The sequence below is a fragment of the Mangifera indica genome, chromosome 11 (assembly GCF_011075055.1).
Source record: "Mangifera indica cultivar Alphonso chromosome 11, CATAS_Mindica_2.1, whole genome shotgun sequence".
NCBI classification, from domain to species: Eukaryota; Viridiplantae; Streptophyta; class Magnoliopsida; order Sapindales; family Anacardiaceae; genus Mangifera; species Mangifera indica.
In genome coordinates, this window is record NC_058147.1 from 2,348,909 (window position 1) to 2,450,845 (window position 101,937).

General features: G+C 33.3%; 15 protein-coding genes across 34 annotated transcripts; 9 read left to right on the forward strand and 6 right to left on the reverse strand.

Annotated features, from left to right (window-relative positions):
* Nucleotides 1–13,329: 13,329 nt before the first annotated feature.
* LOC123228804 (calcium uniporter protein 4, mitochondrial-like) lies at nt 13,330–14,744 on the forward strand. Its single transcript, XM_044654250.1, has 2 exons — nt 13,330–13,989; nt 14,157–14,744. Exons 1-2 carry the CDS (start codon nt 13,402–13,404, stop codon nt 14,640–14,642), a joined length of 1,074 nt encoding a protein of 357 aa, XP_044510185.1. The 5' UTR covers nt 13,330–13,401; the 3' UTR covers nt 14,643–14,744.
* A 10,735-nt stretch (nt 14,745–25,479) lies between these two features.
* On the forward strand, nt 25,480–32,270 carry LOC123229790 (leishmanolysin-like peptidase). The gene is made up of 17 exons (XM_044655741.1): nt 25,480–25,987; nt 26,549–26,902; nt 26,991–27,131; nt 27,224–27,356; nt 27,485–27,598; nt 27,696–27,769; nt 27,852–27,926; nt 28,406–28,498; nt 28,588–28,648; nt 28,978–29,310; nt 29,689–29,815; nt 29,911–30,010; nt 30,326–30,395; nt 30,472–30,624; nt 30,708–30,803; nt 30,980–31,302; nt 31,689–32,270. Exons 1-17 carry the CDS (start codon nt 25,907–25,909, stop codon nt 31,932–31,934), a joined length of 2,574 nt encoding a protein of 857 aa, XP_044511676.1. The 5' UTR covers nt 25,480–25,906; the 3' UTR covers nt 31,935–32,270.
* Nucleotides 32,271–33,669: 1,399 nt separating this feature from the next.
* On the reverse strand, nt 33,670–39,993 carry LOC123229759 (pathogenesis-related thaumatin-like protein 3.5). Of its 7 annotated transcripts, XM_044655694.1 has the most exons (6): nt 39,756–39,889; nt 39,084–39,320; nt 38,089–38,703; nt 37,729–37,859; nt 36,273–36,473; nt 33,670–34,436 (listed from the first exon to the last, which is right to left on the reverse strand). In XM_044655694.1, exons 3-6 carry the CDS (start codon nt 38,658–38,660, stop codon nt 33,754–33,756), a joined length of 1,587 nt encoding a protein of 528 aa, XP_044511629.1. In that variant the 5' UTR covers nt 38,661–38,703; nt 39,084–39,320; nt 39,756–39,889; the 3' UTR covers nt 33,670–33,753. The 7 variants fall into 7 exon arrangements, with proteins under 7 accessions (XP_044511629.1, XP_044511630.1, XP_044511636.1 ...); XM_044655695.1 differs by lacking the exon at nt 39,084–39,320 and having other exon boundaries at nt 39,756–39,879; XM_044655701.1 differs by lacking the exons at nt 38,089–38,703; nt 39,084–39,320 and having other exon boundaries at nt 39,756–39,768.
* A 1,840-nt stretch (nt 39,994–41,833) lies between these two features.
* Nucleotides 41,834–43,176, reverse strand: LOC123229151 (elongation of fatty acids protein 3-like). The gene has a single exon (XM_044654762.1). The coding sequence runs from the start codon at nt 42,997–42,999 to the stop codon at nt 42,127–42,129; it is 873 nt and encodes a 290-aa protein (XP_044510697.1). The 5' UTR covers nt 43,000–43,176; the 3' UTR covers nt 41,834–42,126.
* A 4,623-nt stretch (nt 43,177–47,799) lies between these two features.
* LOC123229453 (E3 ubiquitin-protein ligase RNF185) lies at nt 47,800–49,416 on the forward strand. Its single transcript, XM_044655263.1, has 2 exons — nt 47,800–47,952; nt 48,477–49,416. The coding sequence occupies exon 2, from the start codon at nt 48,501–48,503 to the stop codon at nt 49,185–49,187; it is 687 nt and encodes a 228-aa protein (XP_044511198.1). The 5' UTR covers nt 47,800–47,952; nt 48,477–48,500; the 3' UTR covers nt 49,188–49,416.
* Nucleotides 49,417–55,069: 5,653 nt separating this feature from the next.
* LOC123229452 (probable galacturonosyltransferase-like 1) lies at nt 55,070–56,714 on the forward strand. Its single transcript, XM_044655262.1, has one exon. It carries the CDS (start codon nt 55,331–55,333, stop codon nt 56,375–56,377), a length of 1,047 nt encoding a protein of 348 aa, XP_044511197.1. The 5' UTR covers nt 55,070–55,330; the 3' UTR covers nt 56,378–56,714.
* Nucleotides 56,715–58,097: 1,383 nt separating this feature from the next.
* Nucleotides 58,098–63,927, reverse strand: LOC123229529 (putative pentatricopeptide repeat-containing protein At1g19290). Of its 11 annotated transcripts, none has more exons than XM_044655405.1 (6): nt 60,819–63,927; nt 60,533–60,737; nt 60,251–60,405; nt 59,350–59,841; nt 59,118–59,167; nt 58,098–58,518 (listed from the first exon to the last, which is right to left on the reverse strand). In XM_044655405.1, the coding sequence occupies exon 1, from the start codon at nt 63,767–63,769 to the stop codon at nt 60,938–60,940; it is 2,832 nt and encodes a 943-aa protein (XP_044511340.1). In that variant the 5' UTR covers nt 63,770–63,927; the 3' UTR covers nt 58,098–58,518; nt 59,118–59,167; nt 59,350–59,841; nt 60,251–60,405; nt 60,533–60,737; nt 60,819–60,937. The 11 variants fall into 11 exon arrangements, with proteins under 11 accessions (XP_044511340.1, XP_044511342.1, XP_044511339.1 ...); XM_044655404.1 differs by lacking the exon at nt 58,098–58,518 and adding an exon at nt 58,639–58,983; XM_044655407.1 differs by lacking the exon at nt 59,350–59,841.
* Nucleotides 63,928–65,994: 2,067 nt separating this feature from the next.
* Nucleotides 65,995–66,877, forward strand: LOC123229861 (probable calcium-binding protein CML41). The gene has a single exon (XM_044655856.1). It carries the CDS (start codon nt 66,190–66,192, stop codon nt 66,760–66,762), a length of 573 nt encoding a protein of 190 aa, XP_044511791.1. The 5' UTR covers nt 65,995–66,189; the 3' UTR covers nt 66,763–66,877.
* Nucleotides 66,864–72,363, reverse strand: LOC123229859 (protein DA1-like). Of its 2 annotated transcripts, none has more exons than XM_044655853.1 (12): nt 72,123–72,363; nt 71,488–71,639; nt 71,211–71,292; nt 70,646–70,781; nt 70,129–70,249; nt 69,904–69,987; nt 69,348–69,467; nt 69,003–69,215; nt 68,518–68,580; nt 68,302–68,420; nt 67,588–67,646; nt 66,864–67,357 (listed from the first exon to the last, which is right to left on the reverse strand). In XM_044655853.1, the coding sequence occupies exons 2-12, from the start codon at nt 71,596–71,598 to the stop codon at nt 67,059–67,061; spliced, it is 1,407 nt and encodes a 468-aa protein (XP_044511788.1). In that variant the 5' UTR covers nt 71,599–71,639; nt 72,123–72,363; the 3' UTR covers nt 66,864–67,058. The 2 variants fall into 2 exon arrangements, with proteins under 2 accessions (XP_044511788.1, XP_044511787.1); XM_044655852.1 differs by lacking the exon at nt 72,123–72,363 and adding an exon at nt 71,975–72,084.
* Nucleotides 72,121–75,788, reverse strand: LOC123229860 (type IV inositol polyphosphate 5-phosphatase 11). The gene is made up of 9 exons (XM_044655855.1): nt 75,421–75,788; nt 75,195–75,333; nt 74,940–75,070; nt 74,616–74,692; nt 74,419–74,544; nt 74,105–74,295; nt 73,824–73,961; nt 73,010–73,735; nt 72,121–72,229 (listed from the first exon to the last, which is right to left on the reverse strand). The coding sequence occupies exons 1-8, from the start codon at nt 75,453–75,455 to the stop codon at nt 73,547–73,549; spliced, it is 1,026 nt and encodes a 341-aa protein (XP_044511790.1). The 5' UTR covers nt 75,456–75,788; the 3' UTR covers nt 72,121–72,229; nt 73,010–73,546.
* Nucleotides 75,789–76,633: 845 nt separating this feature from the next.
* LOC123229426 (ubiquitin carboxyl-terminal hydrolase 2-like) lies at nt 76,634–81,701 on the reverse strand. The gene is given in 7 exon segments (XM_044655229.1): nt 76,634–77,476; nt 77,479–77,638; nt 77,725–77,827; nt 77,911–77,957; nt 78,664–78,710; nt 79,828–79,876; nt 81,436–81,701. Coding segments are annotated over 6 exon segments (1,002 nt in total). The 5' UTR covers nt 79,859–79,876; nt 81,436–81,701; the 3' UTR covers nt 76,634–76,862.
* A 172-nt stretch (nt 81,702–81,873) lies between these two features.
* LOC123229425 (F-box/FBD/LRR-repeat protein At1g13570-like) lies at nt 81,874–85,461 on the forward strand. 2 transcript variants are annotated; one of them, XM_044655228.1, is made up of 6 exons: nt 81,894–81,979; nt 82,226–82,267; nt 82,341–82,448; nt 83,739–84,581; nt 84,736–84,891; nt 85,062–85,461. In XM_044655228.1, the coding sequence occupies exons 3-6, from the start codon at nt 82,446–82,448 to the stop codon at nt 85,338–85,340; spliced, it is 1,281 nt and encodes a 426-aa protein (XP_044511163.1). In that variant the 5' UTR covers nt 81,894–81,979; nt 82,226–82,267; nt 82,341–82,445; the 3' UTR covers nt 85,341–85,461. The 2 variants fall into 2 exon arrangements, with proteins under 2 accessions (XP_044511162.1, XP_044511163.1); XM_044655227.1 differs by lacking the exon at nt 82,226–82,267 and having other exon boundaries at nt 81,874–81,979.
* A 2,368-nt stretch (nt 85,462–87,829) lies between these two features.
* Nucleotides 87,830–90,574, forward strand: LOC123229424 (protein DETOXIFICATION 33). Its single transcript, XM_044655226.1, has 9 exons — nt 87,830–88,182; nt 88,435–88,630; nt 88,745–89,090; nt 89,181–89,267; nt 89,357–89,413; nt 89,525–89,763; nt 89,849–89,967; nt 90,079–90,165; nt 90,257–90,574. Exons 1-9 carry the CDS (start codon nt 87,910–87,912, stop codon nt 90,314–90,316), a joined length of 1,464 nt encoding a protein of 487 aa, XP_044511161.1. The 5' UTR covers nt 87,830–87,909; the 3' UTR covers nt 90,317–90,574.
* Nucleotides 90,575–92,809: 2,235 nt separating this feature from the next.
* Nucleotides 92,810–95,358, forward strand: LOC123229427 (30S ribosomal protein S9, chloroplastic). The gene is made up of 2 exons (XM_044655230.1): nt 92,810–93,280; nt 94,904–95,358. The coding sequence occupies exons 1-2, from the start codon at nt 92,945–92,947 to the stop codon at nt 95,189–95,191; spliced, it is 624 nt and encodes a 207-aa protein (XP_044511165.1). The 5' UTR covers nt 92,810–92,944; the 3' UTR covers nt 95,192–95,358.
* A 215-nt stretch (nt 95,359–95,573) lies between these two features.
* LOC123229423 (probable E3 ubiquitin-protein ligase ARI2) lies at nt 95,574–100,280 on the forward strand. 2 transcript variants are annotated; one of them, XR_006504878.1, is made up of 7 exons: nt 95,576–95,969; nt 96,661–96,693; nt 96,835–97,114; nt 97,584–98,064; nt 98,855–99,403; nt 99,683–99,854; nt 99,938–100,280. XR_006504878.1 is itself a non-coding variant. In XM_044655225.1 (6 exons), exons 1-6 carry the CDS (start codon nt 95,832–95,834, stop codon nt 99,801–99,803), a joined length of 1,602 nt encoding a protein of 533 aa, XP_044511160.1. In that variant the 5' UTR covers nt 95,574–95,831; the 3' UTR covers nt 99,804–99,858. The 2 variants fall into 2 exon arrangements, 1 of the variants encoding a protein (XP_044511160.1); XM_044655225.1 differs by lacking the exon at nt 99,938–100,280 and having other exon boundaries at nt 95,574–95,969; nt 99,683–99,858.
* Nucleotides 100,281–101,937: the final 1,657 nt, after the last annotated feature.

Here is a 101,937-nt window from a genome sequence, read left to right on the forward strand (position 1 = left end):
GCTTTGGATGCCGTGAATAATGGGTTTTGATTTTACCAAATTAGTGAATTACTGTACCCAAGAGGTGACCTGGTACACATAGCGTTGCACCTTTAAATATCTCCATTTTATTTTATTCTCGTTGCTTTTAGGTTGAGTATTGTGTGTGGAAACAGTGATTTTGACTACTCAGTTGAAAAGGGGCTTCTGCTTTGCCCACGCCAACACCATCCCCGATCATATTCTTCTATCTTTTGAAACAAGTGACAGTTGTCCTAAACTAGGAACAACTAAGGTAGATAATTTGTATTTAGAAATGGAGTAAGAGCAGGAGCAGCATGGTCAAAAAAGAAAGAAAATTGCACGCCAGTAAAGCTGTTTGGTTGATGGCTAGGCTCTACCTATTTAGTATCTATAGCTTTTCCACACTTGTAAATTCAATTTATGGGTACATAAAGTCACCATAAATTGAATTGAACCCATGTGCACTGCCTTCTCCCCTCCCCTTCTATGTTTCCGCGGGGTAAAACAACCTTGCCTTAAAAAGCAAAATAAGTGCACCATTTTTACCCATTCCCCACTGAGGAAATAACAGGTTGTGCATAGTCTGAGCATTGTTTCTAATTGATCCATGGCTCTTTTATGGGCACGGCCAACCAATTCACTCACCACCGCCCCCTTCCTAAAATCTATTGCTATTACTTTTGCTGAAACTATTGTTGTTCTTAGTTGGATACATATGGAAGTTAGCATTTTCGACAACAATCATCCGTACTGCTTTTAGTTAAAATCATTACTATTACTCGAAAATAGGGGTGTATATGAACCGATTTGATCCTGAACATTCTTTAGCTTGAGTTTAGTTCCAGTTTGTCTAGTCAAAATTAAAGATGATTCGAATTTAATTCGAATGAAGATGATTTAATTCGAGTTTAGTTTAGATTTATAGTTTAAATTTATGATTTATTAATAAAATAATATTATTTTATCTAATAATAAGTAAAATGATATTATTTTAATAATTACTTAGTATAATTTGAATCAAGTTACAAATTAAATTCGAATTGGATTGTGTCATTTACCTAATTCATAAATTAAATCAAATTGAACTCTCTCTAACTCAAGTTTAATTCGTTTTTAAAATAAATTAAATATTTTAACTCAAATTAATTTAAACTAAAATTAAATAAATTTGAATTAAGTTGAACTAGTATTTCAAACTCAAACTAACTTGATTTACGATAGCCCTACTCAGAAATGCAAGTCGACAATGATTTTCTGCTTTGTTTTGTAAGCCTGCCCAATCCCTGTTGGACCCGATGAAGACATTCAAGTTGGGTTGCAAGTAGGAGGAAAATTCTGCCTTAATTATTTCGAGAACATTAAGTTGATTGGACCCACGTTCATCTCCTCTAATAAGATTATCCAGGGCTTCTGGTCCAAATTGAAGTGTCACTAGGCAGGGCGTAGTGAGTTATTTGATATGAGTCAAATCAAGGGCTTGTTTAAGATCAGATGGATAGTAAGCAAGCTAGATTGTAAGCTAAATTAGCTCATTCGATTGATAATAAATTTATCAGAAAAGTCATTAAAATTGTTCAGGGTTATCTTTGCTTGTACTCAAAATTGGTTAAATCGAGTAACGATCCAAGCTAATATTGAGATCACGTTTAGGCCAAGCCTTTCATACCCATCTATTCCCTTCTGAAAGTTGCCAGCTAACCTTCGTAATCTTGTTTTCTGCCAGATAAATAGGATTAGGACAAATTATATTATTAAAATAAGATAATACGTAATTACATGATAACATATTATTTAAGACTCAAATTATGTATTCGAAAGTAAGTGTACGTAACATTACTCATTAATCAAACATATCATCACCAATGACCAAAGTACAAAACTTTATGAATTTGCCAATTTGCATTTTCTTCTTGTTATCAAATTGCTTAATCGTTGTTGTTTAGGAGATCAATTGCTTTTTCTACTTGCTTTCGCAGTCAAATTTCAACCCTGCAATAGCATAAAACAGCCCCTTTTAAGTTTCCCGTTTCTTTGGTTTCAAACTTTTTTCTTCTTCCTTCGTTAATGCGTTGCCTTTAGTTGGGTAAAGTTCCCATTATTGATACTTAACCGAACTCGCACGGCCCAATGTCTAGATGCAATAATGCAACCAAAAACTACAAGAATAATGGCCAAATTCCTTGCCTATTTGCTATTCGTTTGAAAAAACAAATAGATACAAACCTCGGAAAAACCTCACAAGTTAAAATATCTCTATAATACTTATAAGATTCTTTTATTATTTCATCTCGTGTCTATAAAGAAAACAATTATTTTACATTAAATTGAGATTATATTATCTTAATATTAGCATAATTAAAGTACAAATAAATCTCTAAATTTTGTTTTTGAAGTAGGAAAATGCTCATATACCATATTTGCATATATCTTCAACTCTCTGTTGAAGATTAATTTATTGATGGGTTTTGATATAAATCATTTAGAATTAAGTCAAACCATGCATTTATGTTTCCTTTGTTTCAGGGTTGTTTTCTATTTTTCCATGGCTCGATTGTTGTTTCGATACTCTTTGTTTTTGTTTTCTTTGTTTTGATTTTGTTTTCTATTTAATGGTGGGTTTGGGTGTTATATCCCGGACATAAAGGTGGAGGCATTGAAGAAAAATCCAAGCAAAAGCTTGAAAGCAAAGCATTCACATATACACTCTTGTTTTCTATAAGATAGTCAATAACATAATTATGTAACTAATTTTAATCATTAATATTTTTACCTTTCTTGGATAATTATATGCACAAGTTGTTTCCTAAAAATATCTAATGCGCCTTATCCTACTCAAGAAGAAAACAAAGATTTGGGCTGTTTTGGTCAAAGATTGAATATAAATCCCAGAACGCGGGACTTCCTTATGCCCAATTGTCGAACCATAAGATTACAGGCCTATTTTTATTCAATCCAAGGCTTGAAAGTTTTTCCCTCAATCTGGGCACTTTTTTTAATCATCAATGGCAGTATGGTCTGTCTTCTTTCTGACCAAAAGTTGCATAATATGACAAGTGCACTTGTGTCAGATTGACATTCTTCTGCCATACTTTTAAAGCAGAGCAAATTTACATTTATTTGCTCTTAGTCTTTACATTTTCGATGTTTCATTAAGCAATTAGACACTATTCCACCGAACAGTCCCAAGTCCCAACCTGTCCAACAAGCCTGTGTTTACCTTGCCATTCACCCCAATTTCTTTTTTTTTTATAATAAAGAATCTCATCCGAATTAGTCCACTCTTTTAAGCTAACCAATCAATCTGAGCAAATAAAACCACAAGTTTAGTATCAACCAGTGACATAGATAAAACAAGAATCTTATATTCTTTGATTCTGCAAAACATATTGTTAAAATTAAGACGCGTGAATAAATTCTTATTTCTTCGCTACATGAATCTAGCGATGCCATGCGACTAACAAATTTTATTCTATCTGAACAATATAAAGATTCAACATGCCAAATGGGGCTGGCTCAAACATAGTCACAAGTTAGCTGGGGAGGCTGCTAGCTCAAATTTTACAAGTTCATATATTCGTATCCCTGCAGCATCCATGCAGTTGTGCCAGAAAGAAGTATAAAGATTCTCTTATTGTAAATAGTTTTGCATATGGTTTTATAATAATATTCCCCAAATCCAATGTCTGCATCATTTTTAAGCTACCAGTTGAAATGGATGCTTTCCATTTCAATTTGAGCAACAATGTCAACCCTACCTGCAGGCTGCAGGAATATATTCATGTGACTTCATCTCTCTTGCCAGTCTCTGTCAATTAATATCGTCATAAGAAGAGCCATTTTTATAACTGCAGATTTATATGAATGGCACATGTTTCAAGCTACTTTAAGCCGACCTAGCATCCCATTTAGGCATCTTAGCATGAAGAATCGAAGATTTTCCAAACACGTAAGTCTCCATATTGAATCAGAAGCTGATTCTTGCGTTCCTGATATACCTGAGATTTTATACAGATAAACTGAATGAAATCTGAATCCTGTAAGATTTATGAATAAAATATCGAATTAAAAAATTTAAAATTATAAAAATAAATGAAATATTATACGAGACAAGTCTTTCTCTTGTGAAACTAAGTTTTCGAATAATAATTTTTAATAGATAAAATTGTTATTAAATACTGGTATTATTATTTTTTAAGTATATTAGGTTTATTTTTATCAATCATTTAAACTTATTCGTAAATTTTTATTTGTAAATTGGTATTAAACCATTCAATTATCTAATTTTATTATATTAAATTATAATTAATATTAACTTAGGTTAATTAATAAACTAAGAAATTACCTAAGCTGTAATATCCACACTTTGATTATTTATATATAATCTTCACTGTTGCCTATTAACAAGTGATTATTTATATAATACACATTTTTTTGTATATAATTTAGATATATAAATAATATATCATCATTTGATTAAATGATTTTAAATTAAAAATAACGTAATATCTATTTATATGATGACACATTATATATATATATTTAAAATATATACCCATAATATTTTATATATATATAAATATAAAATTGTGGTATCCTGAGTGTCCATTAAGGATAATGTGGTTTCTTTCTCATAAGGAAAAGGAAGTTATAATGCGATTATTGTTTCATTATAAGTATTAATTAATTAATATAATAGAATTTAATCTAATTCATTATTCATGTTGTGACGTGGCGGCCGGTAGTCCCTTGTGAAATTTTAGGGTTTATTTCTTACGTGGTGAAAATAGACTACCACTACAAGTAATACTGTTGTAAATTATAACGAGCCAATACCAACATTGTTCTGCTGTTCATCAATTGTGGAGCAATGGACGCCACGACTGCCCATTATTTCACCCTTTGTCAATTTGACAGTGAAACTTCCTACTATTTGCATATATTGTTAATCCTTTTTAAACAGGGATGCCAACCATACAGAAGGGGTCGAATATCCTAACCGGCATAATTTAAAAAAAAAAAACTTTTTTCTGTCTTTATCCTATTTTCAATACAAGAACAACAAAAAAATATTCGTTGTTTTTAATATTTATAGATTTAAAAAATAAACAAAAAATATATATATCAAAGATATATCTATTTATATTTATATTCTATTTTTAAATATTAAATTTTAATTGTTCTTAGTCTTACCCTCATCCCATTCTTACGAGAGAATTTTCTTCCCTTTACAGGAATGAGTTGACTGAGGATCCAGAAAAATTCGTTGGCCAAATTGCCATCTTTAATTTTAAAGCACGCTCTCTTTGTCTTATATAATTATTTCATGTTGTATATGTCTCTGCCTTCGTTTTAGTGGACAATTTTCTCTCGGTGCTCAAATTGCAGCAAGTGTTCAGCGCCTTTAACGCAAATTTTTGCATTATCTCTTACAGTATTCTCGATTGGCTTCTGAATTTTCTCAACTTCGTGGTTTCTTTTTCTTCCCATTTGTCTATCTGATGACCTTATTATACGTATATGTTCCACTAAATTACTGGAAGCTATTCCACAGCTGAAGAAGTCATCTTAATATGAAAAAGCTGTGTCCGGAGGTACCAGAGAAAATCTAGCCTTCATTATAAGTATTTGGAAGTCATCTCGCCTCATCATTTTCCATGATCAATATATTAAATGGCAGACATGACCTTGTTCATATTTTACTCATGAAAATGAAGATATGGAAGCTTACGCGGTTACATATACAACGAAGAAAGCTAAAGCTTAAAGCGACTGGTGCAATTCATGTCTGGCATAACATTATGTGATTCGAGAAGCTCTTATTTTCAGCCTTATAAATATATAGTCATTGTCATCCCAATTTTAGAATTTTCTTTTTTGTAACGGAAAAAAATTTATTTTTAGATTTAAATCGATCACATCAATGCAAATTTGTGTCCAATCTCATAATCCCTAGTTGGAGTAAGTAAAAAATTTAATTTTAAAATATCGAGAGAATGAATTTGAGCTCGTTTATTTTTGTACTTGAAATTTTACTCTTTTGCCATTCAAGATATCTGTAGAGCTCAATTTCTGAATTTTCAAATGCCTAGTGGCTAATTAAGTGGACCTAGTAGGAAGAAAGCTTGTTTTTGTCACCTAAATGGCATCACCAATTAGTAATATTATAAGGTCAGCTTTCATGCCATCCAAAAGTCGATAATTCAGTGGACCTACGTAGCAACTTTTAGAAGAAGATTTCTATTATAAATTCGATTACAGTTTGCAAGAAAAATATGTGCTCCAAGATTAAATAAATGATCACCATCAGCATCAATTGTTAATGGATATGGTGCAGTGCCATGGTGGATTCCCACTTCAAAAATTGACCCCTAACGTTGGGAAGTTATCACAATCATGCCGGTACTTACACGCTAACTAATTCTACCAACACTTGTATCATAGGATTCTTTGTATTTCCAATTATAATAATCTAATCATATATCGTATCGTATATAAATAATTTAATTTTTTATATTATATATAATAAGATATATCTTTTAAAAATAAAATAATAAAAAATTTAAATACTCCAATATTATATTAGAAAATATTATAAACAACGTATAAAAATTTAAAAAACGCAATCCTACTATAATGCCCCTACTTGTGGACAGTTGAATTTGCCATGGAGTCGCATGTGGAGGTGCATTATTCAAACAGGAAATGTGGAGGCAATAGACTTCCACTAGTGTCTCAATTATAATTCCTCTTACGCATCTCAGTTTGATCCCTCCCACCAAATTCCAATTTGTTGGGATTCTTTAATTGCCTAACAAAGTGAGCTGACAAAGTCTCTGCGCATCTCCAAGGGCTAGGCAGGAATCCTTATCCCACTTGAACCAGGAATCTCAATATTTATCTGACCTCACTATATATTCTATCCTTTTTCTAAAGAAAATCAAGAGAAAGGAATTCTCAAAAACATGTTTTCTTAATACAATGGAATCAATATTATTTATAAGAGTAATGTTATATGTATATATTTTTAATATAAATTTTAAATATATAAATATTTATATAAATGGGTATTATTTTTATTTTTAATTTTAAATAATTTAACCATATAATAATATTCTATTTAAATATTTAAAAAATATATAAAAAAATGTAAATATAATTTTATTGGATTAATAAATGTAATCAATTAATTTTTAATTAATTAATATCCAGGATCTCATTTGTGGTGCACTCCACCTTAACTAATACGTGGAAAAATGTGTATAATGCTCATAGTGGTTTCACTTTTACCTTATTTAAATTAATTGTCACAACAAAAGTTATAACAGCACCCAGAATCAAGAAAAAAATATACATCAATCATCACAGTCAGCACATTAACTTACCCCATAAAGCTAGATTTGATCTGAATTATTTAAATTAGTTCAAAAGAGTTAAAAAAATATATTTATTTTTAATAAACGGGTCAAATTTAAATTAATTTAAATATTTAAATATTAATTTATTTGAATTGAATCTAAAATTAAATTATGTTCGAATTGAGTTCAAAGTCTTTTCAATTCAAACTAATCTTCGATACGAACCTTATTTGGGTTTGGCATAAATTGAATGGATCCTTACATTTAATTGGAAAAGGCGTATTAAGAAGTTACGTAGCCAATTCTCATATAAAAATATGGTACTTTTTTAAATCAGATATTGGTTAGGTAGACGTCCGTGAAGGATTGTAGAGTTGTAATTAGATGTTTAGTTGGATCGGGAAAATGATTGATTGAGTATTCAAGCAATCAAATAGGTGTTTAGATTTGGATTTGGATCTTTCATCCATCTCTATCTGTATTTCATCATCAAGATTTTATTGATTCCTTTGAATTAATAGTAGTGGGCATAAAAATGTCGCTTGATAACTCTTTGATTCCGGCCAACACTAGAGAAACACGTTAATTTTGAATATTTAGATAATGTCTCTAAATTAAAGATAAAATAACATCTAATTATATAACAATATATTATTGAGATATCTTTTTGAGTACTTAAAATTAGAGATGACAACTAAAAGGAGATTTCAATCTTTGTCTCTATCTCCGTCCCCGTTTCCATCTCCCTCATCACAAAGAATATCAATCTTAGTTCTCTAGAGTTAAACTCGAACTGAGCCTGTTTGAGTTCGAGCTCAATTCGAATAGAGTCTATTTGAGTTTGAGCTCGAGCTAGATTTGAATCGAGTTTGTTCGAGTTCGAGTTCAAGCTCGACTTGAACGAATCAGAAATAAGTCAACCATATAAAAGCTCGATCGAGCTCGAGCTCGAGTTACTCGTCAAATTTTTCAATTAAAAATTTTAACATAAAACGACGTCGTTTCGACCAATATGTATAAAAATGATATCGTTTAATAATAAAATAGTTAAAAACTCGAACTCGAAATGAGTCGAACCGAGTTTGAGCTTAGCTTCCACGAGCTCGAACTCGAGCTCTGCTATATATAAACTGAGCCGAGCTCAAACTCAGTTTTGCTCTATTCGACTCGGTTCGAATCCAACCCTACCGTTCCCGACTCATCCCCATTAGGGAAATGACAAGGATTTCTCATCTCCTTCCTATGAAGAAAAATATCCTCCTTATTACTAGGAAGAAAATCCCCTCTTCGTTCTTGTTTCTATAAGAAAAAATTATCTTCTCGTACTCTCTAAACACAATATATATATATTAAATAATAAATTTAAAATCAATATACTATTTCAAATATTACAAACATCATATATTAATCATTTTAATATATACAATAAAAATATAAATAAATTTAAAAAATATAAATAATCTAAAACTATAATGATATATTAATATTTTAAGTAAATATATTAATATAAAGAGGCAGAACAAAGAGGGCATGGCCATTTCTGTTTTTTGTTTTTTGTTTTTATTAGAGAATTATCTTCTCATTACGGTTAGAAACCCTAAATTCAGATTGAAACTACCATGTCTGCTCTCAACTTCCATGAAATTCGGATTAGAATACACAATTAAATCAGTCAATTCCAAACAAAAGCAGCGCAAACCTGGCTAGGAAAACCAGAATGGCCTTATTTTCTTTCCCTGTTTCGGTAGTGTCTAAATGTTTCCTCGCACATTCACCATCATTTAATTTATTTCTTTTTATCTCTATTTGTCTCTATTTACAGTTTTCAAGATCCCTGTTTAGTTCATGTACCCATATATTGAAACTACATGTTGCATTTGGGGAGATAAGGAGCGTTATGCCTACGCTAAGGCAAATGGCAAGCATGCAATGAAGAATGTTGACAAGGCCAGCATGCAAAACTGAATGCCTGATGAGCGACATGTAGTGAGCAGTTGTGCAGTGACGATGGCTTGGTGAAGATGCTGATGCTCTGGACTCTGCAGACTGCGCGCACGTTGCCGAATTTAGAGCTGAATAAATTTATACCTGTCCAGTTATGCATACTGAATGAAACTTTAAATTATTATGAAACCTGATTTCATTTTTACATCTGGCCACACGACATGATCCCACCTGATCTTTGATGCAACACCATCTAATCCTTTAAATTTGAAAAGTCTACTTTTTTAACCGTTCATCAAAGTCAGACACTATTTTTACCAATGTGAAAATTTTTTTGTCATTTTGTACGATATATAATAAAATTAATATTAGTTAGATTTCTAAAATAATATAAACAAATTATACAATCTCACGGCAAACCTTTTGCAGGTCCGCTTTAGACATTAAAAGACATTCCCACATTTTCATTGAATGTACCATAAAATTAAAATCTAAAAAATTTCACTAAAGAAATTAATGAATGGGTGAAAATGACATTTTCAAAATTAAAAGGTTATGTTGTAATTTATCAAAGTTTGGGTGGGAAAGAGACATTTGCCCAGTTATGCACACTAAGACTACATTCCAAATCTGGCTGATGCCCTGCAGAAGCATCTCCTCTGCTCCCCTCCACGTCTCAAATATAAATTTCATCTTCTCGCGGGAGTAAATTTGTCACAAACCCAAGAACAAGACTACCTTACCTTCCTTATGCAAGAACAATTATAACCCTAATAAAATTTTGTGTATAATTTTTACATAAAAGTAACGATAGTCATTATATGATTAAATATTATTTTATCTTTAATTTTTAACTGTCTAATTATATAAAGATACATCATTATACATAAAAATTATGCATATAACATTACTCATTATAACCTTTTAAAACTTCTACTATTAAATGAAAAAATCATATTTTTTTTTTCAAATATAAATAGCATAGCCTAACCAAGACAGTAAAACCTAAAGTTAAAGTCGAATCTTTCGACAAAGGCCTAAATATATTTTACTACAAATCAATATAAATATTAGTATCCAATGATATGATATAATACAAATTAAAAATGATATATATTATAAAATATATCAAATTAATATAATACAATGAATACATCATATAATATATATTATACTGTATAATACAATATAAATTAATACACTTTTAAAAAAAATTATAATATAATAAAAATGTATATAAAAAATCTTAAACTTCTAAAAATATTTATAATATTTTTTAAAAATAATTACCTGTTAATTAATTTTTTATTATTTTACCTTTTAAAAATGATATAATACCATATAATAAGGTTCAGCATTCTATATATAACCAAAAAAAAAAATTGCAAACCATTCAAATCAGGATCCTCCAGAAATTGCGGTTGCAGACATACTACACGTTATACTCATACTAAATTGTCTTATTTGTAGGTAGAACCTAATTGCATATTAATAGACGACAAGAGTATTTTTGGGATGTCGTGCCGATCATTTTTTATAGGAAAATCGTGCCTGCATAAACATTGTGTTATGGTAAGATTTTTATCATGAATGTGTTCTAGGAAAAATTATAATATGTTCATCCAATAAATTATATCATAATTTGTATCCATTTGAGAATATGCATAAATTAAGAAAGCAATTAAACAAAAAAAAAAAGTTATTGTAATGAAAGTAGAGAGACAAATAAAATAATAATAATATAATTTCGAATTACTATTTTTCACCCAAAGTTGAGTGGAATGATATATTTTTATAATAAATTAAAAATATATATTTTTTCTGATCAATAATATTCATACATTTATCGTTTATCGTTTTTTTATTTTCACATTTATGTCTCTTTGACTTCTTCTCCCACTCAATTTTTTTTTTAAATGAATATCAATTTCTTAATTCCATTCTTTTTCCCACTCATTTTCCATTACCAACTCTTTTCTCTTCTTGTTTCACTTATTTCTTTTCAATAAAGGTCAATTTTCTCTTCTTCTTTTTTCTCCCATTCATATCTTTTTAGTTTAAGTAAATGTAAATTTAGGGTTATTAAGAATTTTTTCTAAGAAATTGAAAATGAAAAAGTAGTAGTGAAGAGAATGATAACTACTGATTAATGTGATTAAAAGAAAAAGATGATAGATGGTTTTAGTGGTGAAAATGATTGGAGGAGAATAATAGTCAATAGTAGCATTTTTTGTGAATATAATGGGATGAGAAAGTGCTTGGTCAATGGTTAGTGATAAAGATGACAAAAAGAAAATAAAGATGATGAATGTTGGTGTTACTGGTGAAGATGAAGAGAAAATAAAGAGGATGACTAATAGTTAGTGATAAAAAACTGAATATGAGAGGAGAATGAATAAAAAATGAGGAAAATTTTTTTTTTATAAAAAGAAAATTACTAAATTTTAATTATAATTATTGGAGGATAAATTTGTGTATTAAATTTCCATTTTAATTGGAGTATTTTTGTAAATTTAATAAAAATAAAAGATATATTGATGATTGAAATTTGTATTAAATAGTGAGGGTATTTTTATTAGTATATTAACAAAGGATAAAATAGTAATTTAATTGAAAACAAACAAAAATGGATGATAAATCAGACTTTTCAGACTAGAGAGTGAGAAATTGTCGTTTCACTTTCACTTGGGTGGGACATAATCATTAGGTCGTAATATTATTTGGGAACTTGTAATATTTTCACACATATACCAAGAACTAAGGGTAGACTGTGGTCAATGACTATCAACTCACGGTAAATGTTGAGCCAATATTATAATTAAGAGTTAATTCCATTTTGCACCCAAGGTTTAACCTAAAAAACCGTTTTCACTATTTGAATGCATAAATAACATTCCCACCCAAAACTTAACCCTTTTACAAATCTTGTCTCAACGTTTTAAATATGATACTTTAATTATTTAACAAGTTTAAAAATTTTCAATTTAGTTCTTGAAACTCTAGTTGCCACTTTAACAAGAATATTAACATTACTATCAATTTGAGAATGAGAACGATGATGAGAACTACTGAGAATGACAAAGTCGAAGAGGTTCAAACTAAAGATGATGAGGGCTTAATCGAGCCACATCATAGAAGGGTTCTCAAGAGTGGTATCTTCTGGCTTGAAGTGAAAGGGATTTTGACCAAATTTGAGCCATGTGATGAAAGAGTGGCCAACAAAGAGGAAACAAAAGACCATGATAATACCTATTATATTGGTGTCGATCAAACCAATGTAGCAAGATTAGAAGTGTGGGGTGGCTTTTGAGGGTAAGGGGAGTGACAATTTGGTGTGGTGACAGAGGCTGACGAGACATCCATAAAGAAGAGAGTTAAAATGAATTGAAAAAAAGAAAGAAGAAAATATTAATGAAACTTGTTATTTAAAGAGATTACTAAAAGTTTATTAATGTAAATTAATACGATAATTTTGAAAAATATAATAATTAGAGAAAATATAATAATTTAATTTTTTTAATACTATATCAATATTTTTTTAATTAGATTTTGAGTGAAAAAAAAAGTAATTTTAATTATGGGACGATTAACTAGGAGCACCTATTTAAATGTAATTTTCGGGGCTCTCTTAATATTTTGGCAAGGCAGCCTGCCTGCCAGCTTCCTGCGAGGAAAAATAACTTACTAGGGGTAATTTCGTCTTCTGAAACAGATACACATACAGGCTAATTTATATATGGCGATGTTATTTTTCCAAATATTACGCAAAAATTAACACCGTGAATAAGACCATCAAAGCATACACAGCCACGTGGCATCATTCCCTATTTTTAGGTGTTAAGTTAAAAATTAATGAAATTTAAAAATAAAAAAAGCTATGTCTCAGTTTAGTGATCAGAATCTGAACGGTGTTCAGTTGCTTTCTTTTCACCGCTTGTACTTAACAAGAGATATCACGATTTTAACCCTTGAGATTCGTAAAAACTCAGGATTCTCCTCCTTCCTTGGACCCTATATATACCGTCGCCTCCCCGACTATAATTTCTCAACTCAAACTTGACGTCTTCCCTTCTCTCCTTTCTCTTTCTCACAGTAATCAATGGAGCTTCGTAAGGCTCTCGTGAAGCGTCTGATTACCAAGAGTTACATCTCTAGACTCTTGTCACCGGCTGTAACTCTAGAACATTGCCAGGGCCTTGTCCCTCCTAATGCCCGAAAAACAAACTTCCACCGCGAGTACATAACTTCTCCCGATTCATCGGAGAAAGGCTTTTTTCGTAAATTTCTCCAGCGTAGACAAATTAACCAATCAACCGCCAGAATCCCCGAGTTTTTCTCGCTGCCTGTCGGTGACAAGCTAAGAGAGAAACTCAAAGGCATTAACATTGCCGGAGATCGCCTCCGGTTGGACGGTCTCGCACCTAATGTTCCCGACTCGCCGGCGAAGGATGCTCCGTACGGCTTCACGGTGCAGAATGCGAGGAAAGTGTTGCGGCTGTATCAAGTGGAAAAGCTGAAACTGAAGCTCAGAGCAATTCCGAAGAGTTCTATTTCGTACCGTGAGTTTTCTCGGATCTGTGTTGATTTTTGTGGGAATGAAGAGGAAGGGACTGAGTTCGCTAAGCTGTTGGATGAGTCCGGAAACGTCATCGTTTTAGGAAACACAGTTTTTCTCCGACCGGAGCAGGTTTAACTTTTCCCCTTTCACTTTTTCGCTTTTTTTTTTAGCATTAAACGATTTAGGGCAAGCAGAGTAGCCTCTGTCACTCAGTGCCAAACAATTCAGAAAAAAATTGTACAGCTTCTTCAACTTGATTAAGGCCTAATACAGCAGAAATTAATGCTTTACCACAGGTGGCAAGATCAATGGAGGCCTTAATTTCTGAATGTGTAGCAACCCCAGATGACCCGAGGCGTGAACAGCTTGAGCAGATGGAAAAGCAGAAGGCCATAATCGACCAGAAGGCTAAGGCCCTTGTTGGAAGAGAGTTGTATTGTGGCTTCGGCTTTTTGACGGTGCAGACTCTTGGGTTCATGAGACTCACCTTCGGGGAATTAGGTTGGGATGTTATGGAGCCCATCTGCTACTTCGTCACAACGCTTTACTTTGCCATTGCCTATGGTTTCTTTATGAAAACGTCCATAGAGCCTACCTTTCAAGGCTACTTTCACTGGCGATTCAAGGCTAAGCAAGAAAAACTCATGAAGCTCCACAACTTTGATGTGGATAAATACAACCACCTGCGTAAACTCTTTTACCATGAAAATTTTCCAAACTTGGATTGTTTTAAATCTTTGAGTCATGAAGAAGGGGGAGCTTCCTTGCGCTATGTACAGTAACTAGACCTACTAATTTCAGAGAACGGAAGAACATTTTGATTATGATGAAAACCGTTAGTAGTTGAAATGAACTTTTAAATCGAACGAGTAATTTTCATTTAACTGTCTGATTAGTCAAGCCCTTAATTAGCTTTGATTTTAGATATCCGGGTAGACAGGGGAACTTGATAATGCGCAAGGATCTTGCACAGTGATATACTTATCTTCCTTGCAAATAACACAGAAACTGGCAAACTTCTAAAACCGAAATGATGCTGTTACCAATGCCAAATGGATCTATGTAAATGAAACAAGAGTGATAAAATGCAGATAAAGAATCATATTTGTTTGGAAGACTATAAGAAGAGGGGTTTAGGCCTATCTCCGACAAGACCAAACTATGGATTGAGAGGATAGCAGAGGATGCTAAGGTGGCAGTGTGTCTAAAATTATGTTAAAATTTAAAAAAAAAAAAAAAAAAAGGTCAAATGATTATTTCACATCCATGGGTGGACGAAATGACACATTTTCCATTTAAGATTAAAAAATTATTGTTTAACTTGTAGGTTAATTTATTAAAAAAATATGTTAAAAATTTTTGTATAAAATTGTTGAAAACATCAAAACCCTTTCTTACAAAATATTGGTTTATTTCTAAAATTTTATTAAATAATTTGTGTATTTTAATTTATATTAATTTAAAATTAAAAATAATTATAAAATGTCACTAATATAAGTATATATAAAAGTATCATTGACCTGTAATCGTACTGTTGAAGTGAATTATAATTTTTAAATATGTTAGGATGAGAGAAATTTTAAAAAATGGGAGTGTTTTTAAAATTTTAAGACTTTCAAAATATCTTTTGACAGTTTAAAAAATGATAATTACACCCTTAAATAATTTAATCAAATACAACAAATCAGGGGTATGAATATCATATTACAAATTTTTAAAATTGTAATTATATTATCAAAATATATATACAAGATGAATATGATGGTTTCTGAAATAAGATAGGAAAATTTTTATTTATCTTTAATAAATTTAAAAGATGACATTTACATCTTCCAATATTATTTATAATACACTCCAATAGGATTGTTATTGTACTATTTTAAATTTTAAAAACAAAATAAAAGTTAATTATACTTCTATTATAATATTAAAATAAAATGATATAAATATCTTTTGATTATTAAATTAATCATTAATTTTAATAAACAAATGAAAAATATAATCATTACCAACCACACAATCATTATAAAAACTCACATAAAATAAAATTCAATAAAACCGTGTAAATATTTGTTAATATATAATTAAGTATATAGATGATATATCATAATACTATTGAGTGATTTTGAATTAAAGATAAAAATAATATTCAATCAAATGATTATATATTATTAATACATTCAATTATGTATTCAAAAGTGTATGCACCTTACATTGTTCAAAAAAAAATATCAGCATACATTTATGCTAGTTGTTTTCTGCTACATTATTACATACTCAAAAAATATCTGGATCTCTTCATCACTGGATCTCTTTATCGGAGATAAATAGATTTGTTCTAGGTTGTTTTCTATACATTGGTCAACCATTTAGGATAGAGAGAGCAGGTTGTCAAAAGCGAAGATGGTGGTCAAAGGAAAGAAAAAAAAAAACTCTAAGGTTTTGAGGGGAAATATTATTTTTCAAAGTTAGAAAATTTTAGGTAGAGGTAAACTATTAGTTTTTAAAACTTCGAGGGAAAATGCAATAGATTTTATATTTTTTTAATATTATTAGTAAAATGATGATTTTACTTTGTCTCTAATAGAAAATTTAATTCCAATTAATTAACAGACGAGACTTTAAGTTTTTTAAACCTTACAAATATAATTTTGAGAACGCGACTAAACTTAGGTGAGGTATAGTCCTTTGGCCATTAACTGATCTAGATTTAGTATAATCGGCTTTAACAATATATATGACTCGTTTATATTTAACCCAGGAAGAGGTTTTCTCTATGGGCCCAATAGCTCACTTCAATAGTTTAGAGCCCAGTCATGGTATCGACTTACCGGGCTGAATCTGAAACGAGAAGTTGGTGTAGTCAATACTGTAGACCCCAAGCCCAAAATCTTATCAATCTAGTTTGGGTTATTTTTTGTTATCAGAAAAACCTAAACTTAATAATTTATTGTTTAACAATTTCGGCATTGTAGCTGCAAAATGGCATTAAAAGTTTCGGATGAGAGAAACAAGCTTGTCCCTTTTAGCATGTACAAGTATTAAACTTGAGAGGGTAAGAAATGAAAATTATTGGGCACTATGTAGACCCTTTAGATGGATGACTGATGTTGAAGCCCGACAGATGATAACCGACCTCATTAAAACAATTGAACCGGTTATAATTCAATAAAACTATATATTTAGTTTTAAATATTTAATTAAATACTCAGATAATTTATTATTATATAATTAAATAATTTTGAATTAAAAATAACACATCATTTTTTAACCTTATTGAATATCCAAAATAGGATGTATATAGCATTACTTAATATAATGTCGTAGGAAGGAGAAAAATATTTGAAAAAAGGGTGGATTCTAGCTTAGATCTATGTTTAGTTTAAATAAATTAAGTTTGAACTGAAAAAATTTTATCTCATTGTCAATATTATAATATTATAGTTTATCCAATCAGTAATTTTTTTTCTTTTTTACATTATTGTTTACTATTTGAACGAGTCGAACTCTATCTCCAGCTAATAATTTTGAATTTAAATTGAACTTAAATTAATATTTGTTTCAAATCGAATCTACTGTTATCCGTAAGAGATAACATTACAAACCACTACACAAAAATCCATTTGAAAGGAACGATTTTATTTGCTTAAATTTTTGGGCACTTAAAAGGGTGACTTTTTTACAAGTTCAAACGGATCCAATCTAATGCATCGGCATTTCTCCATGGTCAATACATCGGTTTGAAAAGCAACTAATGAAGTTATTGGGGAATTTATTAACCAGCCAAAAAGTAAAGGAAAACAAGAGTTTTACAACTCAAAAGTTTCGAGCCTGAAATTCTAATTCCATATATATATATATATATATATATATATATATATATATATATATTTCTTTCTTTTAGGACTTGGGTAGCATCATTTGAGAACATGGGTTAAACAGAATTTCACATGTTCAAGCAATACTCTTTTCATCAACCTGGCAGGTGCTTCTGGTGGAAGGATATGCCCATAAATAGTTCTGTTTCCTTATCACTCTGAAGAAATTAGACAGATCTCCCAACTACTTTTTCTCGGGAAATTGAGATTGAGTAGAAGAAAATCATTAGGGTTAATTAACAACTGGCGCCCACTCTACTTCGTTCTCCAAGGCTCAACTAACTCATCTGACCCACTGAACTTGGACCCAAACTTAGACCTCTACTGTCCCAGAAAGTGCCTACTTGCAGCATTTCCTTGTTTTCAATGCTACTGTAGAATGGTTTACACCATTTTGGATGCAGCCAACATGGAGCCAGTTTTCCAGTGGAGTAGACAGAAATTGCAGTTAAATAATAAATACCCTCTTAAAATCTAAGGAGGATTTTTTTTTTTTTAAGCTGACAGATGAACAGCCAAGAGATCACTGATTTGCCTTAACATAGATACTTGGTAAGCATATTTAATGATGATGATGATAAAGATATACAGAGATACCCTTTTCCTTTTCTTTTATTTAAGTAGTGTAGAGCTGGTTCAAGAGGATGGAAGCGTCACAGTTTGCACGTGGAAAGCTACTTCATCGCCATGGATATCGTTAGGCAAGAAGAGAGTCGGCAGGTTTTAGGTATTAATAATCCAAGCGACTAATGGAGCAAGCACGGACTCTTCCTTCCATCTACTTGAATTTGGGCAACATTTGGAAAACAATAACAATTCAAGTAATTCCAAAGCCTTTACCAACTTGCATGCTTTAAATTCCTGATTAGGATTTCAACTGTGGCACGTTTCCGGCGGCAGAGACTGGTCAAATCAAAATAAGAACATGTAAAATGTAACTTTGTAGATGTAAAAGACTCGTTTGCCTGGGTTAAATATGATTGTGACAATATCATATATTGTAATAATTTGTTTTTAATTTGATCTTACGTTGCAACTTTATTTGCATGCATGGCAGTGAAAAGGGTGGATAAGTACCAAAGTAATTAAGGGGCCTTTGGTTGAGATTATCGCTCCTATCTATTCTTTATAATACAAGACCAATGTTGTTATAATTTTAGCCTTATTTATTAAATTTTTAATTAAGACATAAATTTTTTTTTTTGAATAAATGTGTATATTAAAACAAACAAAACAGATTCAACAGAGATGACCAAAAATAACTTAAGCTCATCCTATCTTAAGTAAGGAAGGACAACCAAACAAGCAAAAATTTAGAAGGCTTACACCAAAGAACACAACAAAAACAACAAAGGAAAAAACCTATTCTTCTCTTGAAGACCTATCTAAAAGCATATAAAGATAGGATTCAAGAGAAGAGGAATAATTGAAATTATAATTCTCATCTTTATAATCAAAGAAGTAGGTCTAATCTGGAAGAAAAAATTATACAAAAAATATCTAAGAAGTTACACAAAATTATGTCATGAGCACCAAATTTTTTAACTATCTAAGTTGTTTGTATTAATGTAAGTCTTCTTCCTGAAAGTTTTAATGTTCTATCAGTTTTGCTAACTCTTGAAAGTTATAGTTTGTCATGCAAAACAAAACATGAACTTTTGAAATTCTATAATTCTTCACTTCTTGTCGCCTCTATCTCAATCATACCTATACCCCATCACAATATTACATTAATTTCCTCTTCCATCCTTAAGAATCTAGAGATAAACATATTTAATTGATAATTCCTATTTGCCGATAGCTAAAGTAGCTGGAGAATCTCATCGCCTAAAAGCATTACCACTTGTTTTGTTCAAATTATGAGCCTTACAACAATTATAGGAAAAGGCATCGTGCAAGCCTACAACACAACCGTTCTTTTACTTTTTAACCTTTATATAAATTCTTCCTTTTTCAAAGTGAAGAAGCTAACATCTTTTGTCATGGCATGCCAAAACTATACTCCAAGTGTAAACATTGTAAATAGCGCTGGTAATGGATCGGTTAGGGGATGAACACCCTGATCTCATCACTGTCTTGGTCAAAAAAACCCTTTTTCGTCTTTGATATAGGAGAATATTTCTTTTCCTTTCTCCCCATCTTTGTGGGAAAAATTTCCCTTGACTCTCCCTCGTATCTCTATTAAAAAAATAATAAAATATTTATTAAATGTTTAAGCAAAGTTAAAAAATATGTAAGAAGATAATAAATTGAAGGAGAGACTTGTCAAAAAAAATATAAGTTAGAGATACATTTATTCCTATCTATAATTATGAGAATTTAATAAACATCCTCATTCTCGTTTAGATTGTTATTAGAGAATCTTCTCACTGTTTGAGGAGAGGCATGCCTGCATTCCACTTTAAAAGATGAATTGTCATCCATAATGGCTTGCCACCTATTCAGAAGAAATTTCCAATTACGCAAACACGCATAAAAACAATGGCTTGGTGGGTAAAGAAGTTGCAGAGTTAACTGCGCAAAACAACACATCTTCAAAACCCAAAAGTTAAAAGCATGATCGATCAGAGATGAAGATCATCATCCGAAACTGAAAGCGATCAAAGTGGTGAAACTTTTCCCCGCATGACCAGACCTTTTTGGTCCACAAATTTTAATTACATTCACCACCGTGGGAGACCGAAACCTAACTTTTCTCTGAAAGTTGACAACTATAAAACTAGACCTGGCATATATGTCAATCAGCATTTAAACATTCATAAATGCTGCTGAATGCATAACTATTCTCCTTTCTTTCTTTCTTTCTCTCTCCATTGACAAACCATGTTCATTTTTTGCGGTGTCTTTGTGGCTATATGTATGCAATAACCAGTAATAGCTCTGCCCAAATCCCTTTCTAAATGTCTTCCATTAGAATCCATTAAAGAGTTCATCAAATAAATTTAACTTAATTTTCTACATCTTATGATGTGGACTATATTCTATGTTTGGAAGTATACTTGTACATAAAGTTAGAAAGAGTAATGTCATCTCCATATGTAAGATACTTGTTTGTTTGGAGTAGTAACGACGATTCAGGTTAATCTATTATCATTATAAATAAAATATTATCGAAAAGATATATTATTTAAAAGTAATAAAATTATATATATCTAGTTTTGAATATTGTCTAATTGAATACTTAGATGATGTATCATTATACGATTAAGTAATTTTGAATTAAATATAAAATAATGTTTAATCACATACATCATCTGAGTATCTAATTAAATACTAAAAAATAGGTGTATATTGCATTACTTAAAAAAAAATTACTATATATAAATTATTATTATATTTAATTATATAATTATATATATATATATATATATATATATATATATATATATATATATATATATATATATAAAATTATCGGTTTTAGTATGTAATAATGAATAAATAATAAGAAATTATTTTATTTAAATTCCTATTAAAAATTAAAGGTATAAATTAGTGTTATGTATTTACTTTGTATATTTTCTAAAATATTTTATATACTAATAACATATTAATTTTTTTACGTTGTCAATTTATAAAATTATTCATGTATTCAAAATAGATACGTATAATATTACTCATAAATAATATAATTGAGATATAGGTCAATTTTCATTTGCCTTGCTAGTAGTAGTTAATTGGCTAGATCATTTGACAAAATAATTCAAATTTGTTTTGAATTATTTATTAGATAAGATGAAGAATATGGTTGTTGGGGACTGTGGGATTATATTATTAATTAGGTTAATCATCCACTTAATCTCTGTCTATTAAATTGCAAAGTAAATACAAAATTGAACTCAGTGATCTCAGATTGATAGAATGTCAAAGTTTAGCACCAACAAACCTCACCAGTCACCAACTCCCATGGTCCTAATTAACTCTCATGCTTAATCTTAAGTTGCTTGTTACACAATTTTCCTAACTAAAATTCCGATACTTGAAAACCAATTTTTCTTTTTTATCATTATTTCTTGCCTCTTAAATTTGCATTAAATCTTTTTATAATTTCCCAGATTTGTTAAAAGCAGTGAAATATTATATTATAAATAATATTATATGTGTATATATTTTTATACATAATTTAAATAACCAAGTAATGTATAATCATATGATTGGGTGTTATTTTATCTTTAATTTAAAATTATTTAATTACATAATAATTTTATGTTAATATTTATCTGTAGGACAAGTTTTTGCCACCTAAGGTTTGATGACAAGACAAAATCTCGCTTAAGTTTCCAAAAATCAAAATTTCATCCATTATCTACTTTCATTAATGAATTTCATTAAATAAAATAACAAGAAATTATTTTTTTAATATTTTTATAATTTTTCTCTTATTCTTTTTATTTTCTCTTTCTCTCTGCTATTCTTTTTATTTTTTTATTTTTACTATTTCTTTCTTTTCAAAAGTTTAAGAGATAAACTATAATTTTTGAAAATATTAAGCTATCAATAGAAAATTTTAGGGGGTTTTTATAAATTCAAAATAGTTAAGGGCCGTTTTTAAAATTTAAAATTTAAATATAATTGTTTCAAAAATGAAATTGTACCCTAAATAATTGTAAAAAAATACAACATTTTAAAGTTATTTAAAGATTTTATATTTTTTAAGAATATAAATGATAAATCTTTAAATTGGCATTAATGTATCAATAATTTAAAATAGGCATTAAATATTAATGACTGTTGTTGTTAAGAGAACAACTAAAAATTTATTAATAGAAGTGAATAATAAGTGAAAGTTGGCTTCTTAAAACTTAGGGGGAGCATTTGTATTTGTCAAACTTCGGGTGAGAAATAGGTATTAGGCCTTATTTTTATATCATGGTATATAATGTAAGGGTTTTCATATATGGAATCAACTTGTGTGTTTTGGAGACACGATAAAATATAGGCCAAACGACTATGTCCCATCTAAACTATACTGAATTCTCAAAATTCTCCTCATCAACTATAAAAATACTGTTTACCCATCTATGAACAGTTAAAATTAACGGTGGTAAGGGTAAAATCGTTATTTTTTTGATAATATTAAAAATAAACTAAAATATAATCTATTTTTGTCTCCCTAAACTTTAACAACTAAAATTTTTTTCCAGCATAAGTTTTAAAAAATGACAGTTTCACCCTAGGGTTCTCCGAGAAGTTCTTCGTCTCTCAAGGCTTCTCTGACATCGATCGGATATCCAAATAGAAGGAAAAAGATCGTTGAAAGGAGAGGATGTTTCGGAATGGAGAGGTCATCAACAATGAAGCCGGAGATGTCGTCGGAGATTTCAAAACGAAACCCTAGGGTGAAACTATCATTTTTTAAAACTTAGGCTAGGAAAAAATTTTAGTTTTTAAAGTTTATGGGGGCAAAAAGAGATAAAATTTTTTGGTGTTAGGGTTATGTTAAATTTAACAAGCTATGGGTAGGTAAACGATATTTTTATAGTTAATGGGGGACCCTCAAAAGTTCAACATAGTTTGGGTTGGAAATAGTACTTTGGCCTAAAATATAATACAAAAAAAGATAGATGGGTCCATAGAATTGGCAGGTTGCCTAAAAAACTATGTCGTATAAACCTGACATGACCCCAGACAGTGCTGTTGGGAAATGTGGACCAGCCAATTTCATATTTATTTATTTATTAAAAATGTACGGCATTTAATGCGAGCAATAATATATATTATTATATAAATATGTTTATATTTATAAATGTTAATTTAAAATTATTTGATTATATAATAATATATATATTTATTAATTTAAAATAAATATATATAATTTTATTAATTTAATATTATTTACTGATTTCATGCAGTGAAACTGGATAATTCAGAAAGTCCTCCTAATTTCCAAATTCAGAAAAATCCTTTTTAAGTTAATTATGTGTTAGAGTATTTGTAACAATGTCTTGTCACATGGGCAACACAAATTCGGAATAAATAAATAAATAAATAAATATAAAAATGTTTATCATGACAAATAATGATATGAAAAATTAATCAAAATAATTTAATTTTATTGGGTTACCCTATATTAATTAAGACTATGTAAAATATATGGATATAATCAATATTTCAAATTAATTCATATTCTTCCCTCATATTTGACTATAAATTATATTCCTTCAAACTTTTTCATTCAAAATTTTATTTAAAATTAAGTTAAAATAAAACAATGAATTAACAACAAAAATGGTTATTAATGGATAAAAATTGTTTATTAGTTATTGTTTAATTTTTTGAAAAATGATAGACTTTTTATTGATAAAAAATTTGAAATTCAAGGTAGGATTTCAAATTTTAATTAGAATATCAAAAGATTTTATTTTTTATAGTAAATATTAATTATTACACGATGAAAAATGGTTTATTAATAATTGATTAAGCGATATGATAAGTTTAAACAAAAATAAGATGATTTTCTTATTGTCAACCGTGAAACCCGGTAGGTTAATTATTTTATTACATATTTTAACATTGGACATACTCGACAAAATATTTATTTTTTAATTGGCCAATAGACTTATTCCCCCAAGGTTAGTGTATATCCAAACTTTTACTTACTAATTTTTTAAAATTTAAATATTTATTTGTCATCCAATTTATGTTAAAATTTTCTGTTGGGTTAAGGGTAAAAATATTATTTACCTTTAATTTTATTTGTTATCCAATTTATCTTTTTTATCTTAATTTTAAAAACTAATAATTACACATTTAGCCTCATATTTTTTATGTTTGAAAAATGACATTTCCCCCTCTCGGGTTTCATAATTTTTAAAATCTTCCTCTTACAGTCACCCCCAAATTTTTAGAAATTTCTTTCAGCCCCATACACTTTCTGGTTTATCGTCTCTCTTCTAGAGTCACATTTGTCCATCTTCAATGCCTCTCTCCCTAAGATTTGAGCCACCATCAACCCAACATCCATCTCTACCGTGAAAACCACACTGAAATCCATCGAGAGATCTAGGTGCACAACTTGGGGTTTCGCTCACATGATTCATCTTTGATTTAATGAATCGATGCTCCTTCTCGCTTTCATTCAACAAATACGAGGAAGGATATGGTTTCGTGCTGGAGGCCACTAAAGAGGGAGAGGCTAACACAATAGCTCAAATCTTGAGGAGAGAGGCAACCAGAGATGAATAGATGTGACATTTAAAGAAAAATAGTAAGCTAAAAAGTGTATAAGGGGGTGAAAGAAACTTCAAAAAATTTGGGAAGTAGCTATTAGAAGAAGGTTTTGAAAATTATGAAGCCTGGCGGCAAGGAAATATCATTTTTAAATTTTGAAAAATATAAAGTTAAAGATATAATTATTAATTTTTTAAATTAAAATGATGAAAGGGATAAAATTTAAAAGTATTTAAATTTTAAAAAATTAACCGGTAAGAGTTAAAACATACTATAAACCTTGGGTGGCATAAAGTATTTTGGTCTTTCTAATTATATTCATATTATTTATAGGGTGATAACAAAAAATATATATATATTTTAGTTGATTTCCTGAAAAGTACATAGAAACATGTGATAGGTGTTTAAATCAATGAATTCAAAATAAGAAATAAAGTAATGTTATTCTTGATCAACGTTTGCTTTGAAAATCAAGCAAATTATTCACACATTTCGATGTAGTATTTTGTAATTTTAGGAAACGATGAGGGCCTATTTGCAGATGTATTTCCAGAAAATAATATCTCTATTTCTCTACCCACCCCACCTCCCAATCTATTTGATTTTCTGTCACCTTCTCTCCTCGCTTGCTGTAACTGTTTATAATTTCTGAAACAGCAGAAAATTTAAAACAATCAAAGTACTTTGGCTCTAAGTTACTCTGTTTAACATTTAATTTCCAACAACTCTATAAAATCTGTCTCCTGCGAATCCAGACCTTTCATTTTTACTATTTCTTGTACGATTCTTCTGTTTATTGGCCCTCTTTTTTGTGAAAATCACTTTGTCTATGTAGAAACTGGGTTTTTCCTTTATTTTTTTATTTTTGCTCTTTATTTTTCTATTAAACGGTAGAAATGCGGAGCAGCCTGCTAATTTTCTTGGGTTTGAGGCCGATCGGAAAATCGCCGGCGGTTTGATGGAATTGCAAGTGTTGGAGCTACCATTCTCGGCGTTTCATGGAGTTAAGTATTCGCTGTAGTGCATGTCTTGTAAGCAGATTTGATAGTAAGCTTCGATTTGTTGCCACTATTTTCGAGGTAAGCTTAGTTAGCTGTTCAATTTAACTGTCTTGGGCATTTAGGGTTTTGGATTTGTAGGGAAGGTATGGGAAATTTGAGATTTTGTTGTGAGAGTTTCACTCGAGCAATTGTCGGAATCAGGAATTTTTTTTGGGGTTCATTTTTAAACCAAGTCTGATTCGGGAAACTGTTGATTCGGTACAAAGTTTTCCTTTTTAGTTTCGCTGTTTAGGAGGTAGTTGCGTGACAGAAAATTTTCTCAATCTTTTGAAATTTTAACTAGTTTTGATATTTTTTAAGCTATACTTTGGTGTTTAAGTGAGGTGGTAGTAATCCGATTTGTTCTTTGGGTCACCCCTGAAACAGTCAGTCTCATTATGTGCTTGTTGTTAGTAAGCTGACTAAGTTTCTAGATTTGATATTTTTCGCTGGTGTAACTTGTTTTTCATTCTATTTTTATTAGATCTGCTGCGTTCTCTTACCAAATTACTTTGGGATTTCTTGTTTGTGCTTCCTCGCACAAATTCATTTTAATTGTCTTGCTTTATGACAACGCGGTTTCTTTTTCTTTTTGTTCAGATTTTTTTGGTATTGTTATGGTTTGAAGCTACATACGCTAAATCCCAGGAGCACCAACTGCTATGGAAAGATCCAGAACGGGGAAGTGAGAACATCATATCACATTCATGTATACATGATCAGATACTTGAACAAAGGAAGCGACCTGGTCACAAGGTGTTCTCAATCACCCCACAAGTTTATAAGGAGTCTGGTAGAGCAAAAATTCATAGTAAAGGAAGGACATTGCTTGAGATTCCTGATTTGCATGAGCAACAGAAGGACGCAAAGCAGCCTATTAGAATATATTTGAATTATGATGCTGTTGGTCACTCACCTGATAGAGATTGTCGGGAAGTTGGTGATATAGTGAAGGTTGGCTTGTTAGTAACTTTGTGACTGTTGGTTTGTACATGAGCCATACTCTCTAACCATTGATGGGTTTGCTTCTTTCTTTCATCAGCTCGGGGAGCCTCCTGTTAATACTCTTTCTGGTATTCCATCTTGCAATCCTCATGCTGATCCTCCAATCTATGGTGACTGCTGGTATAACTGTACTTTGGATGATATATCTGGGGAAGACAAAAGGCATCGCCTTCGCAAGGTTTTAATTTATAAGTTTTTCATGCTTCCAATTGTTGTTGTACATTTGCTGATAAAGCAAAAACATTAACTTTTAGAAGCATTTTAATGAAGGCTTTAGGGCAGACAGCAGATTGGTTCAGGAGAGCCTTAGCAGTTGAGCCTGTAAAAGGGAACTTGCGGTTAAGTGGATATTCTGCATGTGGCCAAGATGGAGGTGTACAACTTCCACATGAATATGTTGAAGGTATTGGGTTGTAGTTGTCTTGATTTTGAGACTGTTAGTCTTGTTAACTCTCTAGGCCAGTGGCCTTCTTCACATGTATACATTTAAGAACTCACCGGTTGCCATTCTGTTTTTAATTTTATATCCAGAGGGTGTTGCTGATGCAGACTTGGTTCTTCTTGTGACAACAAGACCTACAACTGGGAATACTCTCGCGTGGGCAGTGGCATGTGAGCGTGATCAATGGGGCCGTGCAATTGCTGGTAACAATTTCATGGGTTATCTCCCTAGTCTAGCATTTTCCCACTTATCCATACAGTAGAATTCTGAAATCAAAACTATGTTGCCTTTTCTTTGAAGGACATGTGAATGTTGCTCCTCGCCATTTGACAGCTGAAGCAGAGACTTTACTTTCTGCTACTCTCATCCATGAGGTCTGTTAGTTTTCAAATTAAGTGAAACTCAGAAATATTGAAAATACTGTTTGCACTGATCTGCATTCTGGATCTTCTCCAGGTTATGCATGTTCTTGGGTTTGATCCCCATGCCTTCTCCCATTTTAGGGATGAGAGAAAAAGAAGGCGCAGTCAGGTAGCATTTTGTCATTTATTCTAATATGTTCATATTTTGGTTATTAATATAAACAAGTTTTGTGGATATTACTTTGCTGCAATTCATAACTATATTTCTGGAAATGTAATATTTTCAGTTTCATATGAATTAATATACTTAGCAGAAATTTAACAAATCATCTATGATGAAAAGTTGCTATAGTATAACGTTATTAGAGCAGCACCATTTATCTGGTGATGTATATTTGCTTTTAATCGAACTGAATTAAAAGGTCCACTATTTTCAAATGTGTCCTTAATCTGAAGTTTGTCAGAAGTTTTATTACTTTGTACTGCCATTAAAATTATTCTTCTGGTTTCTTTTCTTGGTCTTGGTACAGTATTGTAGCAATTAATTTTTTACGCATTTATTGAAAAGTTTTGGACCTTGCACTTTTTCTTTTTCTTTTTCTCTTCAAAATTTAATTTTAAATGTCATGGTTGCACCTCCTTTTGCAGGTTTCTCAACAAGTTATGGATGAAAAGCTAGGGCGAGTGGTGACACGTGTGGTGCTTCCTCGTGTTATTATGCATTCACGTTATCATTATGGGGTAATTCTCAATCCATAATGGTGGTGTTACGGATCATAGTTCTATATTCCTAAAAATCACCAATCCATTGATGAGTGTTATATTGGCAGGCATTCTCTGAAAATTTCACTGGTTTGGAGTTAGAGGATGGAGGAGGACGTGGAACATCAGGTGTTTTTATTTTTTTAATTCACTGTTATTGTTTTCCTTTCTGTTCTCTGGCCCTAGCCATGTTTAATCAATTTAAGCTGTCAATAGATGTATAGGTGTTGAACTTTTTAATGAACATGAGTTGATATCACCTTGAAACTGATTTTCAAGACATGCTATTTTTATATAATATGTTTGGCTATGTGATACAAGATGCTTTCACCACAGGAAATAAATCATATGCTACTAGAATTACAATTGTTGTTCCTCATGGAATTACACTGGCGTGTGCATTAAGTTTGCAGGCACACCTAACTGTTTAATAATTAGTGTTTTGTTCCTGCCTGCAGGATCTCACTGGGAGAAGAGGCTACTGATGAATGAGATTATGACTGGTTCAGTGGATACAAGATCAGTGGTGTCAAAAATGACACTTGCTTTATTGGAAGATAGTGGCTGGTACCAGGCTAATTATAGTGTGGCAGACCGTCTTGACTGGGGTCGCAACCAAGGAACTGACTTTGTTACCTCCCCTTGCAACTTGTGGAAGGGTGCATACCATTGCAACACAACCCAGTTATCTGGATGTACATATAACAGGGAGGCAGAGGGTTACTGCCCAATTTTAAGTTATAGTGGTGACCTCCCGCAATGGGCTCGCTATTTTCCGCAGGCTAACAAAGGTATGTTTCTTTGCATTTATTATTATTATTTTTTAAATTGACTTTGTTATGTTTATTAGGCATTTTTACATTTTTTAAAATATATGTACATTCGAACATGTTTATGCTGCTTAAATACTGTTATTTATAGCATGTTATTGAAAATAAATATATTTATTTGATAGAAAGGGTCACAACATCTACAACAACAGTATTTGTTTGGAATCATTGTATTGTATTGTACTAATATGTTGTATATATTACAAATCTTATATGCATAAGTGTTCTACGATATAGACATAAAATAAGACAGATCAATAATTAACAGCATATGGATCTATTTTCATGTTTTGATTCTGCCCTTGGTGAGGAGTTAACCTATTTTTATGGTTGTTGCAGGTGGTCAGTCCTCATTGGCTGATTACTGCACATACTTTGTAGCCTATTCTGATGGATCATGTACAGACACTAACAGTGCACGGGCACCTGACAGAAGGTTGGGTGAAGTGCGAGGTAGTAACTCCAGGTGAGACCTTGTGCTTGGAATTTATTAAAAAAATTTAATAATTAAGTATTAAGTTGGCAACATCGATACCTAAGTTTCTCTTTGTCAAAATGTAGGTGTATGGCCTCATCATTAGTACGCACTGGGTTTGTACGGGGCTCTACGACGCAAGGAAATGGTTGTTATCAGCACAGATGTGTAAATAACTCATTAGAGGTATAGTTTGGTGCTATTGTGTGTATGTTTTTCTCATAAAATGCTTTAACTCATCAGCCTATGACAGATATGGCTGCTTCCAGACTGTTGTGATTTACTAACATATATTTTTATATATAAAATACAATCGTTTTCTTAAACTTGCAACCACCTTGACATAGCAAAATCTTTACTTTAGTGGCCAAGAAATCCTTGATTTGCCTTTCATGTAGAATGTTAAATAGAGCAAGGATTGTTTGTTAACTTATAATCTGTTAACTTTCTTTGCCACAATATCATTTGGCAATATAATACTCAAGATAATTTTCATTTTAGGTTGCTGTGGATGGTACTTGGAAAGTGTGTCCTGAAGCTGGTGGACCAATTCAGTTTCCTGGTTTCAATGGTAACAATGCTGTTCTGTCTACTGATATCATTTGAGTAAAATTAAGTTATTAAACCCTCAAGTTTTGAATCTGTAGGTGAACTGATTTGCCCAGCGTACCATGAACTCTGTAGCATGAGTCCGATTTCTATGTTTGGGCAATGTCCCAATTCTTGTAATTTCAATGGAGATTGTGTCAATGGACAATGTCACTGCTTTATAGGGTTTCATGGTCATGATTGTAGTAAACGTGAGCCCTTCTATCCTTCTCTAAAACACATCTTTTACCTGTTATCATGTTTGTCATTCAACTGAAGACTATTCCTTTGGCAGGATCCTGCCCTGGCAATTGTAATGGACATGGCAAGTGCCTTTCAAGTGGGTTCTGTGAATGTGAAAATGGGCACACTGGCATTGACTGCTCTACTGGTAATGAAAATGTCATTTTTAAGTAGTTATTCTATTTGTCTACTAGTAATCAGTGTGGCCAACTTAAGCAGTGGCGCAATTGGTCCAACCAGTGTGTGCACAACAGATATGGTAAACAAGTGCAGTTTGCATTTATCAATTATATGAATAACAAGGTGCTTTTGGGTGAATTGCAGCTGTCTGTGACGAACAATGTAGCCTCCATGGAGGTGTCTGTGATAATGGAGTTTGCGAATTTCGTTGCTCTGACTATGCAGGCTACACTTGTCAGAACAGTTCCAAGCTCATCTCTAGTCTTTCAGTTTGCAAAAATGTGTTGCAGAAAGATGCACTTGGGCAGCACTGTGCACCCAGTGAACCAAGTATACTACAACAACTGGAAGAAGTTGTTGTGACACCCAACTACCACCGTTTGTTCCCTGGTGGTGGTGCTCGGAAGTTATTTAATCTTTTTGTGACTAGCAACTGTGATGAGGCTGCCAAGCAACTAGCCTGCTGGGTAAGTGACTTTTCTTTTCTTCGTTTTATTCCCAGGTGTTTTCATGTCTCCCCATCCTTATTCTCTAATCAAAATCTTAAAACCTTCACTTTGCAAATAATTTGTTTTCACTCCACTGTTTCTTTCTTTTTCCAATACCCCTCCATGAATGAAAGAACTCCATTTGATATTCTCATAGGCAGTATCCCAAACATTCCATTTTATATCTTTCGTTTGTTTGAGGCTGAGAATACTTATATTCATGAATTCAACTTACTATTCAAGCATTGCAGCTTGCAATGAGGACTAATATCTTTATCATGTAACACATGGACGACATCTTGGCTACCTGAATTTTATAATGTCTTTTCGATCTTGTAACTAATATGCTGTCTCTGAATACCCAGATCTCTATCCAGAAGTGCGACGATGATGGAGACAACAGGCTTCGGGTATGCCATTCAGCATGCGAGTCATACAATTCAGCTTGTGGAGCATCCCTCGACTGCTCCGACCAGACTCTCTTCAGCAGTAAAGAGGAAGGTGAGGGTCAGTGCACAGGCTCTGGTGATATTAGACTATCCTTGTTTGGTCGGTTTGTTTTATATTTAAAAATAGTTCTTCGGATGGTTGTAAGAAGTAGACAGATTTAGCATTTTACCCTTTTTTTCTAATTTTATTTTCTATATTTTGGCTTGTAATTTTTCTAGGGTTTAATTGTAGGAAAAGGTGGCATGTAATGTTAATGCATTAGGTTTAGGTTTTCGTTGTGGTTGAGCCCCAAAGTCATTTAAGAAATTGGGTGGGATTGTGCTTTCGAAGATGAAAGCCCGTTGTAGAGAGAACTGTAATGTAATGCATGCAAAAGAAGGAAAAAAGAAAAGGAAAAAAAAAAAAGTTATTCTTGAGAGTGAGTTAAGATTCGGCCGAAGGCCTTTAAAGAGAAGAAAATGTCTCCTGTTTCTTTGCTAATAACATTCTTTTGAGCATCTTTCTATTTTTCTTTGTGCATGCATTTCTCCAGAACAGCTTGATCATTGTCAATCCAACCTTGAGCCCGAGTTTTTCTCTCGAGTTGAGCTGAAAAATACCTTCATTGTTTATATCAATCAAGAAATCAGAGACAAAGTAGCAATTATTATGTGGAACTTGCTCAAAGTTTTCATCAAAGTGGATTAAACATTTTAGTGGTATATATAAAATTTGCATTTCTTTTTTATGTCAAAATCACTTGTAGCTATATGAAAGCAGTGAAGAAGCTTTGGTTGTACTGATTAGGTGCATGACATGTGAACTTGCTTTCCTTTAAGATAAAGAAACACAACTTAATTGCTTGCGCCACCTTACATGAATGTCAATGTGAATTCAAATGTTTCTTAGAATAACCAAGAAATGCACGTCAATGTTTTCAAATTTGGATCGGGTATGACCTACTTAAGTTCGGGTCTTGATTGGTCTCTCGGTAAAAAATTAAATATACTTTAAAACAATATTCAACCAAAAAAAAAAATGATTGATGATATGTGGTACACAATATTCAACCAAAAAAAGTTATGATTGATGATATTTTGTACGTGTTCTTTATCATATAAATCTGAATCATACATTGATTAAGAATCATACATTGTAATAATCAAGTGCTCTATCCGTTAATGTGTCTATGCATGTATGATTATAATTATTAGTATTTTATAATATACAAAAAATATTATATGATATAATACAATACTAATAAAAAATAATATATATTTCAATAGTTTGTAAAATGGATTGAAAATTATACAGACAAGAAATTTCAATAGTTTGTAATATTTTTTTAAGATAACGAGATGATAATTAAAATTTTTTATTATTATCATATTAATATTTAAAAAAAAAATGTATCTTATTTTACTACAGGCAAGAAACAATACAAAAAATTAATTTTTTGATAGACGAGTTAATAAGCTATTCAACTATCATATGAAAGCAATAAAACTATAATTTTTATATTTTTTGTATATACAAATAACGTATTATTATGTGATAATTTTAAATTAAAAATAAAATAATATTTAATTATAAAATAATATATTATTTATATATTTAAATTGTATACTAAAATGACGTATATATAACATCGCTTTATGCGAAACATAGGGGCTTAAAAGAGAAGTAGGCTAACTATTTAATGCTACAAAATATTGGTTACCATAAAACAGCCCCACCATCAATGCCTAATCCAATAATTCAAATTATGTTGGTTATACCATTTATTAGTTACTCCAAGGCAACACGCCATGATCGTCTTCTCCATCTAAACTGAAAGGAATTGTTTCATATTAATTAATTTCCCATCCCACCAAATGAACCAACCCCATTATCATATCAATATTTACAAGCTAAAGAAACAAAGAAGGTAATCGCAGAAATTAAAATATATGCATCAAAAAATAACATTAGAATTTAGATCTGGCAATGAAACTGAAAATTCTAACTGGGGCAGAAAGTGATCACATAATCAGAGCCAGAGCAAGTAAAAGTACTAGTAGCATCATCGTAAGCATAACTGTAAGCCGTGGGACAAGCGTTCTTGAACAGCTTCGAGTACTGTGTGGGCGAACATGTTTGAGGCGTCGCATGGTCGCCGGTGCAGCAAAACTGAGACGTGTTGAACGCAGCACACGCGCTTTTACACGCAACAACAGAGCCCGAATCCATCACCTGTAACTCCGTCGGACAGTTTCGTTTAAGATCAGTAACACAGCCCGCATACCGACAATCTCCGCTGCCACCAACCGCCTTGACGCCTAACCCCACGTTATAACCGTCGACAAGACTGACGTCGTAGAAGTCCTTGTCGTTAGCGTCCTTGCCGATGGTGAATTCCGCAAGGCTCACTGGCGGTGCACCACCGGCTGAACACTTGAGCAAACCGCCGCAATCGCCTGTTACGCATTTGCCATTGCCTGAAGCGTCGAAGTTGCAGCCTGTTCGAGCCCAGATTCGACCGGACCAAGCTTGTGGGACGGGGAACTGGACTGACGCACCTGCAGCTAATGAGAACCCCCCGTCACCGAGAGTGGCGATGCCGTTGCCGCATAAAGTTCCGGGCCATATCGTATAACTGCATTGATTCTGGAGAGTGAAAACTGTAGCCGAAGAACCTGCAATGCCTGTATACAAAGCAGATTGTTATTGCAATATCTAAAACTGATCTTTTAACCGTCAAATAAGAAGACCTATGATGGAGGGAGAAAAGGGGAGTTCAATATTTTCTTTACCAAACGAGAAGAGAAGTAGAAGAAGACAAGTTGAGTGGTTACGAGTCGCCATTGTTGGTTGTATGAAGAGAAGAAAGAAGTGGAAGAAATAAATAGGGAGGTTAGAGTGGTTGTAGTTGAGATCGTGGAAGTTATATTAAGAAGGAATTTACACAAGGGGTCCTCTCTCTCTTATCTTGCCTGCCTATTAATAATTTGTTGTATCTTTACGTGAGATGAGGCCATCTTTAAATGTTTGTGCATGCATATTTTTCATAATCTCATCTTCATTTCTTCTTTGAGGGTTTGGATTCCATGATCAAATTGCGTACAAGAAATTAAACTGTTTAGTTTTTTGTTTTCCTAAATTGTCTCACCCTTGCAATGAATCCATGAAAGGCAATGTTTATGTGCATGAGGTAAAATTTTTCTGGCGTCCTTTGCTTGTTTACTAAGTGTCCAAATTAAAACTTGCTTGTTAAGGTTGTCAAAGTTCATACTACACTAGCCGATAAATTGGCGCAGGTTTGATCATAAATACATACATACATACATATATATATATACACACACTCATTATCCGAACACAGAATTATAAGCTGAAGCAAAATCATTAACCATGTTATGAGGTAGATAATTAACTGACTCACTTTCTGTATTTAAAAATAATTGTTAGAATCTTAGACAACAGCCCACTTGTTCTTGTGATGATTTTGAGTCTTCACTTTTTTTGACAATGGATCATGTTGGTTAGTCCATTAACAGTAAACTGGAATCAGTCATCATCTGCACCAGTTTTTCATATGTATCATCATACATGCTTTGCAGGCTGGCAATAGGGACCTATATCTGGTAAGTATAAAGCGATGAGGTAAATAAACAAAAAAGGTTAAAGTTATGAAAAAGACATCGGCAGGTAAAGCCTTACCTGCCTACCCGAAGCATTGTATTGTTCCAGATATCACCATTCACATAAGGCAATGCTTTTGAAAGGCTATAACTTGGGTAATTCTCATAATCTTGGACACTGTATTTCACAGTACTCAGGTAAATTAGATGTATATATAGGGGGAAAATTCGTTGCGGGTATTAGCAAAAACTAAAGAAAAATTATAACTGAATTCCGGCAACCAGAAGATAAAATAGACTTGCAGTTTGTTAATCAGTAGCCCACAAAGTTGTCATTTTGGGAAGCCGGATTTCTATGGTGTGTAAAGTAATTTCAATGATCCAAAAACCAAGTCAATTAGCTAACTAGAGCAAATCTGCCTTCCTAATGAACTCCTTAGCAAAAGTAAGTTCAGAGAAATGAATAACAGAACTGAGTCCTAAACTGTGTTTTGTTACTAAGTACAGAACATATAGGCCTTCTCCAAAGACAGGACTGACAATTTTCTTAGGTAAGTTTCCAAACCCAAGTAACAAAAAGAGATTCAAATATTCAGCAATCAGGTATAATTTTTGTTGTCATCAGCAATTTCAGTATCATTTATTTATAATAACATATCTACTTTGTTTTCTTGCAGTAAAACATCTCTTTAACAAAGTCTTGAGCTGGCCTTGGACGAATATTATAATAAGTGGCAAAAGCAAGAAAAACACATGCTAAACCTACATATATTTTAAACCAAATGGATGAAAAAAAGCTAAGATAAGAAAATACTACAGTCAAGGAAATTACAAAAACTAAATTTACCAAACACTTCAAAGTAGACAGTTCTGCTTCTGTGACTTGGTTAGGGAAATGACCTTGAGCTTTGAAATCTGAAAGTAATTGGTCCTTTTCATGGAATGCATCCATTAACCATTCACCTACTTCAGAGTCTGATGTTGGTAACTCCTTAACAGGGATACGTCGAACATGAATATGAACTTCTGAAGGATCCACACCAAAGACATTGTCCAAGAAGGAAGGACATTGATGCTTGTATGCAATAGTCACATCATAAACTGTAGTTTTGTGGGAAAGCGAGAAAATGAGAGCTATGAAGAACTTTTAGAAGCAGCTATTGAAAAAATATATATGCAAACAAGGATTTTCACATCACAGAAACTGGGGAAGAAATAAATTAACCATGCCACCACAAATACGCAATGGTCAGACTAGACCACTGTCCTAAAATATATATCATTAAGCACTTGGTTGTAAAACCCCTAATATATCAATCCCTTGTTCCACAGTAAGCACACAATTTCATTCCATTCCTTTCACTATGCAACTTACTTAAAATGTCCCAACAAAAATGCAAACGGGATTGTGAATTAATATAATCATCTCTTGCTCACTAAACAGACTTTTTGAAATCAAAGGGATCACAAATTTTAGTGATGTCAGACACTCTTGTCTACTAACTGGAAGCCAAAACAATGAGTCAGTCATCATCTTGTTAGTGCTGACATGGTAAGACTGCATTGTTACTATTACTTAATACTAGATGTAAACCTAAAGGAGAACCATACCAAAATCAACTATATGATCTCCCAACTGAACAAGAAGTGTTAAGAGTAGGGTTGGATTTAAGCCGAGTCAAGCTGAGCTTGAGCTCGCCTCGATTTGCATAGAACCAAGCTTGTTGACCTTGTTTCCAAAGAATTTGAGCTTGACTCGTTTCAAAAGAGTCAAACTTGACTTGAGCTTTGAGTTGGGCTTACTAAAACGAAATCATTTTAATACATATTGATCAAAACGACGTCATTTTGATACATATTAATTAAAACGACGTTGTTTTATATCAAATTTTTTAAACTCACGAGTTTGTTGAGTCAAACACCCCTAAAACTTGAGCTCGAAAATATTGAATTGTTAAGCTCGAACTCGCTTGAGCTTAGCTTGTTTTAGGCTAATTTGAGTTCGAGCAAACTCGGTTCGAATCTAACCCTAGTCAGGAGTTATAATCAATAACTACTAAATCACAATAAAGTCAATGCAAGAAGCTAAGGAAGCTCGAAGCAGTAGAATAAACTTCTATGGCATCCTAAACAGCATTATAGGTTTGAATATACTCACACTTTTTAAATATTTACAAAGTGATTAAAAATTTTCGAGGAAAGTGCCATTTTCCACAAGATCATGTAGGAAAAAGATCATATGTTTGGTTGGCAGTGTTTGTGGGCACGCACATGAGAACGCATGATATTGACTATATACATCTTCCAATCCTTTAGGTCAGAAACTACGTTTAAAGGAGACTAACTAGAAGAAAACCTGCATCCAGGGAGTCACGCAGAGTTTCCAAGCAAACAAAAAAACCTCTTGTTTTCGGAAGCAGCACATTAGTGAGCACAGGAAGTCCAACTTCAGCTGCCAATTTTTGACTCCTCTTGCATTTCTCTTGACTGTACCAAAGAAAACAAAAAGACAACAATGTAAATACTTTAATACACTTTGTGTTAAAAGATGCAATTCATGAAGTATTCTGTAATTGTCAACAATTCTTGATCCATTGGGCTGATGGAGAAAAAGTATCAATACAAAATAACACATATGTTTATCTGTAGGAAGGAGCAGGGGAATTATATATGCAGGATGCATGCCAGTGGAAGATAGAGGAGGTGGAGACAGTACGTAAAATCAGTTCCTTCGGGGAAAATTGCAAGCCACAAAGGATCTTGAGGATTCTTAAAAGTGGAAAGTATTTGGTGCATCACCAGTTCATCGATTTCCCATTTCCTCTCCACTGAAATAAACTCCAATATGTGAAATCCCCAACCAAAGACAGGTAGTTTCATCAAGGTGCTCTTAAGGATATATTTTATGTAGCCCAAGCAGCCCTTTCGCAATGCAAGATTCCACAAGTACATCCAATCAACCTCAGTTCTGTGATTGGCAATAAGTAAGACACGTTCCTTTGCAGGGACAGTATTTCCAGAAAACACAATTTTAGTTCTATTTATCTTTTCAAATAGAAAGGGCCACATAGCTAACCAAAGACCAAAGAGGAAGGATGTTGCTTTCCTACAGTAATGGATGCTGAAAAGGCGCAACATGAAGGCAATAATGGGTCCAAAATACACTAAAAACATAAAAGCCGTAGAAATATACACCAACAAACATAAGAGACCCCTGAAAACCCTAATTGGAGTCAAAGGACGGTGCTTTAATCTATTATCAGATTTGAGAGGTCCGCAGTCTTCCATTCCCTTCCAGAAACTGCTATAAAGATCTGCCTCCTAAGAACAGCTGCAATAATGTGCCTCAAAGTTACTTGAGCAGTCTCTATATAAGTTTTTATCACAAAGGAACAATTACAAGAATATATAAGACAAATCCATGTCAATTCAAATTAGAAAATGAAAAAGTTCTAGTCAAGCTTACTGGAAAATGAAAAGTGGTAGCACATGAAGGTAGTTTCAAAAAAAAAAAAAAAAAAAACAGCAGAGATCCATCCAACAAGAAAATAAGATGATTGCCAAACAGTGTGCATCCTCAAGGAAAATCTAGGGACTACTGATTATAATCAAAAGCAGTAAGGCCAATAATCTCAAAAAAAGTACAAGTTTAGGTTGAGAGGTAGTGTTTTAAGGCTCAACCATTCAGTTAAGTAAAGGTTGGAAACTCACCTAAAACTGGTAACTGAAATCACTTGAAGAAACCAGAAAGGTACAAGACACAACGGATCCTCGTGTATAAATGCTTCAAAATGGATCAGTAAGTTTTAGTTGATAAAATTGTTCGACCGTTGGATCCATAATATGGCTCCCTAAAACTGTGAGTGAAGGATATTTTCCAACTGAATCAACTACATGTCTCCAATACAATTAGAACCAACTCCAAGTGGACTTATTGTCACATGTCTCCTAATCAGCCATGAAAAACCATCAGAGCTTAATAAATGCTTTACCATAAAAGCAAAACAAATAAAAGCAACTCATACTAAACATTCCATTACTGCAGTAAAAGAAATCCGAGTCAAATCTTAAAAATATAAACATGGAAACAATTAAGAAGCAGGAGTAGGTGATTATTCTGTAACTTTGAAAACTAAATCTACATCTTGCAGAGTTGATAAAAGAAAAACAAGTGAAAAGGATTCTAGTATTTTGGAGGACATTAACAACAAATCATTATACGGCCATCTAATTCTAACATTTTCAGAAGAATTATGATCCAAAACAATGGCACATAAGAAATCCAACTAAAAAATTAGAAGTAGAACGAGAAACACAAGCGATGAATTTTAATATAATGATTAGAACAACGAATGGTAAAGAGAGTGAGTGCGGGGGTTGTACCTCGTAAGGTGAGAGGCAGTGTTTTTTTTTTTTTCTTCTCGGCTTTGAGATCAACTCTCTGTGTTTCTCTCTCTGTTGAGAAGAGGATAAAACAGGAAAATCCGAATCTAACGGGCACGGTGACGTGCAGTCGGATGCAGAGGAACATAACTAATATAATTGGTGAATTGCTTTGTAAGGGGCAGATGATTGGTTGAAAGTTCACTAGTTGGTGGGTGGTGGAAACCCACCGGGACCCGGAGTCTGTTGCCGACTGATACTGGGTTATTTAGTGGTAGCAAGTTTAAAAACCTCTTCATTCGAGTTTTATTTAAATAAAAAATAACTCTATTTGAATTTGATTTAAATTTATTGAATTAATATTAAAGATGGTTTGATTTAAATAAAAATAGTTTAGTTTGAGTTTAATTCGAATTTATGATTCAAATGCATGAGTCAAATATATAGTTTAAATTCATAGTTTGAATTTGTGATTCGTTAATAAAATAATATCGTTTAACAATTATTTAATATAATTTAAATTAAGTTACGAGATAAATTTGAATCGAATTGAGTTATTTGTGTCAAATTCTCTATAACTTTAATTTGATTCTATTTTTAAAAAATTCAAACTCCCTAATTCAAACTCAATTTATATTCGAAATAAATAAATTTAAATTAAGTCATAATCAAACTAAGTTAATTTTTAAATTTAAATTAACTCAATTCAAATTCAACCCTATTTAATGTAAGCCTGCTAAGCATATGGGCTCATCAAATATGTTTATCAGTATAATCTGTGTATAGATTTAAGCATACAATATTATATTATTTGTCATTACGTAATTATATATTTTTTTTAAATTCAAAATATAATATATCAATTATATACGTTTATGTATAACTAAAAAACCCGTACATAGTTTTTTAGTGGGTTTTTTAGTGACATATGATTCATTGAGTTTGACTTGAAGCCTTTACTTTATTAGCAGGGCAAATTTAAAACGATTGATTTGATATTGCTTTCATGTTGAAATTGAATTCAAATATTTTCACATTCTCTTTAAACCAACTGATTAGCTCAAACAATTTACAATTTTACGACTTATTGTTAATGTGCCAATGAATTTTTAAAACGTGCTACTTTAGCTTGTTTCCATTAATGTAATTTAATTTTATTATAGCCAAATTCTTATTTTCTATTCGAACTTGGAAGAAAAGGTATATTTTTATCATAATTTATTTGGCATGAATTTTTTTTAATTTGTCTTAGTATTTTTTTTTTATTTTATCTTTTCCTTTTTTATTTTTTTCCGCTTATTTTTTTATTTTTTCTTTTACCTTTTCCTTTTCTTCTTCGTTTCTTTTCATCACTGATCATCCTTTCACCCTTTATGTCATTGGTTATTCTTTTTTAATCTGATCTCAATCAATTTTTTAAAAGTCATATATGAATTCTACTGATATCAATATCTTTTTTATTGTTATTGATAGTCATATCTTATCTCTCTCTCCTTATCATAATTATACTCTCTTAATTTATTGTGACTCCTCCATATCTATAGACAATTATTTTCTTCCTATCTACGGCTAATTCAACCATTTCTACCCTAGTCAACAGTTGAGTAATAATTTTTGAAGTTGTTAAAAATTTTGATTTTTTTCAAAGGCTTAAGTGATATATATTTTTAATTTATAAAATTATATGAGTAATTTGATATTGTATCAAGTAATAAAAATAATTTTATAATTTTAACAATTGGACAAAACAATTTTATAATTTTAATAATTGGGCAAAAACATTATTTTTAAGAAATCAAACAAAATTTATTACCGGAAAGCAAATAATAAATAGATAATTAAAAATTTTAAACTTAAAGTACGAAAAATTATAATTCGACCAAATTGGGGTGAGAAATAGTCCGCTGGCCAGTTGGCCTTTTCTTCTAGATTAAGAGGAGACTTTGGGGTCAACAATTAGACAAAATATCATATTCTAGAATCGTGTCTGGAAACAGTATTAATATCTTTTAATGTGCAACATGGTAAAAATGAGAATCTTCATGGAAGCTTCGTTGGATAATAGAGCCGACAAAATATACAGTCAATTGCGTAATTGATCGCCATAAATCAAATATTCAATACACAGTACAAAGCCAACCAAAATTTCCAGCATGATCACAAAGCAAAAGGGCAAAAAGAGACAGAAAAGATTTGTCCTTGACACCCATCTCTTAATCATTGACAAGCCACCTGGTGCCGCCGGGTAAAACCCTCATTACAATTTCTCTATCGCATTGATCAGAAGGAATAAATATTTACAGACTCAGGGCTCTGATATACATACTTTACAATTACATCAGCCCTTTACAATACAACTGAAAAAATTGGCTTAACTATCCTTTACTTGAGCAGAGGAGGAATGCTTGGCTGATACTTTTCTATTCTTCAAATGCATCTTCACGTAAAAATTCATGAAAAGTAACAAAATGACAGCATTGAGCACAGAATTGAAACCCCAGGCGCCAATCCCATTGCATCCGCCTTTGAGCAAGTGCAAGAACAGAACGCCAAAATGGCAAACAAAATTGCAGACCAATAACACAACTTGACAATTCACCACGAGCGGAAAGCAGGCGCCAGGCAAGCCAATCGCGGTCCAGAAGCGGTATCCATAAACGACGGAGTACAATAAGGTTGTCAGCAATATGGCGAGGACTTGAAAGGATTGTGAAAATTCGAGCCAGAGAAAAGACATGAAAGTAAGAATGGATTGGTTGAACAGCTGAAAGAAAGTCAGTTTACGGTATTTCAGGATGCCGAAGAATGTACGGAGGAGATGGAGGAAGCGTGAGAGGTAAAAAACATAGGACCAAAAAAAGACCCGACCAGAAGGGCGGGTCCCGATAGGAAAGCAGAGGAGCCACTGGAACGTGGTGGTGTTGGTTCGACGCCAGAACCAGCGCGTGTCCCGAATCTCGGCTGCAGCTGAGAACAGGATGCCAACGAAAATAACGACGGAGATTAAGGACACAGCAAGGCTATGAACTGCCGGGATCGGGCCGAGTGGGATCCGACGATCACGGTGGAGAAGAAGGCAGAGGAGGAGATGGAGGAAAATTGCGGCGACTATATAGATGGAAATAGCTGAAAACACAAACGACCAGGTGGAACCCCATAATTGAGCGTGGTTCCACCGGAAGTTGACGATTATTGGGTGCTCCGACAGCCAATACGGTATCGTTTGGACTCTGGATAATGCCATGCGCTGAAATGGTTGGTGGGAAATGTCCGTTATGAGAAGAATCAGATGCGTAAAAAGACTGCCAGAAATTAGAGACGGAGATTTAGTTGGAGGTCGGGGCGTAATAACTAAAATATATAGGCTGGGCTGAGGTGGAGAAAAGAAAGTATTATAATAATATTTTTGAAGATCCTATGGGATCACTTCGTTCGTGTTATGACTGGAAGAAGCTTCCGTTTGAAACTAATATTTTTCCTAAATGAATTTATTCATTGACGCAGCGGATAAGGATTAGGACCTGAAACATTAATGATTGGTATTTGTATTTACTTGTCTAAAAAGGGACAATACAACTTGTCTCTAGAAGAGTCAATATGATTAAGTGTAATTGATTCGTAATTAAATAACATATTATTATATAATTATATAATTTTTAATTTTTAATAATATATTATCTTAATTCTTAGTTAAATATTTAAAAGTTATTACTTTCTATATTATTTCAAAAAATGTACTTTTTTATTTTAAAAATTAGTATAATTGATAGAATATTTAAATTTTTAATATAAAAATTTAAATTCAAATATTTATCATATTTATAATACCTTAACTTAATGATGTAATAATTAATGGTCTGAGTTTTGCTATTAAATCTCAAATTTATAATAATTTCAAGTCAATTGTAGTTATCAACTCTAAAAGTAGAGATGATTACGTGCATTGTACTCATTCATTGAAGCTTTTATTTTATAATAAAATTAGTTATATAATTTTTTATATAAATAATAAAATATTTTTTTATTTTTTATTTTTAATTATATAATAATATATTATTATATATATAATTATATATAAAAATTAGACATATATCATTATTATTTATTTTAATTAGTTGTAAGGTTTCGTCCTTTCAAAATTTTGTTTAGGCATACTTTTGCAGTTTTCAGTTAATTATAATATTTAAATATTCATATTAAATCAATAACTTAATTAATATTGAGATATTAAACTTTTCATCTTAGGCAAACCGATAATTTTTTTTTTTTGGATAAATCACATTTTTCTATCAAAATTTAATTCTGTTAAAAAAATAATATAATATAAATAATTAAATTATCATATTATTTTTTAATTATTTCATTTTTATAAGGTCAAAGACTATTTTTTATGAAAGTTTTAATCCAATTTTAAAAATATATCTACGATAGTTTAAAAACTCAAACACTCACTCATAAGTTAATTCATGTTAAAATTTTTAGTTATAAATAAGGATAAAATTATTATTTTATCAATAATATTAAAATATATATTATTTTATTTTATTTCGAGTTTTAAAAATTTACATTTCACTATCAGTCTCAACTTTGAAAAGTAATATATTTTCTTTTAAATCCCTAGGGTTTTCTTCCTCACAATCACCATCGTCTCCACCTTCAGAGTTTCAACATTGATGAAGGACAACATTTCTAAACGATAAAATGTCATCCTTCTTCGATGCGTTAAGACAACCATTGTCATTACTGGAAAATGAAGAAAATCCTAGATATTTGGAGGGGGGGAGGAAAAGTTAACTTTCAAAGTTAAAGTTATGGTGAAATACGAGTTTTTAAAATCTGGACAAGAAAATAAAATAAAATAATATATTTTTTAATATTATTGATAAAATGATAGATTTATTTTTATTTATAACTGAAAATTTTAATAAAAGTTAGTTTATAAATACATGTTTAAGTTTTTAAACTGTCATAAGTGTGCTTTTAAAATTATTCTAAAACTTAGATGGAAAATACTCCTTTGGCCTTTTTTATAAATTACTATGTCACTTCAAATTATTTATATTTATGTAAATATAAAATATGCATATATACTCTTTTTCCCCTATCACTTTCATTATCTTTTTTATGAGTGTCTAGTTGACTCTCAAACCACTCACCACCACCCCTTACTTGGCCACCCTACACTCAACCTTGCAAGCCACTCTCTATCTTTTATACCTATCATCTCTCATCTATTTATTACATATCTTTTTTACTTTTACAATCATTATTATTACCGCCCTATAGTTTAAATCTCGTAAACTATTTTTTATTTCGTACTCATCATCTCTTACCTCTTTATAGCGTACAATTTGGTCTAACTTACCTTTTTATTGTTTCAACCAATGACATGTTATATTTTGATAGACTATTTTTGTTGCCCACTTTGCTCATTGTTTCAGTTTTGTTCATAGTTGTCCATGTCAAAGCTAACAAATTTAATGGTAACATTTATTCTTATGGTGTCATTTGTTAGGATGGTTGGAATTTCTTTTTCTTTTTTTTTTTTTCAATTGGAAAAAAGAGTATGAGTGTTATGAGTTGTTTGGAATGTCATGGTGGCAACATTGAGTTTCAATTAAAAAAAAAAAAAACCGGTGACTATTGCTTGAAACTTGAATTGTAGGACTATAAATGGGTTACTCTTTTTTATCATGATATTATTTTTATTTTACTTTTAATAATAAAGTCAAGTTTTATATAAAAAATATATTTTATATCTTTCTTAAGTGATATAATAGAGAGTTCACTCTAATTTAACTGATAATCAGATCAATTAATTATTTAAAAATAATATTTAAATAATTTTATATTATTTATTATTAAATATATAATTTAAGTTATTTTATCATCATAATGAACTTAGTTTAATCATATACATGCTCAAAATTGATCAATAACCACTCGATCTAATCTATTTTAACTCAAAAAATGATTTTTTTTTTTATAATGGAAAACTCCATCCGAATCAAACCGTTTAGAAATGATTTTTAAATGAAAATTATTTTATTGGTATGTGTTGGTCTGATGAGTTGAATCTTAATCAAATCCAATTTTAAAACTATGTTTTTAAAGTGAAATATTGAGTGGAAGAATTTTATATTATATAATATTTTATTTAAGTAATATTGTATATATATTTATTTTAAATATATAAATAACTATGTATTTACCTATATTATTACTTAATATTTAATTATACATATGTGTGTGTGTGTGTGTGTGTTGGGGGGGGGGGGGGGGGAATTAATTAAAATAGGTAGTCAGTTTGCCGCATAAACCTTTTTCGATACGAATTCTTAGTTTTTACCTTTTTAAGCAAATTATATTTTTTATTCAAAAAATACTCCTCTTCTAATTTCTTAGCGTTTACAGTAGCTTTCACAGCATTAATTTCTTATATTTCAAATTATATGCATTAAATTTAATTTTTCTGTAATGAATAATATCTACATATGAAAAACAGAATAATTTTTTATATAATAATTGATTCTTATATACATTTATACAATTATAAAATGATGGATATATCAGACGTTTTCTCAAAACGGTGCGCTTTTTGTGAATAGGTGCAAAAATGTGTGAAATGATGTGTGAAAAGGTGCGGGTGCGTGGAAGGGTGTGTAAATTTGGAAAGGGTGCGAGAAGGGTTGCGGGTATGTGAAAGGGTGCAAAAATTTGGAAAGGGTGCGTGAAGGGGCGAGGGAACGAGTGCAAGTGCCTGAAAAGGGTGCAACAATTTGAAAATTGTACGAGAAGGGTTGCAGGTGCGTGAAAGGGTGCTACAATTTGGAAAAGATGCGTGAAGGGGTGCAAGTATGCGAAAGGGTGCGACAATTTGAAAAATTTGGAAAAGGTGCGTGAAGGTGCGACAGTTTAGAAAATTTGAAAAAGGTGCGTGAAGAGATACAAATGCATGAAAAGGTGTGGGAAATGCAAAGGGGTTCCGCACCCTTTTATTTATCAATAAAACTATGTGTACCTATTTTTGGTATATAATTTGTGTACACAGATGATGTGTCATCATCTGATTGGATATTTATTTATCATATGGTGATACATATTTTAAAATCACCTAATTGTATAATGACATATCACTATGTATATGAATTGTGTACCAAAATTGGGTACACATAGCGTTGCTCTTTATTTATATATAAAGGGGTGCGGGAAATGCAACCCCTTTATATATATATATATTATATTTTATATTTCATGCACCCGCACCTTTTCAAGCATCCTTTCATGCACCTTTTTCAAATTGTCGTACTCTTTCACGTATCCGCACCCTTTCAAACGTGTCGCATCTTTCACACACTCGCACCCTTTCACGCACCCCTTCAGCGTTGCCGCACCCTTATACTCACCTACGCCCTTTCATGCACTATTTCGCACATTTTCGCATCCGCTTTGAAAAATACACTGTTTTGAGAAAACATTCGTATATCCATCATTTTGTAATTATATAAAAATATATAAGAATAAATTATTATATAAAAAATTAATCTTATTTATTATAAAAAAAAACTTAATACGTATCTTTTAAAATATAAGAGATTAATCAACGAAAACTGTTGTGAAATCTACTACAAACGTTAGAATATAGGAAGAGAGGTATTTTTGAAATAAAAAATATAATTTATTTAAAAAGATAAAAACTAAGAATTTTTATTAAAAAATATTTATACGACAAACTACTTATTTTAATTAATTTCCTCCGTGGGTGTGGGTGTGGGTGTGGGTGAGTGTTATTGGTTTTATTCTGGTTAAAGCACGAATTCAAAGTCAAGAAAAATTTTCGAATTTGACTCCTTATTGGTTCGGTATACGTTTCAATCACACAGTTGAGGAATAATATAAAACCGTAATTAATTTTAACAGTTAATTATTCATTTATGCAAAGAATGTCTATACACCGTCTATCAGAAAACGAATTACGTATCGGACGGCCACTTAAAGATCTCGTACAATTAGCCATCAGATTTGTGCCAGCTGGCCTAATGACTCATTTTTTTTTTTATTTCCCCGCATTCAGATTCCAAAACCAGGGGCAACCCATTCAAAATGCAAAAGTTACAAACGCAGAGTTGACATTTCTATTCATCCGTGCTGTTGACTTCGCTGCGCTCGCTTGATCGATCGATCTCTTTATTTTAAGGTTTCTTATCTTTCAATTTTATTATTATTTTTAATTGTTGTTAATCTTGGATTAAGCATCATGTTTATTAGTGATTAAATATTGGTTTACTTCTTGTGCTCGAGTTTTATTGTTATTTACGCGATGGAAATGGTGATTTCGTGGAAGATCTGTTGTATTGATGGTCGAAATATATCTGTGGAGTTTTTTTCTGTGTGATTTGGAAAATTTTCGTGTTTGTAATATTTTTAATGCTGTTATGTTTTCAGAAAGACCAGCGAAAATTGTATAATTTTTGCGATTTTTTCAGTGTAATTCTGTCGCGCCTGAAATTTCGATTTTCTGGAATTGAATATATTTCTATATTTAAATTGGTGGTCTCGATTTTCCTTTAGTTGTAATATGCATCACGCGAATTACTTTGATCTTGTGAGAGGAATTATTTAGGAAATCTCAGATTGTGATGCCAGTAATCTTGAAGAACGGTTTTTTGTAATCATTTACTGAGTTATGGTGTTAATACGTGTCTTAATTTGATCTAATAGGAATTTGTGTTTGGAGTGGTAGCAATGGCCAGTGGTTTTGGGGAATCAACAAGCCGGTCACCCCAAAGCCCTTCTTACTCTAACAACAATAGTAATGGTGATGCAGGCAATTTTGAATGCAATATTTGCTTTGACTTAGCTCAAGATCCAATTGTGACTTTATGTGGTCATCTTTTCTGCTGGCCATGCCTTTACAAATGGCTCCACATTCACTCTAATTATCGAGAATGCCCTGTATGTAAGGCTATAATTGAGGAGGAGAAGTTAGTCCCCTTGTATGGCCGGGGAAAAACATCAACTGACCCTAGATCAAAATCCATCCCTGGTGTTAACATTCCAAATCGTCCAGCAGGCCAGAGACCAGAAACAGCTCCCCAACCAGAGCCAAATCACTTTCATCAACATCAACATGGTTTTGGCTTTATGGGAGGGTTTGCTCCGATGGCAACAGCAAGATTTGGGAATTTCACTTTATCTGCTGCTTTTGGTGGTCTCATTCCTTCCTTATTTAACCTTCAGGTGCATGGGTTCCCAGATCCTGCTATGTATGGGGCAGCTGCTGGCTTTCCTTATGGGTTTACTAATTCATTTCATGGTGGTCATGCACATGGATATCCTCTGCATACCAGTCAAGGGCAGCAAGATTATTATCTGAAAAGACTGCTTTTGTTTATTGGTTTTTGCGTTCTTCTTGCTCTTATTTGGCAATAGATGTATCTGCAATTTTTGCTCAAGGGCTAGTGGGTGTTTAGGCATGTCAGCTATATTGTGTCTGTAGATCTGTCAGTTCATATTCTCTTAACTCTTTTCGCTTTTCATTATTATTTTTTTGGGTGAGTGAGAAATTGTTTATACCATACTTTTAGAGGAATTGTAGTTTATTTCATGTTTGTGCTCAGCTTGTGGAATGCAAACTATATGTGGTTGGAATGGGTTGCAATGGTAGAGTGTGATTATGAACGTCTGTAAAGCAGATTAGTATGCCATACTTCCTTTGTGTATGTGTAGCATTTAGTTTTAGACAAACAACAGTTTGTAAAATATTTTATGTTTAGTGTTACCTTAAATCCTTTTCATTAAATTTTTCTGGGATTTGGAAGGTTGCACTGTGGTTTTGCTGGAAGTAGTCAGAAAGAGAAAAACCTTGTATATTGATTTTCCTATAGAAATTGTTTGGTTTACCAGAAAAAGTTTGTTATAAATATGCATGCCAAATTTCCATCAAAATTTTGAATTAAACATTTTGTTGTTGGAAATCAGTGGTGGGTTGTTTAAATTTAATTTTCCTCCTTTTTTCAATGAGATGGGGCAACTGTGAAGTTTGATAATGTTAGCTGTACATGTTCTGCTCATTTATCAAAATATTGACTTGTCTGTTAACTTTTGAATTTAGCCTTACCTCCTTAAGTGGTCCAGGGTGTAGAACTGGTTATAGTTGTTGATTTAACAGTAGTGTGCATTTTGATGGATTGGAGTACCTGCTTTTGTAATTGATACTGAAAGGCCCTTCAATGGCTGGAATTGATGGTTCTTATAGTAGAACTCAATAAATCTAAGCAGTTGTATTATGTATATTTGAGTAGTGTTTGAAAAATTTTGTGTTTCTATTCATTTAAATTTTTGTAGCTCCACAAATGAAGCTCTACGATCAACTGTCTTTGTAGTGACTTTGTTGTGCCTGGAGTCGGTTTAGTCACGGACCTGGTTTGTATGGATGCTTTAGGGTTATATCTTGATCAGTGATTGGATTCATGGGATAAGGGTGTTTTTTTTTTTTTTTTTTTGTGACATAGTTGGAATTGAATCTATAGAAGCTGCGGCATGATCTTCAGTATAATTCAACTGATGATGATGAAGTAAGATTTCAAATTGGGTTGTAGTGATGTAGTAGCTGGAAAGGTGGTTTGTAGTGCCTACAGCAACTACACACTACATTTCTATCCATTCTAATGCTGTCCAGTGCTTGGAAAGCTAAGAAAACAAAAACACATCCACGGCCCTTGTCACTACCTACAGGGCTCAGTTTTAGTTGATAATGAGCAAATCAGAGATATAGAAGTAGAACAGTTCCTTGTTTATCATGAGAAAGTGTCATATATAATTACTCGGCTTAAGTACTGCATGTTCACTGCCAAACCCAGTAGCCCTAGATTTGGGGTGCTGCTCCAGTGATCTTAGAGTCTTATTATAGGTTGTTTTTTATGGAGAGCAGGTTCCGATTTGTGACTTTAGTTTACTTTAGGTATTTAAAATCAGGTGTATATAGTTTTATTTATTTGCAAAATCCATTTTAGGCATTATATATTAATAATCAATATATTAATAATTATTAGTATATTGATTAATATGATAAATAATATTAAAATATTATTTATTTGTAAAATCCATTTTAGGTATTATATTATTAATATGATAAATAATATAAAAATATTTTAGAATAATTAAACTTAAAAATATTTAAATAAAATAATATGTTAATATTTATTAAAAATAATTTATTTTTAAATATAATAATAATAATTTATATTTAATAATTTTTAATTTTTTTTTTTTAAAATTAATTAATATTCCTCCGCCCCATCAAACCCTTATGGCTATTTATTACGACTAGGAAGGGTTATCAGTTGGGTCCAGGGTGATTGTGGTGGATTCTAGCTAATGACTGTGGGTCCCAAGAAAAAAGGCAATTCCACTCAATACTAGACGAACTGTTGCTGTTTTGTTTTCTTAAAGACAGATAGGCCCTTGGTTGTTTTTCCAGCTGAAGTTTCATGAACATTGTGATCCACCTGCTCAATGATAAATGTCATTTGTGGCCCCTTATACCAGAGACTCAACTTTTGAGCACATGGGCTGATTGATTGAGAGTTTAACCCATCGTTGAAAGCTTTTAGGCTCGCGTACTTGTACGTACTCTGTTCCCCACTTAATAAATCTGGATAAAAAAAAAGGTAAGAAAATTGTTAAAATATGACGATGTTTAATATATTATATTGTTAATAATATAATATAATATATTTATATATATTATTATATAATTATTAATAATATATTTATGATAATTGTTAATAGTATAATATATTTATGTGTATTATCATATAATTAAATAATTTTAAATTAAAAATAAAATAATATCTAATAACATAATGATACATATAAGTGTATATCTATTAATATATTTAAAATAGGTATGCATTGCATTCTCTTTCTCATTTTACCTACATAAAGAGATTTAACAATAATTGATGTTGTACGTTTATCTTTTTTATCCAAGTGAGACTTAACTCATGTTAATTTCATTCCCGGAAATAAAAAAACACTTTATAAGTAATAAATATTAAAAAAAAATCTAACCCTAAATAAAATAATCATAGAGAAATTATATTATATTTCTAAAATTTTTATCTTATTATACATCTTTACTAAAGCACCGATGTAAATTATTATTTATTAATATTAACAAAATTAATGAATAATGAAATGTGTTTTTTTATATATATTTTTTATGATAAACATATAAAATATATATTTTATATATTTTTTGCCTAAAGATATGACGAAATTTATTTAAAACAATAAAATTCGACAACTACAATTAAATTGCCCATAAAACAAGTATTTACTCAATCCATTCCTTGAATTGTTAATGGTATGTTAAGCCTAATGAAGTCTCATAGGAGGACAGAAGCGTTGAAATTTTGTGTGCATTTTGTCATTTGGCTTTCAAGTTAATAATAATAAAAAAAAAAAAGAAACAAATAGGTTTGAGATTGGGACGAAGATAACAGAGGTAAAATAGGAAAACGGAGATAGAGAAAGTTCCTAGTGTTGACGTAGGATTCCAGTCCCAAGTCTAAAAACGTAGGTTGGCCCTGGAGTCTTCTATAATGTGGAGAGACTGACTTCTAAGTGAGTTATCATGATGAGCCAGACACGTTTATGGCATGGCGCGGAGTGGGTCAGGCGTCGGTGGCAATTCATATGCGGGCAGAGTTTTTCCCACTCAAGTCTTAGTTTAATTTAAAAACTATACCCGGTAAAAAATTTAAATATTTATCAATTTTCAAACAATCAATAAATTTATTGGTTAATATAAAGGTAAAATTATTATTTAATTATTTAATAATTAATAAATTTATTATTTTATTTTTTCACTCAGATTTTAAAAATTAATATTTTTTTTGATATCTGAATTTTAAAAAATGATTTTTTTTTAAATCCTTAAATTTTTTTAAACCTTTCTCTCCCGTCACTAGCAATTGGTGTGATGCATTGTTGAATAACGAAACATTATTTAGAGTTAGACAATGGTCTATGTTTTTTGGAAGACTCCATCTTGTTTTTTTATCGTTGATTTGTTATTCATTAGAGAAAATAATTGAATTTCAAGTTTGTTATCTTAGAAAAAAAAAAAATTTTTTTAAAATTTAATTTAAAAAAATTAATTTTTTAAATCAAAGAGAGAAAATAAAATATAATTTTAATTATTTTAATATTACTAATAAAATAACGATTTTATTCTTTAATTCAAGCAAAAAATTTATAAATATATTCCAATAAATTAAAACTTAAGTGGTTGTTTAGATTTTTTTAATCTACTGTAAATTTATATTTGTTATTTTATCAAAATATGTGGCCTTCATGTGGCATTTCTTGAAGAAGCACCCCGTCTCTCTCCCGTTTTAATTTCGTTTTTGTTATTGTTTCGTTTCACCCATTCACAGTCCCATGTGTTGGCACAAGTTTGGTCTGTTTACGTTGTACATGGGCGGCTTCCTACTTTGCCACTGCTTGCTGGGAATTATGACACTGTCATGGGTTGGTTATACTTATGGGTGGACTTATAATTAAATTAGCTTGGGCTCCAAAATTGACTTGATTTAGTTTTATTCCATTTCAATTTATTTAGCTCAAATTTAAATTAAAAAGTTTAAATTATTTTTAAAATTAAATCAAATTTGAATTAGATATAACTCAATTTTGGTCTAGCTGATGATCCAAATAGATGATTCGATTTAGTTTTAATTTAGTTTGTCATTCAGTTTAAATTATATTAATCAATTATTAAAATAATTTAAATAATATAATATTATTTTGTTAATTAATCATGAACTTAAACCAAATGTTATAAACTATAAGCTGGAGTGAGTTGCATTTAAACTAAACTTAACTAGAATCATTTTCATTGAACCAAATTTCATAATTTTGGTTTAACGAATTCAAATTGAATTTAAATCAGATTATTTTTTTATTTAAATTGAACTTAAATCAAGAAATACTCAGACTCGATTAAATTCTTATCCACCTCCTGTTATTCCCATGCCATTAACTTATCACATATACCTTGTCCATTCTGAACTTACCAGACTAAACAGACGGCAAGTCTTCTAATTCTTCTTCCTTTGGGTGACAAAATGGCCACAAGACACCGCCAATTGGCTTCTTCACCACAGAACTATTCATTTATTTATTAATTTATAAATACTTATGGTTAAAATTTATGAAAAAGAGAGCAGGCTTGATCACAAAGCATGACACTTTGTCGCTCCGCCATTGTTTTCTCAGACTGCGATGGTTCAACCTATGTAAAAATTGACGAGAAAGCATCGCCGGAAACCATTTTTTTTTTTTTTAATTCTAGAATAGTGAGATTGTTGCAGCTTTCCCAGTCAGTGAAACATCGTCTTTTTATTTTCACGTGTTGGGAGTTCCTGGTGACACGTGTGTAGTCAGGACTTTAAGGGTTAACCAACCAGACAACGCCACATTACATCTTATGCTTTGTCCTTGCATTTTTTAAGCAAAATTTGAAGAAACACCCTGTTTGGTGAATACGCGTTTTTATTATAATTAATTCTAATACTTTTTTAAATCTTTTTCCTTGCCTTCCAGGTATGACTACGGGGAAAAATACATATAATTTATAAGGTTAAAAATCCATTTTCCACCCAAGGTTTGTTGAACTACATTTTCATCTTTAAGTTTCAAAATATCAAAATTACACCCATTATCTCCTTATATTAATAAATTCCGTTAAAAAAAAGAGACAAAGAAATTATTTTCCATAAATGTATATATTTTCTCTATTTTTTTTCTTTTTTTTATTCTTTTTTTTTTCTCTCTTTTTTTAATTTAAGGGTAAACTTAACTTTTAAAAATATTAGAAGTATTAATAAAATTTTTAGGAGATTTTCTGAAAATTCTAAAATAGTTTATGAGTTTAAAATTTTAATATGCACTTAATAGTTTAAAAAATAAAATAAAACATAATATTTTATATTTAGATTTTTTTAAAGATTTTAATTAATAAAATTTTAAATTCATAAAAATATGTTGATAATTTGATATTTATTTTAATGATAATAATAATTTTATAATTTTAATATGAGGGCCAAAATAGTAATTTTTTGAAAAACTTTCAAATTCACTCATAAACAAGTGAGAATCTAGTTTTTTAAAATTTAAAGGAAGGAAAATTGTTTTATAGAACTTGGGGTGGGACAAAGTTATTTGACATATAATTTATAATAATAATATAACTTCAAAGGAGATAGAAAGAGATGTAGGACCTTACTGGACCCATAGCCGAAAAGGGTACAAATCAGTGAAGAACTAGAGCCAATGTGAATCCGTCAGAAAAATTCTTGACTGACTTCACTTTCTCTCTCGGGCTTTGCAGCCCGGCCACGGCCATTCTTCTCTTCTCTGGAATTTCGTTTTTCTCATAAAAACCGTGTTTCAACTTTTAAATCTCAAATCTGAATCAAAACCAAACAAACAAATCTTTGCTCTCAATAAATCCTAAGGTACCTCTCATTCTCTCCTTCAAATCTGTTCTGTTCTTGACAAACAACATGCCACCTCCTACATCGCCTCTGATTTCTGCTTTCTTCTTGCTTGCTCTGTTAACCTTCACCGCCATTGCCACTCAACAGTTCAAAGAAGCTCCCCAGTTCTACAATTCTCCAGATTGTGTTTCCATTTTTAATGATGACCCAGAAGATTCTGAAGCTTCAGTTTTCTGCTCCAATCAAGCCGTCCATGTCGCTATGACGCTTGATTCTACCTACATTCGTGGTTCAATGGCAGCTGTTCTTTCAGTTCTTCAACATTCCTCTTGTCCTCAAAATATTGCCTTTCATTTTGTTGCTTCTGGCTCTGCCAACGTCTCTCTTCTACGCGCCACCATCTCGTCTTCCTTCCCTTATTTAAATTTCCGGGTTTATTCGTTTGATGACTCTGCCGTCTCTGGACTCATTTCTACATCAATTCGTTCAGCTCTCGACTGCCCTCTAAACTACGCTCGTAGTTATTTAGCCAATATTTTACCTTTATGCGTAAGACGAGTCGTTTACCTTGACTCGGATTTAGTCCTGGTGGATGATATAGCCAAACTTGCAGCCACTGATCTTGGTAAAAACTCTGTCTTGGCTGCTCCAGAATACTGTAATGCGAATTTCACTTCATATTTTACACCATCCTTTTGGTCTAATCCTTCTCTGTCACTCATTTTCGCAAACCGTAAAGCTTGCTATTTTAACACTGGTGTGATGGTGATCGATCTTGATCGTTGGAGACGAGGTGCTTATACTGCCAAGATTGAAGAATGGATGGAGCTACAAAAGAGAATGCGAATATACGAACTGGGTTCATTGCCGCCATTCTTGTTAGTTTTTGCAGGGAACATAGTGCCGGTTGATCATAGATGGAATCAACATGGACTTGGTGGGGATAATTTTAGAGGACTTTGCAGAGATTTACATCCGGGTCCCGTTAGTCTTCTACACTGGAGTGGCAAAGGCAAGCCATGGGCTAGGCTCGATGCTAACCGGCCATGTCCCTTGGATGCGCTCTGGGCTCCTTACGATCTCTTACAGACCCCATTTGCTTTGGATTCTTGAGAAAATTATTCAACACTCTTAAAGTTATGTTTCTCAAAAAGGCTCCATTGCTCTTGAGCTTTGTAAGCTGGAGAGGGGAAAGTCTTGGTGTCCGAGCTCCCCTCTGTTCAAATGGTCTAAGTTTGAAGCTTACTCTGAAGATGAATCATGGAAGAAGAAGAAAAGTTTCTTCCTTCTTGTAGATTATACAGGTATCGTATACAATCAAATTGTGTGTAACAATAAGGAGAAAATCCACAACCGAAATCGAGTTCATGATAATTGTAGAGCTATTATTATCAATTTTCTGTTATCTAAGTTCACAAATGAAATGAAATATTTTAATCCCCTTTTCCAATTCTGGGAGCCTTTATTAGTTTGATGATGGCCAGCTTTCAAAATATTTGTGTAGAGTCTGTGTCTGTCGGTGGAGTAAGAAGGAGAGACTTCAATTGATAAGGGAGAGGATTGTCAAATAGGAAAGAAATCCAGAAACTTTATTTACTTAGTGTAAAATTAATTTATATTTGAACGAATAATCTAATTCAAATAAGATTTTCATAGATAAATAACGAGAGTATTGAACAAGCCTTGTCCTTATCTTATAGGGAAAATTTGATCAAATCTCCATCACAAAATATAATATCAGTTTCATTTTCAAGCACCATCTTTCCTTTCACAAGATACAGTGGCATGATCAGAATCTCGTTTAAATTTGTTTTCATATCTTTTGAGTTTATAAAGCAAAATTCAAAATTTAGAATATAATATTTTATTGTTGGGTGTCAGGGATTTTAGATTATCTTCTTGTTACAAATTATTATCCAGTAAATTGGAAGTAGAATCCTGCAGGAAGGAATTGTTGATGAATTGGCTTACAGTGTTTAAACGTTTATAGCAGTGAATTGGTTGACGGTGGTGGCTTTTGAATTCAAATAAATTAACCAAAGGTGGAAAGTCATAGTCAAAAGTTGGCAGGGATGGCTGCCAGATCCAAATTCTTCTATAAAAAGAATAAAACAGAAAAATACTGTAAAATGGGTGGAATATTAAAATTTTTAAATTGAAGATTTATATTATCATATATATTTTTTAAAATACAAATAAAGTTTTTATACGAATTTGATACGTAATTACCTTACTGGGTTCAATCACTAAGTAAATTACTTAATCTCAAAGTACAAACAAAATTCTATCTTATACTGTTCTTTTATAGACTTTTTAAGTAATGTACAAACGATCCATAGAAATCCAAATCAATCCAATTTTGCAACCCCACACACGGTGGCATCTTGTTCAACTACGAGAGGTGATGTCTCTCAAATTATGATAACCAAGATATTTGTAATTTATAATATTGAAATTATGTTGATAAGAAAGGTGAAGATGGGAAATAAAAAAAAAATATTTATAAAAGATTTTGAATAAATTCGTTGCTAAACGAAAATCTTCTCATAATCTTGAGTTAGAAAATTTACTTGTACCCTTTAATGATTGTTGATAGGAAAGAGTTGGATAATTTGGAGGAAACCCTTTTTATTTTATCGAGACTTCTTATTGGCCAACCTTCTTCTTCTTCGTCTGTACATTTCATAATTGAATTTTTGTGTTAAATCTTGAACACTCTTCCAACCACATATCTATATATATGATTTAGTAATTTAATATAACACAACAATAAAGAAGTATGATTTATTAATTTTATAGATAGCTTGGATAACTTAAAACTTCAACAAGAGGATGAGAGAAAGAGACAGCATAACATATATCCATTAAAAATTTTCTCCAGAATCCGTGTGTTAAAATCATTCAATTTTTGCTTTTGGGTAGTGAAATGAGCACACATTTTTGTTGAAAACATATAAAATTTATTCAAGATTTAATGAAGAATGTATTCTTCATCGTTTTTTCCCATGCTGTAAAATTCTAGTAATCTTCCTGGAAAGGAATTTGTACCTTGAAATATAAGGCTCTGTGCATTACGGGGTCATAGAGGCAACTTTCTTTCTCAAGTAAAGCAATGGTTGGAACAAATTTGGCAAATTGCAAAAACACCAAAATTAAAGCTCGATATTTCTTCTCCTCTTTCACATTCCATGGATGTACCCGAAAATCAAAGTAACAAGCCTGCCCAGTTAGTTGGGGCATATCTTTCTGTCCACCTACTCACAAAGAGGAGAAGTCATTTTTCCTTATGTTGTATTTAGCTCATATCAATGCTAGTCTATGTATGACTGTGACTGTGATGGCATCTCATCTCAGAGATTCGAATGAAAGTTAGCTTCAAGAATTAGTGAAGTTTATTTTCTTTCCTCTGTCATTGCAGTTATTGAATGAAAAAGAGAAGATGAATCGGGGTCTGATACACGAGGTTCATAGTCTGTATCCAGGTTCACCTCCCACCAACTTGACCATAGTGTGCTTTCACACAAGATAGTTTATTTAAAAGCTAAGCTTCCTACTTTATCCTCAGCTTATTTATGTTGATGGGATACCTTTCTGTCTGTCATCATCAGACATACTGAGAGCGCCTCTAGTTTACCCAGTTTTGAAATGACCCACTAACTTATAGGAATGGCCTAAATTTCTGAATCAAATTGTTGATAAATTAAGCATTCTTCAATCTACTGCATTAATCCAACATCAACCAGTGTCAAGCATATCTTGTACATGGAGCCAAAATGTATGTAAAATTTCTAGCACAGTAAGCCTGCATGATACTCCACATAAAGAGATTGGTCAACAGAAATATTTCAGGTACCTCACAGTTTCCTCCCATTGCATGTATGATAGCAGTTATCAAACCAATATCTGCTAGTGAAAAACAGAGCAATTTTCAAATTAACCACACCAGCTGGAGGAATGTATAAATAATCAAAGAAAATATATAGACAAACAATACTCTGTAGTTGAAATTGATATGATTTAATAATATGTAAAAGTTCATCCTTATCAATGATTTAATAATGTCAAAAAAATTTTGGCTACATCACCTAGTGAACCATAAATACCACGGCTAGAGCTGGATGTATAAACAAAGCCTTAAGTTTGCTGGCGGATTTTATGTCAAAAAAGATTTGAGATGGAAGCAACATTCTGAACCCCAATGGCAGTCAGAAATGCGGTCTAAGACACAATTACCAGCATGCATTAATGATCTTGGTGCTTCATCCTCTGTGGGACAAGAACTTGACACAGATTGTAACATTTTGACAAATGAAAGCCTGGTCATATAATAATAGCATAATCTCCATCCAGAAATATCCCACTAGGGGCAGCTGAAGTTTGGATGTGTGCTCATGTGCGTGTCAGTGAGTATGTCTAACCAACTATTAGGCACTGGTAACATTGCATGGCCTGCTAGAAATAATAGTTTTTCCTTATTTTCTGGCTATATCCACAAAGAGATCAAAAGACTTGAGGGACAAGTGACAATTCCACCGAACAACAATAAGAGAAGTCTGCTTATAATAGTCTTCCCTCTCCTGTCCCAAAAGGAAAACAAAGTATACAAAAATTAACCAAAATTCTCTTCCTCATGAGATGAATAGATGATGAGAAGTCTTGGACTTCCTTCAAAATCGAAGTCCACAAACTGCCACTAGTATGGTATGCCACAATGTTAAGAGTTGCACCAGTCAGAAACACATTAATTTTGATATGTCTTCAATCCTGTACTAATTATGGGAATAACTATTATTATGAAGAATTCACAATTGCCCATTTAGAAGTCCGAGACTAACAAGATATAAGGAAATGACAATTCCTAAAAGTATGAGAATCAATATTTTATGAGAACACTAGTACTTTAACTTTATCCAATTCAAAGGAATTCCATTTCTAAGCTTGCCAAAGTTTATAACTTAAGGTAATAATGAAAAACGCAGGACATACCAGATCACTTCTTTGAAGCATAATCCAGCAGTGTCTATGAAAAGTTCTTAGAAAAATCACTTCTACACCTCCTTCTCTTTGTACTCTTGGGGTCCCTTCAAACATGATTTCCACATTTTAAGAAATTTGGCATAGATGTTGACATCCTTCATTTTCTGCAAAGAAAATAAATAGCACACCAACTTGATGCAGATGATTGCTATATATAATAGAATGAAGAATACTTACAGATTCCAAACAGTTTAGGCATACAGATAACCTTCAGTGAGAGCCATTTTGTACCTTTGCTTTGCACAAGAGCCAGACTTTGCACTGGCTCATGCTAAAAACAGTTTCAAATTCCAAAGTTTTAGATTGCTCATGCTAAAAACTTGTTCATACTCCAACATTAGTTCCAGTTACAAGAAAAATAAGTAACCAGGCTTCCACACAATCTTCTGACGTAGCATTCAGCAACCGAATTTGGGACCAAGAGAATGATTATATCCTGCACCATGTGAATCACCTTTACTTGGAGAATCTTGCAAATGAAAAGTAAACACATCTATGCTTCTGATACACACATTACCTGAGGTGTTGAGAGTCAATGAGAAGTACTTGGGCCTACTATCTCAGAATTTCAAAGTCCAAAGGCAATGGGCAAACTCACAATCATTCCCACAAATGACATCATCCATTGATCATTCATCAACAAGCAGCTTCGGAAACATCATATGATTTAAGCAAAGCAGCAGACTCGGTCATCTCCATTGGTTTATCATAATAGATAACATTAGACGGAAAACAACTGAAATGCATCATGTTATGAAGCTTGGAGATCTTCTTTACATCTTCACATTTAACATAACCTTGCACCAACTTAGATAACATGGCAAGATTTTGATCCACACCTGACTTAATCATCTGGCCTAAAAGTTTCATTGATTCTTCCCTATTTCCTTGCTCACAAAGTGCTTTTATCAAGGTAGAGTAGGTAACAACGGAAGGAGCAATCCCTTCTTTAATCATTTTACATTTCAAATTAAAGGCTTGTTGGGTATTACCACTTTTACAGTAACCATCAATCAGACTATTATAGGTTATGACATTAGGGGCCAAACCTTTCAGGTGAAGTTTGTGGAAAAGCCTCTGTGCTCGGTCCAGTTTGCCTGATTTACACAAACCACTAATTAGAGCATTGTATGTGGCAATGTTTGGAACGAGACCTCTTTTCAGCATTTCATCTCGTAAATTGAAAGCTTCAGTGACATCACCAACAGCTGCATAGGCATGAATCAGGGTACAGTACGTAAAATTGTCTGGAGTAAAGCCCGTAAGCAACAAAGCTGAGAAAACACTTCTTGCATCATCAAGCTTCCCAGACTTGCAAAGTCCAGCAATAGCTATATTGTACAACACACTGTTGGGCATATCAAAACTTTTGGCACTTTCATCCAGGGAGTCAGCAATTTTCTGAACATCCAGACTAATTACATCAGTGTTGAGGAGTTTGAGATGTGCACCAAGATCAAAATCCACAATTTTCAGCAAAAGCATATTTGCTTCATCAATCCTACCAAGTCCATACAGGGTGCAAACAATTTTGCTGCACATAATCACATTGGAGGCAGACCCCTTTTCTATCATCTCGAAGTATGTATTAAAAGCTTTATCCAGCATCCCTACATCACACCACCCAATAACAAGGGCCGCATAAGTTACAGCATTAGGTGATAACCCTGAAGTCTGCATTTCAGCAAGAAGATCCACCACTTTACTTAATTTCCTAGACCTAAAGGCTCCACTAATAAGAGAATTATACATTTCAATGGAAGGAAAAACTGCTTCCCTTTCCATCATATTTTTAATGTTAAAAGCTTCCTCAATATTTCCAACTTTACAATAGCCATCACTCAGGATTCTATATGTTACTTTGTCAGGCAAACATCCCAGCTCCTTCATCCTGTCAAAAATCTGCTGTGCTTCAATCATTTTCCCCATCTTGCATAATCCATTAATCATTGTATTGAAAGCAATTGTGTTTTTGGAGAAACCCCTGGCTGATATATTTTTCCAAAGTCTTAATGCCCCATCAAGATCTCCCATCTTGAATAAAATGTCAAGCAGAGTACAATAGCCAACGACATTAGGAGCTACACCTCTTTTCAACATCATACACCACAGGTGCAAAGCATCGTCAAAAGCACCCACACGGCACAAACCCTTGAGAAGAGTATTATAAGTAACAACAGTTGGAGGGATTCCTTCACGAATCATTCCATCACAAAGCTTGAAGGCCTCACTCACATTATTTACTCTGCAAAACCCATCCAGAAGTGTATGATAACTGAATGAATCTGGCCTTAAGTTCCAATCTCCCATATGGCTTAACATTCGTTTTGCTTGACAAATTTGACCGAGTTTACAGTAGCCATTAATTAAAGAGTTACAAATAAGCAGATTCATCTTCAATCCTGCCTTCAGCATCTCATTCTGAACCCTATTAGCATCGTCAACTTTACCTACTCTACAATACCCGTCTATCAGAATCCCATAAGCACATTCATCGGCAAGTACATCCTGCTCATCATTAATTCTTTGAAGTACCTTCTCGGCTTCCTCCATCTTACCTTGTTTACAATAACCCTTAATCAACAATGTATATGTAACCACATTTCTTGAAATCCCCCTTTCACACATCAACTCTAACACTTTTTTTGCACCTTCAATATCTCCTAAACTAACATATCCATCCATCAAACTATTGTAAGTCACAACATTCAATTCGAAACTCAGACTCTCCATCTCTTTCACGAACTCCAAAGCCTTTTCCACTCTCTTCTCCTTACAATACGCATTAACCATTATTGAACATGTAAAAACATCGGGTACAATCCCAACTTTAATCATTTGCTCATAAACAAGCAGCGCAACATTCGTTTCATCATTTTTAACCAACCTACTCAACAAAGAATTACAAGACCTCAAACTTGGGACACGGCCATACTTTCCCATATTATCGAATACGTGCAATGCATTCTTCAGCATGCCTCTCTCAGCAAAAATTTTCAATATCATATCAAAAACAATAGGGGAAAATGTAAAATCCTTGTAAATCTTAACAAGCTCATCCCAGATTACGAAGCCCGAGTAATTATTCCGACATAACTCAACCAATTCGTATAAACAGTGTCGGGTTTCATCGTACATTCGAGCACGTGACAAGATGTGAACAATCTTGCAATAGGACTTAACACTTGGCCTGAAATCTTGCTGCTTTGAAGCTAATTCGAAAAAAACCAAGCAAGCCTTAGGATTTAGTCTGAGTTTCAGCAAGACTGAATCGAGAAGGTCATCTGAGTAATCAAAAGAGAGGTTGTTAAGGGCGTCGTAACGGCCCAGGACAAGGATACGCGTTATTCGTTCTACCAATTCGGGTCGGGGTAGCCTGTATTCGTGGCGGGGCTTCCAATGGAGGAAACGGAGCGCGTGGAGACGAGAGAGATGGTGAAGCGTGAAAATCGAATAGTACCCGAGCATCGTAGGGAATAATAAAATTATGATGTTGTATTTGCTGTTGAAGACACTGCATCATAATATCAATTCGGGTTGCATCAACCATTACTTCTGAAGCAACGAAAGCATTTTGAAGCTGCTTTTGGGGACGATAAGCAGCACGTTTACATTACATATCGACATGCCTGTACAATTGTTGAGTTCTTGCTCTTAACATGGGCTTCATATTCTACGAGCCGGAGCCCATTCTTCAATCAAGTGAGCCCACTTAAACAAGAGAAACCCTTCAGATACGAAGATCTTTGTTCTGTTACCTGGGGCCAAAAATTATTATCCCACCGAACGCATAGTGTAAACCCGACTCACTCTTATTAATTTTTAAAAATTTAAATATCTATTTATTTATTTAATTTTATAATTACTATTAAAAATAAAATTATTATTTAAAAAATTTATTTAAACTCATATTTTAATATTATCTTTAAGTTTTAAAATTTTTATGGTCAAACGACTATTTCTCATCTAAAGTATGTGTTTTTCTCAAGTTTCTTTCTATTAACTTCGAAAATACTATTTACCCACCAATAGACTGTTAAATTTAACGGAACGCTAACCTCTAAAAAATTTATCTCATTTTTCCCCCTAAAATTTCAAAAACTAACAATTTTCTCTAACCCAAGTTTTTAAAAACAACGTTTTCCCCCTTAGGGTTTTCAATTTTTCAGAGTTAGTTTTCCGATGCCGTTTCTTTCTCTATCCAGCGACCTCCAGGCGACTTCTTTTCCTCTCTGGCACGGCCTCCTTCCGGCGATTACGCTAGGCACAGTCGTTGACTCGTCGTCATCTAGAGACGAAGACAACTTGTCTTCATCGACGATAGTTCCCAGGACAACCGCAAGAAGGAGGCCGCGCTGAAAAGGAAGAGGAGTCGCCTGGAGGTCGTCGAAGAGGAAGAAACGACACCGAAAATCTAACTCAGAAAATTGAAAACCCTAGGGGGGAAAATACAGTTTTTTAAAACTTATGTTGGGGGAAATTATTAGTTTTTAGGGTTTAGGGAGGAAAATAAAATCAAATTTAAGTTTATTTTTAATAATACAGACAAAATGATGATTTTGCTCTTGAAATCGTTAATTTTAAACAGCAACGGGTGGGTAAATGGTATTTTCAAAGTTAATGGGGGAAACTTGAGAAAAGTGCATACTTTGGGTGGGAAATAGTCCTTTGGCCAATTTTTATTTATGTCTCATAATCTCATATTTTGCAGGTTTTAAAATTGACATTTCCCCTCCTTCTCTCAAGTCTAGAGTTGTAAACTCTCATTTTTTTCCATATACAACCACCCCCTAACTTCCTAAAAAATTTTATTTTCATCTCTTTACTTTCTTTTAGTTTCAAATCTCATCTCTAACGACCATTTGCTGTCTTTGGGCATTAGCTCTCTCTTTCTAGCCTTCTCTCTCTCGGTCACTCCCCCTTCCCTTTACAATTGCCTTCGTTGGAGACAGATGAAAATTGTCTTCCTCTTAGATGAAGACTCGGCTGAGTCATCGTTAAATGAAGATAGTTTGTTTTTATCTCTAACGAAAGTTATTGAAGAGGGAAAAGAGAGTGATCAGGAGGGAGAGAGTTGACGATCGGAGACGACAAATGATAGTAAAAAATTAGATATGAAAACCGAGGGAGAGTGAAAGGGTGAAATTGAAAATTTTTAATAAGTTGGAGGCAACTGTATATTATAAAAGATGAGAATTTGTATCTTTAGACTTAGAGGGTTGAGAAGTTAGTTTTTTAGCTTGAAAAATATGACTTTAGAGGGTATAAATAAAAATTTTAAAACTTAAGGGTAATTATAAAAAATGAGTTTAAATAAAAATTTTAAATGATAATTTTATCTTTGATAATAATAATAAAATTTAACAGATAAATATGTATTTAAGTTTTCAAAAGTTATTTAGGTTTACTCTAAAGCTTGGGTGGGAAAAAGACTTTTGGCTTTTACCTAGCGTGAATCGGCTGAGCATAAGAACGCAGTAGTCATCCTTGTTCTTCACCGGAAATTTCCTTCTTTTCTATCATGTATTCAATTTGAACGACAAAAATCAATCAAGTAAATTAGTCAATTAACCATTCACTTTCTGTCCAAAAAGGGCCCAGAACCAGAAGACCTGTAATAAAATAAAGGAAACCAAAGACTTTCTTATCAGTTTCCACTGATCAATAAATCAACCAACTTTGTAAGATAGTCATCCTCTGACGTATCGCCCATTACACTTTCGGTAAAAGCAAAGAAACTGCATTGTTCATTAATGCTTTAGCCTTTTTCTGCATGTAAAATTGCGACGCAATTTCTACAAAGACTTCTGATTTTTGTAAATATTTGCTATCATTTTTTCTATATATGTAACCATACATTTGTCTGTGTATCTGAAAGCCTATTAATCATGGCAGCTTGTAGCTCCAAATGGCTTTCCAACATGAGTTTGAGGCTTATAAGACTCCCTCGTCTTCGCTCAAAATCCAAGTCCTCAACCTCAAGCTCTACAACATCATCATCTTCCCTTGTTTCACCCAAAAAATGTTCCAAAAAAGAGCAGCTTCAGCAAGTATTTCGCCACTTCGATAGTAATGGAGACGGTATGATTTCATGCCAGGAACTTCAATCATACTTGGAGTCTGTAGGTGAGTCCATGTCACATGATGAAGTTGAAAGGGTTATCAAAGATTTTGACAATAACGGTGATAACTTACTTGAATTTCAAGAGTTTGTCCGATTAGTGGAAGTTAACAATGATAACAATAACGAGGCAGATGATGCTCTTAGAGGAGCTTTTCAGATGTTTGAAGCTGACAAGGGATCTGGGTGTATTACGCCCAGAGGATTGCAACAAACGTTACATCGTTTAGGAGATGTGAGATCTCATGAAGACTGTGTAGCAATGATTCGTGTCTTTGATCTTGATGGCAATGGAGTGCTTGATTTCCATGAATTTCGCCAAATGATGGCTTCTCCGTAACAATTCATTTTACTGTCTTTAGTTCAAGAGTTTGTGTCAAAATATATCAATCTCTGCCTACTTTTATTTCTCTCGAATGTTTGTGATCAATGGAGCAAATATTTCTTCAGAGTAATCACCTCACGAGTATATTAGATAAAAACTGAATTTTTACATGATTAAAAGAATCAAAATCACATATACGGTGGTGCAAAAATCAGTTAAAGAAAATAATCTACATGCTAGGGGCCTCAGATTCTGTAACTTGTTCAAAGGAAAAAAGCAGCAGTGAAAAAATGTAGGATACTTGTATAAGTTCAGTAAGGAAATCTCCCGGTCAAGCGAATGTGATCGAGGGTTCTTCCAAGACCATATTTATGTACTGCCAACTGCCCTGCTCTGAATCCTTCTCCATAAACTGGGGAAGTGTCGGATATAATCTGGTGCTTGAAAAATTCTCCTAGCTTTCTCTCGAATTTTGATCTTGTCTGCCTCAAATTTCTGGAGGTTGATGCAACATTATTGCCTGAAATGGACCTGAGCTGAGCATCTAACCACATGTGTGCAAGAACCTGACAAATACCTTCTTCAACATCTTGATTCAGAATTTGGAAACCTTACAAACAAACAATACATAAATATTAGTGTCTCCAGGCATCAATATAAAACATCTAAGTTTTTCATATTTAGGTATCGTTTTGATTGAGTGAACTGTGAAGTAAATATGAAGCACAAAATAAAACATAATTAAATGACTGGATGATAAACCCCGAAACTTTGATATAAATTTTGTAAAAGGAAATAAAAGGACACATTTTTAATTCTATGAGATGAAATAAAAAGTACCTTGAAGTCGCATCCAAGCATGCATCATCTCATGAGCTAGGATTGACCCAGTTAGTAATCTGTGTAAACAGAGATTTCCAGAGCAGATCAAGCAGCCAGCCAATAATTACAACAGCAAAAACCTCAGCATCTCATGACTAAACCTTAAAATTGCAGAACTAATGCAGCAAGGTTGAACCCATAAAAGTAAAGAGAGATGTGAAAATGCATGAGACATACAATAGTTTTATAAATTAGTTATCATCTCATTTCAACACTTTAGATTGACAAGCGATAATTAGGGTACAGGAGACGTGCATGTGCTGTTTGTGAGTGCTAGGGTGGGATCAGTTGATTAGATCAGACCTTTAATGACCCTCACAACCTATTTCCAGGTAAACATGACAAGAATTACGATTGCATCATCCAAAAAAAAAAAAGTAGAGCCAATCAAACTGTGACTCAATTTGAGTACTAGAGGGGATAGACAAGTAAAAAATGTAACATTATCTCATGCAATCAAAATATCAAGTATTAGAGGTTCCCTTCTGTAGGCCCATAATATTTCGTGTTTACGAGATATGAATCTTCCATTATCTTGTCAAGTGAACTGTCATTACCATCAGAACCCTTTACTCCCAATTCCACAACATTTAAGAATTGTAAGTACATTTTCTTGAGCATTGTGCAGATCACCTACCTTCTACTGAAAATACTAGAGTTAAATTACAATACCTTGGAAGGCCATACAGAATCAGAATTGCAGTCACCTCACAGTGGTGAGACAGTTTGTAGGGTCCTGTTATCATTTCCTCAGGTATGTTTCTTCGCCCAAGCCTTGTTTGTCTTTGAATCTGTAGGTTTACAGGTTTAGTATTATTATACCTTGTGCCAATTTATATAAATAAAATCCGGTTCACCATAATAAAGGAAAAAATATAAAATTCTTACTGTGCTGACAGTTTGTTCCTCAGAAAGGCAGAGCCCTCTGGTCTCTGGTATGTGATAATGGCCCTGCCAATACACAAAAAAAGTCCAGTTCTAAAATTTACAGAGGAGACAAACATTGTTAACAAAAAGCAAATCTACAATGATGCAAGGGTCCAACATCACATAATAAAACAATTCATGAGCAAGGGCGTTTTCTATGTTTGTTTCTCTGAATTCAATGTAACATAATTTAATCATGTTGCTTTTCTACAGATGTGTAGTACAAACAGAACAATATGTGATTAAAGAGACATTACAATGTACTAGCTAATATCAAATAGTATAATTCACTAGATCAAATACAAATTCTAGGGAAAGAGAACGCAAGGCGCTTTTAAAGTAAGCACAGATCCGTTGTCAATAATGTAAAATATGCCAATCATGACTATTCAAAGTTATCCTACATGTCTCAGTGATAGGAAGAGTTCAAGACTTTCTCTACGTACATTCATTTCTCCCTCTCTGGCTTCATTTAGTGCTTGCCTTTCAACCAAGAGTAATGGAACTTGCGGCCACAATTTCATATTTAAACTTTCATAAAATTCTTGTATATCAAGATAAAGGGGTTGGCATGCATTAGTATCCATGATTGCAGAGTCTACACACTCTAGGCAGAGCTTCCGTCCGTCATTAAGGGCAACGTATCCAGTTTCGCGAGGCTGCATATTATGCACAGATGTATCATGCATAAAGCTTTTTATCAGAAAACTAACAAGCACATGCTCCCCTTGTAACGCTTAAAGAACTTGTTTTGTTTTGAATGAAGATGCATATGTTTCACTCAGACTGACCTCCATTCGTTCACAGCTGCAGCATCTTGGAGTGCCGTCATGTTCATGAGAAGGGCAATACTTCTGGGACCAAAAGGGGTGTGCCCTATATTCAATAAGACCAGCAGGGTTTGTTGGAATCTGTCACAAAGATATATAATCCAGAAAGACCACCAATGGATGATGAGCAATATAATATGGAGCAAAGTGCATTTACATGTCTTAAATTTAACATCTCAAAAGAGGTAAAATCAGAACTTGAATATGAAGTGCAGAAATGAGGCTTTCATAATTTAGATGAATATTGCCAAGAAATATCCCAATTCTTGCTTTTGAGGTCAAAAACCATTATTATTCTATAACAAGATGATGTCCATTATGAACACATGCTTGGAAACTGACATTTAAACAATATTATATGCTAAAATATCAGCTGAGAACTTGGTTGCTGGTAGGGGTCTATCACATATATCTGTCATCTGTTCTTCCATTGGCCATTTCTAAGTTATTAGAAGGATAAACAACTTTAAACAAAATTATAATAAACAGAATACTCTTCACACTGAGATGAACTTACAAAATGCTTGCACACGTCGCATTTTGGATTATACTGCTCCTTGTAGCAAAATTTATGATAAGGGTAATACCCAGACATAGAAAACTACAGGAAAATGAACAAAAGAAACATTAGACATACTACATTGCATACCATGAGAAACCTACTAAAATACATAAATAAAAAACAACAATAATCAGTCAAAAAATAAATAATATAGAATAAAACTAGGACTAAACTTCTCACCTCAACATCAGAAATTGGTAGCTGACAAGCATGGCAACGGAAACATTCTGGATGCCAATATGCATTAAGGCAATTCAGAAATCGTCCTTGACCAATCTCAGCATTGCAACCAGCACAGATCCTACCCGAGAAAGATAACCTTTAATCTATTTTCTTGCATAAGTGCTTGAATGAGATAGCAGTTAATTGAAAAGGAGTGAAGCCCCACAGGAAATTTAAGGACAAAACAACAAACAGTTCAAAGTCCGGAATGGTTGAGGCCTAAAAAAGCAACCACATTATGCCTCACACACATCCTTTTCACCCAGAAGTATCAAGTTTTTCACATTCTAATTCCCAGATCAAGTTTCATAACTGGCATACTCATGCATAGAATCATTTACTGATTACTTACCTTAACATACAAAGCCTACCAACCCTTTCAAAAACACTCAAGCATAAGTGCAAAACCAAGGCGCCATCAGATTTATTGGTATTAGTGTGAGCTAGTGCAATTGATCACATAACTTTTACATACCTGTGCCCTGTTGGGAACTGGACTGGCATGGGAAGATATGGATGCCCATTTCCAAACCTTGGAGGAGATTCAAAGTTCAAGCTATCTTGCATAGCTCTTGCAAGCTGTTCATCCTCTTCCAATTGAGATCTCCTATCTATTCAATGTATTGGGAAAAATTAATAAATTAAATTTAGCACAATTAATTGTAAAGCTATAGAAATTACTCAACATAATTGCTTAATGCCAATATGCTAGTCATAATTTATACACCAAATCTTTGGCGCAGTAACAACCCATGAAAGTAATTACCAATAAAGGAATAAATTAAATGTGAATGAATTATATTTCCATTGACAATGATTAGTCAACAAATTTGATGATGCAATGGCTCATACTGAGTTCAGCATATTGTCACCAGAAACAGATGGAACACTGTTATTAGGGTTTTCTTTTAATTTCTTAACACAACTATAAGTTCTTTCTTAGTTATTTCCAGTCACAGGATCCAGAGAAAAGAGAAAACATACATCCTTATAACAAATGATGGAGCATTTATAATAACATGTAATACCCATATACTCACCAATCACCCTCTCCCTTTCTTCTACGAGGGATAGTGCAATGGCACGATCTATATCTTCTTTCTCTTGCTCAGACCACACATCCTAAATTTGAGATTTCCAAAAAAGTTTTATGTTGAGTGAGAGCATATCAAACATCTAAGTATCTAACTTACCTGAAGCAATAAAGAGATATTACTACATGCAAGAAGCATGCACAAGCACACTTAAAAGACAACCAAATCCCATCTAAAAGATTATAAGTGTGACATAAAAACAAAAAGGAGTGTATGTGCTTACCCCTGAAGTTGAAGGTGCATAGGAATTTGGCTCCTCTCCATAATTACCAAGATAACGCCCTTCTGAAATACTGTGGCTGGAGCCTTTAAAAATTTTTTTTAGCCAATCCATAATGTGTAATGTTATCTGCTCATAGTCAATGAGGTTTTTACCTGTCCATGAAGCAAATCAACAAATTAGAAGAAATGAACATGAATGAAGTCTTGAATATTTCTAATGAGTCTGATTAATCACTACAACCTTCAAACCTAAACCTTAAACCAAAATGCTCCTCAACTATTGAAAACCATTAAAAGAAAAAAAGCTTCTTTTATACACGTGAAGATTATAAAGAATGATAATTAACGCATGGAACTAATAAAGAAAAAAAATTCAGAAATTTTACGTCAGATGGAAATAGAAAATTAAGCTCAGATAGCATAAGAAGGAAAAAGTTGAAGACAAAAGATCTCAGGCAAGCCATGCATGTCTATGAAACTAAACTCACATTTAGTTAGAAACCACTGAGAAAAATAAACACCATCAAAATACAGAAACATGCCAAGGTCGAGCTTTGGATCAGGACATTTTTATCAAACCTTGTTACAAGCTCAAGATTATATATGGGATAAAAGACAGATATTCTTCCAGCTCACCATGTCAACAAATTCACGACTTGTAGCGTTTTATACTGGCTCTAAAGAAGATGAGATTTAAGAATCAAAATCGTGGAAAAATGACGCACTTCTGACAAATCAAGAACCTGCAACAAAGGTAGAAGCAGAATACACCCAGATCAGATAAAGATCCAGTTCTCTCAAAAGGCCAAATTTACAGTCTCATAAAGGAAGATAAATATTCTTCAAAAAAAAAAAAACTATTCAGAATAGGAGAGACTCCTTTTACTTTTAAAACTTTAAATCCAAAACGAGGGAGAATCTATGAAAGCAACAAAATTGTTATCAAAATACGTAAATAATAGAGGTGTGCTTGAGATGTAAGCCAATTCAAAGTCAAATTTGAGAAAACGTGAAATCATGAATGGATACTTGTGTTGATAACCCGAAAGGGGTTGACAAAGAATCATCAAACCCAATTGGGTTTTGACTTTTTTTCCTATAATATGGAAGGCATGTGGGGTCTTCCCAATTCTTCAACAAGAAAGCCCCAACAGAGGTTCTCTGAGGAAAGCGCCAAGAGAAACGAAAGCGAATTTCTTCTGTTCTTTTTCCTTCTCTTAGCTTTGTGGCATTATTTTATGCAAAGTTGGCTTGGGTTGTTCAAATTGAGCCAGTTGACGTGGGGGTTTAAAGTAGAAAGTACTAAAAACAGGATGAAAAGTTTGTTCTTGCGCACGATCAGAACAGTTTGAACTACAAGTCTCTTGCTAGGTCTACAAGTTTCAATTATAAAAGTTCAAAAGATCAATTTTGTAAAACGTTCGCTAAAGATTCCAATGCTATGAAACTTTAATCTTTTACAAAGAGCAACTATCTTCAAAATATGTTTATGATGTTCTGTTTAGATTTCCACAGGAATTTACTTCTTAGATTTCTTTATATATCTTGATACAAAGGCACTGTCATAAATGTTAAAAATAGAAAGCTAATATATTATATAATTTCTGTACAGAGAAGCAATTGACTTGAATTAGATGATGTAATCTTTGATTTTGAAGGTGGAACTATGCTTGGTTACGTGAAGGCTTGAGTCTTGAGCCGAGCCCGTCGACATCAATCGCTGGCCACCTGTCACTAAAACCTCTAACGCGACTTCTCTTCTGCTATACGCAAAAGACTTTTGGCATGAGCCTTCTGCCTTCCATATTTACGCGGCAAGTCTGAGCCCTTTCACATTAAGAGCCTACCCATGTTTAATGGGTTAACGCAATCCCTATTTTCCTCTGTTTTTTAAGGCCATTATTACGAAATAATAGTTTTCAATTAGTCTCTGAAATAATCATAAACTCTTAAAGTATCGTCTTGTACTTGTACAATGAATATTTTCGTTTTTGGAGTAATTGAATTGAATTTACAGACTTGACAGTATTCACTATATACCATGTGATCTTGCAGTGGTCTTACAGAAGTAATTTTTGGCCGGTTGGTGATGACTCTTTGTTAACTGTCAAGCAGAGGTGAGCTTTCACTGGCTTATGATCAGAACTATAAATATCGTCAATGGATTTGTAACAATGCAAACTGGCATTGATTTTGTCAGGGTCTTCTATCTTGAACAAGATCCTGTCAGTCCATGATGGAACTCGAACCTAACAAAACAACAAATATGAAAGGGAGGTAAATTTTATCTGTCAGGATTTTTCACTGTTTCAATCAAAGAAGCAAGATTGTTAATACCTTGTGACTTGTATCATAGTTGCTGCTTCCAACATTATACTTGAATGTTGGTTTGAATGTGAGTGATCCTTCACAATATCCATCAAAGATTTGCCCCCTTTTGGCCTCTTGCAACAGTTGATCTTTACTGGTCAGTAGCTGCAATTAATGTCAGAATTGCAGCATAAGTTTTTAACTTGATGGTGACTATTGGGTTCATCAGGTTTTGGTCATCAGGTTTTGGCCCTTAACAAAGCAGAGCTATTTGGCAAATGCACAACAGAAATTGACAGTCTACTTACTTTGTGATGCAGATCGTTCTGTATTAGATTTCTGGTGGGGTGTGTAGTGATCCCATTTATCCTGTAGTTGAGGTCACCCAACCACACTGTTATCTGGGCTCCCCTGGAATAAGGGTTTACATTATTGGAGAAAATTTTGCGAGATATGTGCCTGCATTGAGAATTTCTTTCTTCCACATTGCGAGCATGTGCTGCATGAAAATAGAAAATCTTGGAAACTGCAAGTGAAGGAAGCTGGCCGTTTTGAAGCTGGCTGTTTCCATGGCTTCCGCTAGGAATGGAGGAAGGACATGAGATGAGAACAATGAACTTACCAGAGAGATGACAGGAAATGTAGACCATTATGATTCCTTTATAATCAATGCGGATTGCTACAGCCCCTTTCTTTCTTCTAATAAACCCTCCAAATCCCCCAGCAGAATACTGATCAACCTTTAATTCTACAAAAGAAGCAAAGCTCTCAATCTTCAAAGAAAATTATCACTTAATTTCCATAAATTCAGTGCCTTACCTCTAATAAGCGACTCTGAGTTCTTCAGCCCAAACATATATAACTGCAGAGATTGCATTGTGGCTTCTGCGAAGAGCCTTCAGATGAGCAAATAAAAACTAGTCATTGACCGGTGCACTAGGGGTAAAAAGAAATAAAATAGCTGAAATGGTAAAAGAAGTAAAAAAGACAGAAACTAAGCATCTAATCATCCCATTTAAGAAATTTTTCAGCTAAGTAACAAATTCTTTGAGAAATGAATTTGGCATTGAATAATTCATCAATTCATTGAAGATCAATGTGTCAAGCCTCTGCTTAGAAGGTGGAACAGGGTTAGCCGCTTACACATGAGTTTCAACAAGAGCTGTCTGCAACAATTGAGCAATCGTTTTTCGAGGCACCTCTTGCAAGCCAACTACAAGCAGATCAAATTTGCGGTTGTTGCCGATCAGCTTGACCAAATCTTCATAAGATGCCTTCACAGGACGCATGCACAGCACACAAGTAAGTACAGGAAAATCGCTAGGACAAAGGAAGAAATAGAATCTATAATTAAGATTCAGAAGATGGATTTGGCTTTCGCTTTCGCTTTCGCTTTACCTGTCCATTCATGTTCCAGGTCACCACACAAATGCAGAGATCCGAATTCCGTAAGAAGTTACATTGATTCTCAACCTCTACAGTCTGTATTCCTTCATAATCAGTTAACGCTTGATTCTTCATCAATCCCATTTGTTTTCTGCAAATGAGAGACGAAGGCAACGTGAAAGAGTAAATTATAAACTAAAGAGATCAAGAAATTTTCAATATAATTAATAGTTAATACCTTTTAACACAAAGAACTCCATTGAAATTCCCCATTCTCTGTTTCACCAAAAGAACTTTCTTGGGCTGTAAATCGATCAGGCATGCAATGTTTGGAGTAATGCTGAAGTTTTTAAGGAAGAAAGATGAATGGTCCGAGTATGCATATTGACTTAGACCATGTATATGGAGTGTTTATATATGCAGATACGAAATATCTTTTCCATAGGCGGTGCGGATATGAAACAAAAGTCAAGCATCCAAAATCTATTGTGTTGCTCTCAACAAGTTAGGTTAGGGATGATTGACTTATGTGAAGAAGTTAAAATCAAACTTCACAACGACATTATGATGCTTCAACACCTGGATAAATGAGTAACAATGGCCATTACTATCATAATGGGAGGGAGGGGCACATACGGCCTTCCCTATACCCTTTCATGTTTTTGCAAGGTAGAACACATCTTTGTCTCCATCTTATACTCAGGTATAGAGAATTGCCATCTCCTACATGTGAGAATAATTCTCTCTATGTTCTCGCATCTTTTTTATCCCCTTCTAATAAGTACCTAGTAATAACATTATATTAAACAATTTAAAATGTAATAATTATTTTTGCAAATTATACTTTATAAATAAGTACAAAATAAAAAGGGTAAAAGATTAGATTAGGACATGGGCAACGATAACCTTTTTCAAGAGTTGTTTTTATTCTTATCTTAGTTTGGAATTTTCTCTTCGTATGGGATAGGATGAGATTTGGAGAACAAGTTGTCAGCGGGAGAACAAGTTGTCAGCGCAAATCGTAACCCTCCATGTGTGTTGAACTAATATTTCAACAATGTTACATGTATATACTATTAAATATACATATAATATCTCATTATATGATTAATTATAATTTTATTTTTAATTTAAAATCATTTAATCATTTAATAATATACATAAAATATATACCCATTATTGTATCTCAATTAATCTGGCATAATGAATACTTCTAAAAATCTGACTCAATTTAATGCTTTTTTTACTTTTAGAAGTTTCCCAATTATAAGTTTTCTACTAATAATACTTGGCCAGTGTTCATTTTATTGTACGGTAATCACTTAAACAAGAAGCATTATAAGCTTACCCGAAGTCAAGGCACTCGACTCTGTCAAGAGATATTAAAATCTAATCTCCAAGCTTAAGCCTTTAACTTCTGCCACTTGTAGTTGGAAAAGGACCCACCAAAATCACACTGACACGCCTGCGTTATCATATTCATCTCTCATTCTTACACAATCATTGCTCTAAATGTCTGCTAAATTTTAATGAAACTCTTTTTTTTTTTTTAAATAAAACAAATAGCAGTATCAGCTTATAACCAAGAAAAAAATACAGGTCCTATCAACAAAGTTCTTCATCGAAAAGAGTCCATAAGATCATAAAGGCTCAATAAGCCAGTATAACAATTAATGGCCATCAACTAGGGCTGCTTGTTTTCTGCTTTGCCTTCTCAATAAGGGGCTTCAATTGCTTCTTTTCAGCAAGAATTTTGAGGAAGTTAAATAAAAAAGGTATATAATTGTGCTTCCTTCGGATATTTTCAGTTCTCCACTTCTTGAATTTTTCTTCCTCCATCAAAATCTTCTCAGTAGCACCTTCAATTCCAGCATTCACTTCCGAAAGTGACTGATTAAGTGCTTCAAAGTTGCTTTTATCTACCAGTCTCTCTGACTGCAAGGAAGCCAGCTGCTGCAGGATGCGTTCTCTCTTCTTTTGAAGTTCCTTGAGTTCAGCTGTATACATTTCTTTCCTGTTTTTTATTACCACCATGAGATTGAATCTTATCTCACTTTTAGAATACCTCTCAATGCGTTCTTGTATAACTGGCTGGACCATCTGCAACCAATCAACATCACCTTGCCCACCAGGGCACTGACCAAGGCTTATGGGTCCCTCCTTCAGTCCATCTAATTCATACAATACTCCATCCACAGGTACATAACTTATAAAATGGTACACGTCATCATCTTTGCCAGCAGTCTTTTGCTCTTCAGGAACAAAAGGCTCAGGCCTTGCAAAACTATTATGGCTGCACGTATAGCATCACTGTTATTGATAGCCAAACCTTTAAGTTCAGGTGGAAAGTTCTTTGTAAACTCTTTTAACTTTGACAACTCGGGGCCAATATCAACATCTGGACAGTTCATAAGGATAGACAAGATCGCTTGTGTTGCACAAGCATTATTAATGACCTGAGAGGGCACTGAGTCAGTGAAATGAAAGAATGTATCACATATTCAATAAACTCCAGTAGGTATGCCTTTTACTTTAAACTGACCTGGCTAGCAAAAAACAAGTTAGGGTTGGGATCCTTAATTACGACACGGTCATCTTTTTCCCCTGGACGCCATTTGAAAAGGAAAATCAATCCATATACAGGCCTGAAAAAAAAAAAAAAAAAAAAACTTCAACAAACTTTTATGATTGAAACAAATTTATCAGGCCCTGGGATCAGAGAACTAACCTAAGATCGTTAAGGGAATCAATATCCAATGAATACAATTCTTCAACCTGACACCAATTCAAGGAATCAGAAAGGCATAAAAGTGAGGATCTGGGTTGAGATATTTGAAAAGTACTTGAAACCAAACCAATTTGGGGTGATAAAGAAGATATTTATAACAGGACCACATATAACAATGGTGACAACAATGGGTCTGGAACCAAGAACAACATTCTAAATGAAATCGCATTTACATGAACATAACTAAGAGAAGCATTACACTACTGTGACCACCTATTATATTGCCTAACATGAGCCACCAAGTAATGTCAAACATTAGGCTAAATATAAAACCTCAAAACACATTGTTGTCAGAGAAATTGGGAAGAGTAATCTTTAACCCCGAAAAAAGCCAATAAGGAAATACTGATAAAAGCAAATTACGCAAACTCCAGCTTACACTATAGGATATCATAGTTCAAATTGAAAGATTGTAGACATTGTTTATACTGCAAAGTGAATGATAAATTCAATCAAGTTTGGTGGTTAAATCTACCAACTCGGGTCACAATGTTACTAGGAGAACATTTTGAAAAATGATTAATGCCAAACTTATTAAATATTGTATCATAAGAGAAAAACAGTTCTGCAGCATTTGTGCATACACATTTAAAATAGTCAGCAACAGACAAAATCCACAAAAATAACTCATGACTAAGACAATGAAATGGCAAACATTAGATAGAAACACCATTGTATGTTACTGAATGTTACCTGCACACCTCTTACTTGCATTTGTTGAATAAGTTCTGTAAATACACCTGGAATGCAAAAGCAAACCTTAACAGCATCAGGATTCAAAACCAATATGCTAGCATGCGTACTTAAAAAATGGTTGTCTGCATGTGTCATTAACAATATTGCTAGGGTATGCCATCCATGTGAGCAGTTATGAATATAGATCAACTATAGACCATCCATGTGAGCAGTTATGACTTATGAAGATAGCTCAAATATAGATTCTTTCAGCCCTTCGAAAGTCTTTTTATCCCTGTCCAAAACCTAAACACTACATCTAGCACAGAAGAACAAAACCCAAACCTCTCTGTTATTCCTACCAAACCTTCCACACTAAAAAGTTACGGTTATAGAAAATAATTTTAATTCCAGATTTAAACAAAGCTTCCACAAATTTAAACAAATAAGAAAGAGATGTCGCACCAACTGCCCATAACCATAAGGTGTAATTGCCACGCCAATAACTTGCACACCAGATTAAAGGAAATTATAAAATGAAGCAGACGAGGTGACGGACAAAACTACACAACCACACATAAGAAATTAAGTAGGTATAACTTCTAAAAAAAACAGAATATAGTTTTGACAGACCAAAGAGACAGTTTTTCTAAATCAGAAATGCATCTAACTGTATTGTTTTACAATTTGTTGCGATCTCACACCCATCCAGAAAATTTTCTCACGGCAGCCTTTCATCAGCATCATGAAATGCATCTGACATAGTTTTGACCAATAAAAAAGTCAATTTCAATTTATATTTAATAAAAATCCTATTCCTTGAAAATTTAGTTAATCAAGCCCCTCCCTTTTATTCCTGGCTCTATTGATAAAGTTATTCTCTAGATTCACTAAGAAATCCTAATTCCTATCTTTCTGTTGCCTATGATATATCTTCTATTCAGTATCATCACTAATTCGCTTAAATTCAAGTAAACAACTCAAGAAAAAAAAAAAAAGAGAGCGATGACCACCAATTTGGAATTTCCTACTAAGACTGCCTTAGGATTCTGAAATTCTGCCACTATTAGAACACTGGAACTGATAGATGTTTAATCCTTCCAAACAAATTAAGTAATTAATTTCACCAGAACACCATAACTGAAAGAGATATTTCACATATAATTTGATCTTGAATCATACCAGGATCAGACTCAATAGTGCACCAAGACATGATTGGAATTGTGTTAAGCTGCATCAAGAAAGCCAGGTAATAAAAACTTAGCCATAAAAAGAACAAAAATATTGCCACAAAAACATTTTAACGTAAAAATTATAATGATTTTAGAAGTATCTAATGTGATACAAAAAAACGTAAGAATGTCAAGTTCAAACTAGTACCTCAACTTTTAACAAATTACTGCAATTTAAACCTTTCTAAAGATATAACTATCCATAATGTTTTCAACAGAAATGTTCAACTATTTCTTAAAAATTCTTCTCCCCTCAACTATTTCTTCTCACACTTCAAATTTGACAATATAAACCAATGCTTTTCACAAACATCTAATCCAAAGCACAAAATTATGATGCAATTTAAAATTCACAGCAAGAAAAATCTCAATGGCAAACATTATTTAAAACAAAAACTCTTAACAGTACAAAAATTGACTAAAATGCTAATCTTATGTAAGATGAAGTAGATAAGTCAAATAGATTGGTGAAGTTTGAACCAAAAACCTATGTAGCACGGACACGGAAATGTAGAAATGAAAATGCTAATACGTATTTCTCAAAAATATAGGAAATGAACATGAGGGGAAACGTATAAATATGAAAAATATGGAGTTTTTTTTCTATAAATACCAAATTTTTTATTAAAAAAATACAACAGCAACTTTTTAGTATTGAACAAATGTGCAGAGTGAAAAAAACATGGACAATACCATCCTATTTCAGGTGGAAAATATACAATGTACCTAACAAAGGATACAAACAATATGTTTAAAGAAACATAATTTTATGGAGCAACAATACAGAAATATATCAAAATTAGCAACAACAATCCGAAACACTGTTAAAGAGACTAAATAGTGCAGAGTGAAGTAAGTTGTGTGCAATGAATGCAATCCAAGTAAGAGATTGCAATTTGTTAAGATAGCTAATTGCAGGATTCATTTGAACAATGAAAATAATTGTGAAATTTAAAGATACTGAATAGTGCAGAGTGAAATAAGTTGAGTGCAATGAATAGTGCAAGATTCTTTTAAGATAGCTAAGTGCAATGTACTGAACATTTTTTTGTTCTTCTGAGACACTTAATATCACAAACTCACAAAGCACTCAAGGCCCTCACGTTTAACATTGACAGAGCACGCAGACACACGAAAAATCAGAGGAAGGCAACTTACAAAGACACACAAACTACCAAAAAAAAAAAACGTCATAGACACTAAAAAATTCCAGGCCGGAAGAAGCCAACCCAGCAGCCACAAACCATTCCCTTCAAAGCAAAAACAAAAGAAGGAACTACCACAGGAGAAGCAACACCACTCCAGCAAAAAAAAAATAAATCTCTGGTTTGCTTATACTCATTGTTATAATTCCAGTTCTAGCTTAAGTTATGGTCTTCTATAAACTAATTTGACGAAGTTTGAGATGTAAACACTCCAGTTGTTTTCATTATACTTATTTTTCAATCCAGGAGAGGAGAAGCAACACCACTCCAGCAAAATAACTTATGTTAAAAATAACGAAATAACTTCAGTATAAATTGAAAAATTGAAAATCATACAAGAGTTAAAGACGAACACGGGATAGGAGAGACACCGGAGAGAAGACGATTTCCCGTCGACCGTCGTCAATGCTCTGATGAAGCAAACAGGTAGATGCACAAATAATTCGAAGACGAGTAGTAAAGAGTTCACGGAGAGGTCGTATAGATTTCGAGCGCCGGAGAAGAAAACAGTTGAGACGTCGGAGAGGAGACGACTTTCGACGCCGGAGAGCAATACGTAGGTCAAGGATTTTGATTGGGGATTAGAAAAGATGGAATGTGTTAAAGCCGATGAAGCAGAAACGCCTTTCAGATCTTTATTTATTTCTGCAATGGGCCCAATCTTTGCCCCTTGGAGAGAGATGGACCGAAGAACCTTAACAGACCGAATTGTCATTTCTAACTCTGAAACACAGTTTGGGCTTTGGGCCGTAAAGAGTGGTTACTGTAGTGAGAAGTGTTTTATACGCGCCTTTGTCTCTCAAATTTGCGACATTTGTCGGCTTCAACACTGAAAAAAAAATAAAAAAAAAAAATCCTCCACCTGGGTTTCCATTTGGTTTCTTGTCAAAATGAAATGTAAGACTTCGATTCTTTTATTATGCTATGATTTGTTTTTTCTTCTCTTTTAACCTCCATATAAAGTGGGACGTACTTTTTTATTTTTTAATTTCTTATATTAGAATATGAGATTAATCTTTCGATATCGCGTCAATTATGATTGATTTTTGTAGATTTTTCATAGGTTGCCTTTTTCTTTTAACTCAACTTGAAAATGATTAATTGTTGATCTTCGTTGTTTTGATTCAATTATTTTGTTTAAAGATCTCTGAACTCAAAAATACTTGCTGGGGCCTGTTCAGAACTGTGAGTATGGCATACTTCGACTGTTCAGATCATTTTTCATATTAGATTATCTTGGTGTTGTTTTGTGTCTCAGATTTCGGCCACTGGAACTAGATTATGGGGGTTTCATCATAATCCTATTGAAAGTACAAAGTCCGTTGCCTCAGCTGTGATATCCATATAGTTAAATATAAGTAGCATGGTAAGCTCAGTTAAATTGTTGAAAAATGTTGTAAACCTGAAAAAGTATTATCTTGGTTAAATGTCTTTTAAAAGGGGGACATCTTGACGCTGTAATATATGACAAAAAGGTCTCTCAGTTAAAGATTTTGTAGCTTTACCAGATTTCTTATTACAAAATTTGAGAATATTAATGTGGAAGAAATTTGCCCGCTAAGAATGTTGCTTGACCTGGAGAATGTATATTAGAATTTATTGGAATTGACCTAGACACCGTAGTTGAGGCTGTCATCAAAATGATGGATGGAGGTTGAATTTTTTTTCACTGTAAGGAGGATGGTGTAGAGGGCTGCAACATCAACATTAAGTACCTTCTTTCTTCGTTTTTTAAATCTTTTAATCTATATAAATCATATTTATTTCTTGTCCTTGCTTGCAAATCGGTTAGGGTAATAGGGTCTCCCTTGGTAACATATCATTTGTAGAACTGCCTTTGTCGTGCACAAGGTGAGTATATATAGATTGCTTCTCCAAATTAATGTCTGGAAGGCTGTTCTATAGGAATTCTTTTATTTTGCATGTGTCATAACCAGGCATCCCTTCTCAGCAAATGGGGTCGTCTTGACATTCTTGTCCTGGCAAAATTACGGCTCCCTTATAAAGCAAATTAGCCCTTATAGTCTTTATTTTATTTTTTTATTGAAATTTGCTTGAAGAAATAACATTAGGTGAGTACACCTCTATTTGTAGATTTTGCTTATTTAGTATAATGTTAGCGCAAATAATTTTTCGAATTGCCACAGTGAGAATTGCATATTGATCTGTCTGTTTCCTTCAGTTGGATATTGATGCCGATGTTGATAGTTGGTAGTTGTACTTACCATTGCAAAGAAACATAGAGACTTCACTTGTGAGGATCCCGTCATGTTCATATGGCTTTAATAATTGCTTAAAACTTAATAGTAATATTACTTTGGTAGATATGGAATTTGATTAAATTATATTTGAATATTATTTTTATATCCATTTATCAGTTTCTCTCTTATTAGTGAAATTTGTGATGGAATATAGAAAATTGAAGGAAACTTTTTGATTGAATATTTATTTCCTTCATTTGAACTGTGATTTCTTCTCCTTTTTCAATGGATGCTTACCGAATTGAAACAGGGAAAAATAATTAATGTTATACCTGGGTTACTCTAATTACTTAATGTTTAATGTTATTTCTTTCTTTTTAGATATAAAGAAGATAAAAGGCCCTAGTATCCCCATATATCCATATTTAATTTGTTTTCCCCCTTTAATATTTCAGAAGCAGAGGGAACCACCTGAGTTACCTCGAAAATTAGAGACGGAGCTAGATAGGATCAGCAGCTTACCAGCACATGTAATAGACCAAATTTTATCCCAGTTGTCAATTAGGGATGCTGTGAGAACAAGTGTTTTGTCAAGAAAGTGGAGATACAAATGGGCTACAATTCCACATCTTGTGTTCGATAGTCAATGTATATCTTCTGCTCAAGATCAGACACTCGTTAAGAATAAGCTTGTGAACATTGTTGATCATGTTCTCTTACTTCACAATGGGCCAATAATCAAGTTCAAACTCTCTCACAGAGATCTTCTAGGTGTCAGTGACATTGATCGGTGGATTCTCTATCTATCAAGAAGCTGCATCAAAGAATTCATACTTGAGATTTGGAAGGGGCACCGCTACAAGGTGCCTTCTAGTTTATTCAATTGCCAAAATTTGATTCATTTGGAGCTATTTAATTGTTTGCTGAAACCTCCACCAACATTCAAAGGCTTTAGGAATTTGAAGAGTCTTGATCTTCAGCACATTACCCTTTCCCAGTATGCATTTGAAAATTTAATTTCAAGCTGCCCTCTGCTTGAGAGATTAACATTGATGAATTTTGATGGTTTCACTCATCTCAAAATTGATGCACCCAATCTCCAATTTTTTGATATTGGGGGTGTTTTTGATGATGTTATTTTCGAGAACACCTTCCATTTAGCTTTAGTTTCCATTGGTTTGTACGTAAATGCCAAAACTGAGCTACCCATGGCTCCAGGGAATTCTGGAAAGCTTCTCAAATTCTTTGTTCATCTTCCTCATATACGCAGGCTAGAGGTTCAGAGTTATTTTTTAAAGGTAATATTTGGTGTCAATGCTCCAAAATGTTGTTTTTATGATCTATAAATTTCACTGCACTTTTTCAATTCATCAGGATGTCCATCTGCCACCTCAATTGATTCGTGTGAGATTTTATCTTATGCCTTTACACTGTGTCTTCTATTTTTCCCAGTATCTGGCCATTGGTAATGTGCCAAGCAGGTTGCCTCGTCCATGTGCTGATTTGAATTATCTTTCTATACGAATAAATTTCAATGATTTGGAGGAGTGTTTAGCTGCTTTATGCCTCTTGAGGAGTTCTCCTAATCTACAAGAACTAGAGATGCTGGTTGGTTAATTTTTTGCTTTATTCAACTTCTGCCGATTAGATAAGTGATTTTGTCTGAATTAATACCGTTTGGATGCTTAATCTACTTGGTTAACTGAAATACTTACTGAAAATCCATTTCTGATTCTTGGAGGAATTTGTATGATTCTAACATCTTGGACTTCATGTAGGCTCGCCCTGAGGAGACTTGTATCGGTGTTCTCACAAACTTTTGGGAAGATGATCACTGGAACTCTATGTTTTCCCAGCTCCAAGTGGTGAAGATAGTGGGCATCTCTGGTATTAAATGCGAGTTGGAGTTTATCAACTTTGTGCTTTCAAACTCTCCTTCACTTGAGAGGATGACTGTCAAGCCTGCTTCTGCTGACGGAGGATGGGATTTGCTGAAAGAATTGCTGAGATTCCGACGTGCCTCAGTGCTAGCAGAAATAATCTTTTTGGATCCTTAACTATCTGTGTGGATATATTGGCAGCCAGAGACTTGAACTTGTGAAAAGTATGTGATTGCATCTTATTCCTTTCAACTCTTAAGCCAAAACAGGCAATATCAGAGTAATTAATCTTGCGGAAGCATGTCTTTAAAGAATAGTGTTAATAATCAAATTAGGGTTGGATTCGATTTAGGTTAAGCCTGAACAAGACCTAGCTTGAGAGCAGTTTAAATCTACAAGAGTCAGTTCGAGATCAATGAGTTGAAACTTGATAATAATTTTTTGGATTCAATTCAAGTTGACTTGAACTTGACTCAGTTTATCAAAACAAATTTAATCTTTTGTTTGAACTCAATTCATTTGATCCAAACTAAAATTCGAGCTTATGTTGCTTGGATCAAATCCAACCCTAATCCAAATGGTTAGTATGCATTTTTGTCATCATTTTGGAATGAAATACTTACTCCCGTTTCCTGGCAAAAAGAAAATAGAAGAGAGAAAAATGTAAACATAACTAATGAGCTCTCTTGGGGCACCACGGAGCCATTATTATTATTATTTTCATGCGTTTAGCTCCATATTTGTTTAAAACAAATGAATGAAGTTTCATTGCGGCGAGCAGTGTGAACTTACAACTCTCCGTCTTTGTGTCATCTTCTCCACTGGTTTTAGACAGTTGGTGGCAATCCTTGACGGCTGGCCAGCTATTGAATCAGCTATAACCCAGGGACAGTAGATGGATATGGAGTTATAGTTTGAAGAACAGTGAGCTTATTGTTTTTAGAAGTAGCCTTTGATTGAATGTTAGAAGTCCAGTATTGAATATGGTTAAAAAAAAATCTTATAGAGGAATATATATATATATATATATATATATTAAGCGTAAATTTGAACATTGATAGCAGTGGAAGAGGATACGAAAGCAGTTGTTACCAAATCCTTTTTGACCAAATTCATAAATTTTTATCCTAGGTTTGAGGAAGTGTAGGCTTTTGTATTTCATTGTGATAGGTAATGCTGGATTCAGGTTGTATTTGTTTATGATTAAAAATGAGTTTAGTTTGAATGAATTCGAAAAGAGTTTGGTTTAAACAAATTTAGATTTAAGAGTTTAATATTATCAATCTCGAGTTTGAGCTTGAGAGGTGTTTGATTCAACAAGTTTACGAGTTTAAAAAAATTTGATTTAAATTGACTAAAACAATATCATTTTGATTGATACATATTAAAACGATATTGTTTTAATCGTTTTTGGCTCAGTTATAATATTGAACTACGCTTAAAATTTGGTTCTATATGAAATTATAAGTTTGAGTTAAATTAGAGTTTAACTCCGCTTAATTCAAATAACTTTAAAAAGAGTTTGATAAATTCGATTTTAAACTCAAATTTTGGTTTCTTCAAATTAAATCAAATTAAAATTAATTTAAATTTAAGTTTTATTCGATTGAATTTCAACTCCAGCGTTAGCTGTCATCTTCCTGTCATTGGAAATCAAGAATTTAAACCCTGCAGAAACATTGACTGAGCGTTTTAAGTGTTTAAGGAGTTATTTTATTTATTTCTGAAAAATAAATATTAAGTTATTCACCATCACTTACTTTTCTACTGAAAACCGAGCTGAAAATCTAGCTAGCACGCCAGAGTCAGAATTCTGTTTCATTGTAGTTGCTTGTTGCCAATCATGGTTGATATTTGACTGCACAGACTGCCGGGTGGGGTTCGTACTTAGTGTTGAAATATGGCTTTCATATATGGGTATTGAGAAAAATTTCCAACTTCTAAGCTCTTGGAATTCTATCAAGTAAATATAAAAATTCTGAAATAAAGAATTGGTACACAATTGCCAAGTCCCAACAAACACCTATTAGGTCTTGAGGAGGGGGGGTGGCGCAGTTGTGGAGTCAGCTGTTAATAGTACCTAGCTCATTATATTTATATTAAATTACTAACAATTATATATTCTATTTAATTTAGGTATATATATAAATAAATTATTATATAATTAAATATTAATTTATTTTAAATTTAAAACCACTTAACCACGCGATAACATATATAAATATATATATATTTGTATCTATGAAAAGATAAGTATAGATGATTTTATTGTTATATTACACTACACAATTAAAAATGTTATAATGCAATCTTAATCTAGTTTTATATTTAAAGGATATATTATTAAATGATTAAATATTATTTTATTTTTAATTTAAAATTATTTTATCATATAATAAAATATCATATAAATATTGATTGAATATTCAAAACTTCGGGTATATATATTTTTGGAAATGCATACAAGGACAACAAAGATGTAATCAATCTACTAAAGCAGTAAATGCTTGTGTCTAACTCTCAAACTAGCCAACTTTCTTTCTGGGATTTTGGTAAGATATAACCACTTTTCAAAGAGTTTGAATTTATGTCAGTATCTAACTAACTTGTTAACAAGAAGCACAGATCCATGAATCAAGCTTGCTAATTAGTTTACATGTATTATATACTGCCGGAATTACTAACTCAATTTTAAGCTTTGGTAAAGTCTTCTGTAGCTCTTGGTTCGTAGTAGAATTTGACCGCCATGGCTGTGGAAACTACTCCACTTCTTGATAATCAAACAGTGTCCCCAATCAATGGTTATGATGAGCAGCAAAAGCCAGTTCATTTTGTCAAGGAGTTTGGCTATGAATCAAACAAGCTATGGAAGATTGCAGGGCCTGCAATCTTCACTGCCATTTGTCAGTACTCACTTGGTGCACTTACTCAAACGTTTGCTGGTCTTGTTAGTGAAATGGACCTTGCTGCTGTGGCCGTCGAGAATTCTGTCATTGCTGGTCTTGCTTATGGAGTCATGGTGAGTTCTCTATTTGTTTTTTAACAATTTCCCAGTTAGGAGACATCTCTTTTTGAGCTATATTTGTCCAATACGTGCTGAGTGAAACAGGTGTAACACCTATATCCAGAGAAGTTGCTTTGGCTAGGATTATGTATTTTAGTATGATAACATAACAAGTGAAAAACAATTTAAATAGGATGTTGATCTAGAAATGGTCAGAGTTGAATGCACCATGATAGGGGTTGTGTTAATGTTGTTGAATAAATGCAGCTGGGAATGGGAAGTGCACTGGAGACTCTATGTGGCCAAGCATACGGTGCAGGCAGATTGAGAATGTTGGGTATATACATGCAGAGATCATGGGTCATTCTGCTCGCTACAGCTTGTTGTCTTCTTCCCATTTATATCTGGTCTCCACCGATTCTAGAGGTCTTTGGAGAGACCACTGAAATCTCAGAAGCTGCTGGTTGGTGCCTTTTTCACTTTATGCTACTTATGACACTAAATAATTAACATGCTTTTCTTTTGTGATGACATTATTTAGAATATGCAATAACTATGCAGTGACATTGTGATGCAGGTAAATTTGCTCTGTGGATGATTCCACAATTGTTTGCTTATGCAGTAAATTTTCCGATACAAAAGTTCTTACAAGCGCAGAGGAAAGTCTTGGTGATGGCTTGGATATCAGCCATCGTTCTGGTGCTACATGCAGTTTTTAGCTGGTTGCTGATATTGAAACTTGGTTGGGGTTTAACCGGAGCTGCGATCACTCTAAATGCATCATGGTGGCTTATTGATATTCTGCAATTGCTCTACATTTTCATTACCAAGTCAGATGGAGCGTGGAGTGGATTCTCATGGCTAGCATTTGCAGATTTGTGGGGTTTTGTCAAGCTTTCTTTGGCTTCTGCCGTTATGCTATGGTTTATATCTCTCAGTCTGTTCTGTTAATTAAGAATTTTTTCATTTAGATGTTGTACTGATAGTTTATCTTTTTGGAATCTGGATCTCAGCCTGGAGTTTTGGTACTTGATGGTGTTGATAGTGATCACAGGTCGCTTGTCTAACCCTTTGATCCCAGTTGATGCCATTTCTATCTGGTAGGGTGTTAATGTAATTTTTTTATCATGGAAGAAGAAACAAAATCAAGAATCAACTATAAATTAACCTGTAAGATACTGTTTCGCAGTATGAACATTCAAGGTTGGGATGCAATGATTGCCCTTGGATTCAACGCCGCAATCAGGTGATGCTCCTGCATTAAATTAACTTCTTGCCAATCATAAACCTGTTCCAAGATGTTATAACAGCCATGTGTGTGAATGATTTACAAGTGAAGTGTTGTTGTGACTTACAGTGTGAGAGTATCAAATGAACTTGGAGCTGGCAACGCCAGGACTGCGAAATTTTCAGTTGTAGTGGTCTCTCTTACATCCATCTCCATTGGTGTTTGTGCTATGATCTTGGTGTTTGCCACCAGATATTATTTCCCTTATCTCTTCACCACTAGCGATGCCGTTGCTGCGGAAACTACAAAACTCGCTATCCTGCTGGGAGTTACAGTACTTCTCAACAGTCTGCAGCCAGTCTTATCTGGTAACCTACTGAAATATTCTCTAATTATATTGCCTCAGAAATTGAAGTTCCATCTGTATAAATATTGGTTTTGTTTGGTTTAAAGGCGTTGCTGTTGGAGCTGGATGGCAATCTGTTGTTGCATACATCAACATCGGCTGCTACTATGTTATTGGACTGCCACTAGGCATACTCTTGGGATTCAAATTTGATTTTGGAGTGGAGGTGACTTAATTTTATAGAACTATATCAATTCTTTACTGGTTTTTTTCTTGATCATAATTTATAAGGCTATCAAGACTTTTCAAACTCCAAAATTCACCATGTTGGTTGCAGGGTATATGGGGAGGAATGATAGGAGGAATTTGTTTGCAGACCTTAATTTTGATAGTGGTTACTTCATTGACCAACTGGAAAACGGAAGTCAGTATCTGAAATCCATTTTTAATTTGGTTGCTTATGATATTTAACCAGATTACAATATATTTACTGGGTAAAAGCCTTAAATTTGCAGGCTGAAGAAGCAGAAAGCCGAGTTCGGAAATGGGGAGGATCAATTGCAGATCAATACTAAGTCTTGAAGTTGAGGGGGACAATGAGAATTCAGGGGTTCTGGATGGAGCAATAAGCAGCATTGCTGTAGCTAAAAATGAAGCAATTGACAGGAAAGAAAAGAAAGAATTTGTAGGGCAGTGGTGAGACATGGGCCTGTTTTGCTTATTCAATTTTGTTGCAGCAACTAGGATGGGCTCACTGACTTAGAATTCATCTAAGTGATGGTATTTTGTAAATTTTGGTCAGGTCAATCAACTTCTTAACCCCTTTACATTCAGTTCTCTGATTTCATTTTTCCACAAAATATTTTGCTAACGTTTTATGCTATTGATTATCAACTAAGTTTAAATAAACAAAATAGTATGATTGTTGGACTTTACTAATATTTTAACGGAAAAACAATTATATCTCGTTCAAATTATATTAAAAAAATAAATTATCATATTTAAAATAAAAAAATAACAAATTCCCACCCGTCAAATTTCAAGAGTAAATTCCATTATATTCTAAGTCCAAATTAAAATTAAAGGTAAAACAAAAATATCTTATAATAATATTATAATACTAAGACTCTCAATTTACAATTAATCTCATAAATCTCAAATTCAAAGACTTTCCCTTTTCATTAATTCATCGGCCAAACGACTATTTCCCACCCAAGGTTTAGCGTTTTCTCAAAAGTCCCCCCTTTAACTATGGAAACACCAAACACCCACCCATGGCCGGTTAGATTTAACCAAACCCTAACGGTGGTAGGGGTAAAATCGTCATTTTAGCTATAATATTAAAAATAAACTAAAATAGAATCTATTTTGCCCCCCTAAACTTTAAAAACTGAAATTTTCCCCCCGCCTAAGTTTTAAAAAATGGCAGTTTCACCCTAGGGTTTGGTTTTGAAATCTCCGACGACCTCTCCGGCTCCGTTGCCGACGGCCGCTCCCTCCGGAAGCAACCTCTCCTTCCGACGATCTCTTTCCTCTCATTTGGAGGTCCGATCGGCGCCCAGAGACGCCGTGGGAGACGAAGACTTCGTCGGGAAGACGAAGTTCTTCGTCTTCCCAGACGAAGCCGATGCCGTCGTCCTCGTCTGGGAAGACGGTCGTCTTCCCAGAGGTCTTCTTCTGGGAAGACGAAGAACTTCGTCTTCCCGACGAAGTCTTCGTCTCCTACGGCGTCTCCGGGCGCCGATCGGACCTCCAAATGGGAGGAAAGAGATCGTCGGAAGGAGAGGTTGCTTCCGGAGGGAGCGGCCGTCGGCAACGGAGCCGGAGAGGTCGTCGGAGATTTCAAAACCAAACCCTAGGGTGAAACTGCCATTTTTTAAAACTTAGGCGGGGGGAAAATTTCAGTTTTTAAAGTTTAGGGGGGCAAAATAGATTCTATTTTAGTTTATTTTTAATAGTATAGCTAAAATGACGATTTTACCCCTACCACCGTTAGGGTTTGGTTAAATCTAACTGGCCATGGGTGGGTGTTTGGTGTTTCCATAGTTAAAGGGGGGACTTTTGAGAAAACGCTAAACCTTGGGTGGGAAATAGTCGTTTGGCCTAATTCATCACATGCTTGTTCAATACTTGTCCAATATTGTGTATGCAAACCAGAGGAAGTAGAAGAAAAGAAGATGTGGTGGAGTTGCAAGAAAGACTCATCACAAAGACAAATTAAGAGATTTTTGACTTCATTGACAACATGATTATGATTAATAAGGTAGACAATATCACTATTAAGAAATATCTTTTCGAGAATAAAAAATGTAATTACGATTAACAAAGTAGATAATAATATTATCGATATGATTACCAATAATATACAGTGTTATTATTGATACACTATTATCCCTTATGTCACTATTGATAATCTCACCACCATCAACAACCACAATTGATAATAACAACAATGTTCATTGGAAACACAAATAACTTATCCGATTGTTTAACAAGTCACTAATATAAAAAAAAATTAATTTTGAGAATTGCCCAAAATACTTTGATTATGGTCAAATTCAAAATCCATATAATAATTTTTGCTTTATATCAATTGGATCGAGTGATGAGATATATGACTCTCCTGACTTCCTAGTGTTAAAAGAGAGCTAAAAAAAAGGGTAAATGATAATATGTTGATATATTTTTAGTGTAAAGAAATAGTTGATAGTATTGTTGACAATAATAAGTGGTGGTGGTGATATTGACAATGACAGAAGGTGATGATAATGGCGTTAATAATAGTAAATGGTGATAGTGATATTAAACTGCTTTTAAAAATATTTTCTATTTTAATAATATGATAGAATTAATGGTATTGTTAAATTATAAAATCAATTAAATTGTTTTTTAAATTATTATTTTATTGTTAATGTTTTTTTTTTTCAAAATTCTTTCCATTATTTATTAGTTTCATTGAAAATGAGGTGTTTTAAGATAAAAATTTAAAAAAAAACCTCAAACCTTAATCAAATATTAACCGAACCGAACCAATTCCCCCAAGTTGAACTGCCACGCCCGCTAGGTTTGCGATGAAACGACAATGCTTTTTGTCAATTCATACGACGTCGTTGCTATCCCTATCTCTTCCCATCCTCTCAAATAATCCCCCGCACTGCAACTGAAGCTTGATTTGTCCATTCGTCTCCGATCTCCAAATCACGATGGCCCTTTCTATATCCTCTCTCACGTCTTCATTTTCTTCTCTCTCATTTTCCTCCCAAATTTCTCAGCAACCAAATACTTTCCTCTCCTTTAAACAACCAAAATCCATTTCCGTTGCGCCAATCCTTAAGACTCCTAAACTCGTTATATCCGCCACTGTAGCTTCACCGGCTGAACTAGAAACAACAAATCTCAAGAAGTACGTTAAGTCGCGACTTCCTGGTGGATTTGCCGCGCAAACTATAATCGGGACTGGTCGCAGAAAATGCGCCATAGCTCGTGTGGTCCTACAAGAGGGCACCGGAAAGGTTATCATCAACTATCGCGACGCCAAGGTTCCTTTTCTCTTTTTCTATCTATCTTTTTAAGTTGTGTTGTCTAATGTTTATATATGTTGAAAGTTATGTTGCTACTTGGTCCCGAAACCCCTGTTTGACTGAAATTAAACCTAATGAGCACTTACATTCTTCAAAGCTAAAATTTCTAGGGTTTGGTCATTTGAAATTTTGAGGAAGATTGTGTGCATTATAGAGTTGGGAGTCCAAATTGCAGTAACTCATGGAAATGTGCAGGCTTGCAAACAGGGGCTGAGCCCTGATTATAATTATACTTTCATGTTTTTCAAATACAATGCCAAATAGGATAGAAGAATACACAACAAAAGTTTCATTCATAAATATATATTATCATATTTATACATATAGTATCTTTTAATGACAATGAATATAAAAGTATCATAAGATTATAAAACCACTTTATAGTTGATTTTATACAGAAATTTAAAAAGAGGTTTAAAGGAAGAGGATGCAGTTTGGAATACTTTATTTCCTTTGTTTCTAAATTATTAATACTAATTTATTGTATAAATATATTGTGTTATTATTCATCTAAAGAATATAATACATTACGTATGTCATTATAATTTATTATTATATCAAAAGTGTTTAGAAAAGAGATATACACCTTGATGCAAAGAGAAGCAATATATTAGAGTTGAAGCCCTAATATAAAACAATTTGAAGTAGTAATAATTGATGAGATGTTAGATGGTCAATGAAACTACCTACTTGAATTGGCCATTTTATCCCGTATAAATATAATTTAGTGTGGGTCTTGAACAAATTTTGGTGAGGCTGAACCTGAATTGGCTGTTGCATCTCAAATATTCAAGAAAAATTGTTATGATTATTCAAAGGTTCTGCAGTGGCCACCCTGGGACATAACGTCGCATCGCCCATGCTTGCAATATAGTCTGTGTCCTCCATTTTCAGACCAGAGTTGTTTTGAAGTTGTATTACACTATATAATTACTTGTGCTTTTTCTTTTCTTTTTCCATTAGCTGGAAACAAACAGATTCTTAGACTCCAGAGCTCCCAGGTGCATAGCCCAGTGTTATTGGAGATATTTGCAAGCTTCACAGTTTGGTCAAGGCACTTATCTAGATTAAGCTCAACCCAGTTATTGGGGAAAAACCTGAGCTTAGAAATTTTAATTTTTAATTCAATTTTCCAGCAGAATTGGTGTTGAGCTCAGTTATGTTCAAAATGGTACTTTTGAGCTAGGTAATGTGGCATGAGACTATTCACTGCAAGGATTATGGAAGGGATGTATGGTATTGTTTTAGTTTGGTTTCCTTGTCATGAAAGAGTCTCTGTTTTGTCATCTGTGTAATAAATCCATAGTTTTATGCATTGAAGGATTGTGGTTTTGTTTTACTCATTTGTGACACAGCAAGTCCGTTTTTCAATAGTAGGCCCTTTTATACGAAATAAAAGAACAAACCTGCAAAGTTTTGGAGTTATATTTTCAGCTGAGGATGATAGCAGCCATTTTGGTGGTTTTCTATATGGCAGATCCCTGAATGATGTTCTTAATAGATTGCTGTACTTGGTAATTTTCTTGATTTTCTATCATGTTTACGCTGCCCTAGTGATTCGCATGTTTTAATGTTCTACAGGAATATCTCCAAGGCAATCCATTGTGGCTACAGTACGTAAAAACCCCATTGGTAACTTTGGGTTATGAAAGTAGCTACGATGTGTTTGTAAAAGCTCATGGAGGTGGCCTGTCTGGTCAAGCTCAGGCAATATCTCTAGGCATTGCTCGTGCATTGTTGAAGGTGAGCGAGGATCATAGATCCCCTCTGAGAAAGGAAGGGCTTCTGACCAGGGATTCTCGAGTGGTAGAGAGAAAGAAAGTTGGTCTCAAGAAAGCCCGAAAAGCACCACAATACTCCAAGCGTTGAGGTCGAAGTTACACTGTGATGCACTTTTATTTGTAGATCCATTCTGTTGTGTATCAATGAACAGTTTACATTCCAATTCCAGTATTCTGTACTTTAAATTCGGATATCATTCAATTTTTGAACCATTTTTGATAAATCAATAAAATTGCCCAAATATTCCAGGAAAATGTATTCAAATCTGAACCTGTCCAATATTCGGCCTTCCATTTTACACATAATGAGAGACAATGGGAGAATTCAGAATTGTCACAGAGCTTTTTGTGTTTTGTTTGAATCACGAAGCTTTTTAGAATCCTTGAAAGGAAAGGAAAGCATATAAATTGCCTTCGGGGAAACTTAAACGTATATGTCGGATCTCCTAATGAAACGATTAAACTAGTAATGTCAAGCCACGTATGCATACGTACGACTAAAAGGAAAGTAGATCATCACAAAATTATCTTGCCAAAGCAGTCAATGCAGGTTGACAGCGTTTCGATATAAAACGGCTTTAAGTTCACACGGCCTATCAAGAGTTTGTTTGGTGAAGTGATCAATTTTTACTTCCTTATTTTCCCGAGAAAACCCCTGATTTTCCCGGGAAAGTTGTTTCTTCGATCGAACCCTCATATATCAAAGTTCTTTATTATATTTGTTGAGGATGGGGGATTACGGAATTAGTGACGATGATTATTGTTATTCTTACGGTGATGACGATGACGATTATGATATTAGAGATGAATTACACGCAGCTGAGATTGAGAGCTGTGTGCCCCAATCTACTGCTTCATCTAGTAAGGTAGACTTTACTTTTTATTTTCACTTGGTCTTAGGTTTTTCTTTTTATGTATATATTTAAATTGAGCATGCTAGAATTCCGAAAGCTTTAGTTTGCTTAGCCCAAACATTCATAATTCGCGAGTATATTGTGTCTTTAGCGTCAAAAGACTCGAAACAAATTAATTTGGCTGTTACAGTTTGATGAAATAGTGGATTTATTGTTATTATTTATTGGAATACTGAAAAATAATTGGATTTTTACATAGCTTCCTGCTGTTTTGTGTTTTAATCTACCTCATCAGCAACCAAGTATGTATTTTATATCGTTTGAAAGTTTCTGGCCGTGTAATTATGTGTTACTTATCAGGTTCTTTTGTTGATTGTCAAATTTATTTATCATGACATTATTGAATTTTTATGGCTTGTTTGCAATCAGTTTATTAGTTGGACCAACCTTTGGTTTCCATCATAATAGCAACAAACAAACCTTTGGTTTCCATTAACAATTGCTTTCTTCTATTTATCTCACACTCCTAACTTAGGGCTTAGTTGGTTTTTTTTTTTTTTAAAAGTTAACTGAGGCATCGCAAAAGACAATTCAGTTGTTCCAGATTTTCAATTATTGCATCATCATCTTTATGGCCAATCTGTTTCTCTTTTTCTTCTCCCGACTTATTGTTGATGTGGTTTGTGACCCTCCTATCTTACAGGTAATTACAAAAGAGTCACTCTTGGCTGCGCAGGTAGAGTATCTACTTGTTAATTATAGTTATGCATTCCTTTTGTCCCTTATTTTTTCTTTTTTAAAGAGAAAGGTACAAAGAAAGTGGACTGGGTCCTTGTTATGCTAAACTTGTATAAAAGGTGGTTATTAAACCATGCAGAGGGAAGACTTGCTGAGAGTAATGGACTTGCTATCACTGAAGGAACACCATGCTCGAACCTTACTTATCTATTACTGTTGGGATGTTGAAAAGGTGCTTTCAGTATATGTAGAATATGGGAAAGAGAGATTATTTGCCCAAGCAGGTGTAACAATTCTGGAGCAAGATGACCTTTCTTCATCTGAATTACCATGCACAGTTTCCTGCAATATTTGCTTTGATGATGTGTCTGCTGAGGAAGTAACTACAATGGACTGCGGTCACTACTTTTGCAACTCTTGTAAGTACTATGACATGAAATTTTCTTCTTTTATGGCACCATTGGGGTAAGTTGTAATTCAACTGTGTGAAATTTTCTTCATAAAACCTCAAATCAACATCACATAGGGTTTGCTAAACAGTGTTAATAGGAGATGCTTTCCTTCTCTAATATCAATGCGCACATAGAAGTATATTGACCAAGAAGTTAAATTTGATTCCTATTTAGTATATTTAATTTTGTTGTATAAATGGGTTTGGTAATAAGATATGGTGGAAGTGCTGGAACTGAGTTGTGGCATTGATGGCTGTAAAAGAAAATAATGATATGTAAGATGTGTAAGCATAGAAGGATTAACTTTATCTATAGGTAGATAAAAGGTAAAAAAAAAAAAATTTATCATGCATGTTTAATTCTTAAATGAAGTTGTGTCTTTGCAGTGCCTGAAGAGAATGAGACTGAAATTGACTTTTTATGTGATTGCGCTTAGGTTGGACTGAGCATTTTATTGTGCTGATAAATGAGGGCCAGAGTAGACGCATTAGGTGCATGGCACACAAGTGCAATGCTATCTGTGATGAAGCAAAAGTAAGACAATTAGTTAGTGAAAGGGATTCTGATCTTGCTGAGAAATTTGATCGCTTCCTGTTAGAATCATATATTGAGGATAATAGAAGAGTTAAATGGTGCCCTAGCGTCCCACATTGTGGAAATGCAATAAGAATTGAGGTTGATGAACTTTGTGAGGTGGAATGTGTGTGTGGGCTACAATTTTGTTTTAGTTGTTCATCTGAAGCACACTCGCCATGTTCATGTCAAATTTGGGCACTCTGGTCCAAGAAATGCCAGGATGAATCCGAGACAGTTAATTGGATCACAGTTCACACTAAACCTTGTCCGAAATGTCAAAGGCCTGTTGAAAAGAATGGAGGTTGCAACCTTGTATCCTGTTTTTGTGGGCAAGCATTTTGGTGAGAATTCTAATCTGTTTCTCTGCATTTTATTTTTACTTTTTGTCCTTTTGTGCATTCATGTGCATATCTAATTGTAGGGGATGGGCATGAATTATATGGCTTGACTTATTGGTTAGATTGTAGTTTCCAGCTTGCTTTGGTTTGCCATTTTTCATACTTTATAAAAATTGTACACTTACACAGCCCTTATGGTTATTGTGACATGCCATTCTCTATGGATTGAGATTCAGCTATTTAGGACCTTTTGATTTCTACTATTTGTTAATAAACCATCCGCAGTTTCTGCCTCTTCATGATTGTTAGATTAAAGAGATTTTCTTTCAGGATAGTATGGATTTTTGGTCCAATCATATGCCATACTGCAGGATTTGTCCTGTCTTTTGCAGTATATTTCTTCATATGAGGGATTGTAAGGTTTGACTACTAAAATTTACCCATTCACATTTCATGATTGCTCTCTGGTGTAAATGACTAAAGCTTCAATTTTGTTTGCAGCTGGATTTTCATGGAGCTGAATTAATTCAGTGCAATTATAACTGTCTATATAAGTTTTTCTTTCTTTCTTTCTTTTTTTTTTTTTTTGGGTTTACAGCTTATACTTTTAATGAATTTTTATTTTTATTTTTTATAATTGTACCAAGTGTGTGTTTATGATGTTTCTGGGAGTGCATCCATGATAATTGCAGTGAATGCTTGGTGCTTCAATGGCCCCATTAAAATACTAATATTATCTTTGCCTTGCAATAGTAGTTAAACTGAATTTTGAATTTTCCCTCTTAATATACAGTTGGCTTTGTGGTGGCGCCACTGGTCTGGAACACACTTGGACAGAAATTGCTGGTCACAGTTGTGGGCGATACAAAGAAGATCTTGAACAGGATGTTGAGTGTGCGAAGCGGAGCCTTGAGCGCTACACTCACTACCACAACCGTTACAAGGCTCATATAGATTCTCTTAAGCTTGATTTTAAGATGAAGGAAACTATACAGGACAAAATAAACATATTAGAGGGTACTGAAATATCATCTAAAGACTTCAGTTGGATAATAAGCGGACTTGATAGGCTCTTCAGATCGAGGCACATCCTTTCATATTCATACCCTTTTGCATATTACATGTTTGGTGATGATTTGTTCAGAGATGAAATGACAAAAGAGGAAAGGGAACTAAAACAAAATTTGTTTGAGGCCCAACAGCAGCAATTTGAGGCACATGTTGAGAAGCTTTCCTCAATTTTAGAAGAGAAATTTCATTTATATACTGAGGATGAAATTAAGGATTTGAGACTAAGGATAATTGCTCTGTCAGTGACCACTGATAATCTCTGCCGAAATTTGTGGGTTACTTAAACCTTGGTTTTTCCTGATCTTCAACCACACTTTTATGGCATTGTCAGAATTATGTGGATAGGGTTTTTAAGACTAACAATGTAAATGTGTATTGTCAGAATTGTGCTGATAGCGTTTTAAAGACTTTAGCAGTGTAGTGATGAGTTTAGCCTTGCAATTACTGTAAAAATAACTTTTGACTGGGTTTGATAGGAATCTAAGACTTTTTTTTTTGGAATGCTATGCAACACCATGTAGTAACTATTTTTTTGTCTTCCAATATCCAGGCATGAGTGGATCGAGACTGATCTTTTGGGTTCACTCAAGTATACAGTCCATAAAATCGCGCCTTACAAGTCAAAGGGTGTTGAGAAAGCTTCAGAACTTCCCAACTGTTTGGGCACTTAATCTGTTGGAATATTGAAGCATGAGATGAAGGGAAGAATTTTAGTATGGATGGTAGGAATAATAATTCAGTCTTCTTTAGTTCTTGTTTTTTTCATCTGATGATGAAGCCATCTTTGTAACTATCATTTTTGCAGGTAGATAAACGAAGCCTGTGCTCCACTGTATATTTTTAGGTGAGAAAGCAACTGGGAAGACATACTTGATCTCGACTTGCTCATATGGCTTTTCTACGGGTTGAAGTTACAGCTGCCCAAAGATTGGTTCATCAATAATGCTATACTCTTCTTGTCAATAAAAAATTTTCTTTCCCTGTTGCTTATCATAATTTTGGGTTATTGGCAGATCTTTCTCATGTAAAAAGCCTCTTAGAATTACATGCAGTTGAATATTTATACTAAGATTGAAAGTAATGTTTAGAAGGTTATATTATTCTATTAATTAGGTTGAATAATACTACTGAAACTGATTCGCATTCCATTTTTTTTTAATTTTTAATATTGAAAATGTCACAAAAAATCCTGAAAAATGATTGGTGACTTTTGTCTTTTTCATCTTAATTTGATTGATTGCTGAATTGTTAGAATTATAAATATGATTGCTGGATTGTGACAAGATTAGGGTTGTGAGATACTTGCAAATACCTTGTGGCTCAACTCATCTCGAGCTTAATGTTGACCTTATCTCGAGTTTATGACTCGGTTGGAGTTTGGAAGCTTAAAATATGGTTTCTATTTGATCCGAAAGGTGGAATTCATGAAGTTATTTTGGCAAATAATCTCATTTTGCCCTCTCAACTTTTGAAAACTGTTTTTCTACTAAACCTTTAAAAAATGATAGTTTAGCCCTATTTTGAAAATATTCTAGAAAGATCCAAACTTAAAAAAATAACACTTTATTCTATGGGAAAAAAACCCGTTTTTTTGAAGAGGTTAAGCAGTAATATATTAAAATTAGATAAAGTTTGGTCTAACCCATAAGACTTGAAAAATGAATTTTAACCCAAAATTTGAAAAAAACAAATTCTTAAGGGAGTTTTCACGTAATGTTTTACAATATAAACTACTTAGACTTGACTTTCTCTACAAATCTTGAAGAAATCTTCATTTAAGTTTTATTTTGTATCCTACTTTGATCTTTTTTTTAAGTACATTAATTAATTTTTTGTAATTTAAGTTCAAACTAAGTGAAAACATTAACAAAACATACTCATAGTTTATTATCATCATAATAAAAGTATAATGATTTCCTAAATCAACAAATTTTTTGGTAAAATATTAGTAAAACAAATTGAATTTAACTCTCATAGTTTATAATACTTTCAAATACACCCTTATTTGTACATTATAACGTTGCATAATAAACTATTATAAAACTCCTAAATTTTCCACATGTCATATCCCTATTTTATTAAAGTTTGGAGTTTACACTAAACTTTCTCTTTAGTTTATAGTAGGCCAAACGACTATTTCCCACCCAAGGTTTAGCGTTTTCTCAAATGTCCCCCTTTAACTATGGAAACACCAAACACCCACCCATGGTCGGTTGGATTTAACAGAACCCTAACGCCTAAAAAATTTATCTCTTTTTGCCCTCCTAAACTTTAAAAACTAACATTTTTCGTCAGCCTAAGTTTTAAAAAACCACAGTTTCACCTTAGGGTTTGGTTTTGAAATCTCCGACGACCTCTCCGGCTCCGTTGCCGACGACCTCTCCCTCCCGAAGCAACCTCTTCTTCTGACGATCTCTTTCCTCCCATTTGGAGATCCGATCGACGCCTGGAGACGCCGTGGGACGTCTTCGTCTGGGAAGACAAAGCCGTCGTCTTCGTCTGGGAAGACGAAGAACTTCGTCTTCCCGACGAAGTTCTTCTTCTCTCACGGCGTCTTTGGGCACCGATCGGACCTCCAAATGGGAGGAAAGAGATCGCCGGAAGGAGAGGTTGCTTCGGGAGGGAGAGGCCGTCGGCAACGGAGCCGGAGAGGTCGTCGGAGATTTCAAAACCAAACCCTAGGGTGAAACTGCGGTTTTTTAAAACTTAGGCTGGCGAAAAATGTTAGTTTTTAAAGTTTAGGGGGGCAAAATTATTTCTATTTTAGTTTATTTTTAATATTATAGCGAAAATGACGATTTTACC

Excerpts from the sequence above, each read along its gene's own strand:
- LOC123228804 (XM_044654250.1), top strand. The coding sequence starts at position 13,402 with ATGGAGCTTCGTAAGGCTCTCGTGAAGCGTCTGATTACCAAGAGTTAC. Across the intron at positions 13,990-14,156 it reads TTTTTCTCCGACCGGAGCAG|GTGGCAAGATCAATGGAGGC; the intron begins GTTTAACTTTTC and ends GCTTTACCACAG.
- LOC123229790 (XM_044655741.1), top strand. The coding sequence starts at position 25,907 with ATGGAGTTAAGTATTCGCTGTAGTGCATGTCTTGTAAGCAGATTTGAT. Across the intron at positions 25,988-26,548 it reads TTGTTGCCACTATTTTCGAG|ATTTTTTTGGTATTGTTATG; the intron begins GTAAGCTTAGTT and ends CTTTTTGTTCAG. Across the intron at positions 28,649-28,977 it reads AGGAGGACGTGGAACATCAG|GATCTCACTGGGAGAAGAGG; the intron begins GTGTTTTTATTT and ends TCCTGCCTGCAG.
- LOC123229759 (XM_044655694.1), bottom strand. The coding sequence starts at position 38,660 with ATGGAAGACTGCGGACCTCTCAAATCTGATAATAGATTAAAGCACCGT. Across the intron at positions 36,474-37,728 it reads GCGTGACTCCCTGGATGCAG|TTTATGATGTGACTATTGCA; the intron begins GTTTTCTTCTAG and ends ACAAAACTACAG. Across the intron at positions 34,437-36,272 it reads TTCAGATTTCAAAGCTCAAG|GCATTGCAGGTTCTTCGGCT; the intron begins GTCATTTCCCTA and ends CTTTGTATACAG.
- LOC123229151 (XM_044654762.1), bottom strand. The coding sequence starts at position 42,999 with ATGGCATTATCCAGAGTCCAAACGATACCGTATTGGCTGTCGGAGCAC.
- LOC123229453 (XM_044655263.1), top strand. The coding sequence starts at position 48,501 with ATGGCCAGTGGTTTTGGGGAATCAACAAGCCGGTCACCCCAAAGCCCT.
- LOC123229452 (XM_044655262.1), top strand. The coding sequence starts at position 55,331 with ATGCCACCTCCTACATCGCCTCTGATTTCTGCTTTCTTCTTGCTTGCT.
- LOC123229529 (XM_044655407.1), bottom strand. The coding sequence starts at position 63,769 with ATGCTCGGGTACTATTCGATTTTCACGCTTCACCATCTCTCTCGTCTC.
- LOC123229861 (XM_044655856.1), top strand. The coding sequence starts at position 66,190 with ATGGCAGCTTGTAGCTCCAAATGGCTTTCCAACATGAGTTTGAGGCTT.
- LOC123229859 (XM_044655852.1), bottom strand. The coding sequence starts at position 72,026 with ATGTTTCTGTATTTTGATGGTGTTTATTTTTCTCAGTGGTTTCTAACT. Across the intron at positions 70,782-71,210 it reads AGAAAGGGAGAGGGTGATTG|ATAGGAGATCTCAATTGGAA; the intron begins GTGAGTATATGG and ends TACATTGAATAG. Across the intron at positions 68,581-69,002 it reads CCAGAGAGGGAGAAATGAAT|GGCCATTATCACATACCAGA; the intron begins GTACGTAGAGAA and ends GTGTATTGGCAG.
- LOC123229860 (XM_044655855.1), bottom strand. The coding sequence starts at position 75,455 with ATGGGGAATTTCAATGGAGTTCTTTGTGTTAAAAG. Across the intron at positions 75,071-75,194 it reads CCTGGAACATGAATGGACAG|GCATCTTATGAAGATTTGGT; the intron begins GTAAAGCGAAAG and ends CGTCCTGTGAAG. Across the intron at positions 73,736-73,823 it reads ACTATGATACAAGTCACAAG|GTTCGAGTTCCATCATGGAC; the intron begins GTATTAACAATC and ends TTGTTTTGTTAG.
- LOC123229425 (XM_044655227.1), top strand. Across the intron at positions 84,582-84,735 it reads TTCAGAGTTATTTTTTAAAG|TATCTGGCCATTGGTAATGT; the intron begins GTAATATTTGGT and ends TATTTTTCCCAG. Across the intron at positions 84,892-85,061 it reads TACAAGAACTAGAGATGCTG|GCTCGCCCTGAGGAGACTTG; the intron begins GTTGGTTAATTT and ends GACTTCATGTAG.
- LOC123229424 (XM_044655226.1), top strand. The coding sequence starts at position 87,910 with ATGGCTGTGGAAACTACTCCACTTCTTGATAATCAAACAGTGTCCCCA. Across the intron at positions 88,631-88,744 it reads TGAAATCTCAGAAGCTGCTG|GTAAATTTGCTCTGTGGATG; the intron begins GTTGGTGCCTTT and ends ATTGTGATGCAG. Across the intron at positions 89,968-90,078 it reads AATTTGATTTTGGAGTGGAG|GGTATATGGGGAGGAATGAT; the intron begins GTGACTTAATTT and ends TGTTGGTTGCAG.
- LOC123229427 (XM_044655230.1), top strand. The coding sequence starts at position 92,945 with ATGGCCCTTTCTATATCCTCTCTCACGTCTTCATTTTCTTCTCTCTCA. Across the intron at positions 93,281-94,903 it reads TCAACTATCGCGACGCCAAG|GAATATCTCCAAGGCAATCC; the intron begins GTTCCTTTTCTC and ends AATGTTCTACAG.
- LOC123229423 (XM_044655225.1), top strand. The coding sequence starts at position 95,832 with ATGGGGGATTACGGAATTAGTGACGATGATTATTGTTATTCTTACGGT. Across the intron at positions 96,694-96,834 it reads AGTCACTCTTGGCTGCGCAG|AGGGAAGACTTGCTGAGAGT; the intron begins GTAGAGTATCTA and ends TAAACCATGCAG. Across the intron at positions 99,404-99,682 it reads GATAATCTCTGCCGAAATTT|GCATGAGTGGATCGAGACTG; the intron begins GTGGGTTACTTA and ends TCCAATATCCAG.